The following is a 115,355-nucleotide window of genomic DNA, read 5'->3' on the forward strand; positions in this document are numbered from 1 at the left end:
GTGGCTCCATGAAGGGGTGGGGCTAGCTTACAAGTGCTCTTAGCACCAGACAGCTTTAGTGGGCAGGCAGGGTGAACGAAGTTGCTGACCCGGAGACTTGGAAAAACTGGACTTTACCTGAAGCCTTCAGAGACTCCATACTACTGTGCATATATCACCATTTGACTGTTAGCAGATCTTTAGTGGGTGAAATAAATGTTGACACGGATGCTATAGCTACTAAACAGCTGTAGCTATAATAGGAACTATATTAGGCTGCCATCTTTATTCTTTCAATGTTTTGCTGTGGTTTGGAGTCTCCACAACCTTGTGCACTCTGCTATTCTATGGAAGAGTAGCTTTCAACTCCTACCGTTCCAGCCCAGTGGCATGTTTTGGTATATTCTCTTTCTGCAGTTAGCACAGAAGACATCAGTAAAAACCATCTACTGACATCACACCACTTCCTGAAACCACAGATGTGTTTTGATATCAGTAGGGGTCATGTGATGTATTTCTCAACGGAAAAATTCTAGTGTATTATAGAAGAGGAGTATCCAGTGCAGTTCAGTAATGTATATGTAAAAAAGGAAGTACAGAGAATATCATGGAACAATAAAAGCATCAACGATATATATGTGTTTAAGGATATTCAGATGTTCACCATCAAAATTCTGGTTAAAACTTAAAAGTGCTTTCCATCCCTAATTCACTTTGCCGAAGGGCAATATGGCGACCCTTGCTGTGACGTCCTTGCCCCCTATCAGAGGATCGGGGAGGACGTCACTGGAGTGCACCCATTTTGGCAGAAGTTGATTAGGGATTATATATTGAAGACAGATTAGAGAAGAGAAGTGAGAAGATCAACAGAAGGGATCGGTTGAGAAAGTAGGGAAAAATATTTTTACTTATGTATAAAAATGTATATAAATTAAATTGGCCATCATTGTTTAACACAATATTTTATCATTTGCCTTGCAGTAATGCAGTGTATAAGTCATAGTTATTAAGTATTTTTTTTAGCTCCTCCCTGGTTTGCATTATCACTAAAAATAACTTATTTGCAAAAACTATTTTCATACCAATTCAGGGTATCTAGTTCCTCGCACCAATACTTTGCATGTTGATCATATTTTACTTTAATATTCCTAAAATTTACCAGGAGGCTGGGCAGGATCACGCCAGTACAAAATGGATATAAATTTGTGTTACGGATCCTATTAAAAGCAGACCGTATCGGGGACAGGAATTGTAAACGCTCCAAGTATCTAAGGAAGAGAAGATGTTGGCTACATTACCTGTGGTTTTAAAAATCATCGATTTGGCTTTCACGGTGCTGTCATTCCCATGGAATATGTTCATTATTGTTACGAACCTCATGAACTGGATTAAGAACAAGAGGCTTAATGTAGCCAATCAGATCATCTTTGGCGTTGGCATCTTAAACTATATATATGGTATTTTGGGTGTTTACAGAGGTGTCTATTACATACAAACAGGTAACCATTTGCCATATGGTTACAACGGAATGGCTGTCTATTTTGTGTATTCCGCTACCGTGTCCTGTAATCTCTGGTATTGCACCTGGTTGTGTGTGTACTTCTGCTTGAAAATTGTCAACCTGAATATGCAATTCTACATCTATCTACAGAGGAAATTCCATGAGAAGATTACCCGTCTTCTGTTCCTCTCTGTTCTTGTGAATTTATTGCTAAGTGCTTTTATGACCTGGAGCAAAATGGGACCTTTTTTGGTGGAACCAACACTGGGCACATTAAATCATACCTTACTCGGCAAGCTGACTGTCAACTTAATACACTCTTTCTCATTACCACTTTCTACTGTGTCATATCTTGTGGCTTTTCTACTCTTCTCCAGCTCAGCTTTGGCAATTATCATTTCGATAGTCAGACACATGAAACGGGTCCAAGTCAACACTCAAGATTCTAGAAGCCCAAGCTTTGAAGCCCACGTCAGTGCAGCCAAAACTGTGACCTCGTTATTGACCCTGAATATTCTTTATCTTATTTTTTTTCTGACTGGTGTTCTTCTAAAATATAATGTTGAGTTATTATTTGTTTTCTCTCTTCTGGTTTCAATGATTTCCCTCTTCAACAGTTTCAGCTTAATTAAAGGGAACAAGCAACTAGCGAAAGCACTGAATGAATTGTTAGCGTTTTGCTCTTGTTCTGAGACATCTAATAATCCATCAATCGTTTAAACTTGGTATTGAGAAACCCATACTTTGTGTTGTTAATGGTTTAAACTGCTTTTGTACTGTCTTTCCATGCATGTCAAGGATATACTATTTCTAGTCTTAAGTAACAGCAGCATGGTTCTTGGACTCTTCATCTGCAGGCATTGGACCAAAGCCCAGTTTCAGTCAATGCTATCTATCCAAGTACAATTTTTAAATTAACTACATGTATCTTTTTGAATAGATTGGGGAAGCTGAGCCAGCAGTTGGCCTGTTTCTCCTCGTGAAGACTATATACTGACTTTAAGGGGTTAATGACTTACATTTTTACATTCTGTTTGACTTTAAATTGACCTAACCTTGAGATTTGGTTTGTTTGAAATATGAAAATGATCACACTTTCCTCTGTGGGGGTTTCATTACTTGCTGCATCTCATGCAAACATGTTCTCCAAATAGAAACATGTGATGCTTTTATTCATATTCTGTTGTAATGGATAGCTAGTCTTGTCCCTGTTTGACTTCAGCAGGTGACGTTTCCTCTGGGTAACATCTAAGTGTCTTGCTTTGAATATCTATTTTTTATTCACGTATAAAGACCGTAAACTAAATCTCAGATTGTGGTTCCCCGTAGAAGTTTCAAATCCAACTAACATCTACCATTAGGGTTTGATTCCCATGCACTTGCAATCAGGATCCATGGCATAGAATTGAATGGTAGATAAGAACCATTTGGTCCATCTAATTTGTCCACCTTAATTTATGTTCCCTAAAAACAACACTTTTAATTATTAATAGTATTGCCTTCACATTCAACACCATGTCTGTGGATGTAGTGATTGGCCCTTAGATGAGCCAAAGTGGAAATATTTGTATCAAAGTTCAAAACATTGATACAACCAGTACAATAAATTGATAAAAATTAAATGTGGGCATTTGCAGTCATTGGGGAAATGTGTTGTGGGCAGTTGTATGTTCTGTATAAATGTTGCCTAATATAACTGTTGATGAAAACTGATAAAAATGTGTGCTTTTTTGAAAAACATCATGTAAAACTAACATAAGACTTTGCATCTGATGTTAAAATAAAAACATACCTTCCCAACGTCCCTGATTTTCAATGTGTCCCTAAATGATTATTAGGGAGATCAGAGTACCTCCCCTGAACAGTCCAGGGAGCTGTGAAATTGATTGAGGCTTGTGCTTTTACAGAACAGACCTCAATCACTGCTTCCACGTGGCCTTCTGATGATGCGCTGGAGCTGTGCACCAGGATATGATGTCATACCATGGTAAGTAAGTACAGGGTCCTGCCCAAGTTCTAACTCCACTTCACCTGGCTCCAACCATGCACCCAACAAATGTGTTCTGTTTTGGGCACCTGCAATGTTGGTTGAATAGGAAAAAAATTAAACCACTGGGCCAGTCTTTCTCTGCCATATTGTGGTGGCACTGGGCGTGGGTTCCTCTAAATGCCACCCTAAGTATTACGAAAAAGGCAAATATTGAATGTTGTTAGTGATCTGTGCACGTGCAGAGCATGCTAACAGACACATGTGCACTGGACTTCTTGGTGAAGCCACACCCATCAAACGACAACCCTATGGAAGCCACACCCATCAAGTCCTAACCCAACGAAAGCCACGCCCATTGTCCCTAATTCACAAGATTAAATGTGGTCACTCTACCGTTATCGGAATGTTATGATTGGCTTAAATTATAGATGTGATCCTGGAATCATGTGGTTGGGTAAGCCCATATGAGCTGAGCTTCCTCTATTGGTTTAGAAAATATTATGTCGCGCATGATACTGATAAGAGTTAGTCGGATGGCTCCCCCCAAAAAATCCCTGGGTGGCAACACATCATCAATGCAATGAGACTAAAACACGCATCAATAAAGCAGAATTTTAATAGCACTCTATTAAACAACTAATAATGCTTATATAGCTAATGTACTGCTGGAAATATCACACCCTAATGCATTAAAACAGAACAAAAGTTCTTTACACAGTTACATAGTTTATCCCTCTTATAACTGTAAAAGAACTGAGAATGTCAATCACAGACATTAAAATGGAGAGTGAAATTATCTGGTAAGCCCCATATTCTATAAATTGCATAAAAATTACAGCAACAAAACGAAGAATATTGAGAGCTAATAAACATAAAACAGTTTGGGCTGCCCGGATGTGAACTTTGATATTGGGACTTCTTGACCCTTCATGCATGCCTTGTATCAGTTTCATGTGTCGGTAAAGAGATACAATGATGGTCAATGCCGAAGTGGAGAATAGAAAAAACGCAGCAAAAGCTATGGAAATAAAACTTGACATGTTTTCCAAATATGTGGTGTCCCTCTTGAAGTTGGGGAAGAACTCTTGACGAAAAGCGCTGATGTTGCCATTTGATGGAAGCTCGCTGGTTCTAGCCAATAGTCCAGGTAGACTGATAACGATAGATCCCAAAACCGATAGAATGAGAATCCTTGAGACTATGGCCTCATATTTATTTTGTAGAAGAACATAGAATTTCAAGTTAACGTTAACAATTTTCAGGCAGAAGTGCACAGAAAGCCAGGTAGCAAACATCAGGTTACAAGAAATTAAAGACAAACATGTAACTGCACTAGCCGTTTGTGCGACATAAACATAATTTTCCAATCTCTTTTCAAAATAAAATATAAATTTAGCCACTTTCAAAAGTCCATGTAAAAGGTTGAAGGTGGCGATACCAAAGATGAGCTGGTTGGTTATGTTAAGTTTGTTGTTCTTGATCCATTCCTGAAGATAAATAACAAAGATGAACATGGTCCCTGGGACTGAAGCTATCAAAGAAACAAGATCGATGGCTGTTAAAAGTCCAACAAGTACATGGAACATCTTGGTTTGCAAGAATTTAGAAATTGTATGTTACTCCAGGACCACTATTAAAATCAAATGACTTTCATCTCTGCAACCACCATTTTATACATGATACCATAGGTGTTTCACACACAAATTTCACACACAAATTAATTCAGTGTACAAAAGAACCCAAACAAACAAATCAAATGCAAATCAATTTTGGTGGTGTTGTAAAAAAAGGGAATGGTACACCAATCTGCCATAATATTATGACCTCTGATAATCTTGTTATCATGGCCCCTGTCAGTGGGTGAGATATGTTACGCAACAAGTGAGCATTTCGTCCTCAACGTTGATGTGATAGAAGTAGGAAAAATGGACAAGCATAAGGATCTGAGTGTCTTTGGCAAGGGCTAAATTGGCTACACAACCGGGTCAGAGCATCTCCAAAACTGCAGCTCTTGTGGGGTGTCCTCGGGGTGCAGTGGTTAGTAGCTAGTGGTACAAAGGAGGAAAAGTGTTAAACAGGGTCATGGGCAGCCAAGGCTCATTGAGGCACGGTGGGGGGTGAAGACTGACGCATGTGTTTAAATCCAACAGACAGGCTACTGTAGCTCATATTGCTGAAAAAGTTGATGCTGGTTCTGATAGAAAGGTATCAGAACACACAGAGCATCGCAGTTGAGTATGGGTCTGCGTAGCCGCTGACCAGTCATGGTGCCCATGCTAACCAATGTCCACTACCAAAAGGGCTCATGCCATGTGAGCAGAAAGAAATGGACCACGGAGCAATGGAAGAAATCATGTTTTCTTTTTACGTGATGTAAAAGAAAGCGTGATTTATCGCGTGTGTGTGTGTCGGGTGTGTGTGTTTCTTACATGAAGAACAAATGGCATCCATGGAGGCCCCACCTTGCAATTCACAGGACTTAAAGGACCTGCTGCTAACGTCTGTCCTGACCGGTCATATGCCAACAGAGGTAATAAGAGCAGCCTTATGTATGCAACCGCTCCAGTACCGGTGCCACCCCCAAGGTCCATTGACATATGGTCCATGCTGCCCTGTTTTCTGATTGGACACTGTTGGTCAGTGGATGTCTGTGTGCAACTCACCTTTCACTACCCCCGTTGGAGACTACTTGCTTAACTATGTGCCCGCCAGTAGAATAATGCTATAGGTAGGCCAACTTATAGACATTGCCATTTGATGGACCCTCATTTGTTATGGCGAATGCACTAGGAAGACTCACCAAGATAGAACCCAGAACTGATGGAATGAGAATCCTTGAACATATGACATCAAATGTATTTTGTAGAAGAATGTAGGACTTCAACTTAACAGTAATAATTTTCAAACAGAAGTGCACAGAAAGCCAAGTAGGATATTATAGCCAAAAATAAAACAGAACCAGACGTGTGCCAAATAAATATTTTTTAATGATGTCTTTACATAATGTAAGATATATCTAATACATTTAAGCTGTCCATAGAAAAGGTTGAGGACACAAATGCTAAAAAATAGCTTATTATTCTTGATCCATTCTAGAAGACTAACAACAAGCATGGACATATTTCCTGGAACTGAAGCCATCAAAGCAACAAAATCAATGGCTCTTAGAAGCTCAGTGTGTACACGGGGCAGCTTGCCTTATTTAGGAAGATTGTTATTCCTAACCCAGCTTCAAGACCAAATGGCTTCCAGCTGTGTTACCACCTTTTCTTCTGAAACATATCAAATAACTAAAATTAGAGGATGTTCCAGATGCAAATTTAAATTTGTTTTTGAAAATCCAAATTGATTCTATTACTTTTACACATAATGCAAATATATTTTAGAAGCTGGAATAAAAAAAAACAATTGGTTGTAAATTAAATGAAACGGACATAAATACCAATACCAAAAAAATAAGAAACCCCTTTTCCCTTATACAAACATAACTATTATTTGATGTTAGAGACAGGACAAAAGTAACTAAAAAAGAAGAATTAAAAATGTGGAGACACATTGCAGTTGTTACTGGTTTTAAGACACTAGGGATAAAAAAAAGAGAGATGGACATTTTCATATTACATATCGTGTCCTACGCAGACAGAAAACCATTTGCTCTTTACAAGCCTGAAAGTACATACAACTCTCTCCGGGCGAGACTGAATTAGCACAAGAAACACATCATGTGATGGAGATTTTTCTCCTAAATATTCTTCTTCTGTGTCGGAGAGGATAAATGTGAATACGTGTGTGTATATGAGCAGGTGTTTGTAAGGGCAAGTGTATGTGTGTGTTTCAGAGGATGCTTTTCTTGTCCTTGTTTGACAAACCAGAGGTGATGGGTTTTTTTGTTTTTTTTTTTAAGTAAATATATACAGTACTAATAGTAATATGTTTCATACCTCTACATATATACACACATCCATATCTGGGAGCTTCCAGGGTTTCTACTTAGGGTAGGCTACCTCTTCTGGGATGGGGCAACCTTAAATAGATGGGGATTGGAAATGACCAAACAGTCCCGGGAGCAAAAGGAATGCAGGGCTTTACCCAGAGACTTCGGGTCACCGAGGGAGTTCACAGGTATGTACTACAAGACAGATTGTTAAATCTCAAAAGGCAGATATTTGAAATAAAATAATGTAAAAAATGTAGTTTATACTAATAGACCCCAAGAACACAGACACCTAAAATTACTTCACACACTTTCTATAACATAAATATCTTTTTGTTCCTTCTGCCAGATGCACGGGTTAAGATGTAGCTGCTTTGAAAACATCTTAGTACAAGCACACCGAGCTAATATGACATGTATTGCTGTATTCAAGTCTTTGTTTGCTTTTATGAGAACCACAGCAATTAGAATGTGAAATATGGAAAAACAGATTGAAATTGAATACCTCCAGATAACATTTTGTCTATAAAATAAACCTATTTTAAAAACCAAAACATAAAGAGTATTGAGCACCAACAGAGAAGTCACAGTTTTTGCTGCTCGAATAAGAACTTCCATGTTGTGTCCTCCGAGACCTTCAACACTGGCTTTCATTCGGTTCACGTGTCCACAAAGAGAAGTAATGATGGTCAAAGCAGAACTGAAGGACAGAAGAAAGGCAACCAATGAAAATATTATATAAATGTGTTGGGAGTACAAGTGTTTTGAGCTCAAAGGACGAGTGAGTGGCATATTGCCATTTGATGTGTTGAGCGTTCCATTTAAGAAAGGTTCATCCATCTTGTTCCATACAGGAAGAAGACTGACTAAGAAAGATCCGAGTACAGATTGAAGGATAATCCATGGGGACATTTCTAAGAACTTCTTTTGGAGAATTATGTAGAATTTCTTGTTAATGGTAACGATTTTCAGGCAGAGGTGTACAGACAGCCAAGCACAAAACCAGAGGTTGCAGGATATAATCGTTGAAAACAAAACTGGGAGTATTCCTTCAGCTACCAGACTCTTGTCTACGAAACTATTTGCTTTAAAAAAAACGATGACATTTCTGGCAACTTTCAGCAGTCCATGGGATAGATTCGCCAGAGTGATGGCAAAGATGAGCTGATTGATTAAAGGAAGCGTTTTATTTTTCCTCCAATTCATTAACTTCACTCCAAGAATGAAGATGTTTCCTGGAAGTGAAACCAGGTAAACAATCGTATCGCCGATTACTAAAACAAGAGTTAGCATTTTGTCCAAATGCCTTGGCTGCTTGGTAGAAATGGCTTCATTCAGACCTGGATGTTTGCTTTCAGAGGCTTTTTTTTCATTTCCTATTTATTCGAACATAAAATGAATTTTATATACGAAATTAGGTTCATTCCACTGATGCAAATTGTCTTTCTGATGGACCATGATATCAACCACAGTGGTTTGCAAATAATGTACTTGTTTATATATGATAGGGCAAATTAAACATATCGTTTCCTGGTAATAATTTGCTTTTAGCATTACATTTAAATGTTTAGCTATCAAGCCATCAGTGTCATTGGGATTGTGTATATTGGCAGATATATATATAAATATATAATGTAGACATCAAGCTTTTTCTTCATTGGTAACACTGGGATATTTTTTGGACATTTTCTTCATGTTCCATTGGCATTCCATCTTTAACCTTCTTCGTTCCTTGATATATGAAGAAATTAGGTAAAACACTGAATGAGCCTATAACCAGGTGTCCTTGCGCTAGGACTTTTGATATTTCAGTCTTACTTAACCTCCATGATTAGTCATAGAAAATAAAGCTTTATGAATGATTGTAATATACTCAGAGGTGTATCTTGGCTGGGCACTGCCTTAGGCCTGACTCGGTTTGGTACCCCAGCCGCCTCTGTGGCTTAGCTCCGTGGCATATCCCAACGCACAAAATGAGTGGAGTATGGTCATTTATGGAGGCTGTGTCAACTAGACCCAGCGCTCTATAGTGTGTATGTGCCAGATACACGGGAGATCAAGCTTCCTCCAACCGGCCCAAGAAGAATGTTTTGTGTTCCTCATTTGTTGATTTAAATTGTAAAGCCCTGAGAACTCATTGAAAAGTTTCACTAAGATATTTGAGATTTTTAGCATAATTTGTATTAAAACGTAGTTTAACATTACACAAATTATTATTGCCTGTATATCATTCGAACCGGCGTCTGTTTGTTGAAAGTTATTTCCATGATTCCTAAGCAAAGTTATTAGAAGCAAAAAATGTAAATGGGAGGTTTAGGGTTCTTCATTTTGACAAAGCCAAGATTTGCATGTTTCACGTCTGCTCTTTACTTTAGCTTATGTTTTTTTTCTGCGATGTGGGAGATATAGGATACAATGTACACAAATTAGCAGCGCACATTTGCCGTGAAACGCTCTGGAGGAAGAGTCCGGAGGAACGCGAGGTCTGAGAAAAGATGTCGTTAAATGCCCTTAATATCGGGATAATAGCTTTCGATGTATTTGCTTTGGTGGCTTCCATCCCCGGAAACCTGTTCATTTTTGTGAATGGCCTGGGTTGGATACAGAATAAGAAACTCCACGTGACCGAACATCTTATATTTGGGATTAGTGTCTGCAACCTTTGCCACGGATTTCTGAAGACTGTCAGTTATTTGAATTACGTTTTAGAAGGACCCGCTCGCAGTGTAAATGAAATTCAGAAGTATGGAACCGTCATGTTTCTTACCGTAATGTCCTGCAATATCTGGTTTTGCACTTGGCTTTGTGTTTACTTCTGTCTAAAAATCGTTAACATCAACCAGCGGATGTACCTCGGCCTACAGAGGAATTTCAACAGGATATTTCCCTTTCTTCTTCTTAAGTCCATACTTGGCTCTTTCTTGGTGAGTCTGCCTGTGGCATTGGGGGATACCTATAATGCAACTCTCCATGACTCTTCCGAAACGGTGTCCGTCAATATGTTGACAAAAATAAAATACCTCTACCATCTACCGATCCACAGTACGATTTCCTCTTTGGCTTTTTTCCTGTTCTTCGGTTCGGCTTTGACCATCGTCATCTCTCTCTATAGACACATGAAGACGATGCAAGGCAACGCTGAAGGTTCTCGAAGCCCAAGCGTGGAGGCTCATGTCCGTGCAGCCAAAACTGTGACCTCTCTCTTGACCCTGAGTATTATTTATTTCCCTTCTGTCCTCGTAGCTACTTTGTGTAGATGGGACTTTAACTGGTTACATTCATCATCCTGCTTTATTTCCATATTCCATATCTTGAGTTCTTTGACTCTAATAAAAGGAAACAGTAAACTGAACATGGCCCTAGAAAAACATTTTCCATGTTGCCCTTGTTGACATCCAATAATTTGTAAATTATGGGACGTTAACAGGGGCAACACATAAAAAATGTCTGCTCTTTTTTTTCTTTTTTTACTGATTATTGGGAAAAAAATCCACCTTTCTTGTGTCTCTGCTCGGTTTTCTGCACAGAACAGGCAAGGGCACCAACACTTTTTCTGGCTTTTGGTTTTTGTCGTTATATAAGAAAAAGAAAAATGCTAAAAAGATAATATCTTGTCTGATAGGGATACTTTTTAATAAAAAAAAACATAACGGAGCATTGTATACATGATTTGCACCATTAAAATCAACCAATTACAACAATAATAAAAGTACACGGTTTGATGCTAAAGACAAGTTAGTCCTAGTTTCTGCCTTGCTTTGCAGATGACATTATGCATCACGTAAATGACATCATCATGACATCATCGGACAATATCACCATTATCAATGAGTTATTTTAAACAAATAAAATAGTTTTTGTTTGCAGAATTAGCATATTAATTTTTTTACTCTTTTGTTATTGATTATTTATATCAAGTATGTTTGGTATTGACAAAATGTAGGGGATTCCTTTTACCTATACCTATATCATAGCACCTCGGCTTCGGTGACATTATTTCATAGGAACTTATTCATTCTTCTTTTGGATCTACTTGACCTGGTCATGTTGACATCGGATTGGCAATTCGTCTTTGAAGTAAGTGTCGGCAACCGTTTCCTGAAATGTTGCATCCCTTTTTTGGGTGAAGGACAGACATTTCCATGAACAAGGACACCCCCTGTGTTTTTGGACAGAACGCGTGGCACAGGAATGATTGAGCCAAATAATATCTTCCGTCTATCAGATGTTCATAGTTTGTGAGGGATTCTGATTTCCCATATATATGTCGGATTTAACGCTATTTACGCCTCAGTTAACCTGATCATTTTTTGGTGTGAATGTTATTTCCAGGTTTTGTGGTACAGTCAGCATCTCTTACTATATAATAAAACTTTGACAAAAGGACAAACGCTTTCCACTCTTTTATAGTCTACTGGTTTAAGAACTGTAAAGATGTTTAGAATTCGCCGTCTTGCTGGTGTCTACATTTAGTGGCCAAGTGTCAAGCTTTCAGACCTCATGGTCTTCTTTCTGTTCTTCCCTCGTAGGACTCACATGGAGAATAATTTGAAGAGTATTGTTCTTTTAGGGCAGGTGAAAGCAGAAGAACAAAGTAGAAAGTAAAATCTCCCCCAGTTTGGAGGCTGACTAATCAGCGTATTGGCTTATTTAGTTCTCGGTTACAAAGTAAAACGAAACACAACAGGTTCAGCAGGCTTTGGGCATTGTAATCGCTTCCATAGCTCCAGGACTAAAAGCTGACCGCGTTCTCCCTCTGCTCCATATGCTTTCACAGGCTGTGCTTTAACCCTTTTGGGCATTATTTCCACCTGCAAAGGCATTAAGCTTATTAACACAATAATGCTGGGGACAGAGATGTCCCCAACCATCTAATTAGGCACATCCCAAACTCTCCCTCCTCTCTAAATCTCAACCCAAATGCAATCATAGACTTCGATTTCAAATTTGAGATATATTATTATATCTTCTTTAGATCTATCTGGCTGTCCTTCTGTCTATGATTGGAATGGGAGCAGGACTTTTATCATAGTTCGGGTTCCCCGCTATGTTATAGTTGAGCAAGTAGGTCAAAAGTAACTAAATTGCAAATCTGCAGATAATTGATAATGAAAGCATGCTGGTGATAAGCAATGTGCCACAGAACAATAGCACGGTTCCCATAAAACAAGCACAACATTAACCTGGAACATCTCTTCCCGGGACTCCCATTAAATGATGGCTCTAGATGTTGATCGGTTGACATTTTTCATTATTTTGGATGTACATGCGCGCGGACTGGGTTAGTTGACGACTGCGGAGAAAGACAAAACATATAAACTACTCCAAAAACAGATAATGTTGGGCGGATACGCTCCTTGAAGCCAAAATGTACATATACTTCTCCACTGTTCTTCTGGTCTGAATGATGGGTCCTGCGTTTACGGTATCTTCACATTTGCATGTAAAAGGCATGATTTGCTAATCCTACCACTTAATATATTTGCATAGAAATGCAAGTGTTATTACACTCCAACAATGAACACACTCAACATTTAAAGGGGCCATATAATGTATATTTGTATGCATTCATTATTTACATTTCTTTTTAATAGTTCATGGCCCCGGGATTCGGAAAGTCACGGAAAATCACTTTGCTTTGATACTCAGTTGTTGTCGTCCCTTTCGTCTTTTTGATGAATCTCACACAGTTTTCACCCCATATATATGAATACAATAGATAAAAGTAAATCTTTATATAGCTGCGGGGGGGGGGTAACTTCATATTAATGTCTTTTAGAATGTGATGTCATCAAAATCCCTGTGGATGTAATGGTCAGGTGTCCCAATACTTTTGTCCATATAGTATGTGTTTGTGTGTATATATATATATATATATTTCATTTTATGCCTTTCCTTTTTTCATTTTTCATTATATATGTCTCAATACATATTTGGATAATCAGAACCCCACCTTAAAAGTTCAAGTTATAATATTAGATGAATATCGTTCATCTGCTGATTTCACTATTTTCCCCACTCTTTTCCCTACATCCGTCCTTAAAAAGAAAAACCTGTATGATCAGTTATCTCATTTTTAACCGAACAATAAATTTTTAACCACTTAAGGAAGTAATGTAGACATAGGTTGATTGGACACGGGATAAGGAACATACAGTAACTGATTATTATTAAAATAATAATAATTGTAGAACCTGAAACGGAGATCCTTAGGAGTTAAGCGAGTATGGAGTATGGAGTCTGGTCATTTTAATATTATAATTGATACAATTTTATTTACATTCTATGCTATACAATAGTACAAAGCCTAAATGCCGATCAAGCACTTTTTTGGAGACAGTGATTTCCAATCATAAACAGAAAAACAAAAGCATATATGTTGAGAAAATGCCTTCCAAAAGAATCCATTGCAAATATTCTAGATATTTCAAAGGCTATTATGGGTATACATCCTATTTTATATTTCTTTTTATTTATTTTAATATAATTTTTATTTATTTTATACAGGAGTCGTCTACGGGGATAAGTAGCAAATAACAGCTCCGGATAGAGCATTCTGGAGTTTACGGTTTCCGTTTATTAGTACCAAGGCACTGATATTATGAAAGATAGAATTTAGCAAGGAAGAGCACTGTAGCCAATAAGAAGCCCCTCCTTTAAAAATTCCTATTATTAAACATATGAAAAAGACAGCATTCAGTACCAAGAGAGAGGTCACAGTTTTGGCCGCACTTATATGAGCTTCCAAGTTAGGTCTTCTGGACCCCTCAATGTTCTCCTGCATGTGCTTCATGTGGTTGAACAGAGATACGATGATGTTCCCAGCTGAGCTCGAGAACAGCGTGAAAGCCACACAACAATACATAGTGTAGATAGGTTGGGAGTAAATGCTCCTATGCCGTAACATAAACAAGAGTTTAGCTTCTTGATTCGACGTAACAAGTGACACATTCCGTGTCGTTCCATCGACAACATCCCAGGCAATAGGAACAGCCACAGATATAGAACCCAAGAAGGATAGCAGGAGAAGACACGGGAGTTTCTTGGGTATAGTCCTTTGGAGATAGATGTAGAATCTCTGCTTGAAACGTACAATTTTCAGGCAGAAGTGGATGCAGAGCCAGGTGCAAAACCAAAGACTAGAAGACAGAGACGTCAGGAGCAAAACCGACGATGCCTTTTGGAACATGCCCGTGTTTGAGTTATCCGTTTTTAGCAATAGAAACACGTTTCTGTTCACTTTCAAAAGCCCGTGCAGGAGGTTCACAGCACTTATGCCAAAGATGAGCCGATCAGTCGTAGAATGTTTCTTATTCTTTATCCAGTCTAGGATATTCACAACGAGAATAAATACGTTCCCCGGAATGGACGGCATTAGAACAACTATATCTATGCTCATTAAAACAATGTTTAAGAGTGAAGCCATCTTGATTTTGTTTAAAGTCTCTTCCCAACTCTATAGATCCGATGGATTAAATGTTTCACGCCTTCTAATAAACTTTTTACTGTGATCCTTGCAGTGGTTTTATGTGAAAACGAAATATATTTTAATATGCAAACCATTTCTGTTTAAAAGGAAATACATAAGGATGCATGCGCGTGGTTTGCAAATAGCTCTACTTACAGTCATACATTAGCATGAAAAATATCCCTCTGTCTTCACGTTAATAAAACTATAATACAAAAATGATGCAAAAATTCACCCCGGGCCTCCCAACTAACACACCCCACTAACGCAACCATGCTCACACACACAGGTACACATCCACAATGTCACACCCAAAAGTACACATCCATGCTCACACACACACACAGTTACACATCCATGAAACAAAAACACACATCCATGCTCACACACACATTCATGCTCACACACAGCTACACATCCATGCTCACACACACATTCATGCTCACACACAGTTACACATCCATGCTCACACACACACATAATTACATATCCATGCTCACACATACAAAAAATTACACACCCATGCTCACACACACAGTTACACATCCATGCTCACACACACATACACTAACACAATTAAACACCCCAAGTGACATCCCAAGTATACAAACAACCAAGTGCAAAAATGGTGGGTACAGAACTTTAAGGAAAAAAAAGAAAACATCATACATGTGTTGGTATAAAATGGTATTGGATAACAAGAATGTCTTATCCTCGTTTTTCATAGAATCTCTTGTAACACCACGATGAAAACACAATATATGTATCTGAAATATGATTTGACGAGATGCAAATGAAAACCTACATGAAATGAGATCCAAGTATAAACCCATGCAGGTTGTGCAAACATTTATTTTCTATAATAATAATGAAAACTAGAACAAGTAAGAGATATATTATTGTCTCCACTGAAAAACATAGTATATAATCCAACTGATCCAGAATCTCAATGTATTTTAACAATGACTAGTAGCACTAACTTTGGAATAAATATGAAGAAACAATAAAGTAATGCCCTCTTGAGTTTGAAGGCTGTCTATACAACACTTCACTTCATATAAAGTACACACTTGATAAGAGTATGCTTAAATGCAGCAACAGTTTGCTAAATTTTGGTATGCGTTATTTAGTTTACGGTTTCCCTTTATTAAGGCCACAGAAGTAAGGAAGCGAATAATGGAAATTATAATGGAAATGATAATTTTGGGAAACATACTATGTAGCATAAAGCTTATAGTTATCCCAATAAAATATAAAATGTTGAGGATTAAGATTGAGGTCACTGTTTTGGCTGCACGGACATGAATCTCCATGCTGGGATGCCTAAAACCTTCGGAATTGTCCTGCATACGTTTCATGTGTCTGTAGAGAGAAGTGATGATGGCCGAAGTGGAACTGAAGAATAGAAGAAAGGCCAAGACACAATGCACATAAAACATCTGGTAATTAAAAATAAATATTTTTGGAACTTCATATTCAGAAGCAATATTTTGAGTAGAAGAACTGTTTGGTAAGTTCGGTGATGGTCCGTTGGCTACGAACATGTCAATGGATATACTAAGGAGACTCCAAAGTACAGATGAAAGGAGAACCCATGGAAAAAGTTTGTGGGACTTCCTCTGGAGATAGACATAATATCTTTGATGGTAGTTAACAATTTTTAGGCAGAAGTACACACAGAGCCAGGCACAAAACCATAGACTGCAGGACGTGAGAAATAAAAATATACATGAAGACAGTTTGTGGTATCCATGTTTTAAACTTTTTGTTTTCATCATCAGGGGAAAGACATACGGGCCAATCTTCAAGACAATATAGGAAAGATTCCAGAAACTGATTCCTGACACAAGCTGATCCGTTACGTGAGCTCTCTTCGTTTTGATCCAGTCCTTCAGCTTTACAACAAGAATAAAAATATTTATTTGGGTGGAAGCAACCAAAACAAGCACATCGATGCTCATGAAAACAATAATTGTGATGTTGGACATTCCGCTTTGGTCCATGTCCTCCATGCTACACTTCTGTGACTCCTTTAGCAATGGAATGGAAAGGACTTATTTTGCGGTTGCAATATAATTCCTCCAGGATGCAAATTTCGACTGTATGAAATTGATATCTACCAATGCCCATTTTCATATATTAACATATTAAGGTTAAGAGGATTGAGTAGTAGTCCTTAACGAGCACAAAGACAAAAGGCAAAACTCTCAGCTAGCGCATTATTTAGTTTTCTGTTTCCTTTTATTAGGATAAAGGGGGCAAGAGAGTTACAACCTGACCCTAACATGAAAGCAACGTATAATATGTTAGTATTGCTAGTTCCTGATGCATACAGTAAAAAACAAATGAAATACAGAGTATTTAGAATCAACATGGATGCTATGGTCCTGACTGCAGAGACATGAGCTTCCACGCTGGAGGGCCTGGTACCTTCAGCATTGTCCCGGACACGCGTTAAGTGTCTATACAGGTAAATAATGCTTGTCAAAGCTGAACCGAAGGACAGGATAAATGGTATATATATAGAAAATACTGTAATATTGTACTGATAAGGAATTCCCTTCAATGTACTATTCATAGACACGTTATGAGAAGAGCAGCCGTAGCTTAGTGAAGAACTATTGACCATATACCACTTCATATGAATATTAAATATGACACTCCAAAGCACAGATAGAAGGAGAATCCATGGAAGAATCTTGGGAAAGCTCCTTTGTAGATAAATGTAGACTCTTTGATTGATACCAACAGTTTTAAGGCAAAAGTGGACAAAGAGCCAAGTGGAAAACCAGAGGTTGCAGGAAATCACAAAAAGCATTAAAAAGGAAACAAACTCTTGCAGAAATCTCGGCAATCCTTTGACTTCAAAATAAGTGTACGTACTGACTTTTAGGACTCCATGAAGAATGTTACAGAAACTGATTCCACCGAGCAGCTGATGAGTTATACAAAGTCTCTTGTTCTTGACCCATTCCTTTAGAAACACAACAAGCATGAACATGTTTCCTGGGACAGAAAATAATAGAAAAGCTATCTCGATGGCTACATAAGGAATCTGTACGATGATGCCCATCCTCGATATATACGCAACTGTCCCTTTGCTTCTTTAGTCAGATCACTCTAAACTCATTATTTCTTCCAGGGTTGCATTTATATTATGACCTGTCTGGTACCTAAGCGGGGGGGGGGGGGGATTGGTGAAACTAGATTTGTGTTGAAATTTGATTGAATCCAGATGCAAATAATTCCTCTATGAAATATAAGATTGTAACCAAACCAAGTACGCTATGCCAAGATCATTATGCATCTTTCAAAATTGACTCGTTAACATCCTAAACATCACTGGGACAATGCATCGTAACCACATCTCAATCATTAAATTACATTAATAAGCTTTGCATAAAAGCTGCTGTGTTCGTTGCCTTTTCAAATAAGGCAAGGAACGGCGCTATGCTCTACGAGGGTAGAGTTGCATGAGAATTATCACATAATACATACCTATTGTTATGAAATAATCTATAGATAGTAGTCTAGATGTCATGGCCTTTCATCAGTAATGGAGTCAAGCTACAGAGGGGCTCCCTTGATTTTGCATTATCTTTTTCCTTAGCACTATTAAAATAGACAAGAGTCAAAATGTAACAACATTAAAGTTGGCGATATACATAATTGAGGATAACATTACTAGATCCGAATGTATCATTTATTAACTGGTTACGGGAAAATGAGATAGTAGGAAGGAGGTTGAGTGAACATAAAATCGTAACCTCTTATATCCAGTCGTCAACCACACTTAAGTCATTTGGGACCCGCCAGCTTTAAAGTGTGCCTGGGCCGACTTGTCATCCCCAGTTCATACATTTAACAAAGTGGCTTCTACCAGAGACGTATCTTGGCTGGGCCCCAGCAGCTTGCTACCACTTCTCACTGCGCCAGTTTATGTATTTAACATAAGTGACTGTTATCAGAGATCATGGCTGCCTACCATGTCTAGCGCCTGGATACGTGCAAGGTCATTGGAGATGGTGCTATGTAAAGACAATGTTCCATAGTGTATATGGGCTGGTTGCAAAGTATGTCTCAAATCTCCCTAGCCAGCCCAAGGAGAAGTGCCACGGCAGGGAGGCTGATTGCCCAATAGGCACCCAGCTATGCGGCAAAGGGGCATTCTAGGCCTAGGCATAGTCGGCCTGGACGATAATATGCCACTGGCTGCTACAGATATTTTAATTAAAAAGGGATCAATTTTTATTCCTTAAACAAAATACGTGCTTTGATCAGTATGAACATATGAAAATAAAATTGCCTTACAAACATGCGATATTACAGAAGGGATAATTAGCCAGAGAGATAAGAGGCGTTTGAGGCTAGTGACCTTTAGTAAATAAGCGTAAACTGTTACTCAGTAACATTTTATTGCCTATACTAGCAAACCTATAACCTATACTTTGTTTAAGATTATTGGTCCATAAGACACACAAAGGAGAAGCCCTAAGTCCTTATTTGAGAAATCTGAGACAACGAGGCACAAGCTTATTTTGAAAGTAAGTAAATATTAATAAAAACATTGTGTTTTTTGCTATTCTTGAAGAGGTAATAAAGAAGGTAATGTTTGTGATACTTTTCAGCGGACTGTTAAGACCTCTTTAACATGTAAGGCAGATTAACAGACTGTAACTTCTCGAAAGTTTTTTAAATCAAGACTTAAATTGTCTATTTCAGTTATTGGAAGCAATGTAAAAATGTTCTGTGTGAAATAAATGTATATATATATATATATATGTCTTCTAACAAGATTCCAATAAATTAACCTTGTTTGAATGCTAAACTATTCCTACATTGTTGAAAACATGAATATTGTTTAAAAATAAACCTTGGACTTTGGGTAGTTAAATATTAATAGAATACATTTCACTCACGAGGTTGTAATTTTACTGTCATGGTTTTAAGGTGATTGACTAGCATCAATTGTACTTGTTATTTTAAAATGAAATCTTTATAATAATGTTGATGGAGGTAAGGGATATATACAGTATGCAAGTGGTGTGAGATGGAGTGTGTGTGTGTTAGAATGAGTGTGTGTGTTAGAATGAGTGTGTCTATATCTGTGTAAGTGTATGTGTAAGCATATGTATGTGTGTTAGCATGTATACATTTGTGTGAGTGTGTTTACGGATGTGTGCCAGAGTGTAAGATGCAAGGTGGAAAGAAGGAACAGGCAAGTTGTTTAGGGTCAAAGGTGGTGCTGTGGGACATGTTACTTAGTGACATTGGGGGTCCCTGGGGCCCTCTTCTTTCTAGCTATGCCCCTGTCTACCTTTTTTAGCAAATATTTGTTATATAACAACAGCTATAAACAGTAAATAAAGATATTCTCCCCGCATATTGCAGCACCCGGTCAAAGCATTTGTAGAAATACTTAAAGACAATCTTTTTTCCAAACGGGGCACACGTGTGAGTGCATCAATACCCTTATATTTCGCTCAGTTGTTCAAGCTTTATTACACTGTTTTGTTGTCATTTGGACATATTTTGCACATATATTACTCGCTTTGCATACAAACTAAATGATTTCTCTTGATTTACTACAGATTTAATTATGTTGAAATCTAGAATGAAGACGCACTACCACCTTGGTCTATGTCTCCTTGCAATATCTGTCTTTGTCACCAATACCCAAGCAGAAGAGGATACCATTATAGAAACAAAACAAGGGAAGGTTAGAGGTTTTTACTTACCAGTGCCTTCAGGATCAGTTATAGCATACCTAGGAATACCATATGGTGAAGCACCTATTGGTGCTCAGAGGTTCAAAAAGCCAGAGCCACGGAAACCATGGCAAGGGATTCATGAAGCCACTAAATATGGAAAATCCTGCTATCAGACAAGAGATGAAGCTTCGGCAGCATTCCGTGGCACAGATATGTGGCAAGTTAACAATGAAATGAGTGAAGATTGTCTGCACTTGAATGTCTGGGTTCCATCAACCAAGCCTAAGTCCGCGCAAGTTATGGTCTTCATTTATGGTGGGGCCTTCCTCGCCGGCACTTCATCTTTAGATATATATGATCCAAGTATTTTAGTCTATTCTGAAGAGGTTATTGTGGTATCTATGAACTACAGAGTTGGAGCTCTGGGGTTTTTAGCATTACCAGGAAACATAAATGCACCGGGTAATGCTGGTTTATTCGATCAGAGATTAGCCTTACAGTGGGTTTATGAGAACATTGCGGCCTTTGGAGGGAATCCTAACACCATAACTCTTTTTGGGCATAGCTCTGGGGCAGCTTGTGTGGGCTTCCACCTTCTTTCTCCAGGAAGTCAAAATTATACTAAGAGGGCCATTGTCCAAAGTGGTTCCGTCAGTGCACCGTGGGCTATCAATTCTCATAAAAGAGCCAGAAGGCTGACATTAAAGTTAGCTGAACTACTGGAATGTCCTACCGATGATGATAATGCAATGATAGCTTGTCTTAAAAAGGTAGACCCTAAGGATATTGTCAAAAAACAGGTTTTATCTGAGACCGAGCATCCCTATGCTCTTACGCGTATTATACCTGTTGTTGACTATGACTTTCTGAGTGACACTCCTAATAATTTATTAAAGCAAAGCATTAGGGAAATAGATGTTTTATTGGGAGGGACCAAAGATGATGGAAACCCATTTCCTATATGGGGGGCACCTGGATTCAGCAGAGAGCACGACAGTCTGATTACCACATCACAACTAGTGGAAGGGCTGGTCAGATACTTCCCATCGGCTGGTGATCTTGGAGTGGAATCCATTATATTTGAATATAAAGACTGGGAAGACGAGGATTGCCCTGAGAAAAACCGCGGGGCCATGGAACTCATTTTACGAGACTATTACATGATCTGCCCTATGAAGTATTTTGCCGAGGAAGTTTTCAAGCAAAAAGCTAAAGTGTTCTTTTACATATTTGACCATCGCTCTTCTCAAGAGGTCTGGCCTGAACGGATGGGAGTTATCCATGGAGCCATACTACCATTTATGTTTGGAAAACCACTAATTGCAGATAGGAATTTCACTGAAGAAGAGAAATCTTTGAGTAAAAATATCATGAAATTCTGGGCCAACTTTGCAAGACATGGGTATGCTATTTTATAAATATTTTTTTTAATTTTAGCTCCAAGATATATATACATTTATTATAATTTATATATCCCTGTAAATAAAAGTTTGGTTGATCTATTATTTATTATATATGAACAGATTATGCAAATATAAATTGCTTCCTTGCAATGAAACGTCATTTGGATTTTGCAGTTTTATGATGTCGATATATCTATATTCTCAGATATAAAAAAACGTCTCATTTTTATTATTTTCTTTTATTTCAGAACACCTCATGGTGACAGTGAAAAAGACTTCATTTGGCTTCCTTACAAAAAAGAAGAAGAAAAATATGCAGTGCTGAAAGCAAGCAACTGGGAGAGCCACCAAAAACTGTACTCTCGCCGATGCCAGTTTTGGAATTCCTACCTCCCAAAACTTGTGAGAAAATTAGGTACGTAAATTAAGATGTAAAATGATGCCTTAATTCTTAGATATTTATGTAAAAGACCACCATGGGCAATAAAAGCCTTGATGTCCACATATGGACATTTTGCCTACCTCTGTCTGGTCTACTCAAGGACATTATTGACCACCTTCCTGATTCCTGGCATCTTCTGATAAGTCATCTGGTGGTCACCAGAAATTCCGGCTTGACTCCCAAGCAGTTCATTCAACAAGGAACTCATTCATCATCGTACCATAGACTCCTACCCCATACTTTTTAGAGATAAATACATTGTTTTTCATGTTCTAGTTTTTTTATACTGTAGAATATTTCCAGGAAATAAGAGGCATGGATAATTTTTTATCTGGGTAACAACCTGGTTCTTACCAAAGTTTGTAACTGAAAGACATCAGTGTCTTTTTCTACACATAGAAGCTGATGTAATTAGTAATATAATTACCTATTGTGCCAATTCATTGTGTCCTACATTTTATAGCATTATTAGGTTTTTGTTTATTATATTTTTTTGTTTTATTTATTTACTTGAGTGTTAAATCTATTTAAATATGAATAACATTATTATAGGAACAAGTGGCGATGGAAATCTATGGAATTATGAACAGAAATATGACCCAGGATGCCAGAGAGAGAAGTATCTAGGAGAAGAGCTGGATTCATGCAAATCACATCTGAACTGAAATTATTACGCAAAGTGTACAATCCATTATTTACAGAGCTTGTGTAATTTAAGCCTACGCTTTAATAAAAGATTAACAACACTTTTTTTTTTGTTGTCTCCACAACTAATCACTGTTACTCTTAGTAAGTCCTATGACTCCGTAAAGTCATATTACATATTACATCGAACACTAGTGTTAGAATACTATGAACTTTTCCATACATGCATTTCCTCTAAAATTCTATTGAATAGGATTTTTTTTTGGCATATTTGCATATTTCTTGCCTAACACGGTTGGCAAGGTGATACAAGGTGAACTTTGCATTTAGAAAAAAAAAAACTGTTGAGTTAAAATGTTGCAGAGGAGGGGTTGAAGATAAATTTGGGGAGATGTTCATTACGATCCTCAAATACTCGGTAAGAGAAGACGGGTAAGTTCTCTTAGAAATCATTTAAAAGTTTTACTTGTTTTACAAGTAGAAATCTGTCCTAGCTTTATAGTAGATTGTCTTTTGTAAAGCTGCAAATGTTCTGGGACATTTAAATATTATTTTATTATTATTTTTATTTTAATGTTTCTTATGTATATATATATATATATATATATATATATATATATATATATATACATATATATATATACATATATATATATAAATATACATATATAAATATATATAAATATATATACATATATATATATAAATATATATATATATATATATAAATAAATATATATATAAATATATATATATATATATATATATATATATATATATATATATATATATATATATAATCATTAGATCTGAAGAAAAGACCTCTGGGGTCTTTTTTAACGTTGGTCAATCAAAAGTTATCGACTTTAATTCACCCGCAACTCACTATTTACCGAACAAATATAACAATGTCCCTTAGCTGTTATTATTACAAACTTGTCCTTACATTAACTTGATGATGGAGTAGGTATGACTGCTAAAAAATAAAAAAAAATAAAAAATTTTACAGTTAAAAGTAAATTCATATTAGCTTTAAACCATTTTAAATTTAGCAAAATACTATGTAGGCTCATAGGAAAGTATACAAAAAACAATTCATATAACCAAAACCTCTCATTTATATTATGTTTATATATTTGTTGCCAACTTTATTAGGGTAAGAAGCGCAGACAGTTTTTGTTTTTTGTATACGTTGTACAGCCAATACACTGTTTCTTGCAGCATGCTTACACTGTTTGGTAGGCCTCGTATTATACATTTGTATTTGAGCCTGAGACTAGCTTAGCGCACCGACGTTTTTTCTTTTCCCTGTTTGCTCATAGAAAAGTATGCATGGATTTTCAGGTCAGTTTTCCTATCCATCCCTAGAATGAATGCAGGAGAGCGGCTCTAGACCAGTGCTTGCACAGAGCCATGACAGATCCATAGACTTACACTGAGCAAGGGCTTGTGTGCATGTGCAAGCATTCGCTGTTGCTCCTTGGTCAGTGACCATGCTACTATATTTGGATGCAGTCTAACCTGAACATTCAAGTATATAGTATGTAGCCTAATAAGAAGGCAGAATTCTTAATGTTTTTTTAATTTATGCATATTTTATCAACTGTTATGTAAAATAATGACGAAAAGCAGGCTCTTATATTTACGAATTTCTATTGCATGATATCAACTTGTCTTGTGAACATAAATTTCCCATTTTTTTAAAAAAAAATTATTATTGTATTTTTCCTCATAGAAAAGTCCTCATAAAGCAGAAGAATGTGGCAGGACCTTTTAAAAGTATGGCTTGTAGTGGGATTTCTTGTTGTGCATACCGGTGCTGATGACACCATCGTTAGCACAAAGCAAGGAGAAGTTAGCGGTAAAAAAGTATCTGTACTGTCAGGGAGTGTCACAGCATATCTAGGTATCCCATATGGAGAGCCACCAACAGGTACACAGAGGTTCAAAAAACCACAACCACGAAAACCATGGGATGGTGTACTTAAGGCCACTGAGTTTGGAAACTCATGCTTCCAGATTAAAGAAGACGAATATTTCAATTTTCCAGGGATTGAAATGTGGATAGTGAACAACGAAATGAGTGAGGATTGTCTGTATCTCAATGTATGGGTCCCATCACCCAAGCCAAAACATGCTGCCGTCATGGTGTTTATTTATGGAGGAGCGTTCATAACTGGAACAACTTCTTTAGATATTTATGATGGCAGTGTTCTAGCATATGCTGAAAATGTTATTGTAGTGTCCATGAATTATAGGCTGGGAGCACTGGGCTTTCTGGCTTTGCCTGGAAATAAAAATGCTCCAGGTAATGCTGGTTTATTTGACCAAAGATTGGCTCTCCAGTGGGTTCATGAGAACATTGAGTCTTTTGGTGGGAACCCAGATGGTATAACAATTTTTGGACATAGCGCTGGAGCAGCATCTGTTGGTTATCATGTGATATCTGCTGGTAGCCATAATTTTTTCTCAAGAGCCATCATTCAGAGTGGGTCAGCCACAGCGTATTGGGCAATAAGTTCTCACGAAAGAGCAAGAAAGTTAACTCTAAAAGAAGCTGAACTTTTGGGATGTCCTCTAGAAGACGATGATGCCTTAATAGAATGTTTACAAAAACAAGATCCCAAAGACCTCACTGACAAGCAGCTTTCAGTAGAGACTCAATACGCTCTCACACTTTTTACACCAGTACTGGACAGTGATTTCATAAGTGAAAATCCAGACATCTTAGTAGAAAAAACATTAAAACAAGGTGATATTTTAATAGGGATAACCAAGGATGATGGGAACCCCTGCACTGTATTCGGGGCTCCTGGTTTTAGCGCTAAAAATGAGAGTCTGGTTACCTTAGCACAGCTTGAAGAAGGGTTGAAGTTTTACTTGCCTTCGACAGGAGACCTTGGCATAGAATCCATTCTTTTGCAATACGTCGACTGGGATGATACAGATAACCTTGAAAAGAACCGAGACGCCATGGAATTGATTTTGCGAGACTACTACTTTTCTTGTCCTATTAAGCAATTTGTAAAACATGCTACAGGGCATGGAAATAAAGTATTTTTGTATGAATATGACTACCGTTTCTCCAGTGAAGTTTGGCCGGAATGGATGGGAGTTGTCCACGGTGCAGAATTGCCACTTCTCTTTGGGAAACCGCTGATTGACTCCACCAACTTTACTAATGCTGAACGGTTACTGAGCAAACGGATCATGACATTTTGGGCCAACTTTGCACGAGACGGGTAGGAACACTTACTTCATAGGGTTCTATTTTATTATTGACCAACTGTTGTTGAGTAAGCAACACTTTTTAGAAGTGGATGCCATGCAAAGGTGACCCAGAGTTTGGCTTGGCTTGAAAAACCAGAGATTTCACAGAGCCAACAAAATTATATGAATGTTGTTAAAAACCATATTCTAACTGCGAAACTAATAATAACTTTTAACCCCTTTGTATCCATTGAAACTAGTAGATGTCCTTCAATTGTTACTCCTGCGATTATAAAAGAAACCTTAGAGCTAAGCCCCAGCATGGTGCCATGTAGTTCAAAATCAAAGAGCTACTTAACAAATTTCCCATCTGATCCTTAAAAACCCCAATATTTATTTTTTTCTAACCTTTCTAAGCACTCATATTACATTGAAAATTCAACTTGAATAAGCCAAAATAACTAAAATCTTTCATTATCATGTTAATATCTAATGAAGTATTTGAACATGTCGATATTGTTGAAATATTACCCTGCAGATCTCCTACTGGTGACACAGAAGAATTCATCTGGCCACAGTATTCAAACAAAGATGAAAAATATACGATTCTAAAGAGAGATCACTCAGAGGTTCATCAGAAATGGTTTAATCGTCAATGTCAGTTCTGGAATAATTTTTTCCCCAAGCTTGTGGAACAGTTAAAGAGTACGTATTTCTCAATCTTCCTACGGGGTTTATTCACTAAAGCAGGTGTTTCTGAAAAGTTTCTAGAAACTTTACACCTAGGCATTGTAAAGGGTTTTCTCCATTGAGGTTCACCTACGAGAGAAGCTTCACTATACCTGTAGAATTCTTCACTATGCATTTTACAAGGCCACTTCATAGTTTATAACGCATAGGGAGGTTGGTGAGATGAACTTAAAACGTTCCTACATGCTCATCTACAAAGTATGCCTTCGTATACAAGTCTACAAATCTGTATCGTGACTAGGCAATAAAGGTGTTGCTGCGTACCAATGAATATACTGATGATAAATTGGAAAGTAATCTTGATAACTATCCATAGTGACATGACATCATGACCTATGGCTTTCATTAACTCTATCAAGAAGGCATGGACCATTATGCCTCTAAGTAAGTAGTGTGTTACTGTGGGTTTCATTAACTCTACCAAGAAGGCCACTACTGGCGGCTTCCCATTGCAATACGATAGCCCTATCGGAACTAATAGCAACATTTTATTTTGTATATCATATGAAATGACTATAGAACACTAAGATCATACATTTCCTTTATGTGTTTGTTTTGAAATAGGTAAACCATGAAAACGTGGACTTCAAGAACTGCAGAATGACACCAATGAATAGGTAGAAGAAAACCAGAAGGAACCAGAACGCACATGGTGCAAGTTCATTAAATTAATCAACCAATTAGTGCATATTGTTTTATTACATTCAAATTGAGAATAAACCCGTGATCAAAACATTACATTTGCAATGTTTATTTCTTGCCTAGAAAGCTATATATTTCCCTTCATAGAGTTTAAACATTATAAATTAATGGTATCAATGGTTAAACTACATTATCCCCTAGAAGACCCCTAGAAGATACATGGAATGAATAAGAAGTACACCAAAGCTCCCATAAACCCTTGCAGGCCAAGGTGTTGCTAATAATTGTATAACCAAAATACCCAGTGATGTCTAGGGGGTGACATAAAACCAGGGGGCAGATCTCCTTTTGGGTGATGAGCACCCCAGCGTGTTGTTGCACAATGGACTGGTTATAAATGACACATTTGATCTCCCCAACTGGCCCATTTACACTATCAAGGACTATGCTGAGTTGGTACAGTCTCCATAGCATGCAGTAAAAGGCGATGTGGTCTTTAAGATGCTGAGCACTGGGATATAATGTCACATCATGGCGCTCATCAGAGAGGACGACGGCCACAGAAGGGGCAACTGGAGGCCTAAGCTAAAATGATGTAATTAAATGAGGAGCCAACCTAAACTTGGGTCAAATTATGTCATTAAGGGTCCACTTAAACTTATATGTGCCCAAGAAAATAATTTAACCATTAAAAATCCATCCATCCATCCATCCAACATGTTTTAAGTATAAACGTTCGAAAAGTATAGATAAGGTCCACTGGGAAATAAACTCAGGATTTGGAAACTACTTTGTTAGCTCTACATTTGCTAATGAACAGACGAGGGCGCCTAATTTACTTTACTACTAGTAGAACCTTAAGGGATGAAGTTATACATTCACCAAATACTTCACTAAAACTTCACCAATTAAACGTGACACTTTGTATACTCTTGTGATTAGGCTCTTGTTAGTTATCGTTGTCATTGATGACTATATAAATATCCGTATCTGGATGCTTCCTTCTTTGCTGTTTTCTGCAATTCTGCAGGTTTTGCACCCCCCCCCCAAAAAAAATTTAATTTCTTGAATTCTTGGAACGCAATACAGAATCATGACAAGAAAATGCATATATTGGAAATACTGAGGAATATTACATTGGAGGGATTCATACAAGCGTGTAGCTTAACGGGTCTGTAGAATTTATACTATACCATTGTATTTCTTTTATGTATGGGTATATGAGGCAAGTGAAAAATAATTATTTTATATTTTTATACTTTATGCAATATATGTGTAATTGAACATTCAAAATAATATTTATTCTTAATTAAGTGTTTGTCACTATGAAAAGGAGGGTAGGTTATAAAATATTAAATGTTTGAAATAAATTATTACTTTTATGTTTGGATATATAAGGCTGTTGCAATAATAATACTAATAATAATAATATTTTTATTATTATTATTATTATTATTTTTTAATGTTTAGTTGAATGATGCACTATATATCTAATTGAAGATTCACATTAATAATTATTGTTAGGAAAATGTCGCTAAGTAAAGGACGATGCTTTATTAAACATTAAATGTTAGTAATTAAATATAACCATGCACTTTCCATTTGATTTGTGATTTACAGTACATTAAAAACGAATCTTTAAGAATCTGTTGAGATTACCTTAAGTAAGATAATTAATATGTGTTTTTAAATGTTTCATCTAAATCAAAGAAGTATGTTAGTGTTAAAGATATGGATTTCATTTTATCTTGAATTTTTTCGAGGTTGCATTATAGTATTTTATACCCACGTGACAGTAACTCCAGTACAAACATCAAGTAATTCATTCAATTAAGAACTAAAATAGTTCCTTCAGAAATGTGAAATTGGATGTCACGTTCTATTTATTCAACACTAAAAGCAAAATTGTTTAATTTTAACACATATTGGTAGTGGAGGAGAAGAGGACCCTGCCCTTGTGAGCTTACAGTCTAGTAGGAGGTTGAACGGGATGAGACAGAAGGTGAGGGGCTGCTTGGGTGAGGATGATTGTACCAAGGGTCAGGAGGAGAGTCATTGACATGGAGATCTCAAAGGTGAGGAGAACAGATGATGTCTTTCAGAATGCAGGTTGAGGTTATCAGGATGGTAATGGTTATGGAGCAGTATATATATATACCTAGCAGTCTATATTTAATCACGTAATAAGTAAGTCATAGGTCAGATAATCATCTGTTTCTTCAAAGGTGAGATGCTATATCTTAAACCGTTATATAAAACAGAAAAGAGCATTCCGTTCATCAGGCAGTCATTTTAACTTCATGGTTTTATCTATTCTCTAAAAATGGATTAGAGACTGACACAAGGAAGTTTAACTTCACAGATAGAGTGGTAGGTAAGTGGAACAGCCTTCCAGCAAATGGAGTTATTTATTGATGAGAAATAGGTTGTGGATTCTTGTAAAGTAAAAGGCATCTCTACCAATTAAATAATAACTAAACACGCTAAAGAAATAACTGTATTTGTTCTATGCAATTCTGTCTGATTAGATACCCGACAGATAGAACCAGATTCACAGCCGTCATCACCATCGGAAATGGACAACACAAACCAGTCAATTGTCACTCAATTCATCATCGTAGGCTTCCCGGAACTCAGCGGAATGCAAGGATCTCTCTTTGTGCTGCTGGGTATTATTTACATGTTTACAATCAGTGGGAACCTCACAATCATCACTTTGATCTGCACTCATCGTCATCTTCAAGTTCCCCTCTACATCTTTGTCGCCACTCTTTCCTTTCTCGAGATATGGTACACAACGGTGACAATTCCCAAAATGCTTGTTAATCTGATGAATCACAAAACTATCTCATATATCGGGTGTCTTCTGCAAGTCTATTTCCTGCATGTTCTAGGTATTACTGAGACATACCTTCTAACAGCAATGGCCTATGATCGGTATGTGGCCATCTGCAATCCCTTGAGGTATCCATCCATAATGACCAACACATGTTGTTTCCAGTTTGTTGCTAGCTGTTGGGTTCTAGGTTTCTTTGGTCCTTTAACTCAAATCATCTTACTTGCCCGGCTCCCTTTTTGTCATTCAAACAGGATAGAGCATATATTTTGTGACTTTACCCCACTGATGAACTTAGCATGTGCTGACCCATCACTCAATGTCAACGTTGACTTCTTCATCAACACATTCCTTCTCTTTTTTGCCTTCTTCTGCATCATCCTGTCCTATATCAAGATAATCATAGCTGTATTAAAGATAAGCACAACCGAGGGACGGAAAAAAGCCTTTTCCACTTGTGGTGCTCATCTTACCGTTGTTTTCCTTTTCTTTGGCAGTGTGGCCTTTGTGTATATCAGACTAACGAAGCATTATCCCATAAACTATTATAGGGTGATGGCTGTGGTTTACTCCGTATTGACGCCAATGTGCAACCCAATCATATATAGCCTACGAAACAGAGAAATTAGGGAAATTCTGGTAAAAAAACTGTCAATATCACCTAACTCAAAATAATGGGTTTTGTAGTAAGAGGTACAAAAAGTTTATTTTTACAATGACATATTTTAATAAATTTCTTCTGAATGTGTGTTTACTATTTTTTTTGTTCTTGACGTACCCGACACATTATATGACGGTTATAACGTTCGTCGAAAAGAAAATTGAAGTTCAAACTTTTAATTGGACTTTTGCAATTGTGTTTTAATTAAAAAAGGACAATGTTCTTGTAAGGGGTATTCGTGTTTTTCTTACATCACAGCCCTTGGCACTAGCCAATAACAAGGTGGCCCTGGCACTGCTGCTATTGGCCTCATGGTGTAAGGGTGGCTGATGGCTGGTTATGACAGATAACTGAGCATATCCAGCCGGCAGCACCTGACAGAGTAATTTTAAATCGCCGACCCAACTCTACATTTCAAGTTCCTAATAAAGAGTTTGTTTAAGACATGTAGGATGTTTTTATTGCATTTTTTGTCCCCCCCCCACCATCTTCTATTGCCAGTGCTATGGCAACACAGACCTTCATTGCAGCTCCCACATGGGCACCTCATGACTCACTGAGGCTGAGCAACTCAAGGTGGCTTTTTGGGTAAGATAAGTGGATAGTCCCACCTGGGCCTTTCCACTGGGCCTACCCATCCCATTCATGGTTCTACACCTCCATACTCCCAAAATGCGGTAGATTTTACTTAAATACCCCTGAAGATCTGGAAAAATAACCAAACCTACAAATAGGCCCTCACTTGTATTATTGTAAGGAAGTTTTCCTTTACCAAGAGGGTGGTAGCCAAATGTGGAGTTATGTAAACATGGATGGGAACATATATGGCTCCTGAATCTAAGACAAAACCAATGAAGAAGAAATTGACAGACTAGACGGGTCTGATCTGTCGGCAAATTCTGTCTCTCTTATTTCAGGTGGAAAAGCCTGAAAAACAATATTTGCAAACAATGTGATAAATATTTACCTACATTTCTTTTTATTGTAAAAGTACGCGACAAACATCTGAGTGCCCCTTATTTGATTGCTTGTTTTCTGTAAGAAGCGATTTTCCCAAGATGTTTAGATCAAGGTCATTTGTGCCTCTAGTGATACAATTAATGTCTAATCCTAAATCCCAAATGAATCAATCCAGTTAACAATAACAAGTATATAAAGAGATACAGTGAATGACTTTGTTATATGGTACAATTACGCTGACGTTTTTAGTTTATCCATTCCTGAGTTTATCCATTAAAATACAATTGAATATATTAAAACATTGGATGTTATCCTCCTAAAAAACATAAAGTTTTCTGAAAACCAGTGGTAAGTAGGAAAAATAAGAGCTAGTCTTATAAACATTTTTCTTTCTTTCTTTTTGTAAAATGAGCATAGTGAATAATCTCTTTTTTTTCAATAGATCCAAAAAAACACCATATTCTTAGATTATTAATTAGTATTCGATTATTTAACCTTTATGTAAACTCTGAATTAATATAAATATATTGTTGTGTAGAGTAAATGGTTCTCCAGTTTTCAGAATATTATTATTTTTCTTTCAGAAAACACTGTTTTTACAATACAATATTTATTAATTATAATAATTGTAAATTACAATTTATTTATAATTATTTATTCATAGAAAGCACAAATTATTAACATGCCTTAAGCCAAAGGAGATGTAATACAACCAGAAAACTCCAAGCCAATATATAAGAAGAGAGATGATGAGGACAAACCATTCTCTCGTTACTCAGTTCGTCATTGTAGGCTTTCCAGATCTCGATGAGATGCAAGGTCTTCTCTTTGCTATGCTGAGTGTTATCTACATGTTTACGATAAGTGGCAACTTCACAATAATCACTCTTATAAGCACTCATCGTCATCTCCATGTCCCACTCTACTTCTTTGTTGCCATTCTTTCCTTCCTGGAGATTTGGTATACAGCTGTCACGATACCCAAAATGCTTACTAATCTACTGAATGAGAAAGTAATCTCCTATGTTGGATGTCTGCTACAAATCTATTTCCTACACTGTCTAGGTATCACTGAGACCTACCTTTTAACAGCAATGGCGTTTGATCGCTACATGGCCATATGTAACCCTTTAAGGTATCCATCCATAATGACCACCACATGTTGTCTACAGCTAGCTGCCTGTTGTTGGGTCACAGGTTTCCTTGGACCCCTAACTCAAATTATCTTGCTTTCCACTCTGTCCTTCTGTGGGTCAAACAAGATAGAGCACATCTTCTGTGACTTCACACCTCTGATGAACTTGGCATGTTCTGACACCTCGCTCAACGTCAACGTAGACTTTGCCATCAATTCATTCCTCCTATTCATTGCCTTCTTCTGCATCATCCTTTCTTACATCAAAATCATATCAGCTGTATTAAAAATAAGCACAAGTGAAGGGCGGAAAAAAGCCTTTTCTACTTGCGGTGCTCACCTTACGGTTGTTCTACTGTTTTTCGGTAGCGTGGCTTTCATGTACGTTAGGTTAACAAACACCTACCCTGCCAATTACGATCGAGTGATGGCCGTTATGTACTCTGTTCTGACACCAATGTGTAATCCAATCATATATAGCCTAAGAAACAGAGAGATAAGAGAACTACTCGGGAAAAAGCTATTAAAATCTCTTCATGGCTCATAAAAAGAACTTCTACTAAAGTGTAAAGTAAATCTTGATTGAAAATTGATTGCTATGTCTATTTGCTGGCATTTTTTACATTTTATTAGCGGCCCAAAGTATTGTTTCTGTGTGTTCCAAGTGTTAATGGGCCAATTGGTTATTTTCTGATGTCATTATCTATGTCTTTATGTACACTTGCTAGCTCAATATTTATCCGATGTTGTCCAATATGAAGAAATAAACCAGGCGGTAACCCTCAAAAGGTCCAAACTAAAATTAGATATTATATGTGTGTTGTGTCTTACAGTTACCCGTTTCAATTATTTACTTTTGTTAGGATAAAGTATACATTAGGCACTTAGTAGTTTCGAGTTCTGAGTCCACCACAGGTCTCTTGCAAAATGGGACCTTGGTAGAGGAGTCTATTACATATAAAGTAGGGAGCAATATAGATATACCATTACACTAGATCTTTTATTTTGTATACTCATATGTAGTTTTTGCACACATCTAGTATCTAATTTTATTTCTAACCTAATATTTGTAGGTTTCTTCTAAGCATGAATAAACTTAGCAGCAGAAGTAGATGAGTCAGCAGTAGCTTATCACGACCAAACAGGACCAAAGCCAGACTCTGGTTTCCATCATGGAAGTTGTGCCCAAGCTGAGTAGCCTCAACTCTGAAGAGTCTAAACTGGCTCATCAAACACCTAAGAGAACTTGACAGTGCTTTAACACCAAAGTAATATTGTTGAGTTCACTTTGTTGATGCCAGAACAATTTTAAATGGTAAATATCTAAGGAGGACATTATATTTGACATCTTTAATATGTTTGACAGTAAAACTAGACTCCAATTTTAAATCACTATTAAAAATGAATGGAAGACAAGAGTGAAAATGACCAGCTATTCAGCATCATTATGTGCCATTGTAATAATTCTGTAATGAATGTAGAACTTTTTGTGAAATAGCATTTTATTAAACCATCAACAGTGTTCACTATCTTATATTATGTTATTTGAATTTATAAAAATGTTCCAATATGAAGTGTTTTGATCAGTAGGTGCAGCGATACATATCAGAAACAAGTTTTGCCCTTCTTCTAAGGATTTAGCCTTTTTTACCCCTCAGCCCAGCCAATTATTGGTGACAGACATTGAGTGAAATGGGTTGGTCCATGGTTACCATCAAAACACTGAAAGCTTTGTTTGACCCATCATTCACAACTGATGAGCTTGGTTGAGTTCACATTGGGTTTAAGCCCTTGTTGATATTTGGGCTTGATCTACCAAGCTGCTCTTAAACTGAGTCAGACTTCACCTACTGAATCCAAAGATGGTTTGGTTTCCAAAAATTAAAAGTGAATATGGCATTTTACCTTCATGCTCCTTCCTATTTGGCAAACCCGTCCAAACCAACCATTGGGCTCAAAGTAAACCCATTTCTATCATAACCAGCTTTACTTTCTGGCTTACTTATTGTTACTAGTTAATGTAAAATGTGCTTCTTACCTTAATTAAAAATATCTAACCATTTAAAAAAATATCCTGGAGGCATAATGCTTAGAGGATCGTCCTTACCTAAATATACATTCCCTGTAAGATATTCTTCTTGTCTGATGAAGTAATATATTTCCTTTAAGCTCGCCAAATCAGATTGCGAATTTGGTAAACATCTCACCAAATACCGTTAACCAGAACCCAGCATCATGTCCAGAAATCATAATTTCTACAAAGGAATACAGAGATGAAGTATACATACCTGTGTCACAATTTCCATGATAGTGCTATATAACTCATTAAATATTAATACTTTGTACAACTATTGTACAAACTCTGCCATTTTGTTCTCCAATGCAATTACAATGTCCATCGTTTGTGCTAAAAGATCTAAAAAGTGATTTAACTCTAGGTATACCCTTCAACTTTCTTGCCTAGTGCAGTAAAACTGTCATAAAGTATTTTTCATACATGGACTTCATAGTAGACTTGAGCAAATGGACCAAAAATGGTTGAGACACATTTTTAGAATTCCATTTCCTGCCCATTCGTTTTTTCTGATTCTTCTTTTGCATCTTCCTGATCTTCTTGTTCTTCTATCTTTTTTCTTTGTCCAGGCACATCATCTCCCCCCATTGGAGGAACAGGGAGAGGCTGTGCCCAGAGGCTCTGCCCTATTGCCTCACTGGGATCTTCTGCAAAAATGGCAGAGCTTCCTGGCACATCCTCTCCCCCCATTGGAGGAACAGGGAGAGGGTGTGCCTGGAAGCTCCACCACAAATAATTCATGTGTCTTGCAACATGTTCTTCTTTAAGGTTCTTGGACTCCTTCTTCACTGACACTGCACGCTGGGAAATTATGTCAGTAATGGAGATACAGGCTGAAGCTGCAAGCAGTATTGTAGGGGGAAAGCAATGGCTGGTGCTCTTGGGGGAAGCTGGAGCGGGGAGTATTCCTTTACAGAAAGTGTAAAAAGACTAACACGATAAAGAAGAACATATAGCTACTCTGCAGAATAAAAGATAAAGTCACTATGAGATACGTGGCTTGGTAAGCGTATTTGTGGTCATGCTGGGCTTGTTGAAGAGGGAGGAATGAGACCTGGATAAATCCCTCCCTCCCTGTTGTGTAAGGGCCTGTATGAACCTAGACAGGTTTTATTGTCCTTTCCCTGCGTAAGAATACTGCCTATGCACAATGCATTTCAACATGGACAGCCAGCATTCTGATTAAGCTTTGTATGTCAAAAACACACACAAAATACTGGGAAATGAGCTCCAGACACCCTGGGACAGAAGGGGTTGTTCCTAAAGTAGGTGGAGCAAAGCAGAGTTGCATAATTCTGCCTATTTTAGGCCCCGCCTCCTTGTGTCCCAGGACACCTGGAGCAAATGTTGGCCAGTATCTCTTTGCTATCAGGAAAGCAGGTACAGCTTGGCTCACTTCCAGGTTTACTAGAGCCGTGCAATGGTCTGTTTGCCAATCTGTGATCTGGCAGCATTTATCAATTGATTTTTTTTTTCTTTTTATGTAAGGTTGTATTGATATCCGTTGCTTTTAATCTAATGTGTAATAAAGTTTATTTTTAATTTAGACACATTACAATGGGCAAGACCAAAGGGGCAGCAAAATACATTTTTGCCTAAGGTGGCAAAACTCTTTGCGCAACCCTGCATTATGTCAATCAGCAAGGAGACTTCCAAAAAAACGCACTGGGTCATCCAAGATATTGTTCTCAGCAGAAGTTCAATGGGCTTGGCCCTTCATAATATAAAGTAAAATTATGGAGATGAAACTCCAATGTTCCTTCCAACTTTATTTTTAGTGAATAAACCCAGAAACAACTACTAGTTACCCAATCTAGCACTGTTTTTAAGGCAAAACAAAAAAAACCAACATTTTCCATAGATACATGGATGCCTTGGTGGCCTCTAAAGAGAAGCCTATGTGACCAACAACTGCTACGTCTTTGACATGTATTTACTTAACAGAAATGTGCAGGTAAACCCAAGAAAGCTTCTATTTCAAGAAGGGCAGAACTATCCATATTGACATTGGTAAGAGACTTTCAAGACATCTTCTAACATCAACTATGGATGAACTGACCTGGACTTTGATGCAGGGAAGGCTCATTAGGGTTGGTCCTTCATAAGACATTATACAATCATTTTAACTATTTCATTATTCACTTAATCATTAATCATTTAATTATTAACTTATGAGTGAGCCCTGCTATAGGCGCGAAATGCGTCAAGTCTCTCTAGACCTTTATCCATCTCTTCTTGTTAGCGCGGAGTCTTTGACTTAAGGACCGAGGCAAATGAGTGCAGAATTTTGGATTATTCATTGCCTACCGTAATATAATCACATTGTTGAAATGATTAATTCTTAGTGAATATCTTTGTTTTACATTATATATGCCAGTAGTATTATATCTAGTAGATGTGTGTTACTGATTTGTGGACTTTTTCCGTCTTTTTGTTAATTAATTTATTAACTGTTTATTCAGGGGATAGCCTGTGGTGCCAAAAGGGTAACTTGATATCTTATTGCAAACTTAACGTCTTTGAAATTGAATGCACAAGACTCGTAAAACTCTCTACGTTAACCGGCCATTTTGTGGATGTTTGTTATGTTGAAAACGTAATTCTGTATAATCTCTGAAGTATATTTCCTGGAACAATTAGAGATGTCTTTCTAATTAATCCTGAAGGGATGATTGCGAGCCGAGTCGCTATTGATTAAACAAAGTCTCTAACTTTGCAATTAGGCAGTTTCCCAAAAGTCAGCCCTTTAACCCCTCGAGTCTTAGTAGTTTTTACAAATGAAGCTAACTGTTTATTAATCCCTTTACGGTGAAATCACACAATGCCGTCGAGGCCAATTAGCACTCACAATTGTACAGCTTGATATGATAACGTTAATCCTTTCACCGCCGCGGAGAATTAAACAATGCCGAAGCAAGGAATTGCCAGAAGTGTCGTCATTGTGTTATTGTAAATGTTTGTAGAGTTTGAATAATGCAAACTATTGCACTGATTGCATAATAAAAAAGGAGTAGGACCATAATGCAACATTTTAAGCATGGCAACAAAATAAATTCACTTAGATCAAATTTAGTACACAATTATTTCTGTCTAATTAAAGAAACAAATATATTTTTTACATTATAGTTAAGGTTTTTCTTGAGTAACAGCAATATAAAACTCCAACATTTTTAACATTGTTTGCTAGGTGAGTGTGTGTATGGCCTTTACGCTTTTTAGGTTGTGCGCTCTTCCTATTTTGTTTCTATTTTTTTTAGGTGGTAAGCATATCTGGGAAAAGAAAAAATGTCGGTGCGGTAAGCTAGTCACAGGCTCAAATAATACAAATGTGTAATAAGAGGCCTACCAAACAGGTGTAAGCATGCTGCAAAAACAGTGTATTGGCTGTACAATGTATACAAGAAACAAAAACTGTCTGCGCTTCTTACCCTAATAAAGTTGGCTTTGGGTGTCCACTACGTAGGAGGTGAGAGTAGGTTCTCACCCTATTGAGAGTGTGCCTTGACGTGGTGGGTGAGCTTAATTATGCTTTGGCTAATTCATATAACCAAAACCTCTCATTTATAATTATGTTTATATATTTGTTGCCAACTTTATTAGGGTAAGAAGCGCAGACAGTTTTTGTTTTTTGTATACATTGTACAGCCAATACACTGTTTTTGCAGCATGCTTACACCTGTTTGGTAGGCCTCGTATTACACATTTGTATTATTTGAGCCTGTGACTAGCTTAGCGCACCGACATTTTTTCTTTTCCCTGTTTGCACATATTTGAGGTTGTTGGCTCCTCATCAGTCTGGTTGCAGCTTGCTGTCCAGGGGTTAATAGGGAGGAGGTTTAATTGCACCTCCCCCAACACATTAATAAGGTTTTGGTAGCCGTATAAACTGCTTTGTGTGTCCACTACGTAGGAGGTGAGAGTAGGTTCTCACCCTATTGAGAGTGTGCCTTGACGTGGCGGGTGAGCTTAATTATGCTTTGGCCAATTCATATAACCAAAACCTCTCATTTATATTATGTTTATATATTTGTTGCCAACTTTATTAGGGTAAGAAGCGCAGACAGTTTTTGGTTTTTAGTAAGCATATCTGGCCTGGGCATTGGGGGCAGAGGCCTGATAGTGTCTCCCAGAACGTCTATCTGTATCCATTAGAGGGACACGCATATGTCATTTTAGTGCCCGCTGGCCTTAGTGCCAGGACGGTCTCAATTCCCAGTTCGGCCCTGGTGGGTTACTCAGATTTGCCTGTGCAGAAATCTTTACAGAGGCCTTAAAGTGTTTAGTAGATACATGTGAAATTACAAATATGGATGTATGTATAAAAACTGATTCTTGTGCAAAGATTGAAAAGTGGTCTTATCACCGCAGCAACCAACTTTCTGATTGGTCTCTCTCTCGGTTGAAAAACCAATAAGGCCTTTATAAAATGTAGCAGCAGAATCGCTCTTCATATAGCAAAGAATGTCTGAATATTAGGTGAGCTTCAAAAAAAGTGGAAAACCAATACTTTTCTAGGTAATCATTTTATGATAATTTTACTATTCAATGTTTGCTGTAAATTATGCATTCTTTTTCAGTAAATTATAATTTTCTGCCATTCCCATCGCCTCTACTGCCAATACCTTTTGTCAAAAGACTGGTCCACTGTGCTTAATCTTTTGGCCAGCTAGAAAGGCCAGAGTTTCCTAAGACCCATGGTCCTTTCACGTACAATATATACACTTGGTCAGAGAGATTTCGAGGATCAGCCCTTATATTCTCTATTTCCACCCTATTCCAACCTCCCTCAAAAAATTAAACCCCACATCACCTCTAAGTAGAAATGTTTATGTGTTTTAGGACCAGAAGGATGGATATGAAGAAACATGAGCCCATCTATGTCGAAATTGTCACAAAAAATGAATCTTAAAATAAAAGGGAGCTCATCCAAAAATAATAAAATGACAAATAACAAAAACATTATCTTTATCTCCGCTCCATTCATTTTATCACCCATGACACATGGCGGATCGTAGGAATGGGAAGAAATATTACTTTAGCCATCAAAGGTTAGAGGGAGATAATGGACAGCCATTTGGCTTTCCATGGATAATAGGGTTACAGTACTGAGTCCTAGTTTGCAATTCCCTGAATACCTAGTCCTTTAGTTTTCTACTCTCTTTGGTTCCATTTTCTAGGCAGCTAAGTCACCTCAGGCATGTTGTTCAGAAGTAGGCAAGTTGGCCTAGCAAGGAAACAAGCCAAGGTGGAGATGAACCTGGTTTGTCTTATTGAGACCATGAATGAACAAAGCCAGACTCACCAACCAGATGTTTCAATAAATACCCAAGAACTTAGCCTTACAGAAGACAACTTGACCATATTTACACATAGTAACACAGTGAGTTAGGTTGAAAAAAGACACAAGTCCATCATGTTCAGCCACGTTGTTGATCCAGAAGAAGGCAACATTTCCAATTGTGTATGGGTGTAAAGCTGGGTCAATTCCTGGATCTTGCTCTGATGATGACAACATGAAGGCTAAATTGCCTCCCATTCATACTCCAACTTTCTCTGTGTTGAAGTAGGTCATCTTACCTCCTCCACAGATCACATTCTTTTTTCTTTGGCTTCAATGTGGTCATATACTCAAAACATCACTGTCAGCACCCTGACTAGGCAAAAAGAGAATACAGCATTCAATAGTTGGATTACTATGACAATGCCTCCTGCCTCCTGGAAATGACCCCATGCTAAGACTCCATATTAGAAGTTGCCATCTTGGATCACCTGAAAGTGTACACCACCATCTTTGGACATCCAACTGGCCTCCAGTGCCTACTGCTCTGGTGCTTTAGCTATATTGGCACACCAAGGCTATTGCATTTATATATTTATATTTATCATATTCTGTTTCCTAATATATATATATATATGTTTCTTCCATAAGATGTTTCTTCCATGTGTCCTTTTCTCACTAAGCCAAAATATTCTAATGATCCCTGTCTCACAGATATATCAAAACAATAATCAATGGTTTCAAGAACCATTAATTACCAAAAATTATTCCTATAACCATGTCTTCAGTTTACAAAAGGTTTATATATAGTATAGTAATTTGTTTATTAAAAAAAATATTGGTTAAACTCTCTAACTTACAGAATAAAGAATACATTTTCTTTTGGAATTTTTAGACGAGTATCCCCTCTAGTCTGATATCCCTGGTTATCAAGGGATATTCCCTTAGTGCATAAACCCCCATGAGATGCTATGCCAGTTAGACAACACCAGTAACATGACTTCATACGGGATGTTATATATTTCAGGAGTATTTGCCCTTAAATATCTCATTATTTTTCCAGAATAAACATCCATTCTGTGAAGAGGACTTTGCAACAAAATATGAAGAATTTGTATGATGTTAACATAAATGTTGGAAGCCTTTGAAAAGTGGTCCTTGAGGCTTTTACAATTTCGATTGAAGGTGCTTATTATATAAACCAAGTACAAATCATGTTTCTGTGATGCTTCTGTGGTCGAGTTTCAACATTTAGCGCACTGCATGCAGTTTCCATGTCTTGTGATTGAAAGGCAACCTGAGGGGCTGTTTTCTTCCTGACAGCATATATACCTTCATGACCCATCAGCTCCTAAAAAATGGATGGACATCCATGCTCAATGTAGCACCTGCTACAGATGGGGGAGCAGGAGTTGGCAGGAGAGTTCCAATGCCTTCTCATTGACTTTACTGGAACACGTCCGTTCAACTGGGTAAGAAGACCTTTGAGAACTCTCACTTTTTAAAAAACTTTTTAAAGACAAATACATTCAGTTCTGTGAAAAGGTTTTAGGCAGTCTTTTTTAAAAGAGACGTTTATTTTTTATTATTTAACAAAATTATGTTGTTTTTTTAATATTATTCTCTGGGTACGCACTGAATTTTGCCTTACTTTTGTGTACTTATTGGCCATTATTATTCTAGCAGCAACCCGGGAATCTAAATGTGTATGCCTGTTATGCCCTTTAGGTTGTGCGCTCCTCTATTTTGTATATATTTTTTTTAATATCTGCCTAAAACAAACTTTTTACATGAAATAAAAGAAAACAAAACATGTTAAGCACAGATAAGATTTTTTTATCACTATGCCACATTCTTTATTTTCCCCCTATTTACTCTTTTTTTTTTGTAAATCAAAAATGTAAAATAAACTTTCATTTTTTATGGGTTTTTTTTAAAATCCAGGTGAAAGAGAAAATGCTTGGACACTGGTATAAGGCTGAATCACCACATAGATAATGGATAATTCATTCATTCAACAACTAAATGCACAATGCACCTCAATATGCATTACAAATTCCAAAAACCAGACATTTATTACTGAGTTTGCCTTGCTTGGGTTGACTGATCTAGTAGAACTTCAGTTACCTGCGTTTGCTGCCATTTTGGTATTTTTTCTAGTAAACATTACAGGAAACTTCTTTATCTTGAGTTTTACCATCTCAGATCCAAGTCTCCACACTCCCATGTATTTCTTCCTGGGAAATTTATCCTTTTTTGATATTAGCTTCTCCTGTGTCGTTGTGCCAAAAATGCTTGTAGACTTCTTGTCCCAAAAGAAGACCATCTCATTTGGTGGTTGTATCTCCCAAATGCATTTTTTCCATTTCCTTGGGAGCTCTGAGATCACGCTTCTTACGATAATGTCTTACGACCGCTATTTGGCTATCGGAAACCCTTTGCATTATACCATCATTATGAACGCTAAGGTATGTCGCCTCTTAGTTGTTGGATGTTGGGTCATTGGATTTCTGCATTCTCTACTGCACACGCTGCTGACTGCTAGGCTTCCATTTTGTGGACCTAATCTGGTGAAGCACTTCTTCTGCGACATAAAACCAGTGGTAACTTTGGCTTGTACAGACATTTCTCTCAATATTAATCTTCTCAATATGATTACTGGTTTCCTAGCAACCGTTTGCCTGCTTCTAACAATTTTTCCTTACGTTCTAATTGGAAGGTTGCTCTATAACATAAAAGTAACCGAGGGCAGGCAACGAGCATTGTCTACCTGTAGCGCTCACTTTACAGTCGTTCTGCTTTACTATGGAACAGCTGTCTTCACTTACTTAAGACCTTCGACACAAGGATCATTAAATCAGGACCGACTTGCTGCAGTCCTCTTCACTGTGGTGACTCCGGCTCTAAATCCAATAGTATATACCTTGCGTAACAAGGACATGAAGAGAGCCATGAAGAGGGCAGGAAAGAGATGTTCATTGTGTGCTAGAGTTTAAAACTATGGTATCATTTGAATAACTTTCATACGAATATCATATTTTTTACACAAGTGATAAAAAGTATAGTGTGTGAGATATTACATTTTGTTTAAAGTTAACCATATATCAGGAACTAATCTATAATGTATGGTTCTCCTTTACTGCTGCCTGCCCTGACCTTAGCTGTGTCTATGACCATTTCTGCTTTCATTCTGCCTCAGGATACAAATAAATTATAAGCACTGAATGTCGATGTTGGAGCAAAGATATAATGAGAGGGATCAGACGATGAGCTAAGATCGAATGACTGCAAACATCGATAGGGTGACCCTCAGTTGGAATTGGGCCACTGCCTGCGGCCTCCAGATCTAAAGTATTTGCCAGTAATAAACACATATTTAATTTTCCCTTTTGCGAATGGAAAAATGGCAGATTGTCTCTCTAAAGTGCATTTATTCATTTTGGAAAATGGATGTTAACAGGGAGATCTTGATATAGTTTACAAATGTTCCTAAAAAAAACCTAAAAAGAAATAGCCCAACGTTTAAAATTAGGTGTTTCACTAGATGGACGTTATTCTTTACAGTGAGAGCAGTTAAGTAAAATGGTGACTGCAGACAATCTGAATTTATTTTTTTTAAGTAAGTACAATTATGTTTGAATTTACTATTTGAAGTAATTAGGATTAATTTATTAGGGTAAGAAGCGCAGACAGTTTTTGTTTCTTGTATACATTGTACAGCCAATACACTGTTTCTTGCAGCATGCTTACACCTGTTTGGTAGGCCTCGTATTAGACATTTGTATAATTTGAGCCTGAGACTAGCTTAGCGCACCAACACTTTTTCTTTTCCCAGTAATTAGGATTAAGACAGATTGATTATTGGATAAATCTACTGTTTCTGATAATATAAATGCATAACTTTTTAAAATTATATAGTCAAGTCGATGCTTTTTGTATAATATACAGTATAATATTAAAAAACATGTATGGGGGGGGGCGTGGTTTGCATGGCAGCCTGATCGGACGTGTTTTGCTGGTGCTCTGCGACCTGCCAGCTCTATCGCATTCCATCCACACGATTTAGTGGCTTTTTCCTTTTATTTTGATTTCTATTCCGTTCGTCCGTCTATGTCGACTCACCGTGGGAGGAAATCGACTAAAATGCCGAGTTTCTTTGAACCTAAATCGCGGAAGAAAACTCCCGCGCAAGATTCGGGCCTACCGCATGATCAGGATGAGGACTCAGACGCCTCCATGAGTCGCGCTTCGGCATCACACTCAAGGCCTCCTTCTCCTGCATTACCCTCCCAAGAGGAGCTTACCGATCCCCAACAGCCACTTACCTCACACATGATGAAAGCCTTGCTTCGTGAGATGAGAGATCAACTACGCCAGGACTTCCATGAAATAGCCTCTTCCCTGCGGCGAGACTTAGATGGCCTGGGAGACCGGACGGATGCCTTGGAGTGCCGTTTAGAGGAATTTGCGGATGCCCATAATGCTCTGGCTGACGGCCAGGTGTCCACGCAGAGTGAGCTCTCGCTTCTCCGTTACAAAATTATGGATCTAGAGGATAGATCGCGACGCAATAACATCCGTCTCCGGGGCATCCCGGAATCTGTGGATCAAGCCGACCTCCATGAATATGTTACGGCCCTTTTTGCAGCTCTTCTTGGCGATACTTTACCTGCCGACATTCGCCTAGACCGTCTTCATCGTGTTTCCCGCCCGAAGAACCTTCCAGGATCCCCCCCACGTGACGTGCTGACGAGAGTTCATTTCTTCGATGTCAAGTCCAAGATCATGCAAGCGGCGCGCAATCAACCTTCCTTACCTTCCAGGTTCCGCGATGTTCAGCTCCTGACGGACCTGTCCCAGCTCACGCTTCAATTACGCCGAGCCTTTGCCCCTGTCACGAGCATTCTTCGCTCGCACCAGATCCGCTACAGGTGGGGGTACCCGGTCCGCCTGATAGTATCCCGGAACGGCTCAACTACTGTCCTCAACTCACCTGAGGATGGTCTGGCCCGCGTGAAATCTTGGGGTCTAGAGTCGCCCTCCGCACCGGATCCAGCTCGTGCTATCACTCCATCGAAAACCACTTCCACCCCGAAGAAGCTGAAACGGGACTGGTCGACTAAAGCTTGATCTGCTGGCGTTCGTCGACGGGTAACCTCTGGTCGTTTGAATTTTGTGTGTTTTTCCTCTCGACCTCTTAGCCTAATAGGCCCTACCTGTGTTACACTTCGCTCTTATGTTTTTCTTTTTACCATTTTTTACGCATTTTACCATGAGTTTCGTTTTTATTATTTTTCACGTTTTCGTTCACTACACCACACACATAGACGTACCCACTGCTACTCAGGGCTGGCTGGCCGCCGTGGGTCCTATTTTCCCAACTTGCTTAGTGCCCCCTCGGTGCTATTTATATCATTAGCACGGTTTTCTACTATACGTTGCTCTTGACCATGAGCCGATTTTTGTTACTGGTTTACTGGTTTATTCTGTTTTATTTACTTTATCGTTACTCTGCAAGTACCATTCTTGATTTGTCCGTCATTATGTACTGTACTGCATTGCTCTCTGGCGTTCTTTTGGTGGTGGGGTGTCTCCCCCTCGGATCCTATTTTTTTTTTTTATTTTTTATGGTGAATTGTTTTTTTTTTCTTTTACCTGAGACTCCAGCTACTGATATTGCTTTCTCCTCCTATTCAGCACCATGGCTGACATAAAGATTCTCTCTATAAATGCTAAGGGCCTTAATACGCCGCAAAAACGTGCCCTGCTGTGGAATGAGGCCAAATCTCTCCGCGCCAGCATTCTCTGTGTCCAGGAAACGCACTTAAAAAAATCTCCACGGCCTCTGCTATATTCCCCTCACTTCACCACACAATTTCACTCAATGGCAACGTCCAAAACGGCCGGAGTCTCTATTTTAATTTCCAACCGTCTTGCTTTCTCTCTGATACATAAACATGTGGATCCGCGGGGCAGATACCTTATATTAGTGTGTAGACTTAATGACACTGTATACACTCTTGTGTCCTTCTATACTCCCAACACATCACAACTTAGTTTTTTTCGTATGCTTTTGGGGAAGCTAGACGCCTGTAAACAAGGTCGGGTGGTCCTCTGTGGCGACCTCAACACTGCTCTCTCCCCGGCACTAGACTGCACTACACGACGCGACACTTCTCACGACACACGCAAACTCACCCTTGGATCAGACATGTCCTTTTTGGTCCATTCCCATCACCTCTTTGATACGTGGAGGGTCCTGCACCCCTTGGACAGGGATTACACTTTTTTTTCGGCCCCACATAATATTTATTCCCGTATTGATTATATTTTCTTGGATAAACATACACTGCAATCTGTTTCCTCCTGCACCATAGGGACCATTTCCTGGTCTGATCATGCCCCTGTCTTGCTCACTCTAAAAACTGACTCTCCTTTCATCGGACGTGGCTCCTGGCGCTTGAACGACTCCCTCCTACATAATGAAGGCCATAGAACACAAATCCACACACATTTGACACAATATTTTCAGGACAATGCCCTCCCTGACACTCCTATCGAGACCTTATGGAACGCTCACAAAGCGGTCCTGCGAGGTAGACTTATCAGCCTAGCTTCTTATGTTAAGAAGCAACGGTCTGACTCGAAACTCCTCTTACTGAGGAAGTTATATGACCTAAATATGCTCAATAAAACACACACAACGGATTCCCTCACACGCGACATTACACGTATCAAACTTCAGCTATCGGACCTTAATGCACAAACTACAGCTCACATGCTTCTTCGCCTTAAGCAAAAATTCTATGCCAAGGGTAACAAGGCCGATACTTTGTTAGCACGTAAACTCCGTCACACTACGGCCATCTCTAGACCGCATTACATTACGGCATCCTCTGGTCTACGTGTTAGTAATCCCTCTCAAATGACTGAAGTTTTTGCATCCTATTATGCCAAATTATACAATCTCCAGACCGACACCTCTCTACATCATCCTTCTCACGCTGACATAACCTCCTACCTAGCCCCTATCCCCTTGCCCTCTCTCCCATTGGAAGGCTCTGCCTCTCTGGCGGCTCCCATAGAATTGGGCGAGGTTGAGAGAGCGGTGGCTCAACTTAAAAAGAACTCAGCACCGGGTCCAGATGGCTACACGGCCACTTACTACCGCACCTTTTTACCCACACTCGGCCCTCACTTACTTTCTTTATTTCGCTCCTACATGGCTTCTGGCGTTGTTCCTCGCGAGAATTTAACAGCTCACATTGTCACCTTGCCAAAACCAGGTAAACCTATGGATGCTTGCTCCAGTTACAGGCCTATTTCCCTCCTTAATAACGATATTAAAATATATGCCAAAATCTTAGCTAATCGTTTGTCTCCCTTCCTTCCATCGCTTCTCCATCCTGACCAAGTTGGCTTTGTTACAGGCAGACAACCCTCAGACAACACCCGTAAGTTTATTAATGTTTTATGGGAAGCCAACAGGGAAAAACTCCCGGGTTTGTTCTTATCGTATGATGCGGAAAAAGCCTTTGACAGGCTCCATTGGAAGTTCCTCGAACTTACCATGTCTAAATTTAATTTTCCCCCCGAATTTATCCGAGTGGCCATGGCACTTTATTCTTCCCCCTCTGCCCACATTTCCATGCTGGGTTTCCTGTCATCTCCGTTTGGTATCTCCAACGGCACACGTCAGGGATGCCCCTTATCCCCTCTACTCTATATTTTGGCATTAGAGCCCTTGGCGGCTTCCATCTGTTCCGACCCATTAATTATGGGATTTCCCATTCCCAATCACCCCCAATGTGTCTTGGGTCTTTTCGCCGATGATATTTTGGTCTCCCTTACCTCCCCATCCCAATCTCTGCCTGCTCTACAACGCCGCTTTTCTCAATATTCTTCTGTTTCCTACCATAAAATAAATATACCCAAAACACAAGCTATGAGTTTCCATCTGGACCCGGTCGAGCGCACTCACCTTCTTGCTTCCTATGATTTCACATGGCAGCGTTCTCACATCTCTTACCTGGGAATCAAACTACCCAAATGTATCCATCACATAAATCATCTCAACATTTTGGCTACCTGGCAGAGTGTTAGGGCGGACATTCTTAGGTGGCAGAAGTATGAACTGTCCTGGTTGGGTCGTGTGAACGCCCTTAAGATGACAGCCCTCCCCAAACTCCTTTATGTTTTCCGTACTGTCCCTGTCCGCCCCCCGGCTAATTTATTGACCACGATTCAAAATTTTTTTGTACACTTCACCAAAGTAAAAACCACCTCCAGGGTGGCTGCGCGTACTCGTGCGGTCCCCAGACTGCGTGGAGGTTTGGGGCTTCCACATATCCCCTCTTACTACTCGGCCTGTGCTCTCTCACACGTTTTATCATTTTATGCTCGCACTGACTCCCCGACTTGGGTACACCAGGAGAACGCCATCTTATCTCCCTACACTTTAGCTCAGCTCCTGTGGGTGCAGGGCCCTTCACGTCCCTCTCTGCCGGCTTTACCACCTACGACCTCCTTTGTTTTTGAAACTTGGAGTGCCGTCTCCAAACACCTGCCCTCCTTGACCAAACTTACCTTTCTCACGCCTCTCCGTTCTCTCGAATTACTGATACCTGGCCTTAGTCTTGCCCACTGGCTCCGGCCTACTCTCCAGGTCTTGGGTGACCTTTATGGTGGTCGTGATCTACATCCTTTCTCGTACCTTACATCTCATCATGGCCTCCCCCACCACGATTTTTATAAATACCTCCAGATCCGTCACCTTCTCAACTCCTCGTCTTGCTCTCTGACCCTACATACACAACCACTTCGTCCTATTCTGGCCCTGTGTGTGGCCGCTCCTTTCTGTAAGGGTGCTATTTCAACCTGGTATTCTCTCATATTGCAGCGTTTTTATGCCCATAAACTTCCCCATATGGTGGCGTGGGAGAGGGAATTACACCTACAGTTGTCACACGAGTCTTGGCTTGAGGCGGAGGACATGATGAGGGGAGTTTCGTTTTGCACAAATCACCTTGAGCTGCAAAAGAAAATAAGCTGCAGGTGGTATCTTACCCCAGCTCGCCTGTCTCATATCATCCCTGGCCATTCCCACCTTTGCTGGAGGGGTTGCGGTTTAGTGGGGTCTATGACCCATATGTGGTGGAGCTGCCCGATATTACAGCCCCTGTGGAAACAAATATTTTCCCTTTTCCCGTCATTATGTCACATTAATTTAGATTTCCGTCCTGAGCTTGCCCTCCTTCATATGTTTGACGATCCCCCTCCCTCTCCCGTTCGGAAACTGGTTGTCCATGTCTTTCTGGCGACTAAGTTGTGCATAGCTAAAAGGTGGAAGGCATCGTCCCCACCTTTACTTTTAGAAGTCATTACCACCTTGGAGAAGCATAGGGTCATGGAAAAGATGTCCCATATGGTAAATCACACTACACATATCTATGACCGTGTGTGGTCTCCTTGGATTCACAGCTCCGTTTACACTACACACTTCTCCTAACCGCCTCTCAACTTGCCTTACTTTTGGGTATGCCATGTTTAGTACTTTTTCTTTCCCACACCACCGAACGCATTACTACAGAGTACGATATGTTTTGTTATTTTGTTGTTTTTTTTTTTTGGTTCTTTTATTATAGTTCGGTTCACAACATTGCCTTTAAATGTAAAAACTGGACCACCTTTTGTAATTCCGTCCGCAATTATATTATTTTACCTCCACTGGGAGTTTTCTCCGTATTGTTTGGTATGTCGACAACGTTGTAACTCTGCCTTGGGCAGCCTATGTCTTCTATGCGAACCATTGTGGATCTGTATTCCTATGCTCCTTGTCTTCGATCCTGATTTGTTGTATTTTAACTGCTGATTGCGTACGTTCTTTATGTGCTCACATTTTTTTATCTCCTTGGTCCTCAATAAACTTTTATTTGAAAAAAAAAAAAACATGTATGGGAACTGAATTGAACGCTGAATGAATAACAAAAATAAATATGATTAAAGATGTTATCTTTTTTCTCTGACTAAAGAGTTTTTCTCAATGTGGCTTTAATGCTTTTCTTCCAAGTTGCATTGTTTTTTTTATATTTTTATCTTTAAGAACCTATGTTTTCTTGCCTACAATTCCTATATAGATCACAATATTGTGTGCACTTTTCTACTTTCCCTCACTCATCTTTTTCTTCTCTCTGTTTTCAGCATTTTCCCTCCTTTGTTGCCCCTCTCCACTCCCCCTCTCACACTTATTTTCCTTTTAACCTCTTAACCCCGTTGGGTCCCTTGTCCTTAACCCTTTCATTATTAATGTACTCTTTAACCTTCTCTTATGCTCTTTCTGTAACCTTTGGCCTCCTCTGTCTACCATAGTTGGGTTCCCTGCTCTTTAGCTCCTTTTCAGTTACTCCTAGCACCCGTTTTCTTATTAATTAACCTTTCTTAAACCATTATGAGTCTCAGTCTGCGAAACCTACACCCTATGTGCAAGCCATAGTTTGTTCAAGTTTTGTACAACGGAGCCACAAAAGATATCTATGTTATGTACTGTTGATTCATTGCACAGCCTGTGGAATATGATGGCCCCATATAAAAATAATTATAGACTTCTATGTTTTAGTTGGTGTGCTCTCGTTTTGTTAAAGACATTTCAGGTCCACATAATAGACATTTTGATTCCCCTGTGAAAAGGAAGATTACAAGAGATATATTCCCTCAAGAAATCAAAAGGTGCGAACAGTTCCCAACTGAATAACCCATAAGAGGAAGAAAAACATATTTAGTCCAATGTTTTCAAGGTGATTAACAGTATCCGTGAAGCTTTGTGTAACGGCCGTGCCATTTAATGTCTCTGTAAGCTCAAGATTTGCACACCTATAATATTTGTTTATTTTTAAGTTTTGAAGAAAAATTGCCACCACTTTGAAGAGTGCCATTCTATCAACCTGGAAAAATATGCTCATCTGTATTGTAGATAAAATAATCTTTTAAAGGTACGGATTTCGGTTTGTTTAAATATATAAATATATATAAATATAATGATACTGGTTTTCTTCTGTAACATGTTCTTAAACCACCAGATCAACAGCTGGTTAAGTTATGGGAATGTGCCCGGGATAATATTTGAATTTAATTTGGTAATTGGATAAGCATGGGGTTTCTGAATCTAAGACGAGACCAAGACCTGATCAAGGTCAGAGTCTTTACAGCAGGAGAAATGGGCAGACTAGATGGGTCAATAGTTCTTTTCTTCCATCAAATTAAGGGCTACAGCACGGACATTTCAAGTTCTTCTTTTATAAATGATGAACTATTGTCTTTTGCTGCTGAGTCTATTGTCTTGGATGAGGTTAAATGTCTATTGAAGGATCATAAGATATACTTACATTACATTTATATTAATATTTATATTATTATTAGTTAGAAACGATTCTGAAGGTTAAGGCTCAAACATAAAATAATTGAAATATAATGAAATATAGCATGTTAGTTTAGTCTTTCACAGTTTTTCAGAATTTAATATTATAGCATGATTTCTGGTTATTAAGGAGCATAAAAATGCATCTTGTGCTGTCTGTTCCTTTCTTCGTATTGTTTTTCATGTGTTTGTTGCTTTCCTTCTGTATTTAGTTTTGGCCAAAATAATAAATGAACCCAGAAAACCAAACATCGTTGACTGAATTTGTCTTACTTGGTCTCACAGACTTGGCAGAGGTCCAGGTTCTACTCTTTGGGGTGTTTTTGCTATTCTACCTAGTAAACTTTATTGGGAACTTCTCTATTATGGTGACCATCATTACCGACCCCAGTCTTCATACTCCAATGTATTTTTTCTTGTGGAATTTGTCTTTGATTGACATTTGCTTTTCATCTGTTACCGTTCCAAAGATGTTAGCTGACTTCTTGGTCTTGAAGAAGATCATTTCCTTTGGAGGTTGCATTTCTCAGATATTTTTCTTTCATTTGTTTGGAACAACAGAGGTCATGCTCCTCACGGTGATGTCCTATGACCGCTATGTGGCCATTGGCAAGCCTTTGCGTTATCACATCATCATGAGAAAACATGTTTTTTTCTCCTTGGCATTATGCTCTTGGGCGGCTGGATTTTCTCATTCACTTCTTCACACAATTTTAACAGCAAAACTTCCATTTTGTGGACCAAACCTGGTGAACCATTTCTTTTGTGATGTGAAGCCAGTGTTGAGTTTGGCATGTAAAGACATATCTTTAAATGTAATGCTTCTCATCAGAGTTGCTGGTTCCATAGCTGTCAGTTCTTTTCTCCTAACTTTTCTTTCCTATATTTTTATTGGCAAAGTTCTACGAAAAATACGCACCAAAAAGGGACGAAAAAATGCACTCTCCACGTGTAGTGCACACCTCACAGTTGTGTTCCTCCTATATGGAACAGCCATCTTTACCTATGTACGCCCTTCATCGGGCAATTCATTCGATCAAGACAGGATCATTGCCGTTCTGTTCACTGTAATCACCCCAGCTTTAAACCCTGTTATATATACACTGCGTAACAAAGACATGAAGAAAGCTCTTAAAAGGATCACCAATGGTTGGTCATCCATTGACAGAATGTAACAGTGCCAATCTATTTAATAAATACATTGATTAACATTGTCTATTTTTAATTTCTCATACAAGACTTATCAATGTAAACGTAGTCATAGACATACTGGTATAAACATACTCAAAGACTAAGGAGTATTCCGGAATGTGGGAAGACTAGTAGGTCCTTATACGCCTTTAAGTTCTCTATATATGTTTTTAATTTACTATACATATTTAAAAAAATGTTGTTCATATGTTTCCCAAACATCGACTTTTGACTTGAAACAAGCAAAAGATACACGGAATAAAAATGTCCTCTTCAGTGGTGAATCCAACACTTAAAGTCTCACAAATCTGCATTATTCGTCCTATGACTGCATGTAATATACACCAAAAAAGGGGAAAAAAGAAATTGTTAATGTAGTGGACATACTCAATAAGAAGGTAAGGAGTAAACATGGAAGGGTCAAGTAGGACATGCCAAATGAGGCATTGGATGCGTTTCTGTGTTCTAAATTGTGATCTGCTGACCACCAATGGACCACAGATGATCTCCTGGCTAGGACAAAATAAAACCATCAAATATTAAAATATTTACAAACTGTCTAATGTTTCTAAAACCATCACTTACATTTCTAGCACATATCAACCTGAACTATTCTTTATATGAATGCCTTCACCATAACCCTTCGGAAACTGCATCCATTTTTTTTTTTAAACTTTCCATTTTGAATAATTAACTTTTACATCATGTTACTTACAAGGTTGGAAAGGTGAAGGAATAGATTTTCCAAGAATAGAGCACCTCGGTTTTAACAGATTGGACGTAGAAAATGATGCACATATGTTTACACTTATAATAAGACTTAGCTTGCTTAGTAAATATAGTATTAATAACTTGGGTACCCATGCATTTACTTTCATTTTCTTCTATCGTTCATGTGGTTTATTAGAAATATTAAGTGTGTTTTGTGTGACATCATATTTTTAGATGTGCACTGCCACCTTACTGTTAAATTGTTAATAACAGCAAAATTGGTTTGACAGCTTTGGATAAGTCAATAAATTTGTGAGGTATAAAAGAATATATGCTGTAGAAGAGTGCTTAATATGGAAAATCATTGTGAATATTAATTTTGATTCCAAGGAGTTTTTTTTTTTAATTAAAGTTAGAAAGTTGACCTACAACTTTGAAAGAAGTTGTGTTTTAGCAGCTGAGTTTCTGAGGTCATTATGTGACATCATGACAGGTACGTGGTTTCAGAAAACGTATCCCTATTTCCTCCTCAGAATACACAATAATGTGTATAGATTAAAAAAAAAAAGATGTTGTATAATAGTCTTTATTACTTAAAAAACAGATTACTGGTGTCAGCTTTAACCACACATAAAGAAAATGTGTCTAGTTTGAACCATATACAATGGGAGGTAAGCAATATGCTTTGCTTGGGAAGTATCTTTCCTTAGCTAACTGAGTGACTCCAACACTGATGGCGCAAGCAGGGTGCTGACTTGTGCATTCGGACACATTTTAATTTTAACAAAATTTGTCTATTTCACTATTTCGTACAAATGTCCGAAAAAAAGTAGGGAGTGCAGTGAAACAAAAACAAAGCAGAGAGATCCAAATTTTCATTTGCATTTTGTTGCTCTCACCTACTCTCTCTCACACTCATTGTCTCCCTACCTACGCTCCACTTCTTCTATTGCTTCTTGTTGTTCTTCTTGCCTCTTGCATGCCTTCTTCTTTCTTCGCCCGTTTTTTTTTAATAGACGCACCACATAATTTTTTACCTTTCATACTTTATTTTGACAGATGTCATTACTATTTAAATTAAGATAACAATATAAATTTAAACATTCGAAATAATAAAACAAAAAACCTTGCCGAAAACCAAGACCTTCTTGTTTTACTGACTCAACGTCTCCTATCGTTCTGTGGCATCATGTAGTCTCCCATATTTGTGTCTCTCAACCCCATAAATAATAAGATTTTGATAACTTACACAAAACTCCTTTCCATCAATATTATAATGTAACCAAAACATAATGTTTATGCAGGTTTATTTTTATATAATTATATTGATTTATTATAATTATACTTAAGTTTTAGCCGTGCCCCATGAACATAACATGGAAAATGCCCTAAAATTACACCTAAGAAAGAAAACCTACTGTATATTTCAATATGGGACCATTGTTCATCCCTATTTTCAATACATTAATTCTATATTGACACATCCTCCACATATTTATTTCTAATGAACGTTTAAGTAAAAATGTTAAAATGTGCTTATAGAAAATATTACTAAATTATTTTCATAAATAAATATGTCATTGAGTGTACGACATGTTACAGCGTCCAAAAACCAAATGCATTTTCAATTCAAATTTTTTTGTTGTTGGGGGGGGGTTAGAGCGCCATCTTCTTCATTATCCTCTTAATTGCGCTCTTCATATCTTTATTCCTTAACGTATATATGATTGGATTTAGAGCTGGGGTTATAACAGTGAAAAGGACAGCAGCAGCTCGGTCTTGATCTAAAGAGTCTTGTGTCGAAGGTCTCATGTAAGTGAAGATGGCAGTTCCATAGAGTAGGAAGACAACAGTAAGGTGAGCACTACACGTGGAGAAGGCACGTTTTCTGCCCTCAGCAGTACGTATCTTTATGAGAAACTTGCCAATAAAAATGTAGGAAAGAAGAGTTAGCAGTAATGTTGTCGTGGCCAACGTTCCAGTAACCCTGATCAAGAGTTTGAGATTGAGAGATGTATCTGTGCAAGCCAACCTCAATACTGGCTTAATGTCGCAGAAAAAATGGTTCACCAGGTTTGGCCCACAAAATGGAAGCTTTGCTGTCATCACGGTGTGCAACAGCGAATGGAAATACCCAGTCACCCAGGAGCCTAAAGCCAACATTATACAAATCTTTGTGTTCATGATGTTGGAGTAGCGCAAAGGATTTCCGATGGCCACGTATCGGTCGTAAGACATTGCGGTGAGGAGCAAGACTTCAGTGCTTCCAAGGAAGTGGAAGAAATGTATTTGGCAGATGCAACCAACAAAAGAGATTGTCTTATTTAGAGATAGGGAATCGGCAAGCATCTTTGGGACCGAGACTGATGAGAAACAGATATCAAGAAAGGACAAATTACACAAGAAGAAGTACATAGGGCGGTGCAGACGTTGATCTTTAATGGTAAGCCCCATGATAGAGATGTTTCCTGCTAAATTTGTTATGTAGAATAGTAAGAAAAACCCAAACAGGGTCTCTTGAAGCTTTACAAGGTCTGTTAGTCCAAGTAATATAAAATTATTCACAGATGTGTGGTTTCCTAAACCCATTGGATTCCTGTAAGACATATAATGAATGCAATGTTCTAAACACACATTAATCAATCTTGATTACAGATTTATTTTTCTCAGCACATCTTTTTTTTTGTTTAAGAATAAGCATAGCGTTCCCGAATTATGTGCTATAAAATATTAACGCTCTCCTAGCATTATGTGTATTTTAAGAGTTAATGTTAGAGGTTGCAAAATAAATTATTAAATGATAAACCATTCATTAGCAAAGTCTAGAGTTTCAATCACAACCATACTTCCAAAATGTTACTTAACTGCTCAAACGCTTATTGTAAAGGAACATTGGGAAAGATCTGACATAGGATAAAACATTTGCAAGGAGAAACAAATCCATAAATGTAGTGAAGATCTGTACTTCATGTATTATAAAGTAATGTTGTATTATATAGATGCATTTGTACCATTCTGTCTTTAAAAAAGTTCAGATAATTTCATTATAGTGGTCTCTATATAAAATAATGACTCATAAATATATTAAAATACCCACCACCAGATATTTGTGAGGTTCGCTCTGAAAATGCTGATCCAGTGATTTTGTCTTTAATTTGCTGAACTGAATGGAACAACCTATGGTTAGAATGAATCTGAATTTGTTAGAAAGGTTTTATAATGTGATATTTCTCATGGGTAGAAATTCTTTAGGGATTTACCACTGAATCACAGACCCAAAGGACCATGGGTTTAACCACGCTACATGTCTATAGGTAGACATGTAGACTTTTCAGAATGTTTTCTGAAGTATTTTTTATTGCATGTCCAGTGTTCGTTTCTCTTCAGTGTCTCTGAAGTCATTAACAGGTCTTACTAAAGTTACTTACCCCAGTCTTCATAAACTTAGATTGATCGTGAACTTGAGTATGCTTAGAGTAGATACTGCCATGTAGAAACATTCAAAGATCACAGTCTACTGGGATAGTTTTCCTTGAGATGGCTCCATTGGAGACATTACAGGTCTTATGTCTCGTTGACCAAGCATTAAATTAAAATAATAAAAAAAAACCCACATACATACGAGAAATTGGATTGTATATTTTGGACCACTGTTTCATTGTATGTATTGTATTGTATGGATACCCTAACGACAATTGGACCTAAAAATGTCCTGCTTGAAATACATTTTTGTATTGAACCACAATTTTATGAAATAAATGTTTAAAAGGGTGCACATGGCTACATTTTGAATTTTGCTATAGTCTTAATATCAACCCTACTGTTTATAGAAACCACAGTTAGTTACGGTATCTAGACGTTATTTGAAATTAATATCTTTTGTTGGGCCAACGTAGAACATTTTCTAAAGATACATACATTTTCGGGGGCTGTAATGGTCTCTTCTTCATGCTGTCTGAAGAACTGACCTCTGAGGGCCTCAAAGTATTATGAAGCTTTTTCTATGCTGGCCCAATAAAATGGAAATGTAATAGGTCTAATATGATCTTACAATGGTGTTGTAGCCTAGAAGAAAAGGGCCTTTTGCTCTGTGTGCCCAATGACTACCATAGGCCAGCCCGGGAATGGTAATTAGAGACTGCTTGCGGATAACAACAAAATATTTTAGGAGAGGGCTGCTAAAATTTGCCCCAGGGGCATAGGCCCTGACTAGTGGCCTACCAATAAAACAACACAATAAACGTGGCAGAAAACATCCTTTGTGGACTATATCAATCCCAACACACACTCACCAAAAAAGGTTCAATTGAAATTTCATAATAGAAGCACAGGGAGGGTCAACTCTGGAGTAAAAAGTCCTTTATTACCTCTGTCACCCTGCTGGCTATCAGTGGAACTGCAACTTTCCGGTAGAGGCCCAACAATGAATATTGCCATATAGGTTCCAAAGACATTTGTGATACCTATTGGTTGACCTTTTAATTCATTTATGGTTTTCTCTTATTTCCATTGTAATTTATAGGAGAATTGCTATTCAATTACAAGCTTCTTCTACATTTTCCTTAGGCTGGTAATATTTTTTAAACCTAGTGGGACCACTTATTTGGACAGCTTCATTTGGACATCCATGTTCTATCAGATCACCTTGGAGTTTGAAGTAATTTTTCTTGATAACATTTCTTGACCTTTTAATGGTAACATATAGATAGATAATGCCCTGATTCTATGAGGTTGTATTATGGTTTATTGAGACTCTAGACAATCTGAATTAGGATTTAAATTCTTAAGCCACAGGCAATATGTTTAGTCGTACCATTCACTGACAATTACACATTGTTAAAGTAGAATTTGCAAAGCAGTCTACTTGCTGTCGCCTACATAGAATTATTTTGCCTCCCATCCTTATAATCTTTAAAATATTACAAAGCACAATAAAATATGATATAAAGATGAATTTGACAAAATAAAATCAGTTAATGCATTTTTGTATGTAAACATAAATTAAAGTTTATATTCGTAGATTATAGACTCCTCAAGGCGGTGGTCAAGGGCCACCAACACACCTGGTATTAAATTAAATTCCTAAGTGGAATGCATTTGGAAAACCATTAAATCCCAAACTGTTGTTGGTGTTCTAGAACTAGTTAGAGAGTGAGAGCTTTAGCCAACTGGAAATTCTGACGTATTTCTTAGAGGTCATTGAAGGCACATTCTCCTTATTACTTGTTCCATCGCTGTCTTCATATCTTTGTTCCTCAAAGTATAAATAATAGGGTTCAGCAATGGAGTAATGGCAGTGAAGAGGATTGCAGTAGTTCTCTCTTGGTTTAAGGAGTCATTTGTAGAAGACCTCATATAGGTGAATAGTGCTGTTCCATACTGGAAAGAAACAACAGTGAGGTGAGCACTACAGGTAGAGAAGGCTTTTTTTCTTCCTTTCATAGTACGTATCTTTATAAGATATTTTCCAATAAAGATATATGAGAGAAGTGTGAGAAGTAAGGTAATTGTGACCAAGGTCCCAGTAACCCTACTAACAAGCTTCAGATTCAGTGACGTGTCAGCGCAAGCTAATGTTATTACGGGTTTAATGTCACAGAAGAAATGATTGACTAAATTTGGTCCACAAAATGGAAGCCTTGAGGTCATCACAGCATGTAAGAGTGCATGGAAAAATCCAGTTATCCATGAGACTAACACAAGGTGTGTGCAAACTTTTACGCTCATGATGTTGAGGTATCGAAGGGGATATCCTATGGCAACGTATCGGTCATAAGACATTGCTGAGTAGAGAATGGCTTCAGTGCTTCCGAAGAAATGGAAAAAGTGTATTTGTGAGATGCAGCCACTGAAGGATATAGTCTTCTTCACAGTGAGGAAATCGGCAAGCATTTTGGGGACAGCAACAGATGAAAGGCAGATATCCAGAAATGCTAAACACCATAAGAAGAAATACATGGGAGTGTGAAGACTTTGATCCTGAAGAGCCACCACCATGATTAAAAAATTTCCTATTAAAGTCATTAAGTAGGTTATCAAGAAACAAACAAACAGGATTATCTGAAGTTCTACTATATCAGTCAGACCGAGCAAGACAAACTCCTTGAACAATGACTGATTTTTTATTTTCATTGATTCTTTGTAACCTGTGAAAAAGACCCAGTATTTGTATACATCGTAGGGTTGATTTAAGTATCAGCAAAAATATTTAGCTTAAAGAGACATTCTAATACAAAGTGGTCACAAACGGATGGCTCAAGCAGGAATATTCCTGAGTGAAGAAGAGAACAGCCTATTTTGTATAAGCAAATGTTACCATACCTTCAAGATGTGCAGCTAGTTTTTCATTCTCCATATTTATTTGCTTGGAGCCTTGGGAAAGTTTTTCTTGAAGATGAATAGGTCCTATGTGTGTTTCGATATTTTAAGGTATACTTTTAAAGTATACTTAAATAATTTCAACTTCATGTTCGTGTTTTTGCAAAGCTGTTGGGCACTGGCTGAATTTTACGAACGTTTAAATAGACATACACTCATAAGGATAATATCTTTAGGGAGCATTTGCTAATTGGTGCGAAGGGTTTAATCAAGTCATCGTGTCCCCAACTCAACTACAAAATGTAAATCAAGCTATTATTATTATTGCAATTAACAAAAACATTGGTAAAGCCAACAAATAAGGAAGTACCTTTTTACAGATATGTTGACAATCACTTTTCTGATTTGCTGATGATGTAACACTTCACAGTATCTCTGACACACATGATGGATAACAATAAAGACGAAATTATGAATGGTATCACTTATCACATAATTTATGACATCATTGATACAACTATCATTGAGGTTTTAGTAAATAAAATAGCTAGCTAAATGTCCATTTAATGTATACGATATACATTAACCTAAGGTCAAATACTAGTAACTTAATAATTAATAAACCTCCTCAATATTTGCTCATCTAAAGGGGCTTCATAGATAATAAGTAGACCATAATAGGAGCACAAAGAGGATCCACTCAGAAAGTAAATGCTTGTTAATGTCCTTGTTGAATTCAGTACCCTAGTGGCTATTAGTGGAACTGCAACTGGAAAAAGTGGGAAAGCAGGCTGCTCTACTTACTCCCTACTTAGAATTCTGTTTCTCCTACACTTATAGTCTTCAAAATATTGCAAACACTCAATAAGATATGATATAAAATGCATTTGTAAAAAAGAACAAAATCATTTCTTTATAGCATTTTTCTCTTTTAGGATCTATTCAGCAGAATAACAACAACTATTTTTACATTATACAGATTCCTCAAAGACCACCAACAAACCGGGTATTACCTACGTCCTGAGTGGAATAAAATTGGAACACCACTAACTCCAAAATTGTTAGGGGTCTTGGAGAACTAATTTGGTAAAAAAATATTTAGACCATTGGGTATTCTGATATATTTGCTTCTAGATCATCAAAGTAACATTCTCCTTAATACTCGTTTCATGGCTCTCTTCATATCTTTGTTCCTCAAAGTATAAATAATAGGGTTCAGCAATGGAGTTATGGCAGTGAAGAGGATTGCAGTAGCTCTCTCTTGGTTCAAGGAGTCATTTGTAGAAGACCTCATATAGGTGAATAGGGCTGTTCCATACTGGAGGGACGCAACAGTGAGGTGAGCACTACAGGTGGAGAAGGCTTTTTTCCTACCCTTTGAGGTACGTATCTTTATAAGAAACTTCCCAATAAAGAAATAGGAGAGAAGTGTGAGAAGTAAGGTAATTGTGCCTATGGTTCCAGTAACCCTATTAACAAGCTTCAGATTCAGTGACGTGTCAGCACAAGCTAATGTTATTACCGGTTTAACATCACAGAAGAAGTGATTTACTACATTTGGTCCACAAAATGGAAGCCTTGAGGTCATCACAGCATGTAAGAGTGCATGGAAAAATCCAGTTATCAATGACACTAACACTAGGTGTGTGCAAACATTTATGCTCATGATATTGGCGTACCGCAGAGGATATCCTATGGCAACATAGCGGTCGTAAGACATTGCTGAGTAGAGAATGACTTCTGTGCTTCCAAAGAAGTGAAAAAAGTATATTTGTGAGATACAACCAGCAAATGAGATGGTCTTCTTCACAGCGAGGAGATCGGTAAGCATTTTGGGGACAGCGACAGAAGCGTAGCAGATATCCAACAATGCTAAATGCCATAAGAAAAAATACATAGGAGTGTGAAGACTTTGATCCAGAAAGGTGACCACCATGATTAAGAAATTCCCGACCAAGGTCAACAAGTATATAATGAAAAAGCAGACAAACAGGATTTTCTGAAGTTCTGCAATGTCGGTCAGACCGAGCAAGACAAACTCCTTCAACAAGGACTGATTTTTAAAAAACATTGAGTCGCTGTAACCTGTAGAAAAAAAAAAGAGAGATACCAATTTGCATAGGCAGTGGTTCTTAAAACAAGATTGTTTAAAAACCAGTTAAGATATTGGCTGATGATAGATGATAAGGAATAGAAACTGGGGGAACAGAAATTTCAACATTAGGTGTAAATATATAATTTGCATTAAACTTAACAAAGCAACAATACATGAGACAAAACAAATGTTAGGTCCTGATACCTTCAAGACGTGCAGCTAGTTGTTTGTTATCCATATCTATTTGTTTGGTGCATTCAGAGGGTTTGTCTCCAAGAATAATATGTTCTTGATAGGTTTCAATCTTTTAAGATATGTTCAAATGATCTAAAGATTATTTGTAGTTCCCCGTCTTTGAATAGGTGATGGCCATTGGCTGAATCTTCTGAAAGAACATACATATCTTAATATATGGATGTATATATATGTACATATAGCTCATTGGGACATTGTCTTTAGAGAACATCAGCCAGTTAATTGGTGTTAAGCTCGCTTACGTAGCTCAATCTGTAAATACAGCTCTAATTATTGTAATTAACTTTAATAAGTGGTAACAATATTGGTAATGCCGATGGCTAAGGAGGTCTTTCTTACCGATATGTGAAAATAGGAAATTAATGGTGTGACTGATAGGTGGAAAACGGCCTTGCTGATAACACAAAAGTTGACACGACCTCTGTGTCATCCATGAGGAATAACAACAAAGATGAAATCATGAATGACATCGCTTATCATGTAATGCATCACCAATACTACACTGAAAAAATATGAATAAACCCATAAAATATTTTGGGGTAGGGATGACATGTAGACTAGTAGGTTAGAAATGGAGGGGCCCAACAAGCATATGGGAAGAAGTATGCTTGTTGAACTCTAGCCAATCCGTCCCTACACACAGTCACCTAAAGGGGGCTCCACAGAAAGACCATAATAGGAGCACAGAGAGGATCCACTCAGGGGTGAATGCTGCCTAATGTCCTTATTAACATTGACACCCTGGTGGCTTTTAGTTGAACTTCAAGCACAAACACACTTTCTGGTAGAGGCCCAACAATGAATTACATTGTTATTATGTAACAGAGGCTCCAGAAAAGAGCCTTTAAGCAAATATCTCTTTTTATGTCTTTTTTTCAGTACAGTCCATGGCTGGCTTGCTATTCGGCTACTTATGATAGATGTACATACCTGGGAACTCTCCGGGTTTGACCTGGAGATTGCCGGGTGAGCACTGCTTCTCTGGTTCTCCTGCTTCACCCGAATCCTCTGGGTCGCGGGAGCGGGGTCTTGACACTCCCCGCCCATTTTTCCTTAAAATGGGGGTGTTTTTAAGGAACGCCCACCGACATCAGCGGGAACACCCCCGACGTCAGCGGGACCGCCCACCGAAGGGAAGGCTCTGGGTAGCCGGAGCCCAGAAGTTCCAAGGTATGTAGATGTATCTTTAGCATCGAATCCAGGCCATTTATTTAGGCTTGTAATACCTTTTTTCAGGCTTGACCATGGCCACCATTGGGGTGATTCATTTGGTTTCAGTTGCACAGCCGTGTCTTATCACTTGGAGATGTCTTAAATATTGACACCATTGTGGTAATTTACTTTAATAAACATTTTTGATATAGATATATTTTTGCTGTTCCTTTTGTATCCTCTAAGAATAAGTCATAGTGGATTTTGTACCCCTGTGTTATTATAACTCTGCAAATAACACTAATGACAAATGGACCTCACGATTTGCATGTAGGAAGAGTATCTGCACTGGCGCTCATGTTTTATGGCATGATCATCTGTCACAGCCCGTGTCTTCTGTGCAAGTTAGGATTGCAAGGATAACAGTTAAAGGAGCAATTAAATAATCTAAAAGGGTCATCTTCATTTTCACCACATACCCAACACAGCAATGTATTTTTCTTGACTACATGTGCATGTAAATAATATACAAATATACACTCTTACACAATATACTAACATACATGCTAACACTATACAATAACACATGCACACTGAACCTCCATACAGTAACACCATACATACCCACTCTCCAATACGATCACTCACTGTGACACAATACACTGATACGTACATACATACTTATACACACAGCCACTCTCTCCATCCCTCAATATCAGTACATCTTACACATGCCACACAGCCAGGCCCAGACTGTCCATCTGGCACACTGGATAAATTCATAAAAATGTAGCTTGCTGCTAAGCATATCCAACCACTGGCTGCACTACCTCATCAGATGGCAGCTGTTTTTATTTCTGAGGGCAGGTATATGACATTATGTCCTGGCGATTCTTATCTAAAATGTGCACACCCCTTGCCTTGCCCAAGCTGCACCAAAATAAAACCAATAAATTAAGAAGCCTTTTGTCAGGAACTGGCTTCACCGGACTTGAACCCTGATTTCCATGTTGGTGAGGCTCATCTTTACCACTTCGCCAGCCTGGTTTTTGGTAGCTGGGCCTCAGCTCTGGTATTCATTACTCTATCAGCCTGGATGTGATTGCCAATGCTTCTCAGCTGTGTCTGGTCAGGTGTCTGCTCTCTGCCTATAAAAACCAGGCGATTTCTGCCTGACCCCTTCGTTACTGAGTTTCTGCCAGATACGATTGAGAGCTGCAACTGGCTTCCTACCTGTGATCCTGACATTTTCTTACAAAAAAGGTTCTCCCAGAGTAAGGGCGGTCGTAGAGGTCCAGGGTAGTAGGGCAGATACTGGCAGATAATAGGAACATGCAGCCCCGTGAAGCAGGACTGAATGTCCCCAATATTATAAAGCAATGAAGATTAATAGATGATATGATAGGAAGATTAAAATTCACTAGCTGTCACTGTCACACACTCCAACTCCCCAGTCTATAACTACTGCTACTGAAAGGTTAAAATGGCATCAGCACATTTATATATCTAATAATTGCCCCTTCTCCCTGTAAATTCTGATTGGCCAGGGTAAAAAAAAGTATAGAAAACTCCCACAGATTGTTGGACCCATCAGTCACAGCCATAACCATCAATGAGACCACCCACAGTTTTTTGGCTACATCTACCTATCTATCAGTCATTGATCTGAACCCCCGTAGACAATGTACCTCCAACTTTACCTCAACGAGCGCCACATTTTCAGAACTTTCGGGTATGGGTGCACAAACAATTTTCATTAATAATAAACTTCATACTTAAACAGGAAATGCACAAGTCTAGTATATATTCCAGACTATAATCACATGATGTATAAATGCATTGCTTCAATAAATATCATAAATAATACAGGGAATACATACAACAAGCCATCTTATCAAAGTGATCAGGAACAAGGACCTGCGATACCGACCAATGATTTACAAAAAAATATCCAATATTCCATTTGTTGGATGTCTACGTAGATCTACTTCCACATATAGGGTGTAAGGTATAAGAATTAAAATCTACATTCTAAAACCTAAAGATTTTTGATAAATTGTATGATCGAAAATTAAACATTGGCAAAAGAAATTTTAAGCATAGCTTTATATATATTTAAACATTTTTTTAAGTTTATTTGTAAATTGTGTAGCTGAGTAGAGAGCACTGGTTCTCAAATCCATGTTTGTAAAAAAAAAAATCAAGCAGGATAACTTTGGAAACCACTAAACCCGGGGCTGTTGGTGGTCCCTGAGAATCAATTTGAGAACAAATGCCCTGGACCTCTGGATTTTGTTATATGTCTTATAGATCATCAAAGAAACATTCTCCTTAATACTCGATTCATTGCGCTCTTCATGTCTTTGTTCCTCAAAGTATAAATAACAGGATTTAGCAAAGGAGTTATGGCAGTGAAGAGGATCGCAGTAGTTCTCTCTTGGTTTAAGGAGTCATTTGTAGAAGACCTCATATAGGTGAATAGGGCTGTTCCATACTGGAAGGAAACAACAATGAAGTGAGCACTACAGGTGGAGAAGGCTTTTTTCCTACCCTTTGAGGTACGTATCTTTATAAGATATTTTCCAATAAAGATATATGAGAGAAGTGTGAGAAGTAAGGTAATTGTGACCAAGGTTCCAGTAACCCTATTAACAAGCTTCAGATTCAGTGACGTGTCAGCACAAGCCAATGTTATGACTGGTTTAACATCACAGAAGAAGTGATTTACTACATTTGGCCCACAAAATGGAAGCCTTGAAGTCATCACAGCATGTAAGAGTGCATGGAAAAATCCAGTTATCCATGAGACTAACACTAGGTGTGTGCAAACTTTTACACTCATGATGTTGGAGTATCGCAGAGGATATCCTATGGCAACATAGCGGTCGTACGACATTACTGAGTAGAGTATGACTTCTGTGCTTCCAAAGAAGTGAAAAAGGTGTATTTGAGAGATACAACCACCAAATGAGATGGTCTTCTTCACAGCGAGGAAATCAGTAAGCATTTTGGGGACAGCGACAGAAGCGTAGCAGATATCCAGCAATGCTAAATGCCATAAGAAAAAATACATAGGAGTGTGAAGACTTTGATCCAGAAAGGTGACCACCATGATTAAGAAATTCCCGATCAAGATCAACAAGTAGATGATCAAGAAAAAAACAAACAGGATTATCTGAAGTTCCCTTATATCAGTCAGACCAAACAAGACAAACTCCTTCAACAATGACTGATTTTTATAGAACATGGAATCGCTGTAACCTGTGAAGAAGAAAGATAACACATGTGTATATACAGTAGTGTGATTGTTTAACAACCAAAGTGATGTGATGCACGGGGTGAAAATGGGAAGGGGAATTAGTCAAGAGTTGAGTTATCAGCAAGTATTTTCCATGTTACCCACTTTGAACGAAAGCTGAATGAAGAAAATATTTTAGGTGTAAATATATATTAATATCTGCATAAAAATATAAAAAAAATAGAAATATCGAACAAAAAATGTTTCTTTATCATACCACCAAGATGTGCAGCTAGCAGTTCATTCTCCCTATTCATTTCTTTGGTGGCTTCAGTTCCTCTTAAAGATTAATATTTTTTTTTTATATGTTTCAGTCCTTTAAAGTATATTCAAATGATTTCTATGACATAGTTGCAGTTGATCGTCTTTGCAAAGCTTTTAACTGCTGGCCGACAAGGAAGCACGTATATAAATATAAGCAAACACATGGCTCGTAGGGATATGATCTTTAGGGAACGCCTGCCAGTTAACTGGTGTTTGGGGTTTAATAGTTTGAACAGTTAGCCAATTTAGCTAAAATTATAAATACAGTTGTGATTATTGTTATTAACCATATACATGGTCAAAAGTATTGGTAAAGCCAATGGGTAAAGAGCTTTGCACTCTGATTTGCTGACCACACAGCCTTGACATGATCATTCTGACATTCTTGATGATACGACGTATGAATGTGTGTGTACATACCTTAAGTAAATAATTAAGATAAGAGAGATTCCTAAAGGTGACTTAGAAGCATACCTGGGAACTTCTGGGCTCCAGCTACCCAGAGCCTTCCCTTGAGGGACGCGGCCAGGACTGCACACTGATGTCAGCGGCCGGTCCCACTGACGGTGGGCGGTCCCGCTGATGTTGGTGGACGGTCCCACTGATGTTGGTGGGCGGTCCCACTGACGTTGGTGGGCGGTCCCACTGACGCTAATGGGAGATCCTGCTGATGTCGGCGGTGTTCCCACGGGAACGGTGGGCGGGGAGCGGGGCGTATCAAGATCTCACTCTCTCCCAGGTATGCCTAGAAGACTTGGGAAATACCTTGCTGTCTCCAAATATACCATAAACCAGGGGCATCCAACATGCAGCCCGAGGGACAAATGTGGCCCGCCAGACTTTGAGGTGCGGCCCACGTGAGCAGTGCCAGACTGGCTCCCAGAAAATCGAGAGATTTCCCAGTGGGCCGGTCGATCCGTGGACCGGCACACAGAGATGTCATTGCGGCTGCGGTTTGGTAAGCGGCTGTATGGCCGCCTCTAACAATTTTGATGCGGCTGGCGTGCAGGCACTATGCCTCCCAGTGCCTTAGTAACCCTCTTCACCCCGCCCACGGGGCAACACAAAAGGGTGGGGGGAAGTACATTCATACTAATGGCCTTGGTAACAGCTAATTTGAATGTCAGTAAGCAGGAAAATGGACTGATTATCTCCTTCTCAGCCTTACTCAACATCAATGTCAAGGCTCAAGAACTCACAGAGTTTGTTGTTTTATAATAGATGTTGTAAAGGAATGTAGAACCGAGACAAGGATTACCCAAAGTACAAATGTTGGCTGGGTCTTTTTCCAGGTCAAAAAGGGTCCTTCATTTTGGGTACCATAAGAGACCTGGGGGCCAGGTCCAGGTAATGGACATCAGAGGCAAGATATAACCCTCGTCTCATAGTACAGAGTTTCTCAGAAGGCCCAATGTCTAGAAAAGTGCCATCTGAAGAATATGAATGAGTCTCAGATTCCCAGTTGACCTACCTGAGCTGAGGATATCTAGTAGTGTAAAGCAGTGCTAAGACCAAATTGCCCTGGGGAAAGGCTGAAATAAGACCTATTTGAAAGCCTATTCTTCCATGTTCGTAAATAAGGACATTTAAGACAAAATAAGAACAATGAAACTCATGAACGCGGCCAGGGAAGATGACGCTGGAGGGGAAGTGTATCATAAGGAAATCATAAAGAAAACTATGATTTAAAAGGAAACATTTTCATTATTAATGTAAATCAGACAATTCATTTGAAACTACTTGGTAACATCTTATCTGAACAGTAAATTAGAAAGTATATTTCATAAAAAGGTACATTTCGAAATGCAACATAGCTTAGTAAGTATTGATTTTTTTAAGGATTTTTTTTATTGAAAATGGCACAGGAATGGATATTGGTGATTCAGTTAAAAGGTAGATAACTTTATGATAAATTCTAGCGTTATCAAGACAAAGGATCTCTTCTTACAGGCCAAAAAGTCCTTAAAAGCTGACGTGACCTAATTTCTTACATTATTTATATACTGACCTAGTATCTAAAGACCTATAGAAAAATTAAAGTCAAGTAGGTCTTTAGGCGGTATACAAGTCGATCATAGATATACACTTATGGTCGGAATTACATTTCTTTAAATCGACCATCTTTTGATTGCTCTCTTTAAGGCCTTTATCATATCTTTGTTTCTTAAGGTATATATCAGAGGGTTTAATGCTGGAGTTATGACGGTAAACAGAACTGCAGCTGCTCTGTCTTGGTCTAAGGAGTTTTCGGTGGAAGATCTTAAGTAGGTAAACATGGCTGTTCCGTATAAGAGGACAACAACAGTAAGGTGGGCACTGCAGGTAGAGAATGCACGTTTCCTACCTTCTGCAGTTTTTATCTTAAGGAGAAATCTACTGATAAAGACGTAGGAAAAAAGGGTTAAAAGTGTGGTCGTTGTGGCCAAAGACCCGGTGACTTTATTGAGAAGCATCATATTGAGGGATGTATCTGTGCAGGCCAACTCCAGGAGTGGCTTAATGTCACAGTAGAAGTGATTCACCAGGTTTGGTCCACAAAAAGGAAGCTTTGCCGTCATCAAGGTGTGTAAGAGAGAGTGAAAGCACCCTGTGGTCAAAGAACCTACTGCCAAATGAAGGCAAACCTTGGCGTTCATGATGTTGGAATAACGCAAAGGATATCCGATGGCCACGTATCTGTCGTAGGACATCGCTGAGAGAAGCATGATTTCCGCACTTCCGAGAAAATGGAAGAAAAATATTTGCGAGACGCAGCCAATAAAGGAGATGTTTTTTTCCAAAGCTAGGAAGTCAGCAAGCATCTTGGGAACAACAACAGAAGAATAGGTAATGTCAAGGAATGACAAGTTCCACAAGAAGAAATACATTGGTGTGTGAAGACTATGATCGCATATGATGATCACCATGACAGAAAGGTTGCCTATAAAGCTTACTATGTAAAGAAGTAAAAAAAAGACAAAGAGGGTTAACTCAAGCTCCGTTAGATCTGTCAGTCCAAGCAAGATGAAATAGGTAACGAATGTCTGGTTTGAACTCATTGCAAATTTGGAATCTGCAAAATAAAATGATTTTGTTTAAGCAACATAGGTGAGAGTTGTTGAGTACTGTTACCAAATGTGTACTATGTCTTTGTTATGATGGCCACATACAAAAGACACATGTAGGATAGCCATGTGGCTCCTGAATCTAAGATGGGGCCAACAACTGATTGAGTCTTTACAGCAAGAAAAAATGGGACTGGATGGGTGAATGGTTCTATTTTTATACATTTTAATTACAGAAAACTTTTTTGACAGTCTTTAAAAATGTATCTAAAACAAACTAAATGAACTGCATTTTGGTAAATGACCATTTAAAGGTGGAAAATGATCCCCATATTCAAAATCATGGCTGTGCAGTATATTGAGCCGATGAGGTTGTCTAGAAGAAACCCAGAAAGGCATAAGACGGATAACGGCACTAAAAAGGATTGTCTAGCATAAAAAAATGTAAAACAATAAATGTAATATATTGTAAATATCCAAAATAGGAAAATAAGGGAAAAAAAGTGAACTTATACAAATGTGTGATGTACAATCTTAAACAGCATTATAAAACATAATATTTTTTTATTTCAAAAACAAAGTTGGAGACCTTATACTAAGCAGTTTAGCCTGTTTATTTGATACCTGTCGGTGATCCGCTCATCGGTTTTCCAGTTTCTTTAATACTCAAAAAATAAAACAAATTTTAGAAATTAAAATTCACATTTCCGATTCCCCCCCCCTACACAGCTAAGCGATTTGTATTTTTCTCAAGCCGTTTCCCATGGAAAATAAAATAAGGGATGACGCAGCTTTTATGATCTGGCCGTAGTGACTTGGAAATGGGAAGGATTATATAATATGATGTCTCCCATTGGGATCGGACGTGTAGGTGCTGATCCTTTAGGACTTTAACCACTAAGGTGGTTAAATCAGATAAGAATAACAACGGCTAATACGCTAACCAATTATTAATGATTTAATTTTACTTTTACGCTTAAAATAAAGCTTTGGATTTTTCTCATTAATAAAATAATGAGGTACTATCACAGCTATGTCCAACTGCACACCTTTTTTCTTTTTTTGCAACAATTTCACATTAGTGTTGTGAGAATTTATGTTTTTTAGCCCTATAATTGCATTTGTCTTAACGTAAATTACAATATATTATAAGTACACAATATTAAAAAAAGGAAATAATGTAACAAGTGGTTGTGAAGGCCAATGTTCCATCAACACCAATGAGAAGCTTCAACTTGAGTGTCTTTGTAAGCTGACAGTGGCTAACAGTAATTTTGGGACAAAAAAATGGAAGATCATCATCGAAGTGTGCGAGAAAGAATGAAAAGACACTATTATTGAAAGTAGACAAAGGGTGACAGTGGTGTAGAGGGCTAGACAATGGCCACCAGTAGATCACAGGGCATGGCTGAAAGAAAGATTAATTCTGAACTTCCAAGAAAAGTGGAAAAAAAATACACTTGTGAGGTTCAATTTTTAACATACATAAAATTCAATGCTAGGAAGTCAGCAAGCACCTTGGGTATGAGAATTGAAGTGTTTGTTATATCCAGGAAAAAAAAATGTACAAGAAGAAATGCATAGTAAATTAAGCCTTTGGTCAGCTATCGTGGCCACTAGTCAAATTTGATAAATAATTATATTGTGACCAGGTAACCTATAAACCATTTTGCCTTTGTGGGTTCTGGCACATATTTCAGCAGATGTGTTGACAAATATGAGTTCCTGCACCTTCTCTAAGGTTCTGTGGTAGTTAGCATAAAAATGAAAAAATTTTTAAGGTTGTTTTAACAAAAAATGTATGTTTTATCCAGCTCTTTTTATAATAATCATAGAAAAGTGTGGTTCTTTACCATTTGCCATCTTTGGCTTTTTGGGAGTCATATCCATACCTGCAAACTCTCCAAGTTTGACCTGGAGTCTCCGGGTGAAGTCCTGCTTACCTGGGTCTCCTGGTCAGCTTCTGCTTTCACCAGGCAAGGGGGGTGTCATGTGCTCACACCCACTTGCTTACTATGTTATGCCTATTGGGAGTCCACTTTCCCCTACTCCTTGGCCAGTTGCGTCACACTAAAAGCTGTCAGGGACTGGCCCGTTTTCATCATCAAGTCTCTCCCCAGGGAGATTTTTGGGCAGCCTACCATGGGAAGTTCCAACGTATGGTCATAAAATGCCTAATATATTTTCTAAATATGTCAAAGAAACAATTTTAAATTATATGGGAATTTCTCGTTTCAATTTTTCAATGGTCAGCCACTCGTTATCATATAATTCACATTGTTAAACATGTTTAATATTTATAACTGACAACTTAAACATCAATGCCTTTGTTGAAATATTCCATCATCTTGATTATTCCCAGCTTGATTCCCCTAATTCCCAACACGTCCGTATTCCCTCTTAGGGCAATAGATGGGTCTAAGAAGTCTGCAGGGGCTGCCTTTTACATTTTATAACTGATGCAGCCCCGAGAATTCTTTACTTATTGTCAAGAATGCAACACAAAGAGGTATCACAGCTTTTTAATCTTCTTTATATATTTTTTAAAGCTACTATTGAGATATGAATTTAACATATAAATATTTATTATATGTTTATTATATTTATTATATGTATTAATTTGCATGGTATTGCATGGGACCATGTCATCCAGAGATGAAGTAGCTGCTATTATTTATTCATTGAGTGAGTGTGGATTTTTTTTAATGATCTTCTTATGTCTGTGGCTTTATCATATTCATGTTAGAATTTCCCTCTTATTTGAAACCCGCTCTTTCTAAGTGCTATTTTTAATAGGATTATCTTCTCAGTATGACCCAGAATTGATTTGATGAAAGCAACCATTTTTGGGCCATCATTCAGTGCTCAGTAGGCCTGGGTTCCATGTTTTCACATTGATGTCTCATGGATAATAAGGTCTCTTGCATGCTAAGGAGCACCATGGAACATTTGGCTGGGTTCTAGCGGTTAATGGTTTAAAAGCACATGGGAGTCTTTAGAAAAATGTGATACTTTTCATTGGGCCAAAGTAGAAAGCTTTTTCAGGACTTTAGAGGGCTCTTCTTTAAATGGAAATCAGTTGAAACTCTGACTCATTCTGAAATCCTTTAACTGGACCCCCTGGCCATATTTGTTGTTGTTGGTGTGACATTTAGGCCCAATAACACCTTAAATGGGTTCAAATATATTACCAAAATAAAATACATCATGTACGGGATATATCATAAAATAGTTTAAATTGTTTTCTAGGGACCAATGGAGCCCACATTTTATTAATTAATCTTTTGTTTCTGAGATACTTACAGAGAGTTTTCTGGTATAGAGTTAATTTTTGTGTTACAGCAATACTGATTCTGGTTAGCCTAATTGTGTAGCTATGTATTAAGAGAACTATTTAAGACCGACATCACTCTCTTCACCGACATCACTCTCTCCATCTAGCTACTTAGAAGGTAGTATTTGATGCACATGTCCTGTCCATGAGGTAAGGCAAAAGCATCCAACCCTTGAGCGTAAGGGAAGGCCAAGTAGTTTGAGATGGACAGAGGGCACAAGAAGAAGAAGACATTGAGATGGCAGGAGCAGAGACAGTATGGAGAACCCAAAGACAGAGATCCTTGGAGAACATGTTGGGGCAAAGACCAAGGCTTGACCGAAGAACACTTCAAACAGCCCAGCCTGTAATTTATATTGTCTTAAGTAGCGCTATAATGAGATTTGATAACTACAACTTAAAATTATATTTTTATATAATACTAATGCATAGACAGACATTTATCTCATTGGTGAGTTCAATAATATCTCACTTTTTCCAAATCCTTGATTATACAGATCTTTATAATAAATTAATCTATGTGCTTGGGTCCAACTTGTAAACTAAGCAAAATAGGTGTAACAACAACCTTAATTCTAAACCATACGAGCAGACCTCTTAACTCACTGTTGAAAAGATCAGTCTTGAGGAACAAGTTATAAAACAAATGAGAATATGCCAGCTCCCTTTAACAGTGGACATCTGATAAACGTCACCATTGCATGCCTCTAAGCATATTGTATAAAACATTTTCTTTTTCAAAATTAATTCTAAGAATTACTCCTTGTTAATTACAGATTCTTTGTACAGAAAGAATGCTACAAGGAAACCTTACCTCAACCTCTGAGTTCTATCTCGTTGGTTTCTCCGATATGCCTCAATGGAATGGATTTTTTTTGGCCGTCTTTGTTTTCTCTTACATCTTAACTCTTTTTGGGAACTTTGTCATCATTCTCATAATCATCCTGGACTCCAGTCTCCACAGTCCAATGTATCTATTTTTGTGTAATTTGTCAATCCTAGATATCTTCTGCACCTCCGTCACTGCCCCTCAAGTTATGGATCTTTACTCTTCTATGAATTACATGATTTCCTTCTCAAACTGTATATCCCAAGTGTATTTTTTCCTAGTTTTCACTAATGCAGAATTCTTTCTTCTCCCAGTCATGGCATATGATCGATACGTCGCAATATGTTGCCCATTACGCTATAACGTTCTTATGAATAATAATGTATGTATAATACTTGCATTGGCTCCCTGGGCTTTCGGTATTTTGGATACCTTGTCCTACACCATCCTGACATCGCGTTTGTCGTACCTTGGTTCTCATGTGATCAACCACTTCTTCTGTGATCTTACAGCTCTCATGAAGTTGTCCTGTAGCGATACTTCCACAATAGAACTCATTACCTTTGTCGACGGCGTTCTTTTTGGTTTTGTGCCATTCTTCCTCACGTTGATCTCCTACGCCTATATCATATTCAGCATTGTGAAGATCCGCTCAGTGCATGGAAGGCGTAAAGCTTTCTCTACATGCTCTTCACACTTAACCCTGGTTGTGTTGTTTTACGGGACAATTATATCTATGTACATGAGACCATCCTCTATGTACTCACCTGCACAAGATAAGTTGTTTGCCGTGTTCTACACAACTGTAATACCAGTGGTTAACCCTTTAATATACAGCCTGAGGAACCAAGATGTTAAAAATGCTTTTAAGAGGGTCATTCTAGGTGCGTCATGACTCTTGATCGTCTTTGTTATAGTGTATACATCCAGCTATTAAAAAAAAACATTTAGCTCCTACCAATCCTTGTTACCAGGCAAATTTAAAAATATAATGGAAATATTGAAATAATTTACATTTTGTAATTAATAGTTTTGATTAATATAAAAAAAAAGTCTAAAATTGACTCTGGGAAGAATTGTCCTCCTTACTTAATCCATAGGCCAGAGGAATCATATATTTTGTCAGTACTATGTAAAATATCATTTTGGAAATTATGTTAGCATAATCATACAATTCATACCCTCTCTCATCTCATATATTCATCGGTGGCAAATGCTTTAAAATAGAAATAGTAAACCGATAGGAACAATACCAAGAAATATTCCATTTTAAGTACAAATCAAGCAATTGTAGGGCATGGCTTTAATTTCGATACAGAAGGCAATTTTGGAAAAAAAACTGTATTTTTGGCAAACAGAACATATTTGTTATACAGGTTTGTTTCAAGAACCTGTAAGGGCATGCGTTTATTTTTGTAAAATAAATAGTTTGTTGCTTTGGTCCCACTGGCTGGGGTTGAATTACATTCTAGGCTTCCCTATAAACTAATTGCCCTCCGCCCTACAATGTTTAAGTGCAATTAGGGGCATTTTAGAAAGGTTAAACTTGACTTGTTTCTATATTTCAAACTTGTAATTGTGTAACTTTTTATTTGTTTTAATAAAAAAATTCAAATATGCGGGCATCTAGAGATGAGCAATACTTATTTTTGTATGATGAAGCAGGACATTCCACACCTGAAGTATGTCCTCTATCAGCGTCTGCTTCCTGAATGCTCTTCTCCATGATATTATTATTCTACTTGAACTTGAAACCACCAGGCCCCGGTGCGAAAAACTGCACTGCTGGTCTGTGTCATCATTGCTCCCACACAACTGGTCTGTGCCTTCTTTGCCCCTTGCCCCCCTTCCAACATACAACATATGTAAACACACATACTCACTAACACACACTCCATCTCACCCCACATACACACAATTACACATCCATGTTCACACACAAGTCTACATCCGTGATCACACACACACAAGTACCTCATGCAGGCGCACACACGCGCACAGACACACATATACCCCACCTCCTGTCTCCGCTTACCTCTCACCGCTGAGTGTGCGAGCAGCACCTGTTTCCCCCCGGGGTCATGTGATACGTTCTTGTCTCCCTGTGCTGGTTCAAAATAGTTTACAAAGAGCCCTTCCGAAGTGGTTCGGTGCGGTCCAGGTCAGAAGGGCCCTTTCTAAACAATTTTATACCTCTACGAGGAGACAGGAAGAAGGGGGTGCAGGGGTTACACTGGGCCCCCTAGAGGCAACGCCGGGCCCAGTCCCAACTACAACCTATGCGACCCCTTTAATAATGAAGTTAGAATGTACGTGGATTAAAACTAGAACACTTATAGGAAAGCATGAATGAAAGTTTTCACCTAGTCACACGGAAAGGAAGTCCAAAATGTAATGTCCTGAATGTGAAAATTATTATTTTCTAGATGGAACTTCCAGTACTAACACTCTCTCTCAAATTATGTATTTTGTGAAAAAAATAAAACCTAGCCATCAAAAAACACACGTTTTGTGGATTGTCTATTCTAGAATGTTAATAGGGGATTATGTAGAATGGGAAAGTAAGTGCTATCACAAATTAACAGCAATAAGTAACACTTTATTTTCATCATAGTTATAAAAAATTTACCAAAAATAAATACTTTTTGAATAAAGTCATTTATAGCTGATGATCTTTTGTATAGATTTTTTGACATCTTTATTTCTGAGACTGTATATAAGAGGATTTAGCATTGGAATGATAGCTGTATACAAGATAGACAGCAGCTTATCTTGGTTGAGCAAGTACTGGGATGAAGGCCTCATATGCATAACCAGAACAGTGCTGTAAAACAAGATGACAACGGTGAGGTGGGATCCACAAGTGGAAAAGGCCTTATGTCTCCCTGAGGCAGAATTAATTTTGAGAATCGTAGAAATGATAAAGACATAGGAAGAAAGGGTAAGCATGAAGGCTGGGAGGGCTACCACTGAGCCAACCACATAAGTCATGATTTCAATGAATAGCTTGTCCACGCAAGATAGATTTAATAACACGGTGAGGTCACAATAAAAATGATTGATAATGCGTGGCCTGCAGAAAGGCAATTGAGATATGACCACAGTGTGAGCTAATGGATCCAGGAAGCCAATCAACCAACATGAGGTGGTCAGCAGGAGACAGATTTTCGTGTTCATTAACACTGGGTAGTGTAAAGGCTTGCAGATGGCCACATAGCGGTCATATGCCATCGCTGTTAAGGAGACAAATTCTGTACATGCCAACGACATAAAAATATAGAGCTGTGTGATACATTCAGAGAAAGAGATGATGCCATGACCTTCCAACAGCAAAGAGAGGAGCAAGGGCTGAGTGACAGAAGAGTAAAAGATATCCAGGAACGAGAAATTGCAGAGGAAAAAGTACATGGGGTTATGCAGAAGGGGGCTCAGGCATATCACCGATATTATAAGAAGGTTTCCAAACAAAGTGAGAAGATACATGAGAAGGAACACCAGAAACAGAGATGGGTTTAGTTCCTGGATGTCTGAGATTCCAAGGAGTAGAAACTCCGTGCCTTTGCTTTTGTTCCAAAGTTCCATATTTCCACTTGTTCCACCAAATTCTATATATGGATAAAAATATAAAAAATGCAAGTATTTATGAGCAGTGTGGACAATAAGAATGAGTGGAGGGAACAACTATTTTATGATATGAATTATTGTAACCTGCTTGCAGATTCTCTGATTCTAAAAGTGCATTCTTTGTTTAAGAACCACAACTAACAGGTCATTCATGATGATTAGATATGAGATATGATATAAGTATTTAATATGTATTTAAAATTAAGTCTGAAAAATAGATGTTGTCGTATTAGCCTTAGAGGAAATTGAGTCTTTAGTGGAATTTGATAACTTTTATTTGGCCAATATATTAAATGATTTAGACCTAGAGGACCTCAGAGGTCTATTCTGAAGAAGAGACTTCCATCTAAAGAAGAGGCCTTAGATCTTTGTTCATGTTGCTCTAATAAATGTATTAACTCTAAGATGAAATAGGACATTCAATTGTATTATAGATTATATTATTCTGAAATTAGCCTGATTTTTGTGCATTCCAATTTAACCACCTGTGCTATCCCATGAGATTTTACTGTTCTATTATTCCATGTAAAGAAAACCATGTTTTCTGCAGGCTCGACATATTTAAACTTTTAAATTTGCCTATTTTACATCAAACACAATGTTTCTAAATCACTGATGTATAAGATGTGTAGTTTTCTAAGATTATTGTGCATCAGAAGAATTATTTATTACTAAATTTAAATAATAATGTTTTGTGGTTTACAAGGTCATAATGTTACAGTATTCTTCCATTTGTGTTGAATTCATTTTTGTTCAATAATCCATAAAAAGACCCAACCCAACTGTTATATTATATGTCCCTCAATGTTTATGTACATGTCTGTGTATCAAAAAAGACCGTGCAATGTTTATATTTCTACTCATGAACTGCAAAAATGGTTTCACCAAAAAATCTATAGATACACATATGGAAAATAACGGCGATGAACTCACCTCGCTTGTGTTTCTCCATACAGCATCTGTGCGTCTAAAGTTTGTTTATATACATATCCTGATTGTTAATTGTCTCTTTGTTAAAGAGTCCCTGATGTATTTAATGGTACAGATCTCCAAGTGAGGAATACATTATCTGTGTATCTTCCATAGGGACAGGGTAACAAAGGGCCAGCCAACCAAATATTAACACTTATTTTCCATATAATGCTTCTCTTGTATCAAACTGCTACATATGTACTTAAGTCATGTGTTTCCACATAAGCGGCCATCATAGACATTGATCATTTAAGGGGGGCCCTCCAGCCATGATAGGCATTCAAATTTCAAAAGAAAGCACTTTCTTGTCACTGATTGGTTGCTTCAACCAGCCAATCAGTGACAGGAAAACAGGACCAGTGATGGGGCACTGTACTCTAGATATGGAGCTGCTTATATTTCTGGTTCTCTGCAGTGCTGACGACACCAAGCCACTTAAAAAGGGCTTTCTTAAAAGACTGTGCCAGTTTTTCTTTAAAAGCCGCAAGCCAGGGAATGTCCGGGAGATGACGTGAGTGAGAATAATCAGTTGTAATGGGGATAAATACAACATGAGATAAAGAACACCAGATATAAGTCTAGATAATATTAATAATAAAAGTATAATATATAATAGGTATTGCAGCAGATCGGTTACACCCAGTGTCACCCTCACCATGCCTTCGCATACACTTCCTATACTTGACTTATAACGAAAGCCATAACATCTCATTGTTTCTGTTTCAGATTTTTATTCTGTGGCTGTTTCCCCTGTTTTTCTGTCCCCAATTCTAATACCTCATCTCTCCAATCGATTTAATCCCCCTCCCCTAACGCGCCCTCCCTGCCTCTTGCTCCTTGTCTGAAGCGGCCTCCTGGGCCAAGTTGCTGAACGGGATGATGTCACCCAATGAATAAGGTAATTTGACAAGTAATTCAAGTTAGACCATGTTTTTTTTTTCTTCAAATCTTTGGGTATACTTCATTATACCATGACTACTTCCGTATCAAAGGAAATTAGGACTGTCCTGTGAAATCCAGGACTGTTGGGTAGTATGAAGCTGTTCTCTGGGCTCGCTCAACTCTATGTAGGAAAGTAGAAGGAAGTGTAAACATTTCTTTAGTGCCATATTAAAGGCATTTGATCGCTTGGAGATGTTTACAAATAAAATACAGGAATTATTTTTAAATATATATGGAAAACTTACACAGTTTTTTTTATCCTCCATACAGATCAAAGCTCTTCTGGAGCCTCATCATCTGCAGCAGAGCAAGAGGTCCCTTCTCTCTGTAAACCCCCCATATCTCTATATGATTAATAAAAGTTTTAAATAAATATCTACAGTCTGGGTTTTTATTTATCAAAGGCACTGGAAGTATACATTTTTAAGTTACTGCACTGGAGACAGCACTGGATTCTTTATATAGCTAAGAGTACAAAGCCTGGACGTGGCGTGTCTGGAGCACAATCTGCATCTCCATCCGAGTCCCGGGACGTTTCAGGCTATGATTATAGCCTGAGGAAAGGTTGCTGTAAAGACTGACCAAAGTTTAAAAAAATGTATATTTTGTGTTTTTTTGCGTCATTGTTTTTACAAGTTCATGTCTCAAAATGTAAAAGGGAAGCGACAGATGTCATATCTCCCAACAGTCCAGTTCTTTTTCCAGGACAGTGAGAATTTTTGGGCACCTTCCCACTGTCCCTCTGACCAGCCAAGGGATCTATAAAACCAACAGAGGTCGGTGCCGTTGTGGAATCCTGAAGAATAATTGTATTGTGGGTGCCATAGTGTCCTCTTCTGGTTTCCCAGTCAGCTTCTTGTTTTTGCACCACATGATCTCATATAAGTATTTTATACAGTTTGTTTATTATATAAAAAAAATTGAGCTATTTCTTCAGGTTCTAATTTGTTGCATATTAGTCATAACACCAAGAGCCGCAAAAAAAAGGCGATTTGTTTTTCAAAGGTAAAACAGCCATGGCACGGTGGCAATTATGGAAGGAATCCCCGATTCTTCCCTCGGAACTACTTTATTCTTATAGTAGATTGACACAAGTGTTTTCTTCTCTTTGGCTACACATTTATTAACCAAACCAAAAAAAAAACAATTTTGGGAGCACTGTAATACTACAAATGTGTTGTAAGGTTTGATATAATATGATTACCCTTCATTGATACATGCTAAACATAAACCAGATATGTCCACCACATACATAATACAATAATTATTAGGGTCCAGGTTCTATTATATCAAAAAACAAAAAAAATCTCAGTTTTTAGCACAAACCATGCTACCACAAAACCGTGGATTACAAGATTTCTGGAAATCAAGATGACTTCTCCATGAATGAATTGGTGGACAATATATAGATGTTTGTACCTTAAGGTCTATCGTCTTGAACATTCTCTTTAGAGCTTTTTTCACTTCGTCATTCCGAAAACTATAAATTACTGGATTCATCATGGGTGTGCATATATTGTAAAATACACACAGCATTTTGTCATTCTCTAGTGAATAAGCTGATCTGGGTCTCAAGTACATAAATAGGATGGTCCCAAAAAAAATGGAAACAACCGTGAGATGGGAAGCACACGTGGAGAAGGCTTTCCGCTTCCCTTTTGTGGAACTAATTTTTAAAATGGATGATATTATGAAAATATAAGAGATCAAGGTCAGCAAGAAACCTCCTCCAGCGACCGTTCCTCCAAGTATGAAAATTTCCAGAGTGCTCCTTGTCGTGTCGGTGGAGGACAACTGAAGAAGGGGTGGGATGTCACAGAAGAAATGGTTGATCACGTTGGATGTACAAAAGGATAGTTTTGCTATAAGAAGAGTATGACAAAAAGAAAATAATATACCGCTAACCCAACAAGCACCAGCCATGCGCATGCAATTTTCGGTGCTTATTATCTGGCGGTATCTAAGCGGGTGACAGATCGCTACATAACGGTCGTAACTCATGATGGCTAAAAGACAGATTTCTGCATTTCCAATCAAGTGGAAGAAATATAACTGCGTAAAACAAGCCACATAAGAGATAGAATTCTGCTGAAATGACAGGTTAATTAGCATCCTGGGGACAGTGACCGACGTGAAACAAATATCTAACATCGACAAATTGCAAAGGAATCGATACATCGGAGTGGACAGGTCATTATCAACTCTGGTGAGAAGAATGAGCAGAAGGTTTCCAAACAGGGTAGTCACGTATATTAAAGTGAACACATAAAAGAGTTGGTACTGGACTTCGTGGTCTCTTGAAAGACCTAATAAGATGAACCCCGTCACTTGCGTTTGATTATCACATGCCATGAACACCGATACTCCCACCTGTTTTAGGATAAAAGAAGCATTACATTGAAACATTGGCCGCATAATTCACCCTACACGTTCCATACTTACTGCCATTTATCTCCAGCACTGGCTCGGTAAACACTACGAGCAGGGGTTCTGTTTAGAACCTTGAGCATATTTACGAAAAAACATTCAATGGAAGAGTTTCCCTGCCAATGATTGGCTGCTTCAGATAGCCAATAGGTGGTGCGGTATACAAAGTATGCTTTATTCGTTTTAGAGGCTCACTGGGACACTGTGGTGTAAACTTTGTGTAGAAGGTTCCGCTAGGTACAAGACTTTGACTATAACACCTTTAAATTTATTTTTATATTCGTCAATGTATGGGGGTTTCTGCACAGCCCCTCCATGCATTGACATGGGGGAAGCAGAATAAAGTTTTAATGGGACACTCAGTTGGGAGGCTGTTCCACTTATCTATCACCCTCTCAGTCATGTAAAAAGAGATCAAAGGACTTAAGCTTCTTACCCAAGAAGATGGAAAACCGCCTGATCTTCCCTCTGCTGTAATTGATGTTTTTCGTACTTGAACAAAGTCACAAACCGTATGCAATAGATCAAAAGTGGATTATTACTTTTATTTTTTTAATAGCAACATTTAATGCCAATGTAATGCCTGATATATAATATTCCAATAAGCGGTCTGCGCAGTCACCTGGTGGAGTTTGCATTAATCTAAAATCAGGCATAAAATACCCCAAAAAATATTCACATAACAGAAAATAAAAATAGTTGGGACTTCAGTGTCGCATCTTCAGCATTATTAGACGTTACCTTATCTCTGACAGCAAAGCACATCCATTATATCTGCTTCTTAATTGTCATAGGGAAGCATCACTGAATCTTAATAATAAATGGTTTCTGTATCCTCTTAGGCGATCAATCCCTACAGATTTTTTTTTTAAATAAATATTTTTAATGACTTAATAATATGTTGCCTGGGGAGGATTTATGTATCTTTTTATTATAGCCTAAAAATGAATATATGTCCACTGAAATATAATTCTCAAGGTATAAGATATAAATGGGGTATGGTTCATGTACACAAAAATATGTATTCCTGCATCCATTACGGTATACAAGATCCAGCCCCAATGACGTATTTTTATGTGTTATTTGTTAGGGTTTTAATCTTAAAATATGTTACAACGGTATCTGGATTTTTATTTCCTTATCCTGTTGGCCAGTAAAGCACCGTTCATTGACCATGGCTTATCACAACGGTGAAAAATTACTGTTCACCCCCTTGGCACAAAAAGGGTGAAAACCTGTGGAGATAATCACTTATGTTTTCAGGGCCCATCCATAAAATATATAAAATAATAGTATAACAATAATGTAAAAAATAAAGAAAATAAAACAGTACATTTAAAAATGGCCACTGGTTGGCGCTCCAGTATCCCACAGTGTTTATCTCATTCATAGCCTCCTCCATTGACTTGAAAGGTTACACTCAACTTTATGGACAGCAATGAAGTCTATGGGCCCATTAATGCAATGTAAGGTCTTCATCCTTTGTCTACCCCCTTGAACCCCCTTGAGATCTTCTCCTACTTCTAACCATGTGCAAAAGAGTTTCTTCCCTGGTTATTGTCTACATACCATATTTACATCATATCATTTAAGTTCTCTAGCATACAGTAATAATTAGCTAAATATCACAAAGGTATCAGTTTTTAATAAATAAGGATGGCTTTTTCATCAAAGCATAGATTTTGATTGTGCTTCTCGATCTTCTCGTCCGCTGCTCCGTCTTTGAGTCTGCTTCTTCTTCTTCTCATTGCTTTTGTTCCTCTCTCCTCTTCAGAGTGCTTCTGCAACATGGCGGAGCCTCCACGCATACTATGGGGACAACCTCTCCGTCAACTGGATGGATGGGTGGAGAGGTTGTCCCTGTGGCGTCTGCGTAAGCTCCACTCTGTTGCAGAAGTACTCAGAAGAGAAGAAAGCAGACAGAGAAAGGGAAGAGAGAACGGCAGAGATGGAGAGGCATGATTCGGACATGGAGCCTCTGATGAAGGAGAATCTGACGTGGAGCAGCATAGAATCAGAGCGGTGAAAAAGAGGTAGAGAAAGAGCAGCGGAGAGGGAGAAGAAGGGAAGCAGAGATGGGAAGCAGTTGTCAGAGAAGGTAGGGAGTGAGAAAGAAAAAGGACAGGAAACAAAATTTTCTGAATCATTTTTGGTCAATGTGCACAAGTCTAGTCTGGACCTTTAGGAAAATCCTATCTTCTTGAACATTCTCTTTAGAGCTTTTTTCACTTCATTATTCCGAAAACTATAAATTATCGGATTCATCATGGGTGTGCATATATTGTAAAACACACACAGCATTTTGTCATTCTCTAGTGAATAAGCTGATCTGGGTCTCAAGTACATAAATAGGATGGTCCCAAAAAACATGGAAACCACCGTGAGATGGGAAGCACACGTGGAGAAGGCTTTCCGCTTCCCTTTTGTGGAACTAATTTTTAAAATGGATGATATTATGAAAATATAAGAGATCAAGGTCAGCAAGAAACATCCTCCAGCGACCGTTCCTCCAAGTATGAAAATTTCCAGAGTGCTCCTTGTCGTGTCGGTGGAGGACAACTGAAGAAGGGGTGGAATGTCACAGAAGAAATGGTTGATCACGTTGGATGTACAAAAGGATAGTTTTGCTATAAGAAGAGTATGACAAAAAGAAAATAATATACCGCTAACCCAACAAGCACCAGCCATGCGTACGCAGTTTTCTGTGCTTATTATCTGGCGGTATCTAAGCGGTTGACAGATCGCTACATAACGGTCGTAACTCATGGTGGCCAAAAGGAAACATTCCGAGCTTCCTAAAAAGTGGAAAAAATATAACTGCATAAAACAAGCCACATAAGAGATAGAATTCTGCTGAAATGACAGGTTAATTAGCATCCTGGGGACAGTGACCGATGTGAAACAAATATCTAAAATCGACAAATTGCAAAGGAATCGATACATCGGAGTGGACAGGTCATTATCAACTCTGGTGAGAAGAATGAGCAGAAGGTTTCCAAACAGGGTAGTCGCGTATATTAGGGTGAACGCAAAAAAGAGTTGGTACTGGACTTCGTGGTCTCCTGAAAGACCTAATAAGATGAATTCCGTCACTTGAGTTTGATTATCACATGCCATGAACACCGTTACTTCTACCTGCTCTAAGATCAAACAAGCATGTTAATATTTGGCATATAATTCTAATGTCAGGTTGAGCACTGTATCAATAAAAAAACTGTACAATGCATGCAATGTTTAGATGTGATGTAATGTAGTTTTACTTTACTGAGAGGCTGGAGCAGAGATGGCAGAGTTCCTACACTAAAGGAATTTAGGCATACATTGGATGGATAAGACCAAGGACTGATTAAGGTTTGAATCTTTATATCAGGAAAAAAGGGCAGACCAGATGTATGAGTATTTCAGAAGCCACAACAACCTCAACAATGGTCAAAACCCCACAGAACATCAAGTAATGGGGACAGTATGGTGTACCCTGCAGCCTCACCAACAATGAATGCATACTAAAGTACTTTGTTAAAACACATTCTTCAACCTGATAAAAAGAAATGACTTACCTTTAGGAGAAGCTGCAGCTCCAGAGATGCAGCACAAATCCTCCTCCATGATACCATTTCCGTGCCACTGATTGGCTACTTGAAGCAGAGTCTCGTTAGACACTCCCCTGAGGATCTTGGTCCGCCAGCGTTGGAGGTGACCGTGAGTATACCAAGTGGGAGCGGGCAGCATGGAATGTGTTTGGCTGCAAGTAGTAGTGGACGTGTGCGTAAGAGGGATCGCATTTTTACTGGCAGGGTGAATTCTTGTTCAGTAAACTGGGAATTGTTAATGACAAATTTTGTATACATTTATATGTGTGTAAGTGCAATTTCATCACAAAAAAGTCACAGTACTTTATTAACCAAAAACAGGAAAATAAATTGCACTCGGTCCTTCAGGGCATCCAGCCCCTTCTTTCTTTTCTCCTCAATCCTGCCCCTGAGTCTGTGCTTCTCTTAGCAATTTGAGCCTCATGGTGAGCTGTAGTTTTTGCTGCCTGTGTTACCATGGTAACATGCAAAACCACATAGGGCAGAATCCTGGTGGTCAGACAGCTCAGTGAAGTGCAGAGGCAGGGAGCAGAGCAGTGTAAGCTCAATTGCTCCACTGCCTCTGTAAAGCGACATATTTCTAATTTATCCGTCCCTTTCGTCCCCTACGCAATCTGTGTAGGAAAACAAAGGCTCTTAGTCATGGTTTCACCAATTTATTGCTAAGGTTTCATTTTAAAACTCGTTTATGGTGGCAAACAGACTCAGTGTCAGGCTGAACTTTGGCCCACATGGGCTAAAAGCATTTTTTTTTGTTGTTAATTCTTTGTTAGTTTCTGGTTTCTGCCAAAATTCAGAAAAGCAATGTTAGAAAAGAAAAAAAAATAACTTGAATTGTAGGCAAATCTTCTATACAAACCAGCAAGTAATGGGTTAAACGCTGTCTGTCCAGCAGGGTGGACTGATAGCAGGTGATGGTCATTAGGCTGAATTAAGAGCCTGGATAGCAGGGTGAGGAGAGGTGTTTGTTACATTCTTGGTGCTTTTTCACAAATATAACTCTTTTTTGCCACTAAAAACTTTTAATTTAATATATAGAAACTTAGAATTTGCTGGCAGATCGGCCCCCCTCTGGCCCTCTGTCTAGTCTGTCCGTTCCTCCTGCTGTAAAGACTCAAAACTTAATCAGTCCTTAGTAATCAGAATGTTGCATACAGGAATCAGAACTAGTTCTGGAGAATGTGGCAGATCCGCTTGAAATGTCATTATTTTGGTTAAATGGACGCGTGTAATGTCTCAGATAGCATTGCCAAAGAAGAAGGAATCTTTAGATCCCCCCCATGCATTTACAAGGGGGAGCACTGCCTAAATTTCATATGCATTAAAGCGCTTATTAGTTACTATAATGACAGGGTGGTAGATAAGTGGAACAGCCTCCCAGCAGAAGTAGTAGAGGTTAACACAGTAAGGGATTTTAGGCATGCATGGGACAGGAATCAATATAGAATCTTGAAAAAAAATGATTAAAACAGCCTTTAAAGTAAGATTCTAATGTATCATGTATAAGTAACATTGTTAAATATTCTTCAGATGGCCTCATTTTTTTTCTGTAAATATTGTGTTAACGCAGTTACGTTTACAAACAAAGCGTCTTCTATGTCATAAACCATACAAATAATACTTTAAATAAATAAATTTTTTATGTAATATAGACGTTACCTCTGACAGCAAAGCACTTCCATTATATCTTCCTTGTAGTCGTCACAATGAAGTGTCTCTAAATCTCAATAATAAATAGTTTTTAAATCCTCTTAGGCGATCGATCCCTAAAGAGTTTTGGAAGAAATAAATAATTCTGATTTAATGGTATTTTACCCTGGGGGATATGCGTACCTTTTTTTTTTATCCTAGCGAAAAAAAGTATATATTCTTCTAAATATAAGATATAAAATTTAAAAAAAAAAAAATGTTTTATTGTAGTAACGCCAAAAATTTACGTAGCGCTTCTTACAATACATAGATTCAAGGGGTATGACAAGACTAGAATTGACAGACTAAGACAAACCGATACATTAGGTGGAGAGGCTGGGCTTGCAGGCTTACAATCTTGAGGGGATGGGGTGAGGACAAACAGGTAGTGGCCTACAAATATGAGGTGAGCGCTGGGACATTGTATTTTTAGGGGTTAGTACTGGAGAAAAGGTTAGAAGGCGGTGGTCAGAAAGAGGGAAGGGAGAAATGGAGAAACCCAGATCAAGTGAGTGTCCCTCACTGTGTGTAGGGGACTTAGTCCACTGAGAGAGACAGGGACAGGAGTTTGGAGCTAGCAGAGTTGTTAGATATGTCAAAAGGAATATTAAAATCACCCATAATAAGACAAGGGGGTATTAGAAGAGAGGAAGAAGGGGTGCCAGGCTACAAAGTGGGCAAAGAACTGCGAGGTAGGACATGGAGGGCAACATATAACCGCAGGTTGAAGAGAAAGTGGAGAGAAGAGGTTGATCATGTGAACCTCAAAGGAACAGAATGAGAGTGAGTGAGGGCTTGGTGTATGCTGGAACGTGCAATGAGGAGATAGGATGCCTCCACCACCCTCAGGCCTTGGAGTATGGCTGAAGTGTAGTCCTCCGAAGAGTGCAGCAGAGGCGGTAGTATCATAGGAGGGGATCCCGGTTTCAGTTAGTGCTTGGAGGTTAAAGGCATGGGAGGCAAATAGGTCATGTATACAAGTGAGTTTGTTGCATACTGAGCGGGCATTCCACAGGGCACAGTTGAAGACAGGAGGGAGTTTATGGTTGGAGATGATAGGAATAAGATTGGTTAGGTTGCTCATGTTGGTTGAGTTCAGTTGGGTGGTTAGAATAGAAGTAATCCACGTTTGTCCCTAGTGTTTAGAAGATGCATTGCATCCTACCTTGAACACATTCTTTAAACTCTCCCTTACCAGGGCAGAGCAGGGTTTGAGGGAGAGAACAGACACAGGTTGGGGCCCGTGCGCCTCCAAAGGGTTTTTTTCATACCCTGAAGACTTTTAAACCCGAGAATTGAATGAGAAGTTACGGGGTATATTTTGGCCACTATACCCCCTGGTTTAATGAATTACTTCAAAACACACGGGGCAAAAGAAGCGAGGGCAATCATCATCGTTGACAATATTTATGCAAAACAGCCAGGCCAGGCAAAGGGGCAGATGCATATATGGGGAATTTAACCATCCATTTGCAAGAGGGAAACCACATAAATGTAAAGGAACCTGTCAGCTGTCAGCTGTCAGTATGTATATGATAGCTGGAGTGTCCACTTTAATTGTGAAAAAGAAAACGGGATAATTTGGTTAATTCAGTTACCTTTTAACTTCCTGTTTATAAAACATTTTAAACCCAGAGAGATTAAATGGCAAAGAAAAATCTGTGTCCTCAAACATTTCTCCTTTGTTTACAAATATTTCAAAACAAGTGCTCCAATTTACTAATTAAGTGGGAATGTGTACAGTATCTATAAGAACACCTGGCTCCATCTTCTGAGAGTTTTTTTTTTTGTTTTTGTTTTTTTTCTCTGCGGTCCCCATAGAATACACACCAGCTACATATAGACATGGACCTCCTGATGTCGGGAGGGGTTCCTATTGCGGAAAAAAAACAGAAAGCAAAGCTATAAATCTCAAGCAATAAGAAGAGTTTATTACAATATTCAAGCTCTTCTATGACAGGTTAGTTATAATTTGTCTATTTTATTTGGATGTTGGGTTCTTCTAGCTATTCTTTACGTATGTTGTCTTAACATTCAACATCTGTCTCATAGGTTTTGGTAATAGACAGATTCCGAGTGTTGGTTGGAGTCCTTTTTATATTAGCATAGAATTAATCAAAGATTTGGTAAAACTCTGGAGCAATAGTGAAATAGACAAAGAATTCTGAAGATTTTGTGATTCTGTTGTGATCTACTTGGTTTGGTTGACTTTTGTCGATCTCATGCCAGAGATAGGCAAAGTGTCCGTACAAGGACACGAGTGTCTGTGGCAAGGGTTGAGAAGGTCCATAGAACTTCATTAAATTGTCCACCACAGACCCAATAAATGTCCACCATGAGCAATGTAGATGCTTACCTCCTGTCTCATGCAGGCTTAGCTTTCCTCACTGTATTAACCTCTACCACTTTTTTTGGAGGACAATTCTGCTAATCTACCCTCCGAGTAAAGAAATACTTTTTTGAAATAGTCCTAAGCCTCTAATTATAGATGGTGACCTCTCTTCCTGGTTGGAAACTAACCATCTCAGCACTTAGGATAATGCCTTCAAAGGTTATTATCCCATCTCCGACCTTTCCTCCAAGCTACATACATATAGTAATCGACATATTCTAGATGTTCTAAATTTGAACCAGTAATTACTCTTTTTTTTTTTTTTATCTTTTTCTGATGATTGTTCAACACTGAACATTATTTCTCCAGTATTGCCTTTGCACCTTTTATTATTCCTTTTGTCTCAGTCTTGACAGCTCATTTCGTCCGGGTTTAATTATCTGTGAATTTTAGAATTACAAGAATGATAAATCCAGAACAGTAAATGTTTAATTTATTTCAGAAAAAAATATAAAAAATTGTGCAGTATTTCTTTTGTCCCTCTCTCCCTCTCTCAGTTCTAATTTTTCTCTCTCCCCCCCCCCTCTATTTTCCCAACCTACTCCCCGTGTTTTTAGATATCATAAATTGCAACATTTTCTACCCATAATGTATCTGAAAGTATAGCACATTTTGCTTACTCTATCAAGATAATTAGAAATTTGTTATGAGGGGCAGTTAGAGACATTTAGTTTATTTTTTTTTGGGGGGGGGGCTTTGCATATATCATAGTGAAAGCACATTAATATAATATATATAATATATAATGTGTTTATCAACATGCAAAAAAACAAATTTCTAATGTAATTTGAGCATCTTACACTAGGGACATACATCATGTGTATGTCACGTTTAAAAAGCTAATTAAACATGACTGCTATTGGTATTAGTCAAAATGAGAGATTGGGTGAACATTAATCAAGACTCACTAAATATTTAGTGTGTTTTTATGAATCACATTTATTGTTGTATAAATACATTTTAAACCCGCTACATATAAGCCATTTGTTCTCGCTCTGTTACCTTAGCCCAATCTACTAGAGAAACAGTTACTCCTTACCTATGGAGGAACAGACTTCATTAGACTTGCCTTAAAGCATCAGCTCAGTGTGGTGTTTGAGCCGGGACAGTCACCCAAAATATCACATGACTGACCACAATGGCGGCCTCCAGGTCTGCAAATAAAGAATGTTTTTGCTATGTTGGAGAAAACATGTTTGGAATATACAGATCATTACCTTCCATGTAATGTTCATATAACTGGCCAAGTTGGGATGTTTCTGAATGCCTAACATTTGTTGTTCATGACCTAATTCTCCTATTATTTCATGAAATTGTAAAATGTATGACAAAATATTTCTATGACACTACCTACTGTGCACAATAAAAGACACAATGTGATACTTGGTAAGAAAAATAATATTCAATAAAACAGAATACTCACCAATGTTAATAAATCTGGATTTTTCATTTTTTCACAGATTTTTTAAAAAATGAGGACCCGCATCAATCAAACATGCGATAGACCGTAGTAGTTCAAGACATTGATGGATTTTTGGAAAAATAAAACCCAATATATTTATCTGATCAGGAGAACATTCAGAATTTTACACCGGATATAATCCAGCAAAATTTATATTTTCTGGAAAGCCAACGCTTCATTCAACAGTGTGAATGAAAAAATATAGAACATTGTTCAGGCTTTGCACATAAATAATCTTGAAAGCATCATTAACTGCACAAGTAGTGTTTCCTACAAATTGTGATAAAAATATAGTGAATTCAAATTTAAAATATGCATATAATTGTAATGCAGAATGTTTGATCCACGATGATTATTTCCTAAGGACCGGAAACCAATATTATCTATCAGGTCAGTGACCTCTGAGCATCTTTGACTGTTTTTGGCCAAATGTCATATGTTTTGCCACATATATACAGTCTATACAGACATAGCTAGTGGAGAATTCTGAATTTGGGACAAATATACTGTTAATTTGAATTTGAAGACATGGTGTATGATAAAAATTAAGGAAACCATAGACAAGGCTTTTTTTGGAGGCCGAGTGCAATGTATATCAATCATTCTATTGAGGGCTTTATTATAGTAGGATTTACTAATATGAATCAGTATCATAAAATATTATTCACCCCGGTGGTTTTTCTCTACATTTTTATTGTCCTCTGTAACGCTGTCACATCATTTGCCATCTTTTATGAACCTCGACTCCACACGCCAATGTACTTTCTGATTGGAGTATTGTCAGTCATTGAGATACTTATTGTCACAACAGGGTACCCTAATTTGTTTGCCATTGTTTTAGTAGGAAACTCATATATATCGTTCAACAACTGTCTTTTACAAATGTATGTATTCCATTCGCTTCTAATTACAGAAAATTGCTTGTTGAACGTTATGGCCTATGATCGCTACCTGGCCATTGGAAATCCGCTTAGGTACCACTCCATCATGACTTTCAAATTCTGCAAGATCTTAATTTTTGGATGTTGGGTGTTTGGCTTTGCAACACCATTAGGTCTCCTAATTTTAGTCTCTAGGATGCCATTTTGTGGGCCTAATGAAATCCGCCATCTTGTTTGTGATTCTTCCCCCCTCCTAACCTTATCGTGTGCAAACAACACTCTTAATGTGATTGTTGACTTAATTATTAGCTCCTTCACACTCATCTTGACCTTCGTTTCTGTGGTAATAACTTACATCAGAATTTTAGTTCGAATAATGAAAATGAAAACAACAGAGGAACGCAAAAAGGCATTTTCCATATGTGCATCTCACCTCATAATGGCCGTCGTTTTCTACGGAAGTGTGGCGTTTATGTACGTGCAGCTGCAAATCAACTACTCTACAGAATATGACTTGGCTACGGCTATCCATCATTTTGTGTTGGCTCCTTTCTTTACGCCTCTCATCTATGGTTTTCGAAGCAGAGAAATGAGGAATTTCATCATTAAATGCACTCGGCAAAAGAGAAGATTTAGTAGAAATGTTCGTATTTCTAGTGTACTGAGAAGCTAGTAACGACCGACAGAATACCTTATTGTCATGATTGTGACTGGATGGAATGTCTTTGTCAAGTGTCTGTCTCAACATCTGTAGCAACATTCTGCTTACCGTGGGCATGTTCATCATCATTTTATTGTTACTGGTGAAAAGTTAATTTTTCAGGGACATGGCCAACATGGTGAAGGGAGTTTAGGTCTCCCATGAGGATGTTCTTTACGATTATTTAAAATGTTCAGCAAATCTAAACATCTGAATTTAGAGTTCCTGATGAATAATAAAGAGATGTTGCTCAATGAACCATGTCTTATAGAATCATTGCTACATTTATTCATATTCCTAAAGATTGTTTCTATGATTTGTTCTACCTAAGGGTTTTTTTTGTATTCTAGAATACCAAAAAATTTCACAAATAGTGCCTTGTTTAGAACATATAGAGAGTGTGAATTGCACAAAATAACGAGTTGGAAGATGGAAGATCGGCTCCCGCTGTCTTAAATGAGAATGTTACTGAGCATGTGCAGTAAGTATGCACGAGGCAGGTACACTTCCTGGTTTCAGTAGAGGCAGCTGGGGGAGGAGTTAAATAAGACGGACTTCTCATTTTCTAACTACAATATCTAAAGAATGCCGCCATTGATTTGTATGCGGTAAAATGGACACCAACATACATAAAATATATATAACCTAACCTGTGTCATGTTATCATTCATCTGTGATGAGAGCAAATTACAATAAAAGTATTCATTTTATCATTAATAAAAATATTTTTTTATTTTATATATTTAATATTTGATTAGGAATATTGTATCATGTAATGCAGAGATAAATCCAAATTACATTCCACATGTCTGGATTGCTTGTTGCATAGTTTCTACAAAACAATACCTAGTACTCCCATTAAAGACGTTAATATGAGGCCTGCTTAGCATGGTACACCTGATGCCATCTCTAGAGATCATTTCTAAAGCCATTTTCTCCCTAGAGGGTACGTTAAAACTATTAAATAGCTTGTGAGTAATTAGTCTTCAGCTTTAAGGTGTGCTGGTATGTCGAAGATGGGCTTGTCGGGCTCCTGGAAAGGAAAGCGTAAGTCCTAGAGATCTAACTAGTTACTAAGTAAATTCTTAATGCGAAAGAGTTCCATGAGAAATGTTAAAGAGAGAGATGGCTTTTGTGGGTCAATGCTATAAAGTGGAAGGGGCTTCTATTCATTTACATTAAAGGGAACTTCATAGTATATAGATCATTTTATCCTAAATACTATACAATAACATCTTCATCAGATGTGCAAAGAGGGCATAAGAGTTAATGCTGCATGCAGTAGACCTGTTTCAACAGTTACTTATACGTAGTCCTGTTACATTTTGGTATAACTTACACTTTTCTGAGGTGCATATTAATGTTTCTATTGATACTTCTGTGGGTTGACCTTGGAATAGTTTGCCAAGTGACTTAAACTTGGAGCCCAGCTCATAGAGAGCAGATGCTTGTTTGGTTAAGAACTTAATCTAATTTTTATAGCAGGACACCACCTACCATTCTGTACCTCCTCCTGTAGGACATTTCTTTGCCCCCCTAGTTCTATGAGTTATGCCCACAATTCTTACCCTATCCCAAGATGTTAAGCTAGATAAGGTTTTCATTCCCCAAGGCCTCTATTTCTGGTGGCCCCAAAAAGTACCTAGTCTGATAAATGTCCCATGAATGTAGCATCCAATGGGAAAAACTCATCCATATCATTACAATGAACATCAGAATTGTTTCTGAAGTACTTGATCTTCTTGTCCTTATTCAATCTGAAGAGTTTACAGAGAAAATAAGACAGTCTACAACAGGACAATAACAGACGTTTCCTTCTAATAATTACATGAAAATATGAAATTTGAACCAGGCGAACCTACAAATGTAGCAAGATTAAGCCAATATATCTAGACCAAAAAAGGTTTAGTGGCTTGACTTTAATACAGCTTAATATAAAATGGGGTCAAATTGAAGACATGATTCCCACTGCTTTGCAAAGACCCGTCTCGCAATCTCCATTCCAGTTCATCCCAAAGGTGTTCAATGGGGTTGAGATCCGTGCGGCTGGTCAAGTTCTTCCACGCAAAACTCATCCAACCGTGTCTTTATGGACCTTGCTTTGTGCACTGGGGCACAGTCATAAAAGGGCCTTCCCCAAACTGTTCCCACAAAGTTGGAAGTATAGCATTATCCAAAATGTCTTGATATGCTTGGTAAGATTACCCTTTACTGGAACTTAGGGGCCCAAACCCTGAAAAACAGCACTAGACTATTATCCCTCCTATGACCAAAGTTTGCAGTAGGCGCTATACATCCTAAGGTGGCATCCTATGACAGGTCTATGCTTAAAGTCATTGAGCTCTTCGGTATGACCCATTCTAACGCCAATGTTTGTCTATGAGATGGCTGCCTTTGTGCTTGATTTCATACACCAGTTAGCAATGCATGTGGCTTAAACACCTACACTCAATAATTAAGAGGGGTGTCTTTTTGCATATTTTTGATAAAATATAAAAGAATGTAGATCTTTTTCATTTGATATTAAAATGTATTTCCTTTTAATCTTTCAGAGCTATTTAGAATACCACCATTCACTCATGTTCTGCAAAGTAAAGTGAAAGACTGAGTGATCAACCAGCTATATGAGATCCAGCTTTGTTGACTGAATAATTCTGGTGTTAAATTTGTTTAACCATCTCTTCTCAAGAATTGATGTGTATCATTCTAAACTTCTTATTCTTAATCAAATGGATCTTAACAAAACTGTCACCGAATTCGTCATCCTGGGATTCTCTAACCTTGGACAATATCGGCCTGTTGCCTTCACACTCATGTTTATGATTTATATAATGATTATTGCTGGAAATGTGTCAATATCTGTGCTGATAATTATTGACAGATGCCTACACATGCCAATGTACTATTTTATATGTATGTTGTCTGTCCTTGCGATATGCAACACAGCTGTCACCATACCTAGTATGTTGGTCATTATCTGGAAGGGCAGATCTCACATCTCGTTTAACAAATGTATAATGCAAGTGTACCTCTTCCATTCATTTGGTATAACTGAGAATTACTTACTTAACGTAATGGCTTATGACCGTTTTGTTGCTATCTGTAATCCGCTTAGATACCACACCACCATGACGCCAAGCCACTGCAAGGTTTTAGTATCGTGCTGTTGGCTTCTGGGGTTTTTAAGCCCCATCACCTCAATAGCCTCGCTGTCTCAGTTGCCTTTTTGTGGTCCTAATGAAATAAATCACCTCTTCTGTGACTCTTCACCCCTTCAGAACCTTGCCTGCATAGACAACGATGTTGTTTTAATTGTTGACTTTGTCATAAACTTGTGCTTGATCACTTCCACGTTTCTCTTTGTACTTATAACTTACGTTCAAATAATACTGAACATAATGAAAATAAGATGTAAGAAAGGTAGGAGAAAGACCTTTTCAACGTGCGCATCCCATCTCGCAGTTGTACTCCTCTTTTATGGAAGTGTTGGTTTTATGTACATTAGGCCAAAAAAGAATTTTACATCAGAATATGATAAGTTGGTGGCCATCAATTATTCTGTACTTACGCCATTGTTTAATGTTATCATCTACAGTCTGCGGAACAAAGAAATTAAGATTGCATTGAAAAAAATCTTTAAGACCAAGGTATTTTTCAATAGAATCGTGCAGAGTTCCACCACTAAATTCACGTAGATTTGGTTCCAATCCTGGTCAAAATTCTGTGCAAGCTGTTGAAGGGGTTGTATCATGTAACAAATAATAAAAGCATATAATTATTGGCTCCAGCTTTGTAATTTGTCACGGCGTGCGCCTGAGAAATGCTTTTGCGCAGGAAAAAAAAGGGCTGTCATGTTAGGATTCTTTGAAGGCCTCCTGAAATGCCCGTTGAGTAGAGACTTACATTGCCGGTATCAAGAAAATGTTAAGCTGTATATTAAAAGTAATGTAATATTTTGTGAATGGGTGGTAGATAAAATGGAACAGCCACCTATCAGAAGTTGGTTGTAGGGATAGGCATATGGCTGCCGAATCTAAGACGAGACCAAGAGCTGGTTGAGGTTTGAGTCTTTACAGCAGGAGGAACGGGCACACTAGATGGGGGAAATGGGTCTAATCTGCTGGCATGTTTTTATGTCAATGTTATCGCAAAGCTGTAAAATGACAGAATAATGTGTAGGTTTATCTTTAATTTGAAGAACAGGGGAACTGGGAACGCAAGAGCATCAGACCTCACCTTCGGTATTTTACAATGGACCGTAAACCTCACCACCAAAAACATAGACAATTCGCAGGATGTCCAAAGAACGCTCAACCAAAATGACGTGATTTACAGGATGCAAAAAATGATCAAGTCTAATAAGAGGTGATGTGATGGACGGATCTAAACCAGGGTTGTCAAACTCCAGGCCTCGACGGCCAGAACAGATTGGAACCGATTAAATTACTCATGTTTCAAGCGAGGATTTACCATGTCTGTGGCCCTCGGGGCCCTCGGGCCTGGAGTTTGACCCCACTAACCAAAATATATAAACTGATTAAGCGAAGTATCCGAAGAAAGCCTGTTTCTAACACGGAAAAATGTCACTGTCCATAAAAAATGAATAAATAAAAAAAGCGGCTAGGAGGAAGTGAGCATGTTTTCTTTACGGAATGATGGATTTGGGAGATAAATGCAATACGAAAAAAAAAAAGGATTAAACAAGCCGCTAAAACGCTTATGCCGTGGCAAAATAAGTATGGTTTTCAAAGAAGCTATGACTTTCTAAGGCAGCTTGTACATTTTTATATGAAAAACAGTTTAATAAAGGTTTGCTTAACAACAATTATGTATTTTTACGTCTAGGGAAATCAAGTAATGAATTTTGCCTCGACCCTAAGGACTTAGTTATTAAAACAACATAGACCTATATGAAAGGTACGGTAATAAAGGCACTATATAAAGAGTTCACCTTGCGTAATTTCATTCCAGTCGTTACATACGTGAAAGAGTGTTTAGGTAAGAAGGATTTTGGCTACATTATACTTTTTAGGGGATAATTATTAATTCTACAATGTTACAATAATAGGAATATTTCATATAATTTATCATTTTGAATATTATAAATTAAAATATTTTATTATATATACTATACTATATATTTCATGCCATATATAATTTTTTATTAAATTACATTTAATTAAACCTTGAAGTAATCTAAGATATATAAAGCACAAAACAACTAATAAAGCCAAATGACACAAATCATATTTCTCGAACTCGAATTCTATTATAATTGGTGCAAATTTTAATGATTTTAATGAAGTGTGATTTTTTTTTTTCCCTGAAACATGTTCAATACTACTGGATCAAGGCATATGTATTCATTTATTAGATATAATTAACCTTTTTCAGTACAAACTCAAGTACTAAAAAGACATTGAGGGATTTTAGTAAACATTTCTTTTCAGAATTGAAAAAAAACATGATTGGTTATTTTGTTCTTGAATCGCATTTCAGGAAGCTAATGGGTCCAATGAACCACACATTACATGATGACTTTATATTAACTGGACTTTCAAGCCACCCAAAAATTAAGCTTGCCTTCTTTATAATGTTTTCTTTTGTCTACATGACTACGCTAACGGGAAATTCAGTCCTGATTGTACTCACAAGAGTTTTTCAAGAGCTCAATTCGCCAATGTACACCTTTCTGTTCAATCTCTCGCTCCTGGATATCTCATTCAGCTCCGTCACGGTCCCCAAGATGCTGGTTGGCTTCCTCGTAGAACGTAACTACATTTCCTTCAGAGGATGTTTCACTCAACTCTATTTTTTCCACTTCCTGGGGAGTGCGGAATGTTTTCTCTTGAGCATTATGGGATATGATCGATATGTGGCCATATGTCACCCGTTGCGCTACGTGCAAATTATGAGCAAAAAAACCTGCATAAAATTCGCCTCTGGCTGCTGGATAACTGGATTCCTTTATTCGCTCGTCCATACCTTCTTCACGGCCGGCTTATCATTTTGCGGGGCTAGAGAAGTGAACCATTTCTTGTGTGACATGCCGCCACTCCTAAAACTGTCTTGCACAGATACAAAAGTGAATGTGATCGTCATTTTGTCCTTGGGTGGACTTGCAGCTGGAGCTTCATTTTTATTGACCCTCGTCTCTTATATTTTTATAATGTCTGCAATTCTACAAATAAAGTCTACAAAGGGAAGGCAAAAGACGTTCTCTACGTGTGCCTCACATCTTACGGTGGTTTTAATCTTCTACGGAACGATTATTTTCATGTATCTTCGCCCGCAGTCAAGTTACTCCCTAGAACACGACAAGATCTTGTCCGTTTTTTACAATGTCATCACGCCGATGTTAAACCCACTCATTTACAGCCTAAGAAATAAAGATGTCCAATCGGCAGTGAGAAAATTTTTCAAAAAGAGCCAAATGGCTTAAAAAAAAATAAAATAGCTGTCATTTTCATATAGCTAGGGGCAGGAAATAACAAGGATAGGGCTTTAAAGCGCAGCCATGTTTATTGGATGCATATTAAACCATTTGAGTGGCTGTTCACATGGCAATAAAGGTAAGTAGGATAGGCATAAAACTATCCTGAATCTAAGACGAGATCAGGGACTGATTAAGATCTCATGTAAGAGTCTTACATTTGAAAAAAATGGGCCGACTAGATGGGTCAAATGGTTCTTATCTGCCATCGAATTCTTTGTTTCCACGTGCTGTCGGGCGTCAGCCCACCAGACTTTTGTTCTTAGTTTGTTTAATACCATCTTAATACATTCTATAAGGAAAGTTTTTATATTGTTCAGATGTCTTATACATATAGTTACTATCTACGTTACAAAATGAGATCATGTAATAAACAATACAAATTATAAATCTGTGTGTTTTTTGTTAAACCTTAAAACTATTGTATCAGCAAAGTTGTCACATGATCGTAAGTTCAAAGTGAAAGTGACTATGTATTGGAGGCTATAGGGCACATATAATAGATAATTCTATAAATCACACAAAGCTGAAAGTGATGACAGAGCTGTTGATAGAGAATTAGTGTGATGTATTTATACAAATAAATTCCATGAGAAAATGAATCTAATGACTTATAATGACCAGAACTTTCTGGATTCACCATTTGAAGACCATTCCATGCCATGATCTACAATTAGACTCTAATGGCAGTTTTCTCAATTGAGCCTCTGCGTAGAAGGGTCTCCATGGAATATGCACCAGCACAGACATTATAATAGTCACGCTAGGCTGACAATCTGGTTTCTGAAAGGTCCATCTTGACAAGGGTTGAGGTTGAAGGACATCAATGTATTTTCTGATGCATATATTAACTTTGTTCATCAGCAGGCTTCAAACCATGGTGTGCACATGCCATCTATGAACTACCGAACTCTAGACAAAGCTGAGAGATCTACCAAAGTAGGTTGACCTTGTACTTTATTTAGAAACATCCCCAACAACTGATTGACAAAACTTTTAATAGACATCTCCCCCAGTTAAGAAGCAGTCTGATTCCGAAACCAGAGAATAATTCTAAAATTCTAAAAAAAGTATGGCTATCTTACATTTCCTCAGCCCTGTGAATCTTGTTTTTGTCAACATATTACTTAAGCTATAACTCTAAACTCTTCTTTTACTTCCAAACCTCTAGGTAGAGGATCTATTCCCACATGCTTCAGAGACATCAGCTTCCAAAATACATTTACCATCAAGTTGGTATCAATGCACGTGGAAACAAAGAAAGTAAATAGCCATGACTTAAAATGCCAATAATAATTAAGAAATCCCATATGCTTTTGTAAATGTAATATTCTATGAAAGAACAAATTATACAGAGAAGAATCCGTACTTGTAAACAGTGTTGTTATAAAAGCTCACCCCTATGCAACGTCTTAAACATCTTTGTATCTTGTTAGAAGAGCTTCTCGTCATGCATGTTGCCTGAAGTTGACTCTTACCCAACATCCCATCCTAATCCAGCATCACTGATCGGCTAGTGATCAGAAGATGGGCAGTTGGTCTACCTACCCTCAGAAAAATACTCTTTGTTTTTGGATAACTATGGCAATTGTTGTGCCTGTCTATAGGTCTGTAGAAGTTATGGATAAGAGAAATATGTGTGTGTTAAACAGTGATATGACACCTTTGAGTTACTCCAGAGAAGGGGATATACTTGTCGGTGGTATACTCCAAATATGCTTCTTTTGTCAGGAAGGGGAAGCAGGTTTCTCAAAGCCACCACTTCCACCAAGTTGCAATGGGTAAGTGTCTTCCTCTTTGTTGAACGTCTATCAAACATGCATTATTATTTCCACGTCTGTTTTAAAACCATATATAGAGTATATATACTCTACAAGTTCTACAGAAATATTATTACATCTACTCATTGCCTACTTCTTCTGTCTGTAGTGAATTTTTTCTATGATGACCATTTTTTAAATGGGTTTTTGATTGTCGATTAGAGAGGAGCTTCTATAATGTGCATAGTATGAGAAACAAACTGTATCCTTTATTTTATTTTTGACCATTTCAAAGTTTTTGTCTTGGCTCGGCCTAGATAGCATCATTAAGCAGTGGTAACTGTGTATAACTCTTGATATCGGTCCAAGGGACATAGTATTTTAGCAGATCATCCAAACATCAAGTCTCGTGTTTTGAAGGTAGCACCTCTTTTTTTTGTGTTTTGGCAATTATCTCTATTGAATGTCCAACAATTTAGACCCAACAATTTCTGTATACAATAAATTATTTTTTGGTTTTTTTTTTATCTATTGAATTCAATTCTGGTGATAAATCCACTCTAAAGACATTATCGATCTTAGTTGAGTGTTGTGTGACGACCTAGTGCCTTAGTGTTCCATAAGCAAATAGAAACGCAGAACTTGACGGTAGATATAAACCATTTGCCCCATGTAGTCTGCCCATTTCTTCCTTAAGCCATCCTCTGTCTTGTGTTAGCATTGCAGTTTATTGCTTGTTTGTGTTCTTGCGGTGGGAGTTGAGTAATACGTTTTTCTTAATTTGTCATGAAACATTTATTAATGCAAAAGTTCTACTTCCACAGTCTGTCACTTAATTACCTACGTCACTTGCTAACATTCATCTATGCAGTCGAGGAAATCAACAACAGTAGTCTGCTCTTGCCGAACGTCACCGTGGGATTCCAGATCTACGATGCTTGTACCAATGAACTAATAGCATTGAAGAGCACGATGAATATACTATCGGGTTCTAATGAGCCAATTCCTAATTACACGTGTCAAAGCAAGAGCATGGTGTCGGCTTTCATCGGACATTTTCTGCCCTCAGTTACAAAAGCCGTTGCGAGTCTGACCCAAGTATATAGGTATCCTCAGGTGAGAATATCAAAGCTATGAGTTGATGCCTATCCATTGGTCTTGACTTGTTTGGTAATATATTATACTGTATGTATAGCCCTTAGGTATAAAGTTTACTGGAGCTATCCGTGAACCAAAACGCAGGAGATTTTTTGGGCCCTTTACGTTCTATTTGCTTAGTTTTGCATTGCACCAGAATACCCTTGTTCTTGTCATTCATCCATGGTCAATTCACATAAATAAAACACAACTTTCAAAGAGTACATAAGACCAATAAGTCTGATTTTCTGTACCATTTTATACAACCCTTGATCAAGGCAATGTGACAGAGCCAGGGATACAGCATGGCCAGAAACGAGGAAATAAAGTTGGTTGGTAATGAGAATAGACCTTTGGAAACATTATGGATTTTTTTCTGGGGATTTTCTGGGAAATGAATTGAATTTTATTTTAATCTGGTAATTAACATATGCACAATCCTTATTAACTTTCTTCCATCTATAGATAAGCTATGGACCCATGGATCTATCTACTGATGAATGGATCCAGTTCCCTTCCTTGTATCGAACTGTTCCAAATGATCTTTCACAACTCATTGCCGTGATTCACCTTCTGGCACGCTTTGGGTGGACATGGGTGGGCATTATCATTTCGGAAGACAGAAGCGTTCAACTCGCCCACGAGGATATACAGAGGGTTATACGCAGCAGTGGGATATGTGTAGCTTTTCAAGAGGTTATAATGTCCTCATCAACAGTCACAGAAAAAGTTCTTGCCAAGACTATCAAAGTGATAAAACATTCTTCTGTCAATGTAATTGTTGTATCTTGCGACATGTTTGAGTTTATGACTCTATTGGCGTACCTTAGCAATGAGAGAGTGCTTGGGAAAGTCTGGATATATTCAATGACTACAACATTTAGTAACAAGAATACTTTCGACCACTTTATACATCTGATCAATGGCTCACTGTTGATACACTTACACAAGAATAATGTTCCTGGGTTTAAAGATTTTCTGTACAGAACGAGTCGATCTACAGTGCCTCGTAACATTTTTCTTGAGTTATTTTGGAATATTACTTTTCAAAACGTTCCTCCAAATAATCATTCAAGCATAATGTGGAGAGACTTTTTAGTCCGTAATGGAGAAGGTCACGCGACTTACAGCATCTACCTAGCAATATATGTTCTTGCACATGCCATGCATAATAATATGTACTTAAGGGTTCCGGAAACAGAGAAATTTCAGGTTATTATAAGACACGTAGGGCTGTTTTGTTTTGTTTGATTATTTTGTAGACTTCATGCAAAATCTACAAAATGAGACACCATTGACCAGTTGATGTCACCAACTGTCTCATAGTTGAACATCAAATGGCTAGGCCCACTCACTACCCCAGGCCCTAAACCGAAAATAGCTAAGAGGTATTTCGCCTCTTCTGAAATCAACTTCTTCTCCGTTGCAAAAGGTAATCACGCTCCTTCTCCTCACAAGGAGAGGGCTGCAGCCCCGCAGTGGCATCCCGGTGGTAGGATAACAGCCAACAATATGGCCGATGATGTGCGTTGAATGTTTTTTCAGTATATTTTTGTATTCTGCATGTTTCGTTCATTATCTGTTATTTTCAGATAAATGATTACATGGAAAATACTCACATTAGAGCACCCGATGGAGAAGTTATATTCAGCTATGAGAAAGGAGACCCTCACGGCCGGTTTGATATAGTGAACTGGGTAGTATTTGAAGATGGATTGCTTCTCAAAAACCTAGTGGGTCATTTTTTCTCGTTGACTCCTGAACAACTTCTAATTAACAAAAGCGTTGTAATTTGGCATCCAGATTTTACACAGGTAATTCTGATAGTTTTAATCCTAAATAATCAATATATTTCAGTGTTATAGGACATTGGCCCATAAAGAGTAAGCCATTGACTATAGGACAGTCTTTTTATCTTATATAACTAAAACATTACCAGTGCCCCACTGATCATAAAAAATATATAAAACGTAAGATAAACAGCATTGTAGGCAGTATATTTGGAGCTTTTCAAGCGCTCCTTATGGAGGAAAAAAGAAAGGGAACATTTGTAGAATCTCCACAACCAACAATTGTGTTCAAGATGGGATAATCACTGCTTAGACCCTATATGTATATGTGTGTGTTTGGTAGTATATGAGATGATTGTACTTTTTCTTAAAGATTCCGAAATCTGTGTGCAGTGAGATCTGCCCCCTTGGATTCCGAAAGATGTTTCAGAATGAAAGACCCCACTGCTGCTATGACTGCATCCCATGTTCTGCAGGAGAAATAGCAAATGTGACCGGTATGGACAAAACAAACTACGTTCTAGTCGTTTTGGTGCCTTTCCAGATAAAGGCCAATAAAACCAACCATTGCCCCTTATTAAGCTGTAATAGCTTCTGTGTGGTGTCAGTTTCTTACAGGTATATATCTTTTTTTTTTTTTTTTTCAAGGAATGGATAATTGCATAAGGTGTCCAGAAGATGAATGGCCAAATCCATCGAGAACGCAATGCATAAAGCGACTGGTGGATTTCCTTTCATACGAAGACCACCTTGGGATAGTGTTCACGTGTTTATCTGCTTTACTCTGTACAATTACCACCGAAGTACTTTGGCTGTTTGTAAAGCACAGATGTTCTCCCATCGTGAAAGCCAACAATCGGAATCTTAGCTATGTCTTGCTTGTTTCAATAATGCTATCATTTCTCTGCTCTTTGTTGTTCATCGGCCGGCCTTGGGGCATCACCTGCCTCTTGAGGCAAGTTATGTTTGGCTGTATTTTCTCTGTTGTTATTTCTTCAGTCCTTGGTAAAACACTGACCGTGGTCCTTGCTTTTAACGCCTCGAAACCTGGAAGCAAGTTAAAGAAATGGTTGGGATCCAGGCTGTCGATCAGCTTAGTACTTTTCTCGTCATTAGGAGAATTTTTGATCTGCATTACTTGGTTGATAACTGCCCCGCCATTTGTTGAACATGATACAAAGACGACCACCGCTATGATCATCATACAATGTAATGAAGGGTCCATCGTAGCCTTATGCCTTGCAATGACATACATTGGTGCACTTGCCCTATTAAGCTTTATGGTCGCCTTTATGGCTCGGAAGTTGCCAGATACATTTAACGAGGCTCAGTACATTACGTTCAGCATGCTGGTGTTCCTCAGCGTCTGGATCACATTTATCCCCGCATATCTAAGCACCAAAGGCAAATACATGGTGGCTGTTGAGATATTTGCTATATTAGCATCTACTGCGGGAATACTTGGCTGCATCTTTATACCAAAATGTTACATCATATATTTTAAACCTGAACTCAACACCAAAAGACATTTAATGAAAATAAGAGCCAGAAGAAATGTAAGGAGATAAGTTTATCTCTTGTTAAATAAGATGCATTTATTTATAGTTGAGAAATAGAATCTATATAAAGTAGTCAATCCATATCACCTATCATCTACAAACCGCAAAATCAACAGTTCTTACCATACCATTGATGACATCGTGGCGGCCGCGACAGGATGTTATTAAGAGTTTTATATAGAAGGTAGTAAACTTGTTGTTCAGGTTTTCTGTCTAGAAATAAAATTACCAAGTTTGTTTGAGGAAAAACATAGTCATAGACCCCAACATTTTAGGTGCCCAAGTTGGGACACTTGTGTTTCGTTGTGTGGATAGAGGCAGTCGTCGAAGGTTGCTTGGTTGGTAATGTTTTCTTCGTTACTGAAATTAACCAAACATGCCAAGAATCACTGCCTATAGAATCCAGAGAGCTATCAAAATGTAAATTAGACTTGGGTGGCGGCAGAAAGTTCACTTTGGTGAACATCTGTCTCCATCACCTGTTGATCCTCTTAATGTAGCTAAAAATAGCGGCCGCAGCGACGAATAAACAAAGGTTTTCCTATTGCGAACATTCGTGTTTCGTTTCTTTGTCCAATGATGTGTTTGTGCATTATTCAGACAAAACGGTAAAATTTTACACAAACGTCGAATAATGTAAATCATTGCATGGTCCGCACTTGGTGAGGCGGTACCCGTTAATCTAGCACCACATCAAAATACATGACTTGGCAAAGCCTGCATGCGAAAAAAGAAACACTTAGTAGTAAAAGTATAGATTTATCAACTTATCTGCTGGTTCATCTCAAGGAATCGGTGGAAACTTGGTCTGCTCTCACTTTCCTCTATGTGTTTTTGCAATACAAGTCCAGACATTACGAAACATAACCATAGTCCAGAACCATTCAGATTTGGCCATGGCAGCTGAATCCTAACTCTCAGAGCAATCCACATATTTCTAATGAAGTATAATTTAGTCCTGCCTACTCTCTGTCCAGTTCAACCCACTACCTGTCCACTTGGACCCCTTTTCCCCCCGACCACCAGTGGCTAGCAAAGTCTCCCAATTACGCTAATATACAGAGATAGAGAATAACTAGAGGATGCTGTTTTATTAGTTGGAGAAATCATAAAATTCTGACAGGTTCCAGTTAGGGAGTTCTTTTACACTGATCGTCCATCAAGCTGAGATAATTGAGTGTGTGTCACCATTCCTACGTGGCTTCCTCCCATCACACTCGCACTGGAATGTGGCAGAGGTCAGCTCCAGACTGTGTGACCCTTAGAATCTGCCCCTTTACCCTGAGATTGGGGCAAAAACCCTGAGACTCGGGGTCAAACCCTGAGACTTCCAAGGTATGAGCATGCCCGTCGTCAAACTACATTATAAAGAAAACATGTGAAATGTAGCGGTGGAAGCAAAATCTTACAAAATTGTAAGATTCTCTACTGTACAAATATATTATAATAAAAGCAAATTTTATTTAAAAATGTCATACAGTAATTGTTTTGCCTTATACGCACTGGAAAAAGGAAACACACATATTAAGTCACATTTTGGGGGGAAAAATCTGCCATAATAATGTTGCATTATTTGTTAGCCAATAATATCACTAATAAGTAAGGCATATGTAACTAACCAGAAGTTTAAGAAATAATATTTTACAAAGTGACAGTAGTATTAATTCAGAAACCAGAATTGTTACAGGTATGAAAAAAGAAAAGATGTTACATGTAAAAACGTCAGTTGACCACTAGATAGCACCAAAGACCATAGAAAATAATTGAAACACTTAGAAACAAAGTATATATTTAACCCCAGCAGGTTTGCAAAATATTTAGGATTCCGTGCATTTTCCAATGTGTATTTATTATTATTTCCATTATTTTTCAATGCTGGTATATTACTCTAGGACCTATTCTGTTTTGCAGGTATTTTACCCCCTATAATGAGTTTGAAGCAGCTGATTGGCTAAAAAATATAAATTTTGTCCTTTACCAGAAATGTTTATCGCTTCCATCAGTTGAAATACAAATGATCTCTATCAAAAAAAGAACAGTTTTCACCTCTATGTCCCATCATTTGAGGACCATAATCAGACCCATCCAGCCCATCTAGTCTGCCAGTTTTTTACTACTGTAAAGACTCAAACCTTAATCAGTCGTTGGTCTTGTCTTTGATTCAGGAGCCATATGTCTATCCCATGAATATTTAAATTCCCTCACTGGTTTATGAATTAATGTAAATAAATTAAACTTAATTACATAATAGGCTGTCCATATATGACCCTCTAACACAAGTGCCCTTCTGTTTAGAAATAGTCTATTGTCTTTTTACTCAAAGAAAATAATTTTTAAGGGTTGTAAACAACAATGATACATTTATTGTGTAATTCCAAGGAAAACAGTGTTTTTTAATGGCATGCTTTGCTATGTCCAGTTCTATCTCATGGATACATAGATGGAAGATGTTGGCAGATCAGACCCATTGGGCACATATAGTCTTGCTGTTTTTCCTGCTGTAAAGATTCAAACCTTCATCAGTCCTCGGGTTATATTGTACAACCCTTCCATTGGGCTACGTGCTCTCGTTTTAACAACAAAATGTAGCATTTTGGTACAAATATGCATCCTAATATTCCAGCTGTGGAGGCCAAGATGGCAAATATCTCCACGGCTACCATGTATTTGCCTTTGGTGCTGAAGTATGTTGGAATGAAAGTGACCCAGACACAGCAGAAGACTATCATGCTGAACGTGATGTACTGAGCCTCGTTATACCGATCTGGAAGTTTTCGGGCAAAAAAAGCAACAAAGAAACTAAATAAAGCTAGGATGCCGATATAGAAAATTACTATACAGAAAGCAAGTATAGAGCCTTCGTTACACTGTAAAATCAGTTTATCGTTTGTACTCTTGGTGTCAAAGTCTATAAAAGGTGGAAAAGATATTAGCCAGGTTAGGCATATTAAGATTTCACCCGAGGTACAAAGGAGAAGAATGGCGTAAGACAACTTTGACCCAACACATCTCCTTAACTTGCTTCCTGGTTTTGTCGCATGAAAAGCAATGACAACAGTCACGGTTTTCCCCAGGATGGAAGAAATAACAATAGTGAAAATTATTCCAAAAGCAACTTGTCGAAGGAGGCAGGTCTCTGGGATGGGATGTCCGATGAATGACAGAGAACAGAGGAAAGAGAATGTGAGGGACACCAGGAGAATGTAGCTAAGGTTGCGATTATTGGCTTTGATAATTGGGGAGGTTCTATATTTTACAAAAAAGAACATCATGGCTAAACTAAGAACGGTTAATAAAACAGCAAAAGTTGTCAGTGTTTCTCCTAATGGTTCCTCAAAGGAAAGAAAATCGATAGTACGTTTGAGGCATAAATCCCTTGTAGGCTTTGACCAGTGGTCTTCCGGACACTTAATGCATTTCTCCATATCTGTAAATAAAAATAAAAAAAACAAATGTGGGACAGTCATTAGAATTAGCTGTGAATAAGGGGCCGTTCCCTATACTTCTACTTCTGATATCCCAAAAGCTTGTAAGAATTCTTCTTTTTCTATGTTGGCCCAAAAGCCTTACTAACTACGACCAAGGGCCATGCCCAAAATGAATTTTAATTCTGTGGTGACAGCGTAGACCTCCATTGGACTCTTTGTTAAGCTCTGCAACTGAACACCGCAAGGTGGCTTTTTGGGTAAAGGAGTGGATGTGGTACCGTCCCTGGTACTGCCCCCTCCAGCCTTTGGATCTGCCCAACTGCAGCCCTGACCTCTTTCCACCTGAGGCCACACACCCCAACACAGGTTATTTAGACACCTTTTATGTTGGGGGGGGTGACTTGGTATAACCTGCTATAGAATGAATCTGTATGAAGTTCTAGGTCCAGACTTTTAAACATATAATTTGCTAGTGAGAACATGCCAAGCAAACCTGTAAAACTTGCAATTTCCCCTTCAGAACAAAGAATGCAGTCAAAGCAACATGATTTCCTCCCAATTTGAAGGGTTTTTCTATGGCCGGGGGGACAGGGCTCACTGCATGTGGACTGCGGTGTCTAAAAGCAAACCAGAAGATCCAGAAGACAATTATTACGTGGCAGAGACAACTGCCCACAAACAGATATGTTTGACATCCACAAAAGCGGCTGAATTGCCAAAAAATACATTATTTAAAACATACTGTGAGTCTGGCTAGTTAAAGGAGCTGTTCCACTTACTCTGCTGAATTTCTCACTCTTGTACCTAAAGGCAATATTCGGGACATCATTTCTATTACTATTAAATGGACAAGCCCTTTACAGAAATAATCGAATCTCTTTGTAACCATCTGTTTCTAATATCCATCAGTATGGCATACTCTCTATTCCAGAGCTTGACTCACCAATGATGATAACAACCAATTGTTTTTAATATCCATCACTTTGGTATACTCAACAATCTAGAGCTTGACTAACCAATGGTGGTAACCATGTGTTTCTAATATCTAGTATCACTATGGTATACTCACAATCCCAGAGCTTAAAGCTATACATACTGTATGTAGTCAACCGACGGATATATGTTACAAAATAGAATCTGTAAAAGAACAAATGAACTTGGCAACCTGCATGTTTACTCTAAGAACCTAAGATCATTGAGTGACAACACCCTAACATCTCAGAGATTTATATTGCATTCCCTATAGGCCAAGGCTTTGATGCTACACATTGGAGAAAACCTGGTTTGTATCATGATACAATTAATGATGTGGGTATTGGGTAGGTTTCCGAAATATAACATCAGTTTTTAGCTACAAAATATTATTTGTTCCAATTTGTTCAACCTCAATTATGGAACAAAATACCAACCTGATTAAAATAGGGGTTCCAAACAATGGCTGAGTCGTTAATGAGTAGTTGTTGAGCAGCAGAAGACTTATATCTACCAACAAAGATGTTCCTAACTGTAAGATTTGAGTAAATTATCCAATTTAAAATGTCAAAATTTCCAGGAGCATCACCGTTGGCATCAAAGTAAACCTCTTCTCCTGAATCTGTTTTGAAATTAGTATTTTTCAGGAAATATTTTAGCTACAGAGAATAAAAATGGAGTTTTATCAACATAAAACCTCTTATAGTATACATTATAAACTTTGATTGTCTTCCAGTTATGAAATTGACAAACAAAATGTTAAATTGAAGGTGGACATTATTGTATTTAGTGATCTGATTTGGGGCTAGTTCCATAAAGAAACAATAACCCCCCAAAATACTTAATGATCGTATAGTTAATGATGAAATAGATGTTTTAATGTGTGGTCTTTACTGGTAAGCAACAGATGCAATTTTTGGTGCACCTAATACCATTCATGAGTGTTTACTGGTCTATGTTCCTCTTTAAAATGATTAACTTATTTTAATAACATAGATGTATTTTGTTTAGCTACAGCATGGGCTATCAAATGATCTACCGGCCTTTAGTCTTCACAAACATGAAGCTCAAATTATATTAGACTCTTGACTTTGGTTTGTAATAAGTACTTACCTTAGACCTTGTTTTAGATGACCATCCTTCAGAAGACGGTAGATCTTTTCTCTTACACATTTCGTGTAACGCGTGAGCTAACGAGTGCACAGCTGTATAGGTAGCATATGAAATACGATAGGTGTCTATCTCATCTTGTGCTATACGCTCTGTCCAAAAACCTTCCTTAGAACATTCTCTCCTAGCAACCTTATTCTCTTCATCAAACAGAAATTCCAAACATCCAACATTAAATGCTAAGAAGTATTGTAAAAAGATATTCTCTGTAGTATTCGACCATATCTCCTGACAAAGAAACTTCTTAAATCCTGGAATCTCTCCTCTGTGGAGAGATATTAATAAGGATCCGTTGAATGTATGAAGGTACTGCTTGAAGTTATAATCGGTTACAATATTTAAGGTCACTGAGGAGATCCAGACTTTACCCGGCAAGTTTTGATATAGTTTCTTTTCCAACAAACCTAAGAAATGGAGGGCACTACAATACAATATGATTACTCTGGCAGAAGAATTTTTAATCACATCAAAGGCTTGGAAGTTTTTCATTCCAAAAGCTAGAGATTGGGAGATGACATATTTGAAGGCAACACAGATTCCCGCCATTTCCAATCTGTTTTTAAGTTCTTCGCTAGTCTGATCATTGCTTCCATCATCCGATGCGATGATGCCAACCCAAGTCCAACCAAAATGGGTGAGCAGTTGAATTATGACGTTGAACTGAGAAAGCTCACTGGGAACAGTTCGATAAACAAACGGAATGTTGATGTGGTTACTCAAAACAGGATTTGGCGCACCATAACTTACCTGGATGAAGAAAATGAAAAAAATAGACATTTAATGATACAAAGTAATACGATTTGATAATACGTCTTGCATTCTTTAGAATTTGAGGGTCTTAAAGAATCCCATATAACATATCGTCCAAGATCAACCCATCAACCCGGTGGGCTCGTTTTTCCTTCATCAATAACTCACTTTATTTACTACATCTCTGTCAATCTTGTTAACAAATGGTCCCCCCCCCAAAAAAACAACATAAAATTGATGATAATAACCTCTTCATACCTGGGGGAATCCATATAGTTGTGTGAGTTCAGCCACCACGTTGGTTGTCGACGTTAAGAGGTGCCCGATGAAAGCGGCGGTCTTGGGCTTTCTATGGCAGATATAGTTGGGAGTTGGTTCTTGGTCCTCTGATAAGATACACAAAGTGCTCTTCAATGCTACAACATCACTAGAACATGCATCATAGATCCGGAACCCCAGGGTGACGTTGGGTAAAATATCGGAGTTGCTGTTGATTTCCTCAATTGCGTAAATAAAAGCGAGCAGGTGCCTCAGATAACGCAATGATGGCCTGGCAGAACAATACAAGGCAATCAAAATATGATCAAAATTAGTTTATTAAAACAAATTTATAAGACCATGATCTTGAAACAATTACTTTAAAAAATGATTTTATAGAATGTCTGTTAAATATTAGGCTGAGGTAGATTGAAAGGACAACCGATCTTCATTTTATTGCTGCCTTTTGCCGTATACATTCCAACAATTTCCTAATTAGTTTTCGAATTGCCATTTAATATATCATAATGAATCTAATGTACAGTTTGGGTAGATATTAAATGATGAGCGAAAGGATCATTACTTACGCAACACATACTGGTCCGTTTGGCTTACTTAAATAATTTTGCTTTTCCGCGCAAGCGATTAAAAATATTTGTAGGACTCCACCGATCACAATGTCTCCATGGCGTGAGTAAGTCATGAGTCTGTCTTCCTCAAAAGGTTTCAACACGCAGCACTGTCTGTCGCATACTGGGAGTGCATCTGAAAGCATCCGGAACGCTGGAAACTGAACTATTAACGTAAAGAAAGAGCAGGATGTAATTATCATGTTATCGGCTTTCATGTTCTTTCTTATCAAGGATGTCTTTGAGTCCTTCCTATGGCATGCAGATCTTAAATGGTGTTATGTAGTTGATACGAGTCCTTATAAACCTTCATTGTTTTTCATTATAATTATTGCCTGGTGTACAGCTGGGACATTTGGTTTCTAATTTTGTGGATTTTGTTGTGTTATGATGATGTGTTTTATCATGATGATGTATTTTCGAGACTTGACCCCAGCTGACTAGCAAACTTTTTCAAACTATGAAAAAGAACTTAACAAAAAGTGGAGCGTACAACCTAAAAACCATTAAAGGCACCCACATTCAGATTCCTGGGTTGCTACTAGAATAATAATGGCCAATAAGTACACAAAACAAACCAGGATTTAAAGGCATACCCAGCAAATACCATTTAAAAAACACCTTTCTAAGACATAAATATTTTAGGTTCAGTCAACTATACGGCCATATATTGGTTAGCCTGCCACTGTCAAAGTACCCAGAGTTTGTGTGTTTTATTTTTTTATGGCTATATTGCGTACCAATGAGCTTAACCAGTTAGACTGCATTGCCTTTTAACCCGAATGAGACTCTCATGCAATTTAAAGCCTTTTCTGGACACCATTAATGAGGCACCCATGTAGCAGACGGGGCTGCTCAGCAATATGAATGATTAACATTATATAGCCTCCTACATAAAACAAATTTGTTTCAAGGCTAAAGTGGATTATTATTGTATTTATGATTGTCTAACGACACCTTGTTTAACCCCTTAATGACGATTGCCGGTTCTGGCACGACACGGAAAAACAAGTCGATTATGACAAATGACGTGCCAGAACCGGCACGTCTTTAAACGGGGGCAGAAAGCGATCTACGTTCGCTTTCTGCGCCCAAACGGCGTTGCTGTAATGCCTCGACCTCGAGGCATTCAGCAACGCCACGATCGGCACCAGGGGCGGACACCCGTTTTAAAAGCGTTTAGGAGGCGAGCAACGATCACCTCCTTAACTTAAATGGCTTAGCTGGAATGCCTCGATCAGGAGGCATCCAGCGACACCAAACACTTACCTCTGGATGGACTGTGACCGCTCCGGAGAGCGGTCACAGCCGCAGCTGCCGGTGATCTTCGCCATCCGCAAGATGGCAGCGGCCCGGGAAAAAAACCAATAAAGGTGGAAAAAGTTCGCTAGACGGTCTCCAGACCCTCTAGAGAACTCTGGCTCCACTTGCAGGTTGAATACAGGTACTGCATTCAACCATGCAAGTCAATGGAGCCCAGCTTTCTAATCACAGTGTGATTAGTAAAAATAAAATAAAATTAATAATAATTAGAAAAAAATAGTAAAAAAAACAGTAAAATGTAAAAATAATTTCCCACTGATGTCACTATCAGGGGAACCTTCAAGTTGAAAATAAATTTTAAATTTTTTTTTTAAAAAGGCAAAAAAATAAAATATATAAAAAATATATTTTTGTGAGCAAGTCCTAAAATTAGCACATTAGCTTAAAACAATTCTCGCATGGAAGGAGTTAAAATACTGGCATATTAAATGCCCTTGGGGTGTCTACTTTAAAAAAATGTATGATTTGATGGGGTAAATTGAATTGGCCGGGTTCAACAAGGTCCCAATTAACACGGGGGGAAGGATGGCCACACATCTAATTTCCAATTAGAAAAATGCACACGAACCAAATGTGGCCTTTTAGTTCCCCCAAAAAATGACAAACCCATGCATATGGGGTATCACTGTACTCAGGAGATGTTGCTGAACACATATTGGGGTGTCGTGTGACAGCGGCATATACCAGGAGCTGTAAATTCATACATAACATAGGTATGTGGGGGAAAAATACACACACAAAAATACTACTGCAAACTTTGAAAAAATGCTGGTGGTAAAATGTGTGCATGCAAAGAGTTAAAATACCAGCATTTAAAATACCCTGGTGTGTCTAGCTTTCAAAAATATATGGTTTTGTTGGGCACACTGAAATGGCCCGGCTCA

General features: G+C 38.1%; 21 protein-coding genes across 21 annotated transcripts; 12 read left to right on the top strand and 9 right to left on the bottom strand.

Moving 5' to 3' along the window:
* The first annotated feature begins 9,899 nt into the window (after positions 1–9,899).
* Positions 9,900–10,796, top strand: LOC128504331 (taste receptor type 2 member 41-like). The gene has a single exon (XM_053474364.1). It carries the CDS (start codon positions 9,900–9,902, stop codon positions 10,794–10,796), a length of 897 nt encoding a protein of 298 aa, XP_053330339.1.
* A 3,122-nt stretch (positions 10,797–13,918) lies between these two features.
* Positions 13,919–14,830, bottom strand: LOC128504332 (taste receptor type 2 member 40-like). Its single transcript, XM_053474366.1, has one exon. It carries the CDS (start codon positions 14,828–14,830, stop codon positions 13,919–13,921), a length of 912 nt encoding a protein of 303 aa, XP_053330341.1.
* A 4,512-nt stretch (positions 14,831–19,342) lies between these two features.
* On the top strand, positions 19,343–23,174 carry LOC128505240 (cholinesterase-like). The gene is made up of 4 exons (XM_053475548.1): positions 19,343–19,416; positions 20,464–21,985; positions 22,235–22,401; positions 22,981–23,174. The coding sequence occupies exons 2-4, from the start codon at positions 20,472–20,474 to the stop codon at positions 23,091–23,093; spliced, it is 1,794 nt and encodes a 597-aa protein (XP_053331523.1). The 5' UTR covers positions 19,343–19,416; positions 20,464–20,471; the 3' UTR covers positions 23,094–23,174.
* Positions 23,175–23,443: 269 nt separating this feature from the next.
* On the top strand, positions 23,444–27,771 carry LOC128505242 (cholinesterase-like). The gene is made up of 4 exons (XM_053475550.1): positions 23,444–23,505; positions 24,809–26,315; positions 26,822–26,988; positions 27,598–27,771. The coding sequence occupies exons 2-4, from the start codon at positions 24,832–24,834 to the stop codon at positions 27,606–27,608; spliced, it is 1,662 nt and encodes a 553-aa protein (XP_053331525.1). The 5' UTR covers positions 23,444–23,505; positions 24,809–24,831; the 3' UTR covers positions 27,609–27,771.
* A 2,479-nt stretch (positions 27,772–30,250) lies between these two features.
* Positions 30,251–31,259, top strand: LOC128505250 (olfactory receptor 6N2-like). Its single transcript, XM_053475559.1, has one exon. It carries the CDS (start codon positions 30,251–30,253, stop codon positions 31,184–31,186), a length of 936 nt encoding a protein of 311 aa, XP_053331534.1. The 3' UTR covers positions 31,187–31,259.
* A 1,619-nt stretch (positions 31,260–32,878) lies between these two features.
* On the top strand, positions 32,879–33,814 carry LOC128504333 (olfactory receptor 6N2-like). Its single transcript, XM_053474367.1, has one exon. The coding sequence runs from the start codon at positions 32,879–32,881 to the stop codon at positions 33,812–33,814; it is 936 nt and encodes a 311-aa protein (XP_053330342.1).
* Positions 33,815–42,616: 8,802 nt separating this feature from the next.
* On the top strand, positions 42,617–43,615 carry LOC128504334 (olfactory receptor 12D2-like). Its single transcript, XM_053474368.1, has one exon. The coding sequence runs from the start codon at positions 42,617–42,619 to the stop codon at positions 43,613–43,615; it is 999 nt and encodes a 332-aa protein (XP_053330343.1).
* Positions 43,616–52,262: 8,647 nt separating this feature from the next.
* Positions 52,263–53,207, top strand: LOC128504335 (olfactory receptor 12D1-like). The gene has a single exon (XM_053474369.1). It carries the CDS (start codon positions 52,263–52,265, stop codon positions 53,205–53,207), a length of 945 nt encoding a protein of 314 aa, XP_053330344.1.
* A 2,383-nt stretch (positions 53,208–55,590) lies between these two features.
* LOC128504336 (olfactory receptor 12D1-like) lies at positions 55,591–56,523 on the bottom strand. Its single transcript, XM_053474370.1, has one exon. The coding sequence runs from the start codon at positions 56,521–56,523 to the stop codon at positions 55,591–55,593; it is 933 nt and encodes a 310-aa protein (XP_053330345.1).
* A 2,607-nt stretch (positions 56,524–59,130) lies between these two features.
* Positions 59,131–60,289, bottom strand: LOC128504337 (olfactory receptor 12D2-like). Its single transcript, XM_053474371.1, has 2 exons — positions 60,256–60,289; positions 59,131–60,080 (listed from the first exon to the last, which is right to left on the bottom strand). The coding sequence occupies exons 1-2, from the start codon at positions 60,287–60,289 to the stop codon at positions 59,131–59,133; spliced, it is 984 nt and encodes a 327-aa protein (XP_053330346.1).
* A 1,101-nt stretch (positions 60,290–61,390) lies between these two features.
* Positions 61,391–62,323, bottom strand: LOC128504338 (olfactory receptor 12D1-like). Its single transcript, XM_053474372.1, has one exon. The coding sequence runs from the start codon at positions 62,321–62,323 to the stop codon at positions 61,391–61,393; it is 933 nt and encodes a 310-aa protein (XP_053330347.1).
* Positions 62,324–66,068: 3,745 nt separating this feature from the next.
* LOC128504340 (olfactory receptor 12D2-like) lies at positions 66,069–70,354 on the bottom strand. Its single transcript, XM_053474373.1, has 2 exons — positions 69,783–70,354; positions 66,069–67,017 (listed from the first exon to the last, which is right to left on the bottom strand). Exons 1-2 carry the CDS (start codon positions 70,352–70,354, stop codon positions 66,069–66,071), a joined length of 1,521 nt encoding a protein of 506 aa, XP_053330348.1.
* A 4,134-nt stretch (positions 70,355–74,488) lies between these two features.
* On the top strand, positions 74,489–75,418 carry LOC128504341 (olfactory receptor 1019-like). The gene has a single exon (XM_053474374.1). It carries the CDS (start codon positions 74,489–74,491, stop codon positions 75,416–75,418), a length of 930 nt encoding a protein of 309 aa, XP_053330349.1.
* A 1,760-nt stretch (positions 75,419–77,178) lies between these two features.
* LOC128504342 (olfactory receptor 1019-like) lies at positions 77,179–77,967 on the bottom strand. Its single transcript, XM_053474375.1, has one exon. The coding sequence runs from the start codon at positions 77,929–77,931 to the stop codon at positions 77,179–77,181; it is 753 nt and encodes a 250-aa protein (XP_053330350.1). The 5' UTR covers positions 77,932–77,967.
* Positions 77,968–78,035: 68 nt separating this feature from the next.
* On the bottom strand, positions 78,036–82,413 carry LOC128504343 (olfactory receptor 8U9-like). The gene is made up of 2 exons (XM_053474377.1): positions 81,481–82,413; positions 78,036–78,128 (listed from the first exon to the last, which is right to left on the bottom strand). The coding sequence occupies exons 1-2, from the start codon at positions 82,411–82,413 to the stop codon at positions 78,036–78,038; spliced, it is 1,026 nt and encodes a 341-aa protein (XP_053330352.1).
* Positions 82,414–84,669: 2,256 nt separating this feature from the next.
* On the bottom strand, positions 84,670–85,605 carry LOC128505249 (olfactory receptor 5V1-like). The gene has a single exon (XM_053475558.1). The coding sequence runs from the start codon at positions 85,603–85,605 to the stop codon at positions 84,670–84,672; it is 936 nt and encodes a 311-aa protein (XP_053331533.1).
* Positions 85,606–92,209: 6,604 nt separating this feature from the next.
* Positions 92,210–93,175, top strand: LOC128504344 (olfactory receptor 6N1-like). The gene has a single exon (XM_053474378.1). It carries the CDS (start codon positions 92,210–92,212, stop codon positions 93,173–93,175), a length of 966 nt encoding a protein of 321 aa, XP_053330353.1.
* A 2,756-nt stretch (positions 93,176–95,931) lies between these two features.
* Positions 95,932–96,897, top strand: LOC128504345 (olfactory receptor 6N1-like). Its single transcript, XM_053474379.1, has one exon. The coding sequence runs from the start codon at positions 95,932–95,934 to the stop codon at positions 96,895–96,897; it is 966 nt and encodes a 321-aa protein (XP_053330354.1).
* A 1,811-nt stretch (positions 96,898–98,708) lies between these two features.
* LOC128504346 (olfactory receptor 8H1-like) lies at positions 98,709–99,644 on the top strand. The gene has a single exon (XM_053474380.1). It carries the CDS (start codon positions 98,709–98,711, stop codon positions 99,642–99,644), a length of 936 nt encoding a protein of 311 aa, XP_053330355.1.
* Positions 99,645–101,472: 1,828 nt separating this feature from the next.
* LOC128504347 (vomeronasal type-2 receptor 26-like) lies at positions 101,473–105,950 on the top strand. The gene is made up of 5 exons (XM_053474381.1): positions 101,473–101,476; positions 102,327–102,571; positions 104,185–104,406; positions 104,756–104,879; positions 105,031–105,950. The coding sequence occupies exons 1-5, from the start codon at positions 101,473–101,475 to the stop codon at positions 105,948–105,950; spliced, it is 1,515 nt and encodes a 504-aa protein (XP_053330356.1).
* A 2,522-nt stretch (positions 105,951–108,472) lies between these two features.
* On the bottom strand, positions 108,473–113,351 carry LOC128504348 (vomeronasal type-2 receptor 26-like). The gene is made up of 7 exons (XM_053474382.1): positions 113,107–113,351; positions 112,520–112,811; positions 111,455–112,258; positions 111,236–111,266; positions 110,779–110,963; positions 109,863–109,986; positions 108,473–109,368 (listed from the first exon to the last, which is right to left on the bottom strand). The coding sequence occupies exons 1-7, from the start codon at positions 113,349–113,351 to the stop codon at positions 108,473–108,475; spliced, it is 2,577 nt and encodes an 858-aa protein (XP_053330357.1).
* Positions 113,352–115,355: the final 2,004 nt, after the last annotated feature.

Source organism: Spea bombifrons, chromosome 9 (assembly GCF_027358695.1).
Source record: "Spea bombifrons isolate aSpeBom1 chromosome 9, aSpeBom1.2.pri, whole genome shotgun sequence".
Taxonomy (NCBI): domain Eukaryota; kingdom Metazoa; phylum Chordata; class Amphibia; order Anura; family Pelobatidae; genus Spea; species Spea bombifrons.

Bases quoted from the DNA above. Each gene is read 5' to 3' on its own strand.
- LOC128504331 (XM_053474364.1), top strand. From the start codon at position 9,900: ATGTCGTTAAATGCCCTTAATATCGGGATAATAGCTTTCGATGTATTT.
- LOC128504332 (XM_053474366.1), bottom strand. From the start codon at position 14,830: ATGGCTTCACTCTTAAACATTGTTTTAATGAGCATAGATATAGTTGTT.
- LOC128505240 (XM_053475548.1), top strand. From the start codon at position 20,472: ATGTTGAAATCTAGAATGAAGACGCACTACCACCTTGGTCTATGTCTC. The intron at 21,986-22,234 runs GTATGCTATTTT...CTTTTATTTCAG, and splicing joins GCCAACTTTGCAAGACATGG to AACACCTCATGGTGACAGTG. The intron at 22,402-22,980 runs GTACGTAAATTA...ACATTATTATAG, and splicing joins AAAACTTGTGAGAAAATTAG to GAACAAGTGGCGATGGAAAT.
- LOC128505242 (XM_053475550.1), top strand. From the start codon at position 24,832: ATGTGGCAGGACCTTTTAAAAGTATGGCTTGTAGTGGGATTTCTTGTT. The intron at 26,316-26,821 runs GTAGGAACACTT...ATTACCCTGCAG, and splicing joins GCCAACTTTGCACGAGACGG to ATCTCCTACTGGTGACACAG.
- LOC128505250 (XM_053475559.1), top strand. From the start codon at position 30,251: ATGGACAACACAAACCAGTCAATTGTCACTCAATTCATCATCGTAGGC.
- LOC128504333 (XM_053474367.1), top strand. From the start codon at position 32,879: ATGATGAGGACAAACCATTCTCTCGTTACTCAGTTCGTCATTGTAGGC.
- LOC128504334 (XM_053474368.1), top strand. From the start codon at position 42,617: ATGGATAATTCATTCATTCAACAACTAAATGCACAATGCACCTCAATA.
- LOC128504335 (XM_053474369.1), top strand. From the start codon at position 52,263: ATGAACCCAGAAAACCAAACATCGTTGACTGAATTTGTCTTACTTGGT.
- LOC128504336 (XM_053474370.1), bottom strand. From the start codon at position 56,523: ATGGGTTTAGGAAACCACACATCTGTGAATAATTTTATATTACTTGGA.
- LOC128504337 (XM_053474371.1), bottom strand. From the start codon at position 60,289: ATGGAGAATGAAAAACTAGCTGCACATCTTGAAG. The intron at 60,081-60,255 runs GTATGGTAACAT...TCTTTTTCACAG, and splicing joins ACTAGCTGCACATCTTGAAG to GTTACAAAGAATCAATGAAA.
- LOC128504338 (XM_053474372.1), bottom strand. From the start codon at position 62,323: ATGTTTTTTAAAAATCAGTCCTTGTTGAAGGAGTTTGTCTTGCTCGGT.
- LOC128504340 (XM_053474373.1), bottom strand. From the start codon at position 70,354: ATGAGTTCAAACCAGACATTCGTTACCTATTTCATCTTGCTTGGACTG. The intron at 67,018-69,782 runs ATCCCTCAATAT...TTTCTTCTTCAC, and splicing joins GAGTTGGCCTGCACAGATAC to AGGTTACAGCGATTCCATGT.
- LOC128504341 (XM_053474374.1), top strand. From the start codon at position 74,489: ATGCTACAAGGAAACCTTACCTCAACCTCTGAGTTCTATCTCGTTGGT.
- LOC128504342 (XM_053474375.1), bottom strand. From the start codon at position 77,931: ATGTACTTTTTCCTCTGCAATTTCTCGTTCCTGGATATCTTTTACTCT.
- LOC128504343 (XM_053474377.1), bottom strand. From the start codon at position 82,413: ATGGCATGTGATAATCAAACGCAAGTGACGGGGTTCATCTTATTAGGT. The intron at 78,129-81,480 runs GTACAAACATCT...ATCCATATATAG, and splicing joins TCAAGACGATAGACCTTAAG to AATTTGGTGGAACAAGTGGA.
- LOC128505249 (XM_053475558.1), bottom strand. From the start codon at position 85,605: ATGGCATGTGATAATCAAACTCAAGTGACGGAATTCATCTTATTAGGT.
- LOC128504344 (XM_053474378.1), top strand. From the start codon at position 92,210: ATGTATATCAATCATTCTATTGAGGGCTTTATTATAGTAGGATTTACT.
- LOC128504345 (XM_053474379.1), top strand. From the start codon at position 95,932: ATGGATCTTAACAAAACTGTCACCGAATTCGTCATCCTGGGATTCTCT.
- LOC128504346 (XM_053474380.1), top strand. From the start codon at position 98,709: ATGGGTCCAATGAACCACACATTACATGATGACTTTATATTAACTGGA.
- LOC128504347 (XM_053474381.1), top strand. The intron at 102,572-104,184 runs GTGAGAATATCA...TGTTATTTTCAG, and splicing joins AAGTATATAGGTATCCTCAG to ATAAATGATTACATGGAAAA. The intron at 104,880-105,030 runs GTATGGACAAAA...TTTTTTTTCAAG, and splicing joins AGAAATAGCAAATGTGACCG to GAATGGATAATTGCATAAGG.
- LOC128504348 (XM_053474382.1), bottom strand. From the start codon at position 113,351: ATGATAATTACATCCTGCTCTTTCTTTACGTTAATAGTTCAGTTTCCA. The intron at 109,987-110,778 runs GTTGGTATTTTG...GTTTGCTTTTAG, and splicing joins GGAACCCCTATTTTAATCAG to ACACCGCAGTCCACATGCAG. The intron at 109,369-109,862 runs GTTTGCTTGGCA...TTTTATTTACAG, and splicing joins GGAAATTGCAAGTTTTACAG to ATATGGAGAAATGCATTAAG.